Raw genomic sequence first — 144179 nt, forward strand, 5'->3', positions numbered from 1 at the left:
CTGCTCTTTAATTACTTGTCACTTGTATTTCTTATTCTTATCCATATTTTTTTAACTGCATTGTTGGTTAGGGGCTCGTAAGTAAGCATTTCACTGTAACCTGTTGTATTCGGCGCATGTGACAAATATAATTTGATGGTTAGACCTAGCTCGTGTGTTGTAATGTGTGAAGCCATACAGAGCTGTCTCCTGGTGATACAGCATGTGTGGCTTGGCAATGATGCGTACCTTTGTGTATACATACATATTGGTATGTTTGTATTAGTGTAGCACGGTGTTAGATGAGGCTTGGCTGAGTACAATGAAACTCCCATCGCCGCCTCGAAGGGTCTGTCCAATACTACCAATAGGAGCATACTGCCTTGAACCCATAATCAAAAGCAACGTCAGAAAATAGATGGACTTTATTGAACACCACGTAGGAAAAGCTTATGTTACACAATGCAACGCACTCAATGTGTAATTTGACTTTACAGATCCAAGTAAAACTGTTTTACACCTCATTTCAAAGTTTCTCATTATGATTGGATAATTGTCCTGGAATCTTCCCTAGCAACAGGGGTGCATTGACCGGTCAATAGAGTCTAGACAATGGATGTACAGTAAATGTGTCCGTTTAGAGTGAAGGCGAAGTTCCTAATCAGTGGAGGCTGTTTCAAACCTTTCACCTCAGATAACGTACCAGTACACTAGGAATCTATGGTAAGTGTTGTTTGCACATGAACCAGATACAGATTGTAAACTATGGAAATATATGTCACGTTAATTCGAACATGTATTATCCGAACACTGAAAGGAACGATACCTGCAGCGAGATCATAATTAAAATCACGGTAAATCTGCCTAGTGTGCCACCAGGAATTGTAGCTGACCTCAGAAGAGGGGTGAAAGTAAGACCGTGGCTGATGCTTTCCTCCACATGCTGAACCCAACAAATACATACAGTAGATGCTTTTGTACCTCTTTCCTCTTGCATCTTCACAAGGTCCTTTGCTGTTGTTCTGGGATTGATTTGCACTTTTCGCACCAAAGTATGTTCATCTCTAAGAGACAGAACGCGTCTCCTTCCTGAGCGGTATGACGGCTGCGTGGTCACATGGTGTTTATACTTGCGTATACTTGCATACTATTGTTTGTACAGATTCACGTGGTACCTTCAGGCGTTTGGAAATTGCTCCCAAGGATGAACCAGACTTGTGGAGGTCTACAATTTTTTTCTGAGTTCTTTTCATTTTCCCATGATGTCAAGCAATGAGGCACTGAGTTTGAAAGTAGGCCTAAAAATACGTCCACAGGTACACCTCCAATTGACTCAAATGATGTCAATTAGCCTATCAGAAGCTTCTAAAGCCATGACATCATTTTCTGGAAATTTCCAAGCTGTTTAAAGGCACAGTCAACTTAGTGTATATAAACTTTTGACCCACTGGAATTGTGATACAGTGAAATAATCTGTCTGTAAACAATTGTTGGAAAAATTACTTGTGTCATGCACAAAGTAGATGTCCTAACCGACTTGCCAAAACTGTAGTTTGTTAACAAGAAATGTGTGGAGTGGTTGAAAAATGAGTTTTAATGACTCCAACCTAAGTGTATGTAAACTTCCGACTTCAACTGTATTTCACTGATTTTACAAACACGCAGGGACATGCACCGGCTCCATCTTCCTGTCAAAACCTATAGTAGAGTTACTGTACTATACTCAACTCTACTGTACTGAGCTGTTACTGTACGTCATTAGCTGACTCACTGTTCCCCCAGAGTCTACAGCTCACTCTCTCGTTGTCCCTACCTCAGATTTCACTTACCTACATTGTAAATAATTCTACAACATCGTATTAATAGAAGACATCCATGATGTTGGTGATGATGATGAAGAGGAGGAGGGAGGGGGAGGTGGGGAAGAGGAGGAGGAGAAGAAGTCAAAGAAGGAGGATGTTAGGAGGAGAAGCAGGGGGAGAAGGAGGAAGAGGAGGAAGATGGGGGAACGTGTAAAGGAATGTGTATATTGACTACATTTTATTTGTGTTTGTGGCTCTTTGAGTAATATGTTTTCACTGTGATAAAATACATAACACGACAAGGATTGATTTGTAGCACTGGCCCATTTTCTACTGGCCCTTTCTTGTCTAGCAGCTAGTCAACATGATTTTGTTCAAGTGCCAAGCTTGAGTGTGATGTTAAACCAAGCCAGCGATCTACAAAATACTTTCCAGCCGAAGCCTTCAATATGCGACTGACTTAAACTCCCGGCACCGTCTGTGTGTAATAAAGTTGGCTCAGACAGTGGTAAAATATACATGCTTCTGGAACAATCGGTCTTGTTTACCAAAAGACCTTGAACCCGAAGGATCAGAAACATTCTGCGATGAATTCTGATGTTCTAAATACCAGTCCAATAAATTGCCTACATTTTTGTCAAACATCAAAACACCTCCTGTCGATGTGCCACTGGCTGTATTTTTTTTTTAAGTAAGTAAGAAAAAAGAGAAAGGGCCTGAGAAAGACATGGAGAGTTTAGTCTCTCTCGTCTATTTCTATGTCTCCTCCAATAATCTCTGTATGTACAGTACAGTGGCATGCGAAAGTACTCACCCCCTTGGCATTTTTCCTATTGTGTTGCCTTACAACATGGAATAAAAATAGATTTTTTGGGGGGGTTTGTATCATTTGATTTACACAACATGCCTACCACTTTCAAAATGCAAAATATTTTTTCTTGTGAAACAAACAAGAAATAAGACCAAAAGAAACTTGAGCGTGCATAACTATTCATCCCCCAAAGTCAAAACTTTGTAGAGACACCTTTTGCAGCAATTACAGCTGCAAGTCTCTTGGGGTATGTCTCTATAAGCTTGGCGCATCTAGCCACCAGGGATTTTTTCCCCATTCCTCAATGTAAAACTGCTCCAGCTCCTTCAAGTTGGACGTGTTCCGCTGGTGTACAGCAATCTTTAAGTCATACCACAGATTCTCATTTGGATTGAGTTCTGGGCTTTGACTAGACCGTTCCAAGATATTTAAATGTTACCTCTTAAACCACTTGAGTGTTGCTTTAGCAGTATGCTTAGGGCCAGTGTCCTGCTGGAAGGTGAACCTCCATGCCAGTCTCAAATCTCTGGAAGACTGAAGCAGGTTTCCCTCAAGAAGGTTTCCCTCAAGAATATCCCTGCATTTAGCGCCATCCATCATTCCTTCAATTCTGACCAGTTTCCCAGTCCCTGATGATGAAACACATCCCCACAGCATGATGCTGTCACCACCATGCTTCACTGTGGGGATGGTGTTCTCAGGGTGATAAGAGGTATTGGGTTTGCCATACTCTTTACATTTTTTAACAATGAATTTGATGGTGCGCCGTGGGATGTTCAAAGTTTCTGATATTTTTTATAACCCAACCCTGATCTGTACTTCCATACAACTTCCTCACTGACCTGTTTGGAGAGCTCCTTGGTCTTCATGGTGCCGCTTGCTTGGTGGTGCCCCTTGCTTAGTGGTGTTGCAGACTCTGGGGACTTTCAGATCTTTCGTGACGGCGCCGTCAGAGATGGTCGCCTCGCGTTCTTAGAAAACTATACAGTATTTTTGTTTTGTTATGTATTATTTCTTACACTGTTACCCCAGGAAATCTTAAGTCGTATTACATACAGCTGGGAGGAACTATTGGATATAAGAGCAACATTAATTTACCAACATTATAACCAGGAATATGACTTTCCCGAAGAGGATCCTCTGTTTGGACCACCACCCAAGACAATGGATCACATCCCATTAGGCGACCCAAAACAACGGCGCCGCAGAAGGAGCAGACGGAGCGGTCTTCTGGTCAGGCTCCGTAGACTGGCACATCGCTCACCGCTCCCGAGTATACTACTCGCCAATATCCAGTCTCTTGACAACAAGAGATGAAATTCGAGCAAGGGTTGCAATCCAGAGAGACAGAGATTGTTTCATTCTCTTTCACGGAAACATGGCTCACACGGGATACGTTGTCAGAGTCGGTACAGCCACCCGGTTTCTTCCTGCAATGCACCGACAGAAACATCTCTCTGGTAAGAAGGGTGGGAGTGAATGCCTCATGATTAACGAGTCGTGGTGTGATCATAATATACAGGAACTCAAGTCCTTTTGTTCATCTGACCTAGAATTCCTTACAATCAAATGCCGACTGCATTCTCTACCAAGAGAAATCTCTTTGATTATAATCACAGCGGAGTATATTGCATTGCTTTCAATCATGGCAAGGTGACCAGAAACATGACCGAATACAAACAGTGTAGCTATTCCCTCCGCAAGTCAATCAAACAAGCTAAGCGACAGTATAGTGACAAAGTAGAGTCTCAATTCAACGGCTCAGACACGAGACGTATGTGGCAGGTTCTACAGTCAATCACGGATTACAAAAAAAAAACAGCCCCATTGCAGACACCGATGTCTTACACACTAAACAACTTCTTTACTCGCTTTGAGAACAACACAGTGCCACTGACACTGCCCGCTACCAAAATCTGCAGGCTCTCCTTCACCGCAGTCAACGTGAGTAAAACATTTAAATGTGTTAACCCTCGCAAGGCTGCTGGACCAGACGGCATCCCTAGCAGCGTCCTCAGAGCATGCGCGGACCAGCTGGCTGGTGTGTTTATGGGCATATTCAATCAATTCCTAAACCAGTCTGCTGTTCCCACATGCTTCAAGAGGGCCACAATTGTTCCTGTTCCCATGAAAGCTAAGGTATCTGAGCTAAACAACTATCGCCCCGTAGCACTCACTTCCGTCATCATGAAGTGCTTTGAGAGACTAGTCCAGGATCATATCACCTCCACGCTACCCGACACCCTAGACCCACTCCAATTTGCTTAATACCCCAATAGTTCCACAGACGACGCATTGGCAATCACAATGCACACTGCCCTAACCCATCTGGACAAGAGGAATATCTATGTAAGAATGCTGTTCATTGATTAGAGCTCAGCATTTAACACCATAGTGCCCTCCAAACTCATCATTAAGCCCGAGACCCTGGGTCTCGACCCCACCCTGTGCAACTGGGTCCTGGATTTTCTGAAGGGCCGCCACCAGGTGGTGAGGGTAGGAAACAACATCTCCACCCTGCTGATCCTCAACAATGCGGCCCCTCAAGGGTGCGTTCTCAGCCCTCTCCTGTACTCCCTGTTCACCCATGACTGTGCACGCCTCCAACTCAATCATCAAGTTTGCAGACGGCACTACAGTGTTAGGCTTGATTACCAACAGCGGCGCGATGGCCTACAGGGGGGAGGTGAGGGCCCCCGGAGTGTGGTGTCAGGAAAATAACCTCACACTCAATGTCAACAAAACAAAGGAGATGATCGTGGACTTCAGGAAACAGCAGAGGGAGCACCCCCCTTTCCACATCGACGGGACAGTAGTGAAGAAGGTGGAAAGTTTTAAGTTCCTCGGCGTACACATCACGGACAAACTGAAATGGTCCACTCACACAGACAGCGTGGTGAAGAAGGCGCAACAGCGCCTCTTCAACCTCAGGAGGCTGGAGAAATTTGGCTTGTCACAAAAAACACTCAAACTTTTACGGATGCACAATCGAGAGCATCCTGTCGGGCTGTATCATCGCCTGCTACGGCAACTGCTCCGCCCGCAACTGTAAGGCTCTCCAGAGAGTAGTGAGGTCTGCACAATGCAAACTACCTGCCCTCCAGGACACCTATAGGCCAAAAAGATCTTCAAGGACAACAACCACCAGAGCCACTGCCTGTTCACCACACAATCATTCAGAAGGCAAGGTCTGTACAGGTGCATCAAAGCTGGGATCGAGAGACTGAAAAACAGCTTCTATCTCAAGGCCATCAGACTGTTAACAGCCATCACTAACATTGAGTGGCTGCTGCCAACATACTGACTCAAATCTCTAGCCACTTTAATAATTTAAAATTGGATGTAATAAATGTATCACTAGTCACTTCAAAACAATGACACTTTATATCATGTTTACATACACTACATTACTCATCTCATATGTATATACTGTTCTCTATACCATCTACTGCATCTTTCCTATGCCGTTTGGCCATCGCTCATCCATATATTTATATGTACATATTCTTATTCATTCCTTTACACTTGTGTGTATAAGGTAGTTGTTGTGAAATTGTTAGATTACTTGTTAGATATTACTGCACGGTCGGAACTAGAAGCACAAGCATTTCACTACACTAGCATTAACATCTGCTAACCATATGTATGTGACCAATAAAATTTGATTTGATTTGAACAGGTGTATATATACTGAGATCATGTGACAGATCATGTGGCACACAGGTGGACTTTATTTAACAAATTATATGACTTCTGAAGGTAATCGGTTGCACCAGATCTTATTTAGGGGCTTCATAGCAAAGGGGGTGAATACATATGCACACATTACTTTTCAGTTTTTTCACTTCACCAATTTGAACTACTTTGTTTATGTTCATTACATGAAATCCATATAAAAATCAATTTAAATTACAGGTTGTACTGCAACAAAATAGGAAAAACGTTAAGGGGGATGAATACTTTTGCAAGGCACTGTACAGTGCTGTGGTCACTCGCTGAGCATTGAACACTGAAATGCATTTTTTGATGTAGGGCCGGTGCACCACTTTCTTAATTCTCCAGCTGGTAGTTAAGAACGCATACAAAAATATCAACTTTCAAGCATTGTTTTCATCTTACTGAATTATTTCCACCAAAGTATCATTCGTGAAAGTAAGTTCTTTTGAGAGAAGTAGTTTAGTGTAACAGCCAGACTGCACACAATTCCATATCTGGAATGAATAGCAATGATGTGTTTGTTAGGCTCCATTTCTCGATTAAACCATTGTCGTGTGTGTGTGAAATCTCGATTTTACCGCTCCTCTGTCCTTTTGCCGGCTAATTAAGTCAGATAAAAGTGGGAAGTAAAAGTGTCAGATTGAGCTGTTAAAAAGTGATTAATAGCTCAAAGCTACAGTTACTGTTTGGGACATCTGCTTGCTTGTTATTGTCTCTAATTAAAATGATAAATAATTAGTCATGTAAATCCATCAGCATATCTTTGGATTTTTCCTGCTACAACACACGGTGTTGTTGGATTCAAACCACCCCTCTCATCTGCATATATTAGATACACTTGGAATGGAATGTGCCAATAGGATGTTTAGAGTAATAAGATGTTTCCACTGGCGAAGCTTTGGCTGCACAAACACCAGAGCCAGAGGTCCAGAGGAGGGTCATACAGCATGTGGGTGTTAGCATTGTAATACTAATGAGGTTCAAGTGGTTGGTCTAGTGCTTGTTATGATTTAGTTCAACATACTATTAGCTAACATCCAACATGAATTTCAATATTAACATACCGATCTCTCCTTTGTAATGTCTACACTTTAGTTGTTCTGCCCTCACAAGATGCTGACTTGTACTCAAAGACGGTCCTTCAACCTGGACTATGGACACCCAGACCCTCTGAGCAAAAGGCAGGATTTGACCCCCATTTTACCTCGTTACCGGTGAGATACATTTTGTCCTGATTAGCCAGTATTCTATAATATGTGTATAAGGTTTCAACTGAACAGATGGGTGCCTGTTACGAATACTCTTTGGCCCTGCAGTCTAGGGGGATGGCAACGAGACACGTAACATAAATTATGCAAATTATAACAGTGAAAAAGTAACAGTGAGAACAAATAAGCACAGACAATTACAATCTATCGTCAAACTCTAATGGTTTATTTATAAACACACGGTAATGGGGTGTGAGAAAAGGGGCTGAGCTGGACCCAAGCAAAGAAACAATAATCCAAAAACACCCCTAAACTAGACTAGCCTACTTCAGTACAGCTAACTATCCAAAAATACAGTGGGTGGTCCGCCCAGTTCTAACTAGTGTATTTAGACACTGTTTTCCTACGGGTAATGTAGACCCATGGGCGACTGGTCTTGTTACCCCCTTTTCCCACCAAACAAACAGTCAACCAACAAAACAACTCACAGGATAACCGGACAAATGTGACATGTAGGAGCAATAGAAAAGAGATCAATAATGAAAGAGAGAGCTGGGAACACACAGAGAGAGAGACTGAGAGAATGAGTTATAGAGAGAGACTGAACAAACAGATTGATCTCAGGAGAAAACAACTGACTGGGTTTTTAAACCAAGGGAAAGGGGATGTGATTGGTTGAGGGAAAAGGAGCAGGTGTCTTCTGTTTGTGGCTGATTGGTGACTAATTGGGGAGTGATGATTGTCACCTGTGAGGAGGAGAAGGAGCTAAAAGAAATACACATACAGGGTACACACTCAGGATACCTGTATCCGTAACAGTGCCAATTGCTCTGACAACAGCAAATAACTTTTTTTCCAATATCAGGGAACTGCTAATTAACTCAGCATCAGAGAACTGCTAACTATGACACCCAAACTTGGGCTTATCCAACAGTTCAGCTGTTTATAGCAGTAAAAAAAACTAGTTTAGATATGTAAAATATAGTTGCATTTCCTGTGTGCATATTTAACGATTGTACACTATATATTTGGTGCCCTGTATGTGTTAAATCTGCTCCTGCCACGCCCTCTACTGCTCGTCCTGTGTCTCCTTGACCTGCAGCCACTCCCATAGTGCTCTCTCCCACTCGCTCTCACCCTCTCTCTGTGTGTGTGATTGTGTGGGCAGAGACAAGTGTGCTGGAGTTAGAGCAGATCCACACCAGCTGCAACCTGTTCCCTAATCAAGACCTCTACAAATACTCAGTCCTGCCACTTCCACACTGCCAGATTGTAATCTTTGCTTAGTCAGTCTACGTTTCTAGCCGTTTGTTACTATTTAGATCATGTTATCCTGTTGTGCCTGTTTTCCTTGCCAGACACGGTTTTCCTCTCCGCTACAGTTCTGCCCGCTCTGACTCTGGTCCCTGTCTCCAGTCCCACGTCTCCTCATCCTGCTACTCTGCCCTGGATTCCCCACTCTACTGCTCCCTTGGATTCCCCTCCAGACCTGCTTACCCTGTCCCAACCCCTCTCACTTCAACCTCAGCCTCCGCACCTGGTTTCCTGCAACCCGCCCGAGTTTCCCCTGGCCTGCACTCCATCTTCCCCCTGTGTTTCAATAAATATCTTGGTTTCCTCATCCCAGTCTCCTCATCTGAGTCTACTCTTGAGTTTCCCTGTTCCACTCCGCGTAACAGTATGATACATACTATGTGACCGACGGGCTTGATTTGGTCTTATGTAGCAAAATTTGAAGTTAGGTTTTTTACATTGGATAAAAGTAGAGACTAAGAGCTAGACAATTCTATACACCACAGTTGAGGAAAAATGGGAAAGTAATTCTGTTTTGAAAGTTGATAAACTTCTAACCTACATATTTGAATGTTTTGGTACCTACTGGAGAGCTCTTCTTTGTCTACACTCATTCAGCATCATTCACTCCCTTTTAAGCTTTAGCCCCACCCATCTCTTTAACTTCTATGGGCTAGGTGGGACGCTGCGGGATACAACCAGTGAAATATCAGGGCGGCAAATTCAAAAACAACAATGTCATAATTCAACTTTCTCAAACATACGACTATTTTACACCATTTTAAAGATACACTTGTTGTTAATCTAACCATATTGTCTGATTTCAAAAAGGCTTTACAGCGAAAGCAAAACATTAGATTATGTTATGAGAGTACACAGACAAAAATAATCACACAGCCATTTTCCAAGCAAGGATATGTGTCAATAAAACCCAAAACACAGCTAAATGAAGCACTAACCTTTGACGATCTTCATCAGATGACACTCCTAGGACATTATGTTACACAATACATGTATGTTTTGTTCGATAAAGTTCATATTTATATCCAAAAACAGCATTTTACATTGGCGCGTGATATTCAGAAAATTTATTCCCACCAAAACGTCTGATCTTCATCAGAATGCACTCCCAGGACTGCTACTTTCATAAGAAATGTTGTTTTTGTTCCAAATAATCTATATTTATGTCCAAATACATCCGTTTTGTTCGTGCGTACAGATCACTTATCCAAAGGCATAACGTGCAAGCGGAACCAGAGACGAAAAGTCAAAATGTTCCATTACCGTACTTAGAAGCATGTCAAACGCTGTTTAAAATCAATCTTTATGGCATTTTTTACGTAAAATTGCGATAATATTCCAACCGGACAATAGCGTATTCATTCAAGGAGAAAAAGAAGGAACAGCGTACTCGCGCATATCCAATCCCTTTGTTGCCAGGCAGTCCACTCAGAAACTGAGCTCCTATTATCTGCCCAGTGACAGGAGAATGCTCAAACCACTTTCTGAAGGCTTTAGACAGCCAATGGAAGCCTTAGGAAGTGCAACATAACCCCACGGATACTGTAGTTTCGAAAGGGACTAGAAAGAAGAACTACAATTCTCTAATCCTCCACTTCCTGCTTGGACTTTTTCTCAGGTTTTTGCCTGCCATATGAGTTCTGTTATAATGACAGACACCATTCAAACAGTTTTAGAAACTTCATAGTGTTCTCTATGCAAATCTACTAATAATATGCATATTCTAGTTTCTGGGCCAGAGTAGTAAACTGTTTAATTTGGGTACGTTTTTCATCCGGCCGTGAAAATACTGCCCCCTAGCCCAGACAGGTTAAGGAGTCACATGAGGCTATGTACTAAACAATCAAAGATTTCTAGACTAAAGGCTGACTTATACTACAGGTGGATTCGTACATTTCATCTAGAGTGTCAGAGTGTGCTCTGGGCATTAGTAAACTCAGAGCGTTGTCAGATTGGCCATTTGTAAATTCAGAGTGTTTCGCTCTCGGAGCTTCAGAGTGCACACTGGAAGCTCTGGCTGAGAAGTAGGGTTGATCCAAGTGTTCTGACCTAACAACAGCAGTCAAGCACCCAAGCTAACATTGGCTAGCTACTTCCAGACACAAATGAGAGAACAGCTCACTCTGACCATTTTACTCGCACTAGCAGAGCTGGTTAGGGTGTTTTCACATTATCCAGAGTGTTGGTGACTGCAACTGTGCTGCTGGCAACAATTTAATTACACTTTTTTACTGACTTATTCAACAGGTGTTGAGCATTTGTAAATTCATCAGTTATTCTGCGCTCTGGCACACTCAGAAAGGAGTACTTTGAAATTGGAGTAGATAGCCAGAGCGAATTTACCAGCTACGCCTATCCACCGTTGTCTCAGTGACATCAATATTCTATTGAAATAGTTACTTGATTAGTGGAGTCTTTTGTTTAGACATGTAGCTAGCTAAACAATGAACCATAATCCCAAATCATAACGTTACTACCCTGCAAGAATCTGCAGGTAACTAACCAACCAGGTTCAATATTAGCTAGCTAACATTAGGCTATAACTAGCAAAGCAAATGTCACTGAGATACGAATAATATTACTACACAGATCATACACGTAATATTAGCTAGCTAGCTAGCCAGCCAGCTAACATTAGCTAGCTAACGTACACTTTAACTTGAAATGAAAACAACTTTCTGACCAAATTAGAAATGTGTAATATCTGAAAATGTAGTTAGCTAGACTCTCTGTTCCATATACATGGATGGACACTTCTCCCTCTCTGTCACGGATAGCATGGTTGCCCTTAGTTTGAAGATGTAATCCGGGGAGACAGGTGTTTTATACAACAGCCTTCTGTGTGTTCCCTTTTCAACTCCGTCTGCATATTTGCAATCAAACTACAGAATTTTCTTCATCTCCTTAGCTAGCATACTCTAATTCCACTAATTTTCAAAACTCGGCCCTCCAGAAAGTGGAGAGCAGCACTTATGCAGTTTTACTACGTGATATATATTAAAAAAACTGCATTAGAAAGGATTACCTGGACATACTGACCAGCTCACATTATAGACAGAAGCGTGCTTCATGGCAGACCAATCTGAACTCATCTCTCAGCATGTCCAGCCCACTCATTATCTTAGCCAATAATGGCTAGTGGGAAGGATGCTCACTTTTTCTGTGGCTAAACCAACTAGGCTCGTAATTTAACAATTGTATTTGTATTTACAGATGGCATACAAGTTTGTTATTAGGGCACATGAAAATTCACATGTTCCAGAAGGCATTTTGATAAAAATAAAATTACATTAAAATGTCTCTCCTGTGAAGTAGTGACACGCAAAACACGCTTAATTTCCGAAATGAGTCACATATTGTAGACTGACAAACTGTTGAACTGTTAGATTTCAGCTGGAATCAAAACAGTGTACATACTGTCCAAAATAACACTCTCAGATTACGCTTTTTAATCAGATATCCATGCGTTCCCACACAAGCATTAAATGATGGACCAGGATCTCATTGCATTGACTAAACATTACATTACAATTCCCAGTCCAAGTGGATGGATTGAATATTTCATTATTATTAATTTTCCTGTCTATCCAGAACATACTCTGCTGTTGACTGTCTCATAACAGAGAGGAGATGACTGGCCAGATGATGTTCATAAAATCAAAACAAATTTGATAGGTCACATACACGTGTTTAGCAGATGTTATTGCGAGTGTAGCAAAATGCTTGTCCTTCTAGTTCCGACAATGCAGCAATATCTAACAAGTAATATCTAACAATTTCACAACAAATACCTAATACACACAACCTCCATCAGTACAGTGTAACTGGTGGCTGTGCTGCCTTCAATCAGTATAGTATAGGAGAGGAGAGGTTTATAGATGCATGGTGAGGGTGTGGAAAAGGCTGGGACTGCCTCGCAAATGGCACCCTATTCACTATATAGCGTACAGAAAACATGCACCGGATAGGTGCTGTGAAATGTGTTGTCTTATAGGGTCAGGCATAGTAATATGGCGCCACTGGAGCGAATTACGGTTAAGTGGCTTGCTCAAAGGCACATCGGCAGATTGTTCACCTTGTCAGCTTGGGTATCAAATTAAATGTATTGGTAACATACACATATTTAGCAGATGTTATTGCGGGTGTAAGGAAATGCTTGTACCAAATGCTTGGGTATTCGAACCAGTGACCTTTCTGTTAATGGCCAAACATTCTAACCTCTAGACAACCTGCCACCATACTATTACTACAAGGCCTGCTACTTTTGATAAGGGCCCATAAGCCTCTGGTCAGAGGTAGTGTACTATATATGGAATAGGGTTCCATTTGGGAAGCATCATGGGTTTGCAAAGCACTTGTTGATGGATGATCAAACGGACTATTTCTCCGAGATCCGACTATGCACTTCCGTTGCTCCATCATGGCCTTAACTACTCACAGAACATGGATGCTTAAGTCAACCTAATATCATGCAGGATGCATGAGTCACTAGCTACAGTTGAAGTCGGAAGTTTATATACACCTTAGCCAAATACATTTAAACTCAGCTTTTCAAAATTCCTGACATTTAATCCTAGTAAAAATTCCCTGTCTTAGGTCAGTTAGGATCACCAGTTTATTTTAAGAATGTGAAATGTCAGAATAATAGTAGAGAGAATGATTTATTGCAGCTTTTATTTCTTTCATCACATTCCCAGTGGGTCAGAAGTTTACATACACTCAATTTGTATTTGGTAGCATTGCCTGTAAATTGTTTAACTTGGGTTAAAAGTTTCGGGTAGCCTTCCACAAGCTTCCCACAATATGTTGGGTGAATTTTGGCCCATTCCCCATTACAGAGCTGGTGTAACTGAGTCAGGTTTGTAGGCCTCCTTGCTCGCACACACTTTTTCAGTTCTGCCCACACATTTTCTATGGGATTGATGTCAGGGCATTGAGATGGCCACTCCAATACCTTGACTTTGTTGTCCTTAAGCCATTTTGCTACAACTTTGGAAGTATTCTTGGGGTCATTGTCCATTTAGAAGACCCATTTGCGACCAATCTTTAACTTCCTGACTGATATCTTGAGATGTTGCTTCAATATATCCACATAATTTTCCTACCTCATCATGCCATCTATTTTGTGAATTGCACCAGTCCCACTGGAATTGTGATACAGTCAATTATAAGTGAAATAATCTGTCTGTAAACAATTGTTGGAGAAATGACTTGGCATGCACAAAGTAGATGTCCTTACCGACTTGCCAAAACGTTAGTTTGTTAACCTGTTGGGGCTAGGGGGCAGTATTTTCACGGCCGGATAAAAAACGTACCCGATTTAAACTGGTTACTACTCTTGCCCAGAAACGAGAATATGCATATAATTCGTAGATTTGGATAGAAAACACTCTAACGTTTCTAAAACTGTTTGAATGGTGTCTGTGAGTATAACAGAACTCATATGGCAGGCCAAAACCTGAGAAGATTCCATGCAGGAAGTGCCCTGTCTGACAATGTGTTGTCCTTCTGTTGCATCTCTCTCGAAATTACAGCATCTGTGCTGTTACGTGACACTTTCTAAGGCTTCCATTGGCTCTCTAAAGCCGCCAGAAAGCGGAATGACGCATCTCCTGTCTCTGGGCAAAGTACAGCAGCAGAGTTTGTAAGTGGCCTGCCTGGGGACAGTGAGACTGAGATGCGCGTTCACAAGACTTCTCCATTTTTTTCTTTCAGTCTTTGAATGAATACAACGTTGTCCGGTTGGAATATTATCGCTATTTTATGAGCAAAATAGCATAAAAATTGATTTTAAACAGCGTTTGACATGCTTCTAAGTATGGTAATGGAATATTTTGAAATTTTGTCACGAAATGCGCTTGCGCGTTACGCTTCGGATAGTGACCTGAACGCACGAACAAAACGGCGGTATTTGGATATAACTATGGATTATTTGGAACCAAAACAACATTTGTTGTTGAAGTAGAAGTCCTGGGAGTGCATTCTGATGAAGAACAGCAAAGGTAATCCAATTTTTCTAATAGTAATTCTGAGTTTAGGTTGTCGCAAACTTGGTGGGTGTCAAATTAGCTAGCCTGTGATGGCCGAGCTATGTACTCAGAATATTGCAAAATGTGCTTTCGCCGAAAAGCTATTTTAAAATCGGACATAGCGATTGCATAAAGGAGTTCTGTATCTATAATTCTTTAAATAATTGTTATGTTTTTTGTGAACGTTTATTGTGAGTAATTTAGTAAATTCACCGGAAGTGTTCGGTGGGAATGCTAGTTCTGAACGTCACATGCTAAGGTAAAAAGCTGGTTTTTGATATAAATATGAACTTGATTGAACAAAACATGCATGTATTGTATAACATAATGTCCTAGGAGTGTCATCTGATGAAGATCATCAAAGGTTAGTGCTGCATTTAGCTGTGGTTTTGGTTTTTGTGACATAAGTGCTTGCTTTGAAAATGGCAGTGTGATTATTTTTGGCAGGGTACTCTCCTGACATAATCTAATGTTTTGCTTTTGCTGTAAAGCCTTTTTGAAATCGGACGACGTGGTTGGATTAACGAGAGTCTTATCTTTCAAATGGTGTAAAATAGTCATATTTTTGAGAAATTGAATTTATAGCATTTTTGAGGTATTTGTATTTCGCGCCACGCAATTCCACTGGCTGTTGACTAGGGTGGGACGTTCACATCCCACTGGCCCAGAGAGGTTAACAAGAAATTTGTGGAATGGTTGAAAAAAGAGTATTAATGACTCCAACCTAAGTGTACGTAAACTTCTGCCTTCAACTGTATATCTCCAAACACGCAATGTCAGGTTATCATACTGTGTGTAATCTAGCTGTAAACCATATAAGTGAATTTAAGGCCCAATGAATTACATTTTACTTAACAGAATTGTAAACCAAATTTTGATGTTGTGGTTATAAAAGCTGCAATGGTAATAAGTGTCTATTGGACGATAGTTCTAATCAAGAGAAAACTAATGAGAAAGACTGTTACAGTTATAATCATTAATCATGACACAGCCGATAAGGGAATCATTAACCGTTATCTTATTTTGTAATTTTTAGTGCTTGGATGAGAGTTTTGCCCTTCACCTCTCTTCTCTCCTTTCTTTCTAAATGCCTCTGTCTCTCTCTCTGTCTCTTTTCACTTTATCTGTCTGGCTACCCCCTCCGTCCTCACTCTCTAAACACCCAGCAGGGATGAGATTGGGGAACCTGAGCCAAGATTGTGCACACAATGGGGTGTGCGGATTGGGGAGAATCAGTCATAGTTACTGGATTGAACAGTGGGATGGATTGTCCCGTGCCCAGGCACCTGCAGGCCATTGGCACAGCAATGGTAGGCTTGGCACTGTATATTCCTCTGATAGAATAGAGAATAATAGCCTGTTGCTCTCTGATTGAAAGATGCTTTGTTATTGTGTTATTGTGAGTCAGAAGGTTCTATAAATACTTTATTTTGATGGGGTCTGTATTATTTTGTTTGTTTATACCACAGCATTGTTGAATCCTCGTTTCTGATTGGTTAGAATGGCATTCTAGACTGGACATTAAAACCAGATAACAGGACAGTTAGAAAAGATATCGGGACAGTTGGAAAAGAGGTCGTGAGTGATGAACATGAATTTCTCTGGTCCCTATTGCAGTCATACTGTCAAATACTCCCATGTTTCTAGTTTGACCAGCTGTTTTAGGCAACTGATATTGTTTTGTTCGCTTGTCATATTGGCAGTTTTGCTAGCAACAAACTAGTGTCCTGACGAAAAGGTAAACTTTTCAATCTACGCCAGGCAAAATCGGGCATTATCAGCTCATTGTTATGGATGTACTCAAATGACTGTCAGTAGAAAACAGCTACTTTGCTGTTATTCTGGCTGCAGAGGTCGTGACTGTGTTTAGCCCTAGCTATCTGGTTAGCTAGCAAGTAAGGGATAAGAATGTTGCCAGAGACCATGGAAACAGAGCATAAAGAACAAACGACTGGGTAGTGTCCATAAATATGATGAGAAAGTATGAATTCCTTTATATAAACAAAACTATCAGCAAAAAAATATTGTTTCTACTCGTGTGCTTATAGTATTGTTTTCTTGGGCAACTGTTGTATAAGCAGGATAAACAGCTTAAACAAACACAACTGAATACACTTTGCTGTTATTCTGGCTGCAGTGGCCATGACTGTGCAGCCATAGCTAGCTGGCTAGCTAGCAGCAAGCAAGGGATAAGAATGTTGCCACTGAGCATGGCAACGGAACATAAAGAACGACTGTGTTGTGACTAAAAATATTGAGCTAATCTAGTTGGCTAACTAGCAGCAAGCAAGGGATAAGAATGTTGCCACTGAGCATGGCAATGGAACATAAAGAACGAACAACTGTGTTGTGACCAAAAATATTGAACTAATCTCAAGAACGACTGTGTCGCATCTCTAGCAAACAGAAGATTAGATCGTTCTGTACATTACCTTGGAAAAATGAACTCCGCAAAAGGACTTGGCTCTCCCTCTTCCCGCTGCGTCATCCATTTTTTTGTTGTTGACATTTTACACATTGTAGTCATTTAGCAAGGTAATGAATTAAGGCGCTTATCCCTTAATTCATCTATACAACTATGGAACAAAGTTATCTGATAATGGATTTCCAATGCCTTTTTGTGATGCCATCTTGAGTGGTACTTAAAGGTGGCATAGTGCACATATAGTATTTCAATAGTAGAGAATTCTGTAAATCCCACGGTGTAGTAAAAATAAGTCTATTGACGCAACATGCGTCAATCTAAATAACATGATAAAAAAATCTCCAGCAAAATCTGTCAATTTAAGCTAGATATACAGTGTCTTCATAAAGTATTCAGACCCCTTGACTTTTTCCACATTTTGGAATCCACTCCTCAGTAAAAGGCACGTGACAGCCCACTTGTAGTTTGCTAAAAGGCACCTAAAGACTCTCAGACCATGACATACAAGATTCTCTGGTCTGATGAAACCAAGATGGAACTCTTGAATGCCAAGCGTCACGTCAGGAGGAAACCTGGAACCATCCCTGTGAAGCATGGTGGTGGCAGCATGATGCTGTGGGGATGTTTTTCAGTGGCAGGGACTGGGAGACTAGTCAGGATGGAGGCAAAGATGAACTGAGCAAAGTACAGGTAGATCCTTAACGAAAACCTGCTCCAGAACGCTCAGGATCTCAGACCCTAAGCACACGTTCAAGACAACGAAGGAGTTGCATCGGGACAAGTTTCTGAATGTCCTTGAGTGGCCCAGCCAGGCTGCAGACTTGAACCCGATCTAACATTTCTGGAGAGACCTGCAAATAGCTGTGCAGCAATGCTCCCCATCCAACCTAACAGAGCTTGAGAGGATCTGCAGGGAAGATTGGGATATTCCCCAAATACAGGTGTGCCAAGCTTGTAGCGTCATTCACAAGAAGACTTGATGCTGTAATCGCTGCCAAAGGTGCTTCAACAAAGTACTGAGTAAAGGGTCTGAATACCTACAGTATGTAAATATGATATTTCAGTTTTTTTTAGCAAAAATGTTTGTCATTGTGTGGTATTGTGTGTAGATCGATGAGGGAAAAACAATAAATCAATTTTAAAATAAGGCTGTAAAGTAACAAAATGTGGAAAAAGTCAAGGGGTCTAATACTTTCTGAAGGCACTGTATTTGTTTTTTTAGCATGGGCTGCTTCTCAATCCAACGCATTGGCCTAAGCCGGCCTTCAGCATCTGAGCCATCCGGAAAATTGGTCTTCTCACGAAATGGTTTTGCTCTATGACCCCCACAAGTGTCACGGGTATCGTCTGAAGGTAACTGCTACCGCAAAAAAAAAAATGAATGGAAGTACAGTGGCTTGCGAAAGTATTCACCTCCCATGGCATTTTTCCTATTTTGTTGCCTTACAACCCCCCCAAAAAATCATATTTTTTGTATCATTTGGTTTACACCAACATGCCTACCACTTTGAAGATGCAAAATATTTTTTCTTGTGAAACAAACAAGAAATGAGACAAAAAGACAGAACTTGAGCGTGCATTCACCCCCCAATGTCAATACTTTGTAGAGCCACCTTTTGCAGCAATTACAGCTGCAAGTCTCTTGGGGTATGTCTCTATAAGCTTGGCACATCTAGTCACTGGGATTTTTCCTCATTCCTCAAGGCAAAACTGGTCCAGCTCCTTCAAGTTGGATGTGTTCCGCTGGTGTACAGCAATCTTTAAGTCATACCACAGATTCTCAATTGGATTGAGGTCTGGGCTTTGACTAGGCCATTCAAAGAAATGTAAATGTTACCCCTTAAACCACTCAAGTGTTGCTTTAGCAGTATGCTTAGGGTCATTGTCCTGCTGGAAGGTGAACCTCCATCCCAGTCTCAAATCTCTGGAAGACTGAAACAGGTTTCCCTCAAGACTTTCCCTGTATTTAGCACCATCCATCATTCCTTCAATTCTGACCAGTTTACCAGTCCCTGCCAATGAAAAACATCCCCACAGCATGATGATGCCACCACCATGCTTCACTGTGGGGATGGTGTTGGGTTTGCACCAGACATAGCGTTTTCCTTGATGGCCAAAAAGTGAAATTTTAGTCTCATCTGACCAGAGTACCATCTTCCATATGTTTGGGGAATCTACAAATGCCTTTTGGCGAACATGAATTTTTTAATAACATCTTTTTTTTTTTACCCATCCCTGATCTGTACTTCTCCCTGACCTGAACTTTGTCCCTGATCTGTTTTGAGAGCATATTGATCTTAATGTGCCGCTTGCTTGGTGGTGCCCCTTGCTTAGTGGTGTTGCAGACTCTGGGGCCTTTCAGAACAGGTGTATATATACTGAGATCATGTGACAGATCATGTGACACTTAGATTGCACACAGGTGGACTTTATTTAACTAATTATGTGACTTCTGAAGGTAATTGGTTGCACCAGATCTTATTTATGTGCTTCATAGCAAAGGGGGTGAATGCATATGCATGCACCACTTTTCTGTTTAATAAATTTTTTTCACTTCACCAATTTGGACTATTTTGTGTATGTCCATTACATGAAATCCAAATAAAAATCCACTTAAATTACCGGTTGTACTGCAACAAAATAGGAAAAACGCCAAGGGGGATGAATACTTTTGCAAGGCACTGTATGGAGGTAGTTTTGTGTCAACAACAAAAAAAGGGTTAATTATGTGTGTCCCCCCCAAAGGCTTAGACTTTTAGAGACTAACCATAGAGATGTTATTAAATTACTAGAGGGGCTATGTCATAAACCATCAAAGTTCCATAATGGGACCGAAATGAAAGTCATCTTGGTCAGAGAGAAATCCAAAACCAGTGTAATTGGAATGAATTGAAGTAGAAGCATAGGTCATGCATTTCTTGCTGTTACGTATGCAGGGGAAAAAGTAAGGCATGTGATGTATCAGAAATTGTGTTCTGTAATTATAGTCAACCTAAAATATTGTCATATAATATAAATACAGTTGTTATGGGTTTTATACACATTTTGTGTATAAATAGCCTCCAAAATATATGTAAACAGACCATAAATGTTTGTTTACATATATCAACGCTATTATATGATACAATATCAGTACTTGTTGCATTTACAACTTGTCTAAGGCCTATCGTCAACTGATTTCAGCCAGTGTATTGACTGCATTGTTTGTATGGAATGTTGGCATATTGGCAGTGAATTATAACAATTAACACAGACATAGTGCAGATAAATTCTTCACATTCATTGTTTTACACAATATCTTATCACAGCACTGGCAAACCATAGTTGACCAACTCCCTGACCGACATGGCTGACCTTTGGACCATCATAAGAAGGTTCATGTCTGTTATAGTATTCTAATTTCTAATCCTATGGGTTTAACATTAGCATAGTAAGACCCTGGCTGTCAGGAAGAACTCTATTTTAGTACTCCTTAGCTCCGGAACATGCTCAGCTCCATTAGAGAGTGAAAATTGGAGGCAGGGACGTGTACAGAATTGCACATAACCCCTCTAGCGCCCCTCTAGCGCCCCAGAAGTACCTCAAGACCATAGGCCTGCCATCCCTCCTGGTTGGGGGTAGAGCATGCTATTCCCACGAAGATGCCTCCACAGTATAATACATTAATGTAACACATTACTGTGTTAGAGATGGATTTTCCCTCCATATCTCCTGGGCGCTGGGGGGCTAATTAAGAAGGATTGCGGGCTAATTGAGAAGGAGGAAAGGCAGACATTTTGAAACAGTTTTTCTCCTTTATGTTGGAAACAGTTCTGTTAGTTTGAATGTTAAACCACATTATTCATGGGTTACACGTTCCGTCACAATATTGTTTTGAAAGTTCATTTTAAGCCTGATGCCCAACTGAGCATTCTTCTCAATGTATTCTCAATGGGCACTGATTAAAATTCTGTCTAAAGTACATTACTGTGGCTTGGAAACAAAATTATATTTCAAAAGGAGGCAAATAATTAATTGGAGAACCTTTTGTCATCATTGTTAAGTCGCCAGATTGACTTTAGATATAGCATAACTTTAGCTATCTCGCTAAGACTGAAAGGACAGCACCGAAATTTAGCTAGCTAATGTTAGCATTGCTAGCTATTTTTGGTGAACTTTGCTGGCCAATGGTAACTATAGCCATCTCTCTGAAATAAATTTGACAACACCATCAGGATGGCAAGTTGTTACCTACTAATTAATTGCCTACTTTACCAATGTCATAATTTTCCAGGCCACTAGAGTATACTTTTGACTAAACAGTAATTAGCCCAAAGTGCAGAATGACTGGGCACCAGTCACTTTCATACCTGTAGGGCACTAATATGGCGGAGATGTTTTAAGAACGTTCATAACAATGGCATGTAGCAACCGAGTGATGGAGATGCAATACATGAATATGGTCCATGGTAAAAAATGATCTGTCGAGCCAAGTCTGTCATGGTTACATCTCATTATTTTCTGAAAAGTTAATTAGTGTGAATTCTCCCAGTCAAATAAAGTATATCAATACATAAGCACTTCTGTTGGTTAAAATGGTTTTTAAAACCATGGTGTTATGGTTTCAGTCCTGCCCTCAGATGTTCTCTCAGGCATCTGGTTCAGAACAGATTTGACATTACTGACTCTGTACTGCCTGCCTGATTACTGGCTATGTGCTGCCTGCCGGATTAATGACTGTGTGCTGCCTGCCTGATTACTGACTATGCGCTGCTGCCTGATTACTGACAGTGTGCTGCCTGCCTGATTACTGACAATGTGCTGCTGACTGTGTGCTGCCTGCCTGATTAATGACTGTGTGCTGCCTGATCACTGGCTATGTGCTTCCTGCCTGATTACAGACTGTGTGCTGCCTGCCTGATTACTGACTATGTGCTGCCTGTCTTATTACTGACTGTGTGCTGCCTGCCTCATCAGGATTTACAGTTGTGAGAATGGGAGCTGCCCAGCTGTACTGATCCCTCTGCCCTCTGGCAGGTACACAGTCATGGGAGAGTAGTGTGTGTGTGTGTGTGTGTGTGTGTGTGTGTGTGTGTGTGTGTGTGTGTGTGTGTGTGTGTGTGTGTGTGTGTGTGTGTGTGTGTGTGTGTGTGTGTGCACCTGTGTGTGTGTCCATCCATGTACACGCATGTGTGTATGATTTATTATTTTTAATAACGCTTAGATGGATCATTAGATGTACCAGTACTACTGTGGTCGTTTCATGAGGTGAAAACTGTCAAATCCTATTGGATATCAGCATAATCTACTGCAAAAGCTCTTCAGCCTCGTACTACAGCGTGTCAGTGGTACGCCGTGTCCCAAACTAGTAGGAATGGCTCTGAAATAGTCTATTAATCTAGGGAATTTAGCTAGAGAACAAATTGCCACTCTACATTCCAAAATCCTAACTGATTGAGAAAGGATGATCAGCTCAGGCCTTGATAAATGGATTATGGGATTACCCCTGTTGGATACTACACCTCCCCTCTGCAATGAGACGAAAATGTTTTAATTGTCATAATTTACTGTACATAGATATTGTACGCATGTAAAGGCTGTCATAACATGGCGACATAAAGACTGCTTTGAAAGATGTGTTGGACATTTGATCCTCTTCAAAGTTCCATTCAAGATTCCTCATAAAGGGCACCAATATACAGTGCCTTTGGAAAGTATTCAGACTACTTGACTTTTTCCACATTTTGTTACGTTACAGCCTTATTCTAAAATTGATTAAATTAAACAAGATCCTCATCAATCTACACACAATACCTCGTAATAACAAAGTGAAAACAGGTTTTTATAAATGCTAGCAAATCTTTTAAAATGTAAAAACAAAAATACCTTATTTACCTAAGTATTCAGACCCGTTGCTATGTGACTCGTAATTGAGCTCAGGTGCATCCTGTTTCCATTGATCATCCTTGAGATGTTTCTACAACTTCATTGGAGTCCACCTGTAGTAAATTCAATTGATATTATTTGGAAGGCACACACCTTTCTACATAAGGTCCCGCAGTTGATAGTGCATGTCAGAGCAAAAACCAAGCCATGAGGTTGAAGGAATTGTCCGTAGAGCTCTGAGATAGGATTATGTCGAGGCACAGATTGGAACCACTAAGACTCATCCTAGAGCTGGCCGCCCAGCCAAACTGAGCAGTCGTGGGAGAAGGGCCTTTGTAAGGGAAGTGACCAAGAACCCGATGATCACTCTGACTGAGCTCTAGAGTTCCTCTGTGGATATGGGAGAACCTTCCAGAAGGACAACCATCTCTGCAGCACTCCACCAATCAGGTCTTTATAGTAGAGTGCCAGACGGAAGCCACTCCTCAGTAAAAGGCACATGACAGCCGCATGGAGTTTGCCAAAAGGCACCTAAAGACTCTCAGAACATGAGATTGTCTGGTCTGATGAAAACAAGATTGAACTCTTTGGCCTGAATGCCAAGCTTCATATATGGAGGAAACCTTGCACCATTCATACGGTGAAGCATGGTGGTGGCAGCATCATGTTGCGGCAATGTTTTTCAGTGGCAGGGACTAGGAGACTAGTCAAGATAGATGGAAAGATGAATGGAGCAAAGTCCAGAGAAATCCTTGATGAAAACTTGCTCCAGAGCGCTCAGGACCTCAGAGTGGGGTGAAGGTTCACCTTCCAACAGGAAAGACAGCTTGGAAAGACAGTACCATGCAGTATCGAAGAGCCCTCACTGCTGCTCGATCATCCTATTTTTCCAACGTAATTGAGGAAAATAAGAACAATGTGAAATTTATTTTTGATACTGTCGCAAAGCTAACTAAAAAGCAGCATTCCCCGAGAGAGGATGGCTTTCACTTCAGCAGTAATAAATTAATGAACTTCTTTGAGGAAAAGATCATGATCATTAGAAAGCAAATTACGGACTCCTCTTTAAATCTGTGTATTCCTCCAAAGCTCCGTTGTCCTGAGTCTGCACAACTCTGCCAGGACCTAGGATCAAGGGAGACACTAAAGTGTTTTAGTACTATATCTCTTGACTATCAGCCTACATCGAATCTTCCATTCCTCTCAAAATCTTTTGAAAAAGCTGTTGCGCAGCAACTCACTGCCTTCCTAAAGACAAACAATGTATACGAAACGCTTCAGTCTGGTTTTAGACCCCATCATAGCACTGAGACTGCACTTGTGAAGGTGGTAAATGACCTTTTAATGGCATCAGACCGAGGCTCTGCATCAGTCCGCGTGCTCCAATTGGAAACCCAAATTGGTCTACACGGACAAGTTCTGGCCTGGTTTAGCTCTTATCTGTCGGAAAGATATCAGTTTGTCTCTGTGAATGGTTTGTCCTCTGACAAATCAACTGTAAATGTCGGTGTTCCTCAAGGTTCCGTTTTAAGACCGTTATTGTTTTCACTATATATTTTACCTCTTGGTGATGTCATTCGGAAACATAATGTTAAATTTCACTGCTATGCGGATGACACACAGCAGTTAATTTCAAAGAAACCTGGTGAAGCCCCAAAATTGTCCTCGCTAGAAGCCTGTGTTTCAGACATAAGGAAGTGGATGGCTGCAAACTTTCTACTTTTAAACTCGGACAAAACAGAGATGCTTGTTCTATGTCCCAAGAAACAAAGAGATCTTCTGTTGAATCTGACAATTCATCTTGATGGTTGTACAGTCGTCTCAAATAAAACTGTGAAGACCTCAGCGTTACTCTGGACCCTGAACTCTCTTTTGAAGAACATATCAAGACTGTTTCAAGGACAGCTTTTTTCCATCTACATAACATTGGACAAATTTGAAACTTTCTGTCCAAAAATGAGGCAGAAAAATTAATCCATGCTTTTGTTACGTCTAGGTTGGACTACTGCAATGCTCTACTTTCTGGCTACCCGGATAAAGCACTAAATAAACTTCAGTTAGTGCTAAATACGGCTGCTAGAATCCTGACTAGAACCAAAAATTTTGATCATATTACTCCAGTGCTAGCCTCCCTACACTGGCTTCCTGTTAAGGCAAGGGCTGATTTCAAGGTTTTACTGCTAACCTACAAAGCATTACATGGGCTTGCTCCTACCTATCTTTCCGATTTGGTCCTGCTGTACATACCTACACGTACGCTACGGTCACAAGACGCAGGCCTCCTAATTGTCCCTAGAATTTCTAAGCAAACAGCTGGAGGCAGGGCTTTCTCCAATAGAGCTCCATTTTTATGGAATGGTCTGCCTACCCATGTGAGAGACGCAGGCTCGGTCTCACCTTTAAGTCTTTACTGAAGACTCATCTCTTCAGTAGGTCCTATGATTGAGTGTAGTCTGGCCCAGGAGTGTGAAGGTGAACGGAAAGGATCTGGAGCAACGAACCGCCCTTGCTGTCTCTGCCTGGCCGGTTCCCCTCTCCCCACTGGGATTCTCTGCCTCTAACCCTATTACAAGGGCTGAGTAACTGGCTTCCTGGTGTTCTTCCATGCCGTCCCTAGGAGGGGTGCGTCACTTGAGTGGGTTGAGTCACTGACGTGGTCTTCCTGTCTGGGTTGCCCCCCCCCCCATGGGTTGTGCCGTGGCGGAGATCTTTGTGGGCTATACTCGGCCTTGTCTCAGGATGGTAAGTTGGTAGTTGAAGTAATCCCTCTAGTGGTGTGGGGGCTGTGCTTTGGCAAAGTGGGTGGGGTTATATCCTGCCTATTTGGCCCTGTCTGGGGGTATCATTGGATGGGGCCACAGTGTCTCCTGACCCCTCCTGTCTCAGCCTCCAGTATTTATGCAGCAGTAGTTTACGTGTCGGGGGGCTAGGGTCAGTCTGTTATATCTGGATTATTTCTCCTGTGTGAATTTAAGTATGCTCTCTCTAATTCTCTCTTTCTCTCTTTCTCTCTTTCTTTCTTTCTCTCTCGGAGGACTTGAGCCCTAGGACCATGCCTCAGGACTACCTGGCATGATGACTCCTTGCTGTCCCCAGTCCACCTGGCCGTGCTGCTGCTCCAGTTTCAACTGTTCTGCCTGCGGCTATAGAACCCTGACCTGTTCACCGGACGTGCTACCTGTCCCAGACCTGCTGTTTTCAACTCTCTAGAGACAGCAGGAGTGGTAGAGATTCTCTCAATGATTGGCTATGAAAAGCCAACTGACATTTACTCTTGAGGTACTGACTTGTTGCACCCTCGACAACTACTGTGATTATTATTATTTGACCATGCTGGTCATTTATGAACATTTGAACATCTTGGCCATGTTCTGTTATAATCTCCACCCGGCACAGCCAGAAGAGGACTGGCCACCCCTCATAGCCTGGTTCCTCTCTAGGTTTCTTCCTAGGTTTTGGCCTTTCTACGGAGTTTTTCCTAGCCACATGCTTCTACACCTGCATTACTTGCTGTTTGGGGTTTTAGGCTGGGTTTCTGTACAGCACTTTGAGATATCAGCTGATGTAAGATGGGCTATATAAATACATTTGATTTGATTTGACACCGACTCTAAGCACACAGCCAAGACAACGCAGGAGTGGCTTCGGAAAAAGTCCCTGAATGTCCTTGAGTGGCCCAGCGAGAGCCCGGACTTGAACCCAATTGAACATCTCTGGAGAGATCTGACAATAGCTGTGCAGCGACGCTCCACCTCCAACCTTACAGAGCTTGAGAGGATCTGAAGAGAAGGATGGGAGAAACTCTCCAAATACAGTTGTGCCAAGCTTGTAGCGTCATACCCAAAAAGACTCGAGGCTGTAATCGCCGCCAAAGGTACTCCAACAAAGTACTGCGTAAAGGGTCTGAATACTTGTACATGTATCACATGTAAATGTGATATTTCAGTTTTGAATTTTGTATAAATTAGCAAACGTTGCTAAAAACATTTTTTGGTTTTGTCATTATTGGGTATTGTGTGTAGATTGATGAGAGAAAAAAACGATTTAATCAATTTTAGAATGAGGCTGTAACGTAACAACATTTGGAAAAAGTCCAGGGGTCTGAATAATTTCCAAAGGTACTGTATGTAGGGTTAGATTAGAGCAGTGGTTTTCAAATCTCTCTTCTGAGACCCCCACAACATTTCACAATTTTGTTGTAGCCCTGAACTAGCTGATCTGATTCCCCAAATCATGGGCTTTATAATTAGTTGACAAGATGTATGAGTTGTTCTAGCTCTGGAGCAGTTCAAATACATGGAATGGCTGGGGGTCCCCGAGGAAAGGTTTGAAAACCACTGGTTTAGAGTGAGGACTAATGTGTCCACTGTACCTGGATGCCTCATGGACAATCCTACAGCAACAGAAGCCATGTTTATGGTGGTGGGGGTGTTGCTGTTATTGTTGGTATTGTTGTTGTTGGTGTTGTTGGTGTTGTTGGTGTTATTGGTGTTGTTGGCATTGTTGGTGTTGCTATTGTTGGGTTGTTGTTGGTGTTGTTGTTCTCGGTTTTGTTGTTATTGGTGGTGGTGCTGTTTTTATTGTTGTTGGTGTTGTTAGGTTTGCAGTTGTTGGTGGTGGTGCTGTTGTTGTTGGGTTTGCTGTTGTTGTTGGTGTTGTTTTTGAGCCACGTTGTTACCGTCTCACCTGTTAGCCACATTGTGAAGGAGACAAGGATGATAGTGGTCTCTGATGTCACAACGTCTAAAACATTCTGCTAGGAATTTACCCCATGATCCCATTCCTCACCCCATGCCCCTTTAACCCATTAATATCACCTTCCTGTCTTTCTCTCAGCAGTGTGAGAAGTGGTGAAGGTTAAAGTTACACACTGATCCCAGCAAATATTCACAAACGTGTCAAATGCTCACAAATTATTTAAATGAGGCTGCTTATTCCACTGTGCCGCGCCGTGCGGACATCAGAGAGGAGAAGGGTGACATTGATGAACCATCTGTTCACCGAGCATCACCCTAGGCAGCCATGCTGATGGACAGAGCCCTGGGCTTTCTGACTCTGGAAAATACCAGCTCAGCGACTTTGGTGTAATAATTATGTACCAACTGTGAAGCCATCGTGTACTGTGCCCCATCTCTTTGAATTACAGAAAGAAAAGTTGAAAGAATATTTTAGGAAGTTTGTGAGCAATTTTGTTTTTGTGGAGGCTGTCGTTTTCTTTGGGACTGCTTTATGCCACCACTGAACCTATCAGGGCCTTTCTTACAGGATGACTGTGTGTGTGTGTGTGTGTGTGCGTGTGCGTGTGCGTTTGCGTGTGTGTGTGCGTGTGTGTGTGCGTGTGTGGTGTGTGTGTGTGTGTGTGTGTGTGTGTGTGTGTGTCTGTGGTCCTTATATGTCTGAGGTCCTTTAGCGGTGAGCAGCATAAACTTTCTCATATAAGCCTACGCCCCGGGCCATGAACTCTAATATTTCAATCACATTCAGTGGAGCTTAGAAAAATGTCTTATTACTCATGATCAAAGGGGCGTTCTGTGAAGGACATGTGGAGAGTCAAAGAGAATATGCATGGAGAGTTGTAGGCAGATCACTTTTATTGAATATTGAAGAATTTTCTTTAAATGGTCTGGATTGCTGGACTGCTGATATTAACTGTTTGTTGTTGTAAAAGTCCTTGTTATTTTGTCTTTGAAGCAAGCTGAAATTAATTAAAATATGCTAAATATAAGCAAATTAGAAAACATAAACCACAAATAACTGCGAGCACTCCCCCCAAAAATTTGAATGGAAATGCAATGCCAAATGACATCGATCATGGCAGTTATTGCAATATTGAAAATGATCCGTGAAAACGTTTATTGCCCTTCCAGAAAATGAAACTTTAATGTAAATTAAAGTTAAATGATGGCTCTCCTCTCAAGTATGTTAGTGGAAGTTACAATAAATACAAATTTAAGTGGAAATTAAGATATTTCTTTGTGGTTTGTAGCGAACAAAAAAACGAATAAACATTGAACAATATTTTTTGCTCATCAAATTTAATTAAACTGTTTACATATGTCATCTGAACAAATCTAGAAGAGCTACTATGACTACCAAGCTATACCATAACTACCAAGAGCCATTACAGTATGACTGCACATCAGCTGCATGGTGGGGGCTGAAAACAAGTTAAATGCTACATTTAGCTATTTTCCTCCTTCTAACACCAGATATCATCCCTAGCCCTGAGTTATTTTTATTTTGTTTCCCAGCCAATATTCTAGTCAATGTTGCATCCGGACGACTCCTGCTGCAGGTGGGGTACTTATAATTTGTTTAATTTACTTTTCTCCTCACTGCGATAAGAGGATAAAACTGTTTCTTGGAAGGATAAAGGAATCCACTCCTAGTATATGTCTGAAATGGCACTCTATTCCCTATATAGGCCCCTATGAACCTTGTCAGAAGTAGTGCGCTGAATAGTGTGCCATTTCTGACACAGCCTTTGGCTTTGAGGTGAGAATTTCAGGCGCAGTGGGATGAGAAGGTGTCCAGTGCTCTGCTCTGCCATTTGGGACTGTGGTCTCAGCTCATCACGGCTCTGCTGGAAGACATTGCAGCCCCAGCAACTGTTTGAGGCCATGATCAGAAGCCAGATCAGATTTGGTCGCTTCAGCGGCCTGTCGGGAGTGGGAACGAGTTGTTGTGAGGGTTTTGTATGTGTGTCTATTTCAATGTGTGTACTGTATATGACAAAGGGAAAACAGCACAGTGTGTGTTTATACTGCAGAGGATTACCTATACTGTGTGTATGAAGTTGTGTATGTGTTTGGCTCCTAACATGTACATGATTGACATTTAGATGCCTTCTTTCAGGGAGGAGATGGACAGGGTGATGGGATCGAGTAGTTTAGCCTGCTTATCATCTTGATAAGATTGAACAGGAGAGGATGGACAATCACTAGGCCTTTCACCTCCACCAGCTACAGTGCCTCAAAAACTGGGTTCAAATACTATTTGAACTATTTAAAATAATGTGAGCATTTATTTAGCCTGCCTGGACTGCCAGATAGAAGGGATTTAAGTTTCCATGAATATCCAATCCATTCCTATTCCTATTGCGCCAGCCAAAGATGTCAGCTATTATTTTAACACAGGTTTGTTAATTTAACAATGAGTGGAAAAGCAAGTTAGTCTATTAGAGGGGAGGTAGAAGAAGAGCATGCCTACGTCTCCTGTTGATTCCCTCTCCAGATTGATATCTCCATGACTCCCTTGGGTCCTCTCCTCTTCCTCCCCTCTTACTCTCTTCTCCTCTTCCTCTCATGTTCCTATCCTCTTCCGCTCCTCCTACTCTCCTCTCCCTCTTCCTCTCCTCTTGCTCTCATCTTCCTTTCCTCTTCCTCTCCTCTTCCTCTTCCTCTCCTCTCCCTACTCTCCTCTTCCTCTCCTCTCTTCCTACTCTCCTCTTCCTCTCCCTCTCCTCTCCTCTCCCTCTTCCTCTCCTCTCTTCTTCCTCTCCTCTCCTTCAATGAAAATTGCCATGTGAGTATTTTTTCTTTGAATATACAGCCAGGTTGTCATATGTGTTGAATCATTTAGTGAAATCATGAGCAATATAGAGATCATGGATTGCAATATACATAAACCTTATTTTGTGTTCCTGTCATTTGCCCTGAGGCATCTTATGCAAGTGTCATACTGCGTTTGAAGTTACTGATAAAGCAAGATTTTGCCGCACGCAAAGCATATGAACAAAGAAACAGTGGTATGGCTATTCCAAATGGTATTTTATGACCTATTGGTCCGTATAGATCTTTTTCAAATAGCTTTCCGAGGTCATACTAAAATAATATATGGACAGGAGGTGTACGAATAAGTCTGTGTGAATCATTTCAAGTCACTTTTAGAGGTAACACCAAAAGCACATTGATGAAAGATGTGTAAGGGCAGGCTTTCTCTTTACAGACATATCAGCTTTGGTGACATTAGACCAGATCAACTCCCACCACAAAAGTAAAAAACAGAGAATATAAAAACCTTTTAGGGGTCATATCGAAAGCATTTAGGGCAATCCTGTTGACAAAAGGTATATGGGTACTCTTTTTAGTCATGTCAGCATTGGTGGCATAAGAGCTGGTGCCCTTAGACACCCCTACAAAGTACAGAAATGAAAAAGACAAAATATAGTGAAAGACAGATAGGACATGTGGTCTCCAGAAAGCTTGATGCAGTGCAGTCCTGCTTTAGTAGATTAATGAAATCTGTTTCATGACTGGGATATGGGGATACCTAGTCAATTGTACAACTGAATGCATTAAACTGAAATATGTCTTCGGCATTTAACCCTGAATTAGAGAGGAGCAAGGGGGGCTGCCACAATCGACATCCACTGTGATCGACATCCACGACATCCTTTTGGTTACTGGCCCAACGCGCTAACTACTAGGCTACCTGCCGCCAAGTGAGCTTATGCTGGTCACACACACACAGAAGAGCCAGCGCGTCACTCACCCAGGCAGCGGGTGCCAGTATCCCGTGGAGGACCGAGAGGAGAAAGAACTAAATGCAGAGTACTACCGGGGCTAAGATACCGAGATCAGGCCAGGGTTGACAAAGCACCACAAAATATGAGCCTGCCCTGCCGCTGTGGGCCAGGCCCAGATACGAACAGTCCACAGGGCAATTCAGGCAAGTGCCAGATGGGCTGGTCCATCTTTAGCCCAGTGGGCCTGTCAATATTGTTTATTGTAAAAAAAAAATACATATAGAATAATTTATTTGGCTAATAATTGGGGCCTCCAGGAAACAACTTAGCTGGAGTAAGAGCCTCAAAGGAAATAAATGGGCCAGTGTGTTAGAAATGGGCCGATTTGTCGTCCCAGTCCATCCCTGCTTGGCCTGCCATCTGTTTAGAAGGAACTGGGGGAGAGGTTAGGGTCTACTTACTGTACGCTTAAGTGATATGTTATGTGACACTAGCTGCTGTTCACTGTAGATCTCAGGGCCATTTTTTTTACAACATCTGAGGGATCTTTTTATAGTGTTATGGGGCATATATTTTTCACATACCTCATTAAAATAGCATAACAGAATGCTGTTGTACATTTTTATGAGTGTTGATGATGTAATCCCTGAGTTGGCAGTGCAAGAGGAAACCTGCCTCTGCTATTATTTATGTTATGCAATATGTCCTTGTGTCCTTTAGATTATAGATCATCAATGTACATTGTTTCATATTTCTATGTGCGAAGGAATTCAGACACTGCCAAAGGCCTCCTATACGTTTGGACATGTATTACATTACATTGTGTTCATGAACAATAGTCTGAAGAAGCAAAATACGATTGAGCAGTTATGAGTGATTCTGTTTGAGGCTGTTGAATTCTGTGTGATTGTGTTACTGGTTATACTGATGATATACTGAAGACTATACCTCTAATGCCTAAAAAGAACATCAATAACCAACCAGTTATATGAAAGGAGACCTTTTATTCATAATATATTCATACTTGTACACAAGTAAAATAAAATGCATATCTATGATTCCATTGCAATCTCTGTAAAACATTTAGCCAGCCTTCTATTAGCCAATGCTACCTGTATCCATACTGTGATGAAAACAGAACTCAAACTGGGGAACAATAAACATTTGCCTTTACTGAAATACGTATAAACATAAAAAACATAACAGTACCCAACAAATGCATCACTTTTTTTTATAAATAATGGGGGGAGGGGATGAAAATCAATTTTTTAATAAACGTTCTTTGTGTGCGTTCAGCCGGCCCTTGGAATTCATGTTTTTTCCTATTTTTTCAGTGGTCTGTCTCAGCAGTCACTGTTGTTGCAGTAAAAGCTTTTTGAGAGGGAAATAGGAATAAGGAGAGTCTCCAAAGTGGTGTAGCTTAGACACGGTACAGTAAAGTACATACAGAACAAACAATTTGGGCACCGATTTATTATATACATTAGATATGATGTGTTCTGTAAAGGCATCCATTTTGTTAAATTGTATTTTAACTTCTTTTGTAGTTTAACTTCAAGGACTTAGTCCTTGTTACCCTGGTAATGTGTCCAAACCTGACCTTCTGGTTATCAGTCTCTAGGCTATTATTGGAGGTCAGAGGTCACTGCAGAAAGATTCTGTATTATTGTCATGAGCATTAATAACAATCTGTGAGTCCCAGCAATGTATATTTAGCATGTGATTCCCAGCCAGCCCCTAAGGTCCTAAGACATGGCCAACGAGAACCAGATCCAGATTATGGACATGAAGAGGGAACTCGCCACCTGCATTGTAGATCCATGGCCTTTGAGACACTGGGCATCAGATTTTGGCTTTTTAGTGCACTTCTTTTTCTTCCTGGTTGGGGCTGTAGAACGTTCCAGGTCTTCAATTTGAACCAATGACTGGTCAAGGTTGTTGGACAGGGTCCCCAGAGGCCCGTCGTTGAGACTCTGCTTATTCCGGATGGTCTCGTTTTTCGTTCGCTCATGCTCTCTGAATTTGGTCTTGGATATGTTCTCCTTCTCCTTGAGGGGGTTATTGGTGATCTGACGGCTGTTGTAAGATGAGGGGTCAGCGATCGTTTTCCCGGAGATGATAGAGGACTTATCGTTGTCTGGAAGACAACATCTAGGAATTCCGTCTCCCAGAGGATTTTCAGTGGAGGGGAATTTTCCGGAACGCGGCTTGGAGCTGAAGAGCTGTGTCTGGATCTGGGGTGTCTCCACACACCCTTCCAGGTCGTTACTCTTCAGCCGTTTCAGGTCCTTCCCGAACAATTCCAGGGGGACGTTACATTCGAGCTCAGAGCTGGAGCCCTTGAAGCGTTTGAACCAGTCCCACAGGGTACTGGCCCGACAGTCACACACCCACTGGTTCCCATTGAGACGCAGGTACTGCAGGGACACCAGCGGGTCCATGGTCTCCCCGGTCAGCACGGTAAGGTTGTTGTAGAACAGGAACAGCGTGGTCAGCTTCCCCAGGTCGCTGAATGCCCTCGGCTGGACGTAGATGACCCGGTTCTGGTGCAGCAGCAGGCGGTCAAGGTTGATGAGGCCACGCAGCATGTGGTCCGACACGGTCTTGATCTTGTTGTTGTGCAGGAACAGATAGGTGAGGTTGGCCAGGTCCAGGAAGGTGTCGTCGTGCAGGGCCAGCAGGTTATTGTCCTGCAGGTAGAGGTACTGCAGGGAGAACAGTCCCTGGAACGCTCCGACAGGTAACTCCGACAGGCCACACCTGTGCAGGTGGAGGGTGTGAAGCTTGGACAGACCCCTGAAGGCTGTGGGGCTGATGATCCTCAGGTTACTGTTGTCCCCAATGTCCAGCTCCTCTAGCCGCTCCAGACCGTAGAAGGCCCCAGCCTCAATGTGGCTGATATTGTTGGAGTACATCCAGAGGACGGTAAGGTTGTGCACGGAGCTGAAGCTGGTGGAGCGGACCACAGTCAGCTTGTTGCTCTGGAGGAATATCCGCTGGCTCCGCACAGGGATCTCGGTAGGGATGGAGAACAGTCCCTGCTGCTGGCAGGCCACGGTGGGCCGTGGCTCGCTGTAACACACACATTTGGCCGGGCAGCCATCCACTCCTCGAGGCACCAGGTTTAACCATACAACCAGGAACAGGAGTCGCCCCCCTGGAGGGAGGGAGGGAGGGAGGGAGGGAGGGAAAGAGAGAGGGGGAAAGAGGGGGAGGTTGAGAAAGAGAGAAAGAGGGTCAGTTTTACAAACTACGTAAAAACTACTTCATGTTCATCTTTATTTCCATGTAAATGTTGCTCCTAGAAGGTTTCCAAATGTGATGTTTGTCATTTTAACACCTCTGCCTATCTCTTGATTGGTTTTTGATTGTTATTTCCTGTAAAGCAAATCAGCAATATTGCTCTCTGGTAGCAATGGTAATCTTCTGCAATCAGACAATGCCCTAAGATATTCACATCAGTACATATCCCTTCCCTCAAATCACCAATGCAGTGCTTTCCTTCACATTTACAAATGGCATATATACAGTTTAAGCAACATCCACATTCAAATCCAGTATAACAGTGCCCTCTGAAGGGAAATAGCTCTCCTCTTACTAGTGATGCAGTGTGTCTATAAAGAGAGAGCAGTCGGTGGTTATTTGGCCCTGGGGACCCATTTCCTCCCTGCTATCGACGCAAGCATGAAGCCCCGGGCAATCGAGGAGAGGGGTCCCGAGAAGCTGATTCATTAAATATGGGTGGGTCGATTTTATGCAGAATTAGCCAGCGCTAATAGGTTGGACATAACTAATGGCATCCTAGAGATTTCTGACCTTTTGACATTTATCGTGTCGCGTAAAGATACGTGTAGTGGGGATTGGTGCTGGTTGCCAGGGTGGAGAGCTGACCTAGGTTCAAATATTGGAGATCACTTAAATTATGTTATTTGTGTTTGACTGAGCTTGTCTGTTGAAATATACAGTGGCTTGTGAAAGTATTCACCCCCTTGGCATTTTTCCTATTTTGTTGCCCTACAACCTGGAATTAAAATAGATTTTGGGGGGGTTTGTATCTTTTGATTTACACAACATGCCTACCACGTTGAAGATGCAAAATATTTTTTAATGTGATACAAACAAGAAAAAATACAAAAACTGTCAATTTGAGCATGCATAACTATTCACCCCCCCTCCACCCAACGATATTCTAGTTCTAACCTAACAATAGCACAATGTTCTAGCTCTAACCTAACAATAGAACAATGTGCTAGCTCTAACCTAACAATAGAACCATGTTCTAGCTCTAACCTAACAATAGCACAATGTTCTAGCTCTAACCTAACAATAGCACAATGTGCTAGCTCTAACCTAACAATAGAACCATGTTCTAGCTCTAACCTAACAATAGAACCATGTTCTAGCTCTAACCTAACAATAGCACAATGTTCTAGCTCTAACCTAACAATAGCACAATGTTCTAGCTCTAACCTAACAATAGAACAATGTTCTAGCTCTAACCTAACAATAGAACCATGTTCTAGCTCTAACCTAACAATAGAACCATGTTCTAGCTCTAACCTAACAATAGAACAATGTTCTAGCTCTAACCTAACAATAGAACAATGTTCTAGCTCTAACCTAACAATAGAACAATGTTCTAGCTCTAACCTAACAATAGAAAAATGTTCTATCTCTAACCTAACAAAAGAACAATGTTCTATCTCTAACCTAACAATAGAACAATGTTCTAGCTCTAACCTAACAATGGAACAATGTTCTAGCTCTAACCTAACAATAGAACAATGTTTTAGCTCTAACCTAACAATAGAACAATGTTCTATATATAACCTACAATGGAACAATGTTCTAGCTCTAACCTAACAATAGAAAAATGTTCTAGCTCTAACCTAACAATAGAACAATGTTCTAGCTCTAACCTAACAATAGAACAATGTTCTAGCTCTAACCTAACAATAGAACAATGTTCTATCTCTAACCTAACAATGGAACAATGTTCTAGCTCTAACCTAACAATAGAACAATGTTCTAGCTCTAACCTAACAATAGAACAATGTTCTATATAGAACCTACAATAGAGCAATGTTCTAGCTCTAACCTAACAATAGAACAATGTGCTAGCTCTAACCTAACAATAGAACAATGTTCTAGCTCTAACCTAACAATAGAACCATGTTCTAGCTCTAACCTAACAATAGAACAATGTTCTAGCTCTAACCTAACAATAGAACAATGTTCTATCTCTAACCTAACAATAGAACAATGTTCTAGCTCTAACCTAACAATAGCACAATGTGCTAGCTCTAACCTAACAATAGAACCATGTTCTAGCTCTAACCTAACAATAGAACAATGTTCTAGCTCTAACCTAACAATAGCACAATGTTCTAGCTCTAACCTAACAATAGAACAATGTTCTAGCTCTAACCTAACAATAGAACAATGTTCTAGCTCTAACCTAACAATAGAACAATGTTCTAGCTCTAACCTAACAATAGAACAATGTTCTATCTCTAACCTAACAATAGCACAATGTTCTAGCTCTAACCTAACAATAGAACAATGTTCTAGCTCTAACCTAACAATAGAACAATGTGCTAGCTCTAACCTAACAATAGAACAATGTTCTAGCTCTAACCTAACAATAGAAAAACGTTCTATCTCTAACCTAACAATAGAACAATGTGCTAGCTCTAACCTAACAATAGAACCATGTTCTAGCTCTAACCTAACAATAGAACAATGTTCTAGCACTAACCTAACAATGGAACAATATTCTATCTCTAACCTAGCAATGTAACTTTAAGCATCAGCTGTCAGAGCAGCTCACAGATCACTGCACCTGTACATAACCCATCTGTAAATAGCCCATCCAACTACCTCATCCCCATATTGTTATTTAATATTATTTTTTCCTCCTTTGCACCCCAGTATCTCTACTTGCACATTCATCTTCTGCACATCTATCACGCCAGTGTTTAATTGCTAAATTGTAATTACTTTGCCACTACGGGCTGTTTATTGCCTTACCTCCCTAATCTTACCTCATTCGCACACACTGAATATAGATTTTTTTTTTCTATTGTTTTATTGACTGTACGTTTGTTTATGTGTAACTCCGTGTTGTTGTTTGTGTCGCACTGCTTTGCTTTATCTTGGCCAGGTCGCAGTTGTAAATGAGAACGTGTTCTCAACTGGCCTACCTGGTTAAATAAAGGTGAAATAAATAAAAAAAACATGCAGACACAGTACAGATACAAGTACAGAGATTTCACTAATTCATCAAAGGCAGATCAAGGTGTCAAAGTGTAACAGCAGGAGAGAATCCAATATGCCATGTCAGGTGGCAGTGCCAAATATTGCCCAAATCTCAGTGAATCCGACCCTAGCCCCTATCATAAGTGAGGATTTCCATTCCCAGCTGCCACACCCATCACTGGAATCCCAGGCTCTCTGCCGTGACAGGTAGTGAAGTACTGGAAAATGCATGAGCTTTACCCCTCCTGTCCTCTCCATCCCTCTCTTTCCTCCTCTTCTTCCTCCCCTGCCTCCCTCCATTTCCCGTCCCTCTCTCTGCCTCTCTCTCTCAACTCCTCGCTCCCTCTCACTTTTTCTACCACACCCTCCCTCTCCCTCTCACATCCCTCCATCCTGCCTTCCTGCTGTTCATGCAGCAGTAGCAGCTCATCCCTGGCCCTTGTTAAACGGAGGCTGTGGTGTGCCCTGACAGCAGCCCTCTGTTGCACTTTCCCTCCAACCTCCCTGCTCAACCTTCAGTCAGATATACTCTGCCACCGGAAAGCTGTCAAGAGTTTTCTTCCACTACTCTTTCGTTCTGCATCGCATCACTTTTTTTTCTCTTCCCTCCCAGCCACAGCTCCTACTTTCCTAACAATAGCAATTTATATATATATATATTTTTTACCGCTGCAGATAGAGCACGCTTCGTATCTCCTCACTGTATGTCCACTCACTGTCTTATTTTTTATGTTCATTAACAGGCTACATCCACCAATTCGCTTTATTTCGGATATCTGGTTTTCTGAGCTCCCCACGTAATTTTGTCTTCATTAGCATCTTCTGACACTAAGCAAATCAATGTCCTCAGGTTTTTCTTCGCCAATTGTTTTTGTATATATAGTACTATATCAATTGCCTCGCCATTAGTTCCTGTCAAAACAAATGAACAATCCAACGCCATTTTGCACTCATCACATTGACCTCTTTGGACTTTGTTTTTAATGTGCTTTTACTCTTCTGTGATTAAAGCGCTACTTTTCCCTCTGGTCTTTCAGAATGACCTCTGTGTGATTTGATAGTTCACAGAAGTTCTCTCACCTTCTTTTGGGAATTACACCATGTCTCAAAACATTATCATCGATGTAAAAGTTTGCACTCACACGCAGTATTGACCTGCTAAGTCTACTAAACTGTACGTCCTGACCTATCTACCGACCTCTGATTGCTCCCTCACCTTTTACCTTTGGGAGATTCTCTTATTTATCACAACATTGCTAATAGTTTGCCCTCACTATTGAGCTGTTGTGTATATCAAACTCGATCTTTCAACTGTTCTGCTCAATTCCAATCAACTTTACAGTGCTGATATACTAATGTAAAATATTTATGTGGCTAAACTGACATAATGAATGCATATACAGTACCAGTCAAAAGTTTGGACACACCCACTCATGCAAGGGTTTTTATTTATATTTTCTGTTTTCTACATGGTAGAATAATAGTGAAGACATCAAAACTATGAAATAACACACATGGAATCATGTAGTAACAAAAGACATAGTCGTGTATTTGTGAGACGCAGAGTAGGTGAACAGATGATCGCTGCATGTGTGGTTCCCACCGTGAAGCATGGAGGAGGAGGTGTGATGATGTGGGGGTGCTTTGCTGGTGACATTGTCTGTGATTTATTTCAAGGCACACTTAACCAGCACGGCTACCACAGCATTCTGCAGCAATACGCCATCCCATCTGTTTGCGCTTAGTGGGACTATCATTCGTTTTTCAACAGTACAATAACCCAAAACACACCTCCAGGCTGTGTAAGGGCTATGTGACCAAGAAGCAGAGTGATGGTGCTGCATCAGATGACTTGGCCTCCACAATCACCCAACCTCAACCCAAATTAAATGGTTTGGAATGAGTTGGACCACAGAGTGAAGGAAAAGCAGCCAACAAGTGCTTCTTCAAGACTGTCTGAAAAGCATTCCTCATGAAGCTGGTTGGGAGAATGCCAAGAGTGTGCAAAGCTGTCATCAAGGCAAATGATGGCTACTTTGAAGAATCTCAAATTCTGATTTCTTTAACACTTTTTTGGTTACTACATGATTCCATGTGTTATTTCATAGGTTTGATGTCATTGTAGAAAATAGTACAAATAAAGTAAACCCCTTGAATGAGTAGGTGTGTCCAAACTTTTGACTGGTACTGTATCCTGTTGGAGCTAGGGGGCAGTATTGAGAAATTTTGAAAAAAATATGTGCCCATTTTTAACTGCCTCCTACACCAACTCAGAAGCTAGGATATGCATATTATTAACACATTCGGATAGAAAACACTCTGAATTTTCTAAAACAGTTTGAATGGTGTCTGTAAGTATAACAAAACTCATATTGCAGGCAAAAACCTGTGAAAAATAGATTTTTAAAAAAATGAGAATTTTGTGACTGTACTATTTAGTGTCATAGTTTTATAGATACCATAGTGAGAAAGGATTCATTTCGCAACTCCTACGGCTTCCACTAGATGTCAACGATCTTTATAAAGTTGTTTGAAGCGTCTATGATAAACAGAGAGCAAATTAGAATGCAGGGAAGTTGACATGTCGTCACTTCATTTTTTTGTGCCTGCGCATAAATCTGAGAAGCGTGAGTTTGTCATAATTGTTTATCTAGACATAGGATAGGTTGTGTGAAAATATTACTGATGTTTAATGTTAAAAATGGACCAAAAGATTAATGCTAAACAACGTTTGACATGTTTGAACAAACGTAAATAGATTATTTACTATTTTTTTTTTAGCTTTTCGGCGTGATTTTACACCCCCCCCCCCCCACCACGTTTTGTGGGAGCATAATGAACGCTAACTACTTGGTGTTAGTTGGACATAAATTATGAACTTTGTCAAAAGAAACCACATTTGTTCTGGACCTGGGATTCCTGGCAGTGCCTTCTGATGGAGATAATCAAAGGTAAGGGGATATTTACAATGTTATTATCGATATTAGATGATGCTAACTGTATAGCATAGCTTATTGTTCTTAGCATAGCACCCCGTTTATTGCAAAATGTGATTTCCCAGTAAAGTTATTTTGAGATCTGGCCATTCGGTAGCAATTACGAGATGATAATATATTATTCTTTGAATGACAATATTATAATTTACCAATGTTTTCGAATAGTAATTTTGTTATGTTCACCGGAAGCATTTCAGAGAAGAAAAAAATCTGAATTTCACGCTACTGTAAAATGCTGTTTTTGGATATAAATATGAACTTGATGGAACAAAAAATGCATGTATTGTATAACATAATGTCCTAGGAGTGTCATCTGATGGAGATTGTCAAAGGTTGGTGCATAATTTTAGCTGGTTTCTGCTTTTGGTGACGCCTGACCTTGAATTGAAACTGGATGTTTGTACTTTTGTGGCTATGTACTGTCCTAACATAATCTAACTTTATGCTTTTGCCGTAAAGCCTCTTTGAAAATCGAACAATGTGGTTAGATTAAGGAGATGTTTATCTTTTAAATTGTGTAAAATAGTTGATTGTTTGAGAAATTGAAATTATTAGATTTTTGATGTTTTGAATTTCCAGCCTTGTTAGCAATCCCGTCTCGGGGTTCATTGCTAACCTGTAGCCCCAACAGGATAACATTGTACTGGTGCTAACCATGTCAAATAACAAAAAAAGCTATTTATCTTTATCTTATTTTGCCAACTTTGGTTTCAACATGTTATCTCCCCTATCTGTTGTGTCTAACTACAGTCCTGACACACCAACAGCCACAAATCCAAATCTCTGGTGTTCCAGTAAACTGGCACCTCTGTCCCTCTTGAAAAGTCCATTATGGTCTAACAACAATCTTAACTCTGTCTAAGATGAGACAAGAACCTCTTTGTCTTGCGGCGGCCAGACTTCCTTCCAAGCTCTTTATAAACTAACGCACATTGACTCAGGCTCTCCTGCATGTTTGAGAAGCACTTTTCCTCACAAAGGCTGAGTGCTAAATGGCAGCCTATTTCCTGTGTAGTGAATTACTTTTGACCAGAGCCATATGGATCCTGGTGAAAAACAGTGAACTATATATAGAACAGGGTGCCATTTGAGACAAAGACAGGCAGACAGACAGGGAGGCAGACAGGGTGGCAGACAGGGAGGCAGACAGGGAGTCAGAAAGGGAAACAGACAGAGAGACAGACAGAGAGGCAGACATACAGGGAGACAGACAGAGAGGCAGACAGGAAGACAGAAAGAGATGTAGACAGAGAGACAGACAGAGAGGTAGACAGAGAGACAGACAGACAGAGAGACAGACAGAGAGACAGACAGAGAGACAGACAGAGAGACAGACAGGGAGACAAACAGAGAGGCAGACAGAGAAACAGAGAGAGAGAGAGACAGGGAGACAGAAAGAGAGCCAGACAGAGAGGCAGACAGAGAGGTAGACAGAGAGACAGACAGAGAGACAGAGAGGCAGACAGAGAGACAGACAGGGAGACAGACAGAGAGGCAGACAGGAAGGTAGACAGAGAGGTAGACAGAGAGACAGACAGAGAGACAGACAGAGAGAGACAGACAGGGAGACAGACAGAGAGGCAGACAGAGAGTCAGACAGAACGGGAGACAGAACGGGAGACAGAAAGAGAGACAGAAAGAGAGACAGAAAGAGAGACAGAACGAGAGACAGACAGATAGACAGACAGACAGAGGCAGACAGGGGGGCAGATAGAGGGGAGGCAGACAGAGAGAGAGACAGACAGAGGGACTGAAAGAGACAGACAGAGAGACAGACAGAGAGGCAGACAAAGAGACATATAGGGAGGCAGACAGGTTGGCAGACAGAGGCAGACTGACAGAGAGACAGACAGAGAGAAAGACAGGTAGGCATACAGGGAGACAGACAGGTAGGCATACAGGGAGACAGACAGGTAGGCATACAGGGAGGCAGACAGAGACGCAGACAGGGAGGCAGACAGGGAGGCAGACAGGGAGGCAGACAGAGAGGCGGACAGAAAGAGACACAGACAGAGAGGCAGATAGAAAGGGATACAGAGAGGCAGACAGGGAGACAGAGGTGGAGATATGCCCAGACAGTTAACAACCTAGTGATGAATGGCAGACATCAAGGTTGTTCCTCACTCGTCTAATTGTGTTATTTGCCAAAACAAAAATAACAATGTGGGAGAACAGAAAACACTTGAGATAATAGCAAGGTGTGATGAGGGTCGAGGAGGACAGAAGTGGGAGCAGCCAGAGAGAGGTGTTTACTTAACGCAGCAGTGCATGACTAGCCTGACACCCTCCCGGCTCATTTGCATACGTCCCTGGCTCGTGTGTGTGTGTGTGTGTGTGTGTCGGGGGGGGGGGGGGGGGGGGGGGGGGTGTGTGTGTGTGTGTGTGTGTGTGTGTGTGTGTGTGTGTGTGTGTGTGTGTGTGTGTGTGTGTGTGTGTGTGTGTGTGTGCCACTTCACTACTCTAGGCCCATCCGGTGCTTTGTCTCAGCATGATGGAGGCATCCCACTCTGACCCAGCGACCCGGCCAAGTGCCCTGAGAGCACAAAAGGGCATGTAGGGACAGGGGATCCACAGGGTCTGCAATTCATCACGCAGGCTTTACTTTGAAGAGAAATAGATTGGGCCCGGATGGGTAACATGACAGTGTTATTTATCCCTTAGCTGAGAGGAGAAGGGAAGAGAAGTCTCTCTAGGAGATGTATCACACAATGCATCTCAGGGGATGCAATGGCCTCTTTCCACTCACACAGCGTTAGGGATTCTTGTTGCTGTGTGGAATTTAACATGTTCCAAATATAGTCGAGACCTGTGTACTTTAGGCTGTTTGATATTAGGCTGCATACAAATGCAGCCTAATATCATGTATAAATCAATAAGCTAAGGGCAATGTTCACAAAGTGGTTGTAAACCCAAGTGATTGTGTATGGTGATCAAGTGCATTAAAACCATTGCCGGCTGTCATACTAGGACCAACATCTTTGACTGGTGGCATTTACTCTTTATAGGGGAATTCACTCAGTATACGGCATAATGGGAAACCGGATTTGAAGAGTTGGTACCGCTCCTTAATGCTTCCCCCTTTAACACGGATGGAACTGTAGTTCCTAATGTCTTCCCCCATGAACATATGCAGCGACAGAACTACAGTTCCTAAATGTTTCCCTGGCATGAACATACACAGAGTTGGAACTACAGTTCCTAAATGTTTCCCTGGCATGAACATACACAGAGTTGGAACTACAGTTCCTAAATGTTTCCCTGGCATGAACATACACAGAGTTGGAACTACAGTTCCTAAATGTTTCCCTGGCATGAACATACACAGAGTTGGAACTACAGTTCCTAAATGTTTCCCTGCCATGAACATATGTGACTCATTTCAGGAAAATAGCCGCCACTCTTGCAGGATAGGCATTTGAATGTAAACTGGTATTTTTTTTATCAAAATCCATTTTCTGGCAGCAATGCATTCTGGAACATGTGAACTTTTACGTGCATTAATAACATACCTGTATGCCATCTGTAAATACAAATAAAATTATTCAATTACGAGCCTAGTTGGTTTAGCCACGGAAAAAGACGAGAACCTTCCCGCTAGCCATAATTGGCTGAGATATTGGATGGGCCGGACATGCCGAGAGATGAGTTGGGATTGGTCTGCCATGTAGCACGTTTCTGTCTATAACATGAGCTAGGGCTGGGGGATATGGCCAAAATCTCATATCCCTATATAGGTCATTTCATATCCCGATAACGATACATATCACAATATAGCACATTTTATGTAAATTCAATGAAAAAATAGTTTTTATAAAATGACCACATGTAAAGGCCTATTTCTTATTACATTTTGAATTATAGTCAACAAATAAAAGGTACTTACTCATATTTGATTATTTCTCCTTTCATTTGGAACCTTTGTGCAAATGTTCAATTAAGCATGTAGCAAAATATCAAATATTGATGTGTAAAATCTAAAAAGGTAAATAGAAAACAAAATAAATATAGGTCTAAAATATATAAAAATATATATATATATTTTGGGGGGGCTTGCCTGTCCTGCATGTTATTTTGGCATTAATACGTGTCACATATCAATTTGCATTTGGTACCTTGGTTCGAGTGTTAGCACCAACTCACGAAACCCCCGTTTCTCGACTGTGTAAATTGGGGCCATGTCTTTGCAGATGTAAGTTTAATGGCAGCTGTTATCTCCTTCCATCTTCATGATTCTTTGCCATATGGTGTGCCGCGGGCAAATGCCTCTTGCAACGTCTGAGTCGGGGGTTTGTTTTGAGTACTTGACTGTACTTATTGGGGTCTCAGCCATGGCCACTATCCGTACTGTTTCACATGATTCTTGTGTAGGTGGTAAAAGAGGTTAGTGGTTTTTGAGCCTGTTGGGACTGGCCTGCGGCATATTTTGCAGAGGACGATTTTCTGGTCCGTATCAGACTTTTCATACCCAAACCACGTCCATGCGACTGAAGAAGCCCGTCTTTTAGGTACGAGCTCCGTGTCTCCGTGCTTTGTGTCACGTTCACTCTCCCCCATGTTTGTTTGTGTTGCAAATTTCCTTCCACAAGAGCGCAAAGCGTCATCAAATTCATGAAAAATATTGCCGTAAAGAGTGTGAATTGTGACACAACGAAATACATTTTTCTATCGTCACACGATATATATCGTCACATCGCCCAGCCCTAACATGGGCTGCTCAGTATGTGTAGGTAATCCTTTCTAAAGCGGCTATTTTGAAAGATATCATGAAGAGCTGCGTTTTGACATCAGTGCAATGCCCGGTGGAAGCAGAGTATGATAGCTATGAAGATGGAGAAAATTCTGGCGTTTGATTGCAAATAATGCGGAGGGAGTCTAAAATAAAACACACAGAAGAAGTCTGTTGTATTAAACACCTGTCTCCAGAGGATATCTTCAAACTAAGGTCAACCATGGCATACATGAAAGAGAGGGAGAAGCATTCATCCATGTATACAGGTAAGAGAGTCTAGCTAGCTACATTTTCAGATATTATACATTTGTAATTTAGTCAAAGTATTTTCAATAGAAGATAAAGAGTATGTTAGCTAGCTAGCTACCGTTAGCTGGTTGGCTTGCTAGCTAACTTTAAGTATATGATCTGTTTTAGTAATATGAATCGTATCTCAGAGCCATTTGCATTGCTAGTTATAGCGTAATGTTAGCTAGCTAGCTAACATTGAACCTAGTTTGTTAGCTTTAGCTACCAGCAGATTCATGCAAAGTAGTAACCTTATGAGTTTGGATTATGGTTCATTGTTTAGCTAGCAAGCTACATGTCTAATTAAAAGACTCTACTATGCAAGTAACCACTTCACTTTACTGTTCACACCCTCTGTATCCTGCACATGTGACAAATAAACTTTTTTATTTTATATAATGTGTGTTTATCAGAGACGGTAATGTGAAGAACAAAATGACCTTCACCAAAGTCAAATTAGGATATAACGTTAGGTCAACGAGACAGTGTCCAAGTTCTAAAATTCTCCAGTAGAAGGCCCTGCTTTTATTTCATCGCACTCACAACTGTAAGCTATTTTCTGTAATTAGCTTGCCACGACCTGGTTTCAATTCCCCAATTACATGTTAATTATTTAACCTTCTGTTTTCCCCATGGTTTTTGTGCGTGATTGTTTTATGTATGTTTGGTCCATTATTGTGGGCTCGGTATTACGACATGTTATTGGAATATTTGAGTAAAGTTACTTGTGTTACTCATCTCTGCTGTCCTGCACCTGACTCCTCTGCACCAGCTACACCCAGATCACTACAGAATCACGCACCACAAAAATGGAGTCAGCAGGAGCAGACAACCCCCCTTTGGCGGTCGAGGAGCGCGTCCAGCAGCATGTGACCATGTTGCAACATCTTGGAACCGCCATGGATCGCGTGCTGCAGATGATGGACCAATGGGAGAGAGGAGGAGTTCTTCCAGCGCCTCCACCGGCACCACTACAACAGGCACCACTGTTCACCCCTCCGGGAGCTGTTGGCTGTTGTGAGGGCTCTGAAGAGGTGGAGACATTGGCTTGAGGGGGCTAAACACCCTTTTCTCATCTGGACTGACCACCGCAATCTGGAGTACATCCGGGCGGCGAGGAGACTGAACCCTCGCCAGGCAAGTTGGGCCATGTTCTTTACCCGTTCTGTTTTCACCCTGTACTACAGACCAGGTTCCCAGAATGCTAAGGCAGACACACTGTCCTGGATGTATGACACAGAGGAGTGGTCCATAGATCACACTCCTATACTTCCGGCCTCTTGCCTGGTGGCACCGGTGGTGTGGGAGCTGGACGCGGACATCGAGCGGGCGTTTCGTACAGAGCCCACTCCCCTCCAGTGTCCTGCTGGGCATCTGTACGTTCCGTCTGCTGTCCACGACCGTTTGATCTATTGGGCCCACACGTCACCCTCCTCTGGTCATCCTGGCATCGGTCAGACAGTGCGTTGTCTTAGTGGGAAGTACTGGTGGTCCACTTTGGCCAAGGATGTGAGGGTTTATGTTTCCTCCTGCTCAGTGTGTGCCCAGTGCAAGGCCCCTAGGCACCTGCCCAGAGAGAAGCTACAGCCCTTACCCGTTCCACAACGGCCGTGGGTGCACCTTACGGTGGACTTCCTCACGGATCTTCCTCCCTCACAGGGTATCACCACGATCCTGGTTGTTGTGGATTGGTTCTCTAAATCCTGCCGTCTCCTTCCTTTGCCCGGTCTCCCTACGGCCCTACAGACTGCGGAGGCCCTGTTTACACACGTCTTCCGGCACTACGGGGTGCATGAGGATATAGTGTCTGATCGAGGTCCCCAGTTCACATCAAGGGTCTGGAGGGCGTTCATGGAACGTCTGGGGGTCTCGGTCAGCCTTACCTCGGGTTTTCACCCCGAGAGTAATGGGCAGGTGGAGAGAGTAAACCAGGATGTGGGTAGGTTTCTGCGGTATTATTGCCAGGACCGGCCTGGGGAGTGGGCGGCGTTCATCCCCTGGGCAGAGATGGCCCAAAACTCGTTCTGCCACTCCTCCACTCCTCCACTAACCTCTCCCCCTTCCAGTGCATACTGGGGTATCAGCCGGTTCTGGCACCTTGGCATCAGAGCCAGATTGAGACTCCTGCGGTGGACGAATGGTTTAAGCGCTCGGAGGAGACCTGGGACGCCGCTCATGTGCACCTGCAACGGGCCGTGAGGCGTCAGAAGGCGAGCGTCGACCGCCACCGCAGTGAGGCCCCGGTGTTCTCACCGGGTGACCGGGTCTGGCTCTCGACCCGAAACCTGCCCCTTCGCCTGCCCTGCCGGAAGCTGGGCCCGCGGTTTGTGGGGCCATTCAAAGTCCTGAGGAGACTGAACGAGGTTTGCTACAGGTTACAGCTTCCCCCCGATTACCGTATTAACCCCTCGTTCCATATGTCTCTCCTCAGGCCGGAGGTGGCTGGTCCACTCCAGGAGTCTGAGGTGCGGGAGGTTCCTCCGCCCCCTCTGGACATCGAGGGGGCCCCGGCGTATGCTGTTCGAGCCATACTGGACTCGAGGCGTCGGGCGAGGGGCCTTCAGTACCTTGTGGAGTGGGAGGGGTACGGTCCAGAGGAGAGATGCTGGCTACTGGTGGAAGACATTTTGGACCCTTCGTTGCTGCGGGAGTTCCACCGTCTCCATCCGGATCGCCCTGCGCCTCGTCCTCCGGGTCATCCCCGAGGTCGGTGTCGACGCGCGGCTGGATACTGTCACGACTTCCACCGAAGTCGGTCCCTCTCCTTGTCCGGGCGGTGTTCGGCGGTCGACGTCACCGGCCTTCTAGCCATCGCCGATCCACTTTTCATTTTCCATTTGTTTTGTCTTTGTTTTACACACCTGGTTTCAATTCCCCAATTACATGTTCATTATTTAACCCTCTGTTTTCCCCATGGTTTTTGTGCGTGATTGTTTTATGTATGTTTGGTCCGTTATTGTTGGCTCGGTATTACGACATCTTATTGGAATATTTGAGTAAAGGTACTTGTGTTACTCATCTCTGCTGTCCTGCGCCTGACTCCTCTGCACCAGCTACACCCAGACCACTACAATAATGATCTTGTTGTGAGTTTATTTTCATGTAATAATGAATACAAATGAGCTCAAGTTAAGACCTTGTCAGCTATATGATATGGTATTTTTTAACGTTAGCTTGCTAGCTAACAAGCTAGAAAGGAACCAAAACATTGTTTAGAAAATTGCTTTTAGCTGCCTGGTTTGCTAGAATGACATATACTAAATACATTTTTAAACGGATGGGTTGATTGGTGTTAAATACACCAGTTGTACTATTTTGGACCACCAGGCTGCTGATGTCATGCAGCCTGTCATTTTTGTGTTTATACTTTTTCATAATGAAAACAACAAGTTTGATGTAGGACGACAATAGAATGTTCATGATGTCACTGCGACAACTGTCTACAGACATGTTGATAGACGTAGTATAAACCAGCCTTTAATCTTGGAATCTTCGGTCATTTAGTACACTACAGTACTCAAGCTCTGTTTAGCACATGGCCTCACATGTGAATCCTTAAAGAGATGGGTGGGACTAAGGCTTAAGAGGATGTGAACAATGCTGAATGGGTGTAGACAAAGAAGAGCTCTGCAGTAGGGGTACCAAAATATTCAAGGGCCATTTTCTCAAAAGTGGGGTTACAAGTTGATCAACTTTCAAAGCAGAATTACTTTCCCATTGTTCCTCAACTGTAGTGTATGATATACCATGTTCTAACTCAGAGTCAATTATTTTATCTAATATAAAAAACACAATTAAACATTTTGCTACGTAAGACCAAATCGAGTCGTTCACATACGCAGGGATAGAACTACAATTCCTAAATGTTTCCCTGACATGAATATATGCAGGGTGAGAACAGGTCATCTAACAGCACATAAAGCTATGTGTATCCTGATCAGGCTGTTAAGGGTAAGATCGTTTATAACTAGCTTTGGAGTGGGAGCACCTGTGGTGTGCGTATTTGTTGTGTGTGTGTGTGTGTGTGCTGTGTGTGTGTATGAGCGCGCCTGCATTTGCGTTTGTACGTGCATGTATGTGTTTGTGTTTGCACTCGTGTGTGTTTCTGGGAGAGCCCATGGTCTGGTATGCAGACAAGGACACAATTAGCGGAGCGGCAGAGGGACAGATCAGGTCCTGTCTGCCACACATCTGCCACAACACTCATCTCATCCAGACAGATGGCTCATGAATAACTGAGGAAACCGGAGGTCAGAGGGAGAGAGAGACAAAAGAGAGAAAGAAGGGAGAAACGGGGGGGTGTGTGTGTGTGTGTGTGTGTGTGTGTGTGTGTGTGTGTGTGTGTGTGTGTGTGTGTGTGTGTGTGTGTGTGTGTTTGGTTTTACTATCATTGTGGGGACCAGAAGTCCTCACAAGGATGTTAAAACAAGGGACATTTTATGTGAGAGGTGAGAAGAGAAAACATGAAATAAATGCAAAATTGTCAGTCGTAAAACAGGAAACATGACACAATTTAACTATCGAGGGACAAAATGTCTGGGCTGAAGTCGGAAAAACATGTAAGAACTAAAAACCTCTCACCATGTTGTAGACCTGGCATTACACCAACCCTCACTGCAAATTATGATCACTTCGACATGTGATTTGAAGTCTCTTCCATACAGTTCTCTCTCTGCCCCCTCAATCCCACCGGCATTGCCACTTCGCACATTACATTGTGTAGAATGTATCATGCAAGCAATGTGAGATGAAAGTAATGCAGGCCTCAGTCGAGTGCGTGTGTGTGGCCAGCACAAAGGAGCCAACATAGAAGAGTCGGCCTATATCATGTGGTTGGACCATGGAGTTCATAGCCCTTAGCACATCTCTCTACTTTAACAGCAAGCCTCATTCTGCATGGGCCTATTTCTTCAGTAAAAGTAATATGCCATGCAGAAGCATGTAAGTATTACCTAAATATTGTAAGAGTATTAAGTTGCACAAATCCTATTTAGTATAGTTGCCATCTTCCAGATGTGAGTTTTAGGGAGATACTAAGCATTGCTTTTCTTTCTCTGTATTAGCATAATTCTGGTATGAGCATAATAAATATTATTTTCTTCAGCATACAGTAACTTAAATATACCACGTAGCAGTACAGAAGATACTGTATTAAGTATTGTTGTCAAGTGTTTGAAATGTGTCACCAGGTAACTCTTTAGGAGGATACTGGGCAAAGGTGATGGTCCATCTCTGCTTTGTCCTGCCTGGTCTATATCACGCAGGCAGAAATACCGAAGCTACATATCGGCAACTGCCAAAATAATGGAAACACTTGAGAAAATAAAAGAATACAAAGTGCATTGAAAGCAGGTGCTTCCTGACAGGTGTGGTTCCTGAGTTAATTAAACAATTAACATCCCATTTGACGACAACATGACGTGGCCATCTCAGTGACCCGATCTCCTCCCGATTTAACACTTTTGGGAGATTCTGGAGCAGCATCTGAGACAGCGTTTTCCACCATCATCAACAAAACACCAAATTATGGAATGTCTCATGGAAGAATGGTGTCGCAGTTCCAGACACTTGTAGAATCTATGCCAAGTCGCATTGAAGCTGTTCTGGCTCCTGGTGGCCCAACGCCCTATTAAGACGCTTTAGGTTGGTGTTTCCTTTATTTTGGCAATTACATGTGCGATTATGACACATCAGCTAATGCATTTAGAGTGCTGGCCAGATGTGGAACGTGTCACCAGCAGCTCATAGGGGGCTACTAGCCACAGGTGTTAGTCCTCTTCTATCTGGGGACCATCGTAAATCATCATTTAGATGAAGCCATCACATCTTAACCCTTAAAAAAAACATGCCCCTCCTCCCCAGACAAAAACGAAATCACTGTCTCGCATTGCAGACTTTTATTAGCAATCAAGCATCAATTTGAAATCTGTGAGGCTGCCAGACCTGCAGGGTTGAGAGAATACATTACCCTGAAATAAACGAGAATGTGGACTAATGATTCACCGCTGTATTATCAGAGTGCCGTAACACCGGTGGTGTTCAATTAAGTCTGTGATAGGATAGCAATGCTAACACCTCTTGATTCAAAGTGTCTGGTGTGAGTGAGATCCATGCCAAGGTTCACTGATTCACTGACAATTGTCACACACGGTGCACACAGTTTGTGTGGATGACTTAGAATACTTGGAATATGGAATGTGTATGCTGCTGCTTTGTTGTCGGTCATAGTTATGCAGTGCAGCCAGCTAGATGCTATGTAGAAGTATTTTCTGCCCCCAGACTAGACAACCAAGCAGTCCCAATGAAAGTAGTTAATCAAGCTGATATGAATCACAGTGAGATCTCTAACATTATCTACTCTGTTCTATTCTGACAGGTACATTACGGTAAAATTCTAGTGTTCTAGTGTTTGGCACAGTTACGCACCCAGTCAGTTAGAGGTTATTTAGAAATATTTTGTGTCCCAGAACAAACCAACCCAACAGGTCAAATCAAGTTGTTTGTTATGCTGATAGCAAAGCTTACACCTCCTTGTGTGAAGTGTTTCATCAAGATAGAGAAATAATCATAGATAAACAACCTAGAAGCCCAATAAAGTGGCACTTCGTACTGAAAAGAACCACATTGAGACCTCTAATACTATCTACTCTGTCTGCAATCTCTGCATCTGTCTGAAAGGTTCATTACCGTACCATTCGACTGTTTTGACACCAAACTGTTTCAGACTGGTATTTGTTTTCTGCTTAACATTTAGACTGTTAACAAATGTTTTCTGCCCAGAATAAACAAGCCAGCAGCCCACATTATCTACTCTGTCTGCAATCTCTACATCGACATGACAGTTAATTATGTTTTTGGCACCATTTTAAACTGGCACTTGTTATTTTGTTCATTGTCTTGGGCATAGTTATGCAGTTAGTTAGCCTATTTAGAAACAGTTTAAGCCCCAGAAGCCCAATAAAACAGTTGTTCATGCTTAAAAAGGCATTACAGTCAGACCTTTAACATTATGTACTTCGTCCAGAACACTTTGATAGGATCATTACCACAAAATTCTAGGGTTTGGCATTTGGCACCTAGTCGTTTAAGAATGCCACTTCTTGTCTGCTCGTCAACAACAGAGAGGGAAGTTGAGATTAACTCTGTTTGCGGTCGAGTTACAAATTGGAGGACAATAAATCAAACAAGGCACTAACTCTCGACCTACACACTAAATCTCATCCACTTCTTAAGTGTTCAATTTACAGAGCATTGTGAGCGGCAGACGGTGGAAGAATTGCCTGGTTACAAGCTGCTTCAACTCTTTCTCTGAAGCTCAATGTGATCTTTCAACCCATTATTTTCTCTTACAGGATGGAAGCATTAAAAGTGTGCAGTACCAGCCATTTTAAAAGTTATAGTTGCACAAAGAGTTTCAGGCAATTACTGTTTTGTATCCTGGTTTTCAACGTGACAAGCTGAAATCTGAACTGTGAATGGTTTGAGAGACACACCACTATCGACGCCTCTCTTATCTATTTAATGTGTCATGTAACCGCTCGCTGTCTGCTCTGGTTCTGCCAGCTCTGCACTTTGGTGGAGGGCTGCATTACTTTAGCTGACTAAGCAGGGATGCGACAAACGTCTCATCCACAATCATCTCAGGCTTAGCCAGATTGAGACAGGCCCGAAAGGTACGATTCAACTGATGAACCCAGATGAAGTACGTCAGCAAAGCCTAACAAACGGCTAATCCTTCTGTGATGGCTATAGTGTCATACTGGGGTTCAACTTAGAAGCTACATGAATAACTGGAAAGCACAAATAAAGTGAACACACACACCGAGTTCCATATGGTTTAGAAACCTGCAGCTTCCACCAGCATCTGCCATTCCAACCTCCACATGCAAGGCAGAGAATGAATGACACAAACGTTTATTATATTGAAAGAGTTTTGCTATTCCCCAGCCAGTCAATGATAGATTCATTGGACTTAAAAGCCTGCAATGCTGTAAAAAAGACAAATGAACCTAGCTTTGATAGATCCAGCAATCTACATGGAGCTGATTGAAGCTTGATTGACATGAAATGTGTGCATGTCTGTGTGCGTGAGTGTGTATGTACATGTGTGATGTTTCACCCTCAAGGTAGCAGTAGCACTTGGTCTTGCATCGTACATACAGTAGAATAAAACACAATGCTACCATGCCGATCGGTAAGAGGCTTGCTTTACATACCACACAATGGCATGCAGTTGACAGATGGTCTGCTTTGTTTTTGAAAAAGGAACTGAACTGAAGTGACATCTTAGATTCCTTTGTCCTGTCTCTGTACGCTGCTATTTTATGGGTCAATTCAATTTCTTATCCAACACTGTATGTGCTACTCTGCTTTGTTAGGAGTGTAAAGGACAGGCACACAACTGGATGAATGGGACAATCGGATTGCATAGTGCAGGTGTAGGGATTGATTTACAAGGTTACAAGCTCTTGAGGTGTGTGTGTGTGTACCCGTGTTTACATATTTTTGTATGAGAATGTTGTTGTTGACATACCGACTCTGCAATAGTTATGGTACTTCAAGTACTGCTATAGCGATGGTATTACAAGTCACTATCCTGCCACCTTAGCCTACAGTAGAGATCCTCATCTCTTCTACTGCATTTGAACCAACAAGGCTCAACTCACATTTGTATTTACACTTTTTTGTTAACCGTTATTTAACTAGGCAAGTCAGTCAAGAACAAATTCTTATTTACAATGACGGCCTACCTCGGCCAAACCCTAACCCGGACGACGCTGGGCCAATTGTGCGCCGTCAATCACAGCCAGTTGTGACACAGCCTGGAATTGAACCAGGGTCTGTAGTGACACCCCTAGCACTGAGATACAGTGCCTTAGACCGCTGTGCCATTCGGGAGCACAAACATAACAAACGTGTTTACTCATGTGGCTGCTCAATTGACATCCTTTAGCTATCCATTGCCTAACACAATTGAAGTAATATGGTTGCACAGCACAACTGGAGTCCCATCATGTCTCATCACCAATGCGGATGGCTAACTATGCAGCTTTAAAGGCGCGAACTGTTACTTTCATATACATTTTTGGTATTTTAAATATACTCATTGATTCTTGAAGAATAACACCTATACAGTAAATTCTTTATGAGATGAGGTCAACATTAGTGGACAGCAAACATCCCTTAATAATCTTAGTATGGATATACAGTGCATTTGAGAAAGTATTCAGACCTTTTTACTTTTTCAACATTTTGCTACATTACAGCATTATTCTAAAATGGATTCAAATTCGTTTTTTTTCTCATCAATCTACACACAATAACCCATAATGACCAAGTAAAACAGGTTTGTAGAAATTAATGCAGGAGGAGTGATTCCCACAAGGCTTAGCCCCAGCGGATACAGTAAGCTCCCATCACAGATCTCTACTTATTCTGACCATCTATTTCCGATCCTCAGGCAGCACCCTTGAGGCACGTTGACCTGGAAAAGACAGACCCTCTCTCTACTTTCATCTCTGCAAGCTAACGCATTAGGACCAACAATAAAGTAGGCCTTAGTTCTGTTCTGTGATTCTGTCCAATAATATCAGAACTGTTCTCCTCTCTGCTGTACTGTGGTGTTTTCTGAAAGATATTTCCAAACTCAAAGATGTTTCCACCCAAGATGATTTGAGAAATTTAAACTTACATTTCTACTAATATAATGTCAGGCCATATACTGTATGCCCAGTAATAAGAGAACTGTTCTCTCCGTTACTGTGGTATTTCCAACGGTTTCTCTTTTCAAAATAGCAATGTCAAACAGATACATTTACTGCTTAGTGCCTGTAAATCCCATTTGCGTTTGCTCCATGCTGAACTGTGTGTGTGTGTGGGTGGAAAGCTGACATCACGGGGGCACACATTCTCATATCTACTCTTCTGCCTCCACATATCTCCACATATCTCCACATATCTCCACATATCGCCATTTACAATGCCCTTTGGAATAATTTGGTCAGGGAAGCATTTTCACTTCTTTAGCTCTAAACACCAACAGTTTGGATTTGAAATCAAGCAATGAGGTTAAAGTGCAAACTGTCAGCTTTAAATTGAGGGTATCAGGTGAACCGTTTAGAAATTACAGCACTTTTTGTACATAGTCTCCCATTTCAGGGGAGCAAAAGTATTGTACTACAAATTCACTTATCTGTATTAAAGTAGTAAAATATGAGTATTTGGTACAATGTTCATAGCACACAATGACTACATGAAGCTTGTGACGCCAAACTTGTTGGATGCATTTGCTGTTTGATTTGTTTGAGTTTCAGATTATTACTATAGAATGGAAATGAAAGTTAAATAATGAATTACTATAGAATAGAAATTAAAGGTAAATAATGAATTACTATAGAATAGAAATGAAAGGTAAATAATGTATTATTATAGAATAGAAATTAATGGTAAATAATATATTGTGTTTTTTTCGAGTCACGTTTATAGTAAATAAGAATAAAATATGTTTCTAAAGACTTCTACATTTGTTATGTTTCCTCCCGTTCTCCTGCTCCGGCGCTCGACGTCACCAGTCTACTAGCCACCGGTCCTGGCAACCCATCTTTACGCACACCTGGCAACCATCGTTACGCATTTATCTAGCACTCTGTTATATCAATCATCAGGTAGCATTGTTTGTGTTTCTAAGTCAACGCTTCTCCTGTTTTGTATTGTCTGTGTTCGTTATCATTAAACTCACTAATCGCACCTGCTTCCTGACTCACTGCGTCTACATTACAACATTAATGTGGATGCTGCCATGATTACGGATAATCCTGAATGAATTGTAAAAAGTGATTAGTGAGAAAGTTACAGATGCACAAATATCATACCCCCAAGACATGCTAACTTCTAACCATTACAGTATAACAGGGGAGGTTGTCATTTTTTGGGGAGTTGTGATATTTGTGCGTATTTATTCAGGATTATCTGTAATCATAGTAGTATCCACATTAATGTAGAAGTGTTTAGAAACATATTCTATTCTCATTTACAATAAAAGTGACTCCAAAATGACACAATACATTATTTACCATTCATTTCTATTGGGCACAAAATAATCTGAAACACATCCAAAACAAAAAGGAAATTGAGATTCTTTATCCTCAAATTCTGGGCTCATCTTTACTAGGCTAAAACTCTTTTCAGGAAGTGATGAAAAAGGGACCACCTAGGGATGTAGTGAGAAAATGAGAAGAAAAGAGGAGAAATCCCCCTCTTCGTGCTGAAATATGACAGTATCACAGACGGGAAGACAGAGGTTGTAAGTCCCAGACATGAATTCGATCAGTCCTGCTCTGTTCTGTTCTGAATTCCTTCCAGAGCAGGATGCCTTCATGTGGACGTACTGTACGTCACAGTCGCCATCTGCTCCTCTGTTTGATGTTTGCTGCTGTCGACACACTGCATAGCATCAAGCTGGCCTATCTGGCCTATCTGGCATAGCATCAAGTTGGCCTAGCTGGCAAACGGTGCTGGGAACAAGACCCCATTTGTACCGGGACTGGTGCTGGGGACTCTTCGGCGAATGATGCAGTCCTAACATCTCCTCGGTCCTTCACAGTAGGGACACAGGGGGGCACTTAGGAGGGAAGAGAGGGGCGGAATGGGCAGCAATCTGCACCACAGATTCTGATTCTCAATTTTTTTGTGAGGGTTGTAATAATGACCGCCTTTGGCCCCATGCAGCGTGCATTTTGAGCCAGGGATTTTTTGGGGAATGCTTCCCCCCAAAACACAGAGAGAGAGAGAGAGAGAGAGCTGGGCTGGTTTAATGAGCCCACTTCAGAGGTTCTGTTGTAGCGAACAGAGCTGAGCAGTTGGTCTCCTTTAGAAGGATGAAGAGAGAAAGACATGCATTATTTACCAGCTGTCTGTATTGCCACGCCCCGTGCAGACAAAGAGCCCTGCTGCAGGAAAATAGATTTTCTGCAGAGGAGACTGTATGATAAGGAGGGAGAGAGAGAAAGAGACCTGATCTGCTGTCTCCTCTGCCTCCTAATCTGCTGTCTCCTCTGTCTGCTGATCTGCTGTCTCCTCTGTCTCCTAATCTGCTGTCTCCTCTGTCTGCTGATCTGCTGTCTCCTCTGTCTCCTAATCTGCTGTCTCCTCTGTCTGCTGATCTGCTGTCTCCTCTGTCTCCTGATCTGCTGTCTCCTCTGTCTCCTAATCTGCTGTCTCCTGATAAGGCAGAAAAATGTGTTCTTTACATCTGAGCCCTCCATGGATCAGTCACCTTTTTCATTCCAAAGGTGGAGTCCTGTCCGTTCGCACATCGACGATGGGAAGTCATCATCCCTCCACCTCTCTTTATCGCCAGTGTGAAGGATGAGCCCAGACCCAGGGTGACGCCACATCGCCCCCCTCTATCCGCCCGTGCCCCCTGGGCTGCATTCAGCGAGATAGAGGAGGGAAGGAGGGAGGGAGAGAAGGGACAGTGAGGGGTGCGGAAAGGAAAGGCAGTTTGGAGAAGCTTGTCAAGGGGGGTGGCTATCTGATAAGGGCAGGATCCAATGGCAGCGAGAAGGAAAGGAGCGTCTGTGTCGCACCGTGGCGTCTCCAATCCGAGCGATGAGACCTCGGTTTCTAGCTAGCTATCTCCCCAAATCCGACACGACACACCTCGGCTTGTCGCAAGTGGAGTCTGAACAAGCCATGGCAAGATGAGCTGGGAGGATAAACATGTCAGCGACTCCGCTGGCATCCTTCTGAGACTTCTCCAAAGCTTTTCTTTTCTTTCACCATGGCCCCCCTCAGGTCTGATCTAGGATCAGGACCCCCTGTGCATACTATCTCATTAATTATTCAACTCCAACTATGAAATGCTTTCTGAATACTGGCCCAGGTGTTTGTCCCTGTTCCAAACAACCAGTATACAGTACTGTAACCATGTGCCAGGGTCTGTAACCATGTGCCAGGGTACTGTAGGACGCCCCAGATGATATACAGCACTTGCTGCTGCTATGGAGCCTGGGTAATGAGTCACTCTACCCCTGGAGAAAAACAATCGTGTATTTTTAAACTGCATCCTTCAGCTGTTCTTTACTCCCAGGAGCAGTGCCTAGCTGCCTGCCTGTTAGATCATGGTTGGCTGTGAAATTAATGCAATTTTCAGCAGTTGGCGCTAATGGGCAAACGTGGACCCACTCCTGGTCCAACCAATGGACCTGTTGGTGAGAACTCAACTCTCAACACATCACAATTGGCATGAGATTGCATGTATGAGTTCTAGAAGCGACACGTGTCGAAAGCACTGTACTGTAAGTGGTTAGGACAAAACGTCAGAGAATTTAGAGTGCTGATAATAGAGGTTCCCATATTAGTACAATAAACATGTATGTGAGCGAGTACTTTCCCTAAGCAATGGTTCAATGGGCAGGGAGGCATATGAATCCAATTCCAAAGTCATTACAACTGTCATCTGACTTCTGAATTCAATACTTTCAAGTTAATTGCACCCCACCCTGCTCTTTCTGGCAATCGTCAGCATTTGACATTGTTTGACTGAGTATCTGTGTACGCTCATGCTTGCGTGCCTGTGTACCTGTGTGCATGCATGAAATATTAAGTAGCAGCCAGCCAGCAGAGGCGAGAGACACACAGAGCAACAAAGCCCACTTGATCTCCCTTCATAAACAAAGCTGTGCTCTGCAGCTGAGGATTCTGCTTACAGAGGCTGTCTGCGTTCCCACCTCATCACTTGAGCAGACATCACCTGACAGCAGGGATTTCCATCATTCTGCTGAGCTTCAAACACAGCGGTTCCCACTGGGCAAAAACTGGTTGAATCAAAAAAAATTCTCCGTCATTTCAACCCCAAAAATCATTGTGATGATGTTGAATCAACGTGGAAAACTTGTGTAATCAACTTAATTAAGGGCATTTACTATTTTTTTCATCCTACTTTTATCTTAAGCATTTGACATTTGTTGTTGATTTCACATTGAATTCACGTTAATTGACTCTGCCAAATGTAAATCAAAATTAGACGTTGAACTGACGGCTGTGGGTTGCTACTTTACACATGAGCGTGCACGCACACATACACACAGACACCAGTGCCCACTGCCAGTGCTACAAGCCCCTGTCATGATGATGTGAACGCTCCAGTTTTAGAGTTTTCACAGGGTCCCTAATGCAAACAATACTTAATTGGGACTGGCTGAAATAGATAATGTGTACCCCCTCATCAAATCCTCATTAGCAAGCCTTTCTTAATGACCAATATGGGTATTCTTATTTATGCACAGTTTTCTTTGCAGGAAATGGCTTTTTAACAGAATCAGGGACAATAGCAGGGTGATATACAACAGTCACTTGATAAGTGTTAGAGAACAATCACAATGCCTTTCTACGTCTATGTATGAAAAAAATGACCTTGCTGTCACGCCCTGACCATAGAGAGCCTTTTATTCTCTATGTTGGTTAGGTCCGGGTGTGACTAGGGTGGGTAATCTAGGTTGTTTTATGTCTATGTTGGCATGGTATGGTTCCCAATCAGAGGCAGCTGTTTATCGTTGTCTCTGATTGGGGATCATATTTAGGCAGCCATTTCCCCACTGGTTTTTGTGGGATCTTATTTTGAGTTAGTGGAGGGAGTATGGAGGGAGTTGTTAGGGATATACGCTATTCAGCTGGATAGGATACAAATCCCTACAGTATCCCATTCAACTTTAGGACTGAAAAGAGCTCTGTACAGTATCTTTGGCTAACAATAGAACATAATGTTTCCCATCCTGTTAAGGCTTGGTAATTGTGGAGGAGGAATGAGGCGCAGGAAGCAGCGAACACAGGGTAGTGGTGTTTTTAATATACACTCACAAAAAACAAATGTTCCCACACACAGGGGAGAAAATACATGCGGCGTACAACAACGTCGACATGAACACAAGCCGTCACACAAGAAACAATCATTAATCCCGCACGAACAGGAGCGGGCCAGCTAAACTAAATAGCCCCTCTAATGGCTAATTGACCACAGGTGTCACAAAATAAAAAAAGGGAAAAGCAAAAGGGAATCGGTGGCAGCTAATAGGCCGGTGACGACGACCGCCGAGCGCCACCCGAGCAGGAGGGGGCGCCACCGTCGGTGGGAATCGTGACACATCCCCTTTCTACGTTCATAATCTTTAGTGGATGTTTCTCAATGCAAACTACCTGTTGTACGACAAAGAAGCAAAGATGGTATATCATCAATTACAGTGTATAAGTGTACAGCCAAATAACGAAAAACAAACACTTAAAATATGAAATTTTTTATAGGCACAAAATAGCTTCAAAACAGATAGCCAGCACTACAAACAACAGAAATGTTTAGATAATTTATACCTACTCATTCAACTTCTTTTATCTTATTAGCCTGCTGCTAGCATTAATATCTCACAGTTGCCAATGAAACCAATAACTGTTAAACACAATTTCATGCCAGCTAAATGTTTGGAGTTGATGTCTTCATCTATCAAAACTGAGCCGAAAATACGCTACAGTAGGTCTTTGTCACTTAACAAATGCCACAGTCTATACTTTAAAAATATGCTACTGCTTTGTCACTTCAGAAATGCCATAGCCTATACTTTTAATCAGTTTGAGGACCTGTGTAGCCTCGATACATAAAGGAGCTTGACAAGCACATTATGATTAATGATGCATTACCCTCTGGGTCTGAATAAGAGCTCAATTAGCCGCCATGGCTAGGAGGGCTAAAAGCTTGTCATTAGCTCCACAGGCTAATCCCATGTCTTTTGTTATACTTGGTAACCGCAGGGGGTTAGAAGGAAAACATGTCCAACATCTGAAAAATATATAGCCTGGTAACTGCTTTTATGAACAACTATTCAACAACATAACAACATACTGTTTGTAGCACAATCCTTGTAGTTGCCATTTATGTGATGGTGACTGTGACATGACTTACCCATATTCCCCATCTACCATGCTCTCCTCTCTTGCCCTTGGTGGCTGCCTGCCTGTGACAACAATCACTGAGAGAAATTAAATTAAACTATTTTAAGTTAAATTAGTTCCTCCATGATGTTAATATTTGATGGAGGCTGGGCCTTCCTGGCCTCCTGAGAGGAATCAGCTATGCTTAATCCACACTCCTTCTCCCTGGGGTCTTTCCGCACTGCTTTAAGTGATAGAAGACTTGTATCTTCTCCTCATCAGGCACAACAGGGAAAGGCCGGTGGCTGAATACTTATACTTCATATAGTGTCCCAAATCGCACCTTCTTGCCTTCATCATGCGCTCATTTTGATTAGTGCCCATAAGGAATAGGGTGCCATATGGGACACAACCATAGCTACAGTAGTCTGCACCAGTTATACAAGGACAGCTAGTACATCACATCACAGAACACCAACAATACAGAACAGTTGAGTACAGTTTGTGCTGTTCTCTCTAGTGAGGACCATGCCCTCATGGGAAAACATGGCTTGCCATCTGCTCTACCTGCCTCAGTGGAAACAACAGACAGAAAGAAAGACAGAAAGACCGAGAGAGAGGGAGAAGAGAGAGAGACAGACAAAGACTTAGACAGAGAGAGAGAGGAAGACAGATAGATGCAGAGAGAGGGAGCACCACTCCAGAACAGATTGCAGAGGCAGCGGCACAGGTACAAGGCAACTAGCTAAATGCAGGATGAAAAGAGCTGTCAGAGTGAGAGGATTTGATCAGGGGGGCTGGGCTGACACTGTAGACCCATGACTGATGCATATTGCGGCAGACACAGAAAATGAGCCACTGTGCAATGGGGGAGAGAGCAGAGGAATGAGCTTCGATAGAAAATGTAGCCGTGAGGAAAGACACCAGACTAATGTCCACACGACTCGCCTCAATCAGAATACTAAGTAGCCCGCTGATATTTTTAATAGATTAAGATTAATGTGGGCCAACTGACTCACACAGCCGCGCATGCATTCACGCACACACACATGCACGCATGTAAGCATACTCACACACCCCCTCACCCACCACCCCAAACACACACACACCCCCCCACCCTCACCCACTCACTACCCCAAACACACACACACACACCCCCTCCCTCACCCCCTCCCTCACCCACTCACCACGCCAAACACACACTACATTGATAGCAGGCAAGTATTAGGAGATGGTGGAAGGGATCCAAGCGTCTCATTATGTCATGTAGTAAAGTTGTGTGAGAAAAGCTCAAGCTTGCCCCCTAGTGGTCATCCCAGTCCCAACAGACCAACTCTGACATGGTCTCTGCTCCACAGGGACTTCTTACATGTCCTTCTTCTGATTGGGTGGGCTTGCTGTTACTACTTTATAATGAAATACCCTAAGCACATCTCTGATCAAAAGCCCTATTAAGCATTTTGTCTTGTACAGACCTAAATCCCCACTCTCCGAACTCCTATATCGGTTAACATTGATTACGATTTCATATGAGACTCCATTCCATGTTTGTAGTATAGTTAATAAGTCCTCCATGGTAGTAGTACAAGATGTCTGAGAGCCAATGTGACGATGTGATCACACTCTCTGTGCCTTGGTCTCTGTAGCTCGTCTTAAACATGCCTTTCTGTCAGAAGGAAGGAGTGCGTGCGTGCATGCATGCGTGCGTGTGTGTCTAAAGGAGGAGACCAGAGATGTCCAAAAGCTCATTATATGGTCTGCCATGAATCCATTAGAAATGGTATTCATTGAACTCATGATTTGATTCTGCTTGACATATCTCTACGAATATGTTTCTGCAGTAAATGGGGCAATCAACAGCACTAACACACACACACACACACACACACACACACACACACACACACACACACACACACACACACACACACACACACACACACACACACACACACACACACACACACACACACACACACACACACACACACACAGAGGCACATGTGCACACACACTCAAACACAAATGTTCCAGCATCACAAGGTATACTAGGAAGACAGAGGCAGCTAGGCTACTGTATTTAACAACAGTAGAAAGATACAACAACCTGTCAAGAGAGGTGTTGCTTATAAAAGTGTATGGTAATTTATTGTCCAGCAGCTTGCATTAAGTTAAGAGGTAGATGAATCCTATGACAAATACAATTAAAAGGCACATGATACAGTGCTTTATGTGTTGTGAACATATACAATAGCAACACAAGAGGCGGATGGCATTGACATTCATTCAAATATTCTGCAACCTTAATTTCCTTGCTCTGGCATCACCTGTCACTAATGTGTGATGTGGGAGTTTAGGGAATCTCATCCTCACGTCCCATCCCTCTATGGGGTATCTCTACCTCACATACTGTCCGTCTTTGGAATATAGGGGAACACGTCGCCCTCACGTCCCATCCATCTGTGGAATATAGGGGATTACCTTGCTCTCACGTCCCATCCATCTGTGGAATATAGGGGATTACCTCGCCATCACGTCCCATTCATCTGTGGAATATAGGGGACCACCTCACCATCACGTCCCATCCATCTGTGGAATACAGGGCACCACCTCGCCCTCCCGCCCCATCCATCTGTGGAATATAGGGGACCACCTCACACTCAGGTTCCATCCATCTCTGAAATATAGGGGACCACCTCACCCTCGCGTCCCATCCATATGTAGAATAAAAATAAGGAATTCTTGCTGACCCTCATGTCCTGGACGGTAATCCGAGGGGATAAGGTAAACATGGCTTGTCTCAACCATCAGCAGTACGTACGGTCATGGTCTCTTTGTTTAAGGATCCAGGCTAGCAGATAGCTGACAGCTCAAATCCCAGCAGTCAATGGACTGAATATAAAACAGCATCGAACCACATCGTCCGACCGTTAAATGTGGAAGGAATGTCTTCTCTGCTGCCAATGAATGTTTATGATTGTCAATAGAGGGTGTCATTAGATAGAATAAATCCATGAAATCTCCAGTTGAAGTCAGAAGTTTACATACACCTTAGCCAAAAACATTTAAACTCAGTTTTTCACAATTCCTGACATTTAATCAGAGTAAAAATTCCCTGTCTTAGGTCAGTTAGGATCACCACTTTATTTTAAGAATGTGAAATGTCAGAATAATAGTAGAGAGAATGATTTATTTCAGCTTTTATTTCTTTCATCACATTCCCAGTGGGTCAGACGTTTACATACACTCAATTTGTATTTGGGAGCATTGCCTTTAAATTGTTTAACTTGGGTCAAACACTTCGGGTAGCCTTCCATAAGCTTCCACAATAAATTGTGTGAATGTTGGCCCATTCCTCCTGACAGAGCTGGTGTAACTGAGTCAGGTTTGTAGGCCTCCTTGCTCGCACATTGTTTTTCAGATCTGCCCACAAATGTTCTATAGGATTGAGGTCAGGGCTTTGTGACGGCCACTCCAATAACTTGACTTTGTTGTCCTTAAGCCATTTTGCCACAACTTTGGAAGTATGCTTGGGGTCATTGTCCATTTGGAAGACCCATTTGCAACCAAGCTTTAACTTCCTAACTGATGTATTAAGATGTTGCTTCAATATATCCACACAATTTTCCTAACTCATGATGCCATCTATTTTGTGAAGTGCACCAGCCCCTCCTACAGCAAAGCACCCCCACAACATGATGCTGCCACCCCCATGCTTCACGGTTGGGATGGTGTTCTTCGGCATGCAAGCCTCCCCTTTTTTCCTCCCAACATAAATAACAATGGTCATTATGGCCAAACAGTTATATTTTTGTTTCATCAGACCAGAGGATATTTCTCCAAAAAGTACCATCTTTGTCCCCATGTGCAGCTGCAAAACGTCGTCTGGCTTTTTAATGGCGGTTTTGGAGCAGTGGATTCTTCCTTGCTGAGCGGCCATTCAGGTTATGCCGATATACAACTCGTTTTACTGTGGATATAGATACTTTTGTAGCTGTTTTCTCCAGCATCTTCACAAGGTCCTTTGCTGTCATTCTGGGATGGATTTGCACTTTTCGCACCAAAGTACGTTCATCTCTAGGAGACAGAACACGTCTCCTTCCTGATCGGTATGAAGGCTGCGTGGTCCCATGGTATTTATACTTGCGTACTATTGTTTGTACAGATGAATATGGTACATTCAGGCGTTTAGAAATTGCTCCCAAGGATGAACCAGACTCGTGGAGGTCTACAATTTTTATTCTGAGGTCTTAGATGATTTCCTTTGATTTTCCCATGATGTCAAGCAAGTTGAAGAATTTGAAGGTAGGCCTTGAAATACATCCAGAGATACACCTCCAATTGACTCAAATTATGTCAATTAGCCTATCAGAAGCTTCTAAAGCCATGACATCATTTCCTGGAATTTTCCAAGCTGTTTAAAGGCACAGTCAACTTAGTGTATGTAAACTTCTGACCCACTGGAATTGTGATACAGTGAATTATAAGTGAAATAATCTGTCTGTAAACAATTGTTGGAGAAATGACTTGTGTCATGCACAAAGTAGATGTCCTAACCAACTTGCCAAAACTATAGTTTGTTAACAAGACATTTGTGCAGTGGTTGAAAAACAAGTTTTAATGACTCCAACCTAAGTGTATGTAAACTTCCGACTTCAACTGTAGGTATTACAGACTCGGTCAGGGAGTGGTTGAAAATGTCAGTGAAGACTCTTGCCAGTTGGTCCGCGCATGCTCTGAGTACACTCCTGGTAATCCGTCTGGCCCAGCGGCCTTGTGAATGTTGACCTGTTTAAAGGTCTTGCTCACATCGGCTACAGAGAGCATGATCCCACAGTCGTCCGGAACAGCTGGTGCACTCATGCATGTTTCAGTGTTACTTGCCTCCAAGCATAAAAGGCATTTAGCTCGTCTGGTAGGCTCGTGTCATTGGGCAGCTTGCAGCTGGGTTTCCCTTTTTAGTCCATAATAGTTTACAAGCCCTGCCACATGTAGTGATTCATATGTTGATGACGTAAAGAATATTCGCTGGTCTGTGGTGTGTAATGAGGATTAACCAGACGCTGCACTTGACACATTTATGAAACTACTTATTCCAGTTACTAATAAGCATGCACCCGTTACGAAAATGACTGTAAAAAACGCATCAATCCAAGGGGATTTAACAGGAATTGAAAAATTGTATGGTTGAGAGGGATGAGGCAAAAGGTATGGCAGTTAAGTCTGGCAGCCCAACTGATTGGCAAATGTACTGCAAATTAAGAAATCATGTGACTAAACTAAATAAAAATAAACTACACTATCAAACAAAGATAAATTATATAAAGACTGATAGTAAAAAGCTTTGGGGCACCTTAAATTACATTTTGGGAAAAAGAGCCAACTCGGCTCCTTCATTCATTGAATCAGATGGCTCATTCATCATAAAGCCCACTGATATTGCAAACTACTTTAATGACTTTTTCATTGGTAATATAAGCAAACTTAGGGATGACATGCCAGCAAAAAAATGCTGACACTACACATCAAAATATATCGGACCAAATCATGAAGAAGTGTAGTTTTTAATTCCGTAAAGTCAGTGTGGAAGAGGTGAAAAAATGATTGTTGTCAATCAACAATGACAAGCCACCAGGGTCTGACAATCGGGATGGAAAATGACTGAGGATAATAGCAGACGATATTGCCACATCTTCAATTTAAGCCTACTAGAGAGTGTGTGCCTTCAGGCTTGGAGGGTAGCTAAAGTCATTCTGCTACCCAAGAAAAGTAAAGCCCCCTTTACTGGCTCAAATAGCCGACCAATCAGCTTGTTACCAACCCTTAGTAAACTTCTGGAAAAAATTGTGTTCGACCAGATACAATGCCATTTCACAGTAAACAAATTGACAACAGAATTTCAGCATGCTTATAGGGAATGACACTCAACAAGCACAGCACTTAAACAAATTACTGATGATTGGCTGAGAGAAATTGAGGATAAAATGATTGTGGGGGCTGTCTTGTTAGACCTCAGTGCAGCTTTTGACATTATCGACCATAGTCTGCTGCTGGAAAAACGTATGTGTTATGGCTTTACACCCCCTGCTATCATGTGCATGAAGAGTTACTTGTCTAACAGAACACAGAGAGTGTTTTTTAATGGAAGCCTCTCAAATATAATCCAGTTAGAATCAGGAATTCCCCAGGGTAGCTGTTTAGGCCCCTTTCTTTTTTCCATTTTTACTAACGACATGCCACTGACTTTCAGTAAAGCCAAAGTGTCTATGTATGCGGATGACTCAACACTACACACGTCAGCTACTACAGCGACTGAAATAACTGCAACACTCAACAAAGAGCTGCAGTTAGTTTCAGAGTGGGTGGCAAGGAATAAGTTATCCCTAAATATTTATAAAACTAAAAGCATTGTATTTGGAACAAAACACTAACTAAACCTCAACTAAATCGTGTAATAAATAATGTGGAAATTGAGCAAGTTGAGATGACTAAACTGCTTGGAGTAACACTAGATCGTAAACTGTCATGGTCAAAACATTTTGATGCAGTAGTAGCTAAGATGGGGAGAAGTATGTCTATAATAAAGTGATGCTCTGCCTTCTTAACAACACTATCAACAAGGCAGGTCCTACAGGCCCTAGTTTTGTCACACCTTCACTACTGTTCAGTCCTGTGGTCAGGTGCCACAAAAAAGGACTTAGGAAAATTGCAATTGGCTCAGAACAGGGCAGCACGGCTGGCCCTTGGATGTACATGGAGAGCTAATATTAATAATATGCATATCAATCTCTCCTGGCTGAAAGTGGAGGAGAGATTGACTTTATCACTACTTTTATTTATGAGAGGTGTTGACATGTTGAATGCACCGAGCTGTCTGTCTAAACTACTGGCACACAGCTCGGACACCCATGCATACCCCACAAGACATGCCACAAGAGGTATCATCACAGTCATAAGTCCAGAACAGACTATGGGAGGCACACAGTACTACATAGAGCCATGACTACATGGAACTCTATTCCACATCAAGTAACTGACACAAGCAGTAAAATTTCATTTACAAAATAGATAAAAACACCTTATGGAACAACGGGGTCTGTGAAGCAACACAAACATTGGCACACACACACACACACACACACACACACACACACACACACACACACACACACACACACACACACACACACACACATACGCACTATACCTACGCATGGATTTAGAACTGTAGATATGTGGTAGTGGTGGAATAGGGGCCTGAGGGCACACAGTGTGTTGTGAAATCTGTGAATGGATTGTAATGTTTTTAAAATGGCATAAACTGCCTTAATTTTGGCAGCAGCTAATGCGGATCCATAATAAATACAAATACAAATACATCCGACGAGCGTCAGAGCCGGTGTGGTAGAATTCAATCTTAGTCCTGTATTGACGCTTTGCATGTTTGATGGTTCGTCTAAGGGCACAACGGAATTTCTTATTACCGTCCGGATTAGTGTCCCGCTCCTTGAAAGAGGCAGTTCTAGCCTTTAGCTCGATGCAGATGTTGCCTGTAATTCATGGCTTCTGGTCAGGATATGTACACACAGTCACTGTGGGGATGACGTCCTCGATGCACTTATTGATAAAGCCGGTGACTGAGGTCGTATACTCCTTAATGCCATTGGATGAATCCTGGAACATATTCCAGTCTGTGCTAGCAAAACAGTCCTGTAGCGTAGCATCCACGTCATCTGACCAATCATCTGACCAATCATAGATACAAGAGGGAAAATAGAAAACATTCACTAAAATGGTGATATTTAGCAGAGTTGGGGACTTGACGAGTTGGGGACTATTTGGCATAATTGGAGACTTGAAGTTGGTACTCAGCCTACAGTGAATTAATGACAAGTCTGATATTTGGTATCTGAGCCTGAAGTTGGACTACTGTGCAAGTCTGCCATGTTCCACCGCAGTCCCCAAGCAGTGCAACGCACATGCCTTACAGCAGGAAATCACCACCACTTTGGAGACCTGGCTGTCAGACCTTGGCTCAAAGTCAAAGTTTATCTCTCAGAGGACAAGTCTTGGCAGGGGCTGAGAATAGCTACAGTTTTTGCAACAGGAGCCTTAGTTGTTTGTTGCTTCATTCAATTGATTGGATTTATGTGGTTTGACGAGAGGCTTACTTCCCTTCCTTGCCAAATACTTCCCTTGTTTCCGCAGGTCTAATGGGGTAGAACATGTTTCGGGACAGTATTTCTTATCAGAAACAACAAGGGCCCAGAATTCTTCCCCGGTCAGATCATGTAATCAGGAAAAAATGTAAATCTTTGCAAGAATCTTATTTCTGGTATAAGGAATTATTATCCTCTCATTCTAAATCACAAGAGTTTCTGGTCAGGAAAACCTGCTGGCGCTAAATCATTTTCCAGTTTTGAAAGTTTCTTAGTTGAGGTATAACAAATTGTCATCATTTAATTCTAAAGCATTGTTAGGTTCTAAACAAAGAGAGCCCTACCTTATCAGTGACTGAAACCAGACTGTTGCTCTTTGCCTCTCTCAATAGGATACATGAGATTTAACAATAGCATGTTCTGACAGAATGTTCTGTAAACTTTCTGCACTCCCTTTCTCACTCAGTAACTTTCCATACACCTAGTTCTCATCCACCTTCCATTGACACCAACATATACATTCATTATACATCAATAAATTCTAGTATGGAATCCAACAGTACAATGTGGAAAAAGAGTAGTGATTAATGGATATGAATCAGAACCCAGTGGTCTGATTGGCACCTAGCTCAGAGTCCCACACCTAAACTGTAAGACTTCTCCTAGCTAACTTTAAGACTTCTCCTATAGCTAACTTTATGACTTCTCCTAACTAACTTTACGACTTCTCCTAGCTAACTTTAAGACGTATTCTTACTAACTTTAAGACTTCTCCTAGCTAACTTTAAGACCTCGTAGATAACGTTAAGACCTCCTAGCTAATTTTAAGAGTTCTTCTAGCTAACTTTAAGACTTCTCCTATAGCTAACTTTATGACTTCTCCTAACTAACTTTACGACTTCTTCTAGCTAACTTTAAGACGTATTCTAGGTAACATTAGGACTTCTCCTAGCTAACTTTAAGACCTCCTAGATAACTTTAAGACTTATTCTAGATAACTTTAAGACTTCTCCTAGCTATCTCGCCTCCATCATGATTTAATAAGACATGGTAAACAACTCTGACTGACAATCCTGATACACCAACCCATTATCTTAACATTTCTGCTTCCCTTAGCGTAACAAATTGGTTGTCCTAATCACAACACCCCTACAGAATGTAGGATAAAAGAGGATAAAAAGAAGGAGGGGGTAAACATATATTTATGAAAAGAGAATCCATTTGACCTATTCGTTTTCTTGGATTTCATCCCCAGACATTAGACTACATCCATGTATCACAACAAGGGTTGTTTATTAGACAGGCTCACTCTAGAAGACCAATTTACATAGTAGCCTACCAGACTTTATGGTCATTAACATGTCTGCACGCAACACACAGACAAGCAGACAGAACGACCAAACAACAGAGAGAGACTGAACGACAGAGAGATTTTTTTATTTAACTAGGCAAGTGAGTTAAGAACAAATTCTTATTTTCAATAACAGCCTAGGAACAGTGGTTTAAGTGCCTTGTTCAGGGGCAGAACGACAGATTTTTACCTTGTCAGCTCGGGGATTCGATCTAGCAACCTTTCGGTTACTGGCCCAATTCTGTAACCACTACCTGCCGCCCCGATAGAGATAGACAGACAGCCAGGCAGACAGACAGAATGAACGACAGAGCACCAGACAGACAGACAGACAGACAGAACGACAGAACGACAGAGAGATAGACAAACAGACATAAACAAACAGACCGAACGACAGAGAGAGACAGACAGACAGGGATAAAATCATATGGAAACAAATAGGATGAGCAACTGCCCTTTACAGTTAAAGTGCCCCATTACACAAGGTTACTATCGACCTTATGCGGCAGGCTGATGCTGCTCTACCATTGAGCAAACAGGGCTTAGTGGAGGGAAAGCAAAGCTAGCTATCGCATTATTGGGAGGAAAAAAGAGACTTTAGGGATTAAAGTTTTTATTTTTTGAATTGAATATCAGAACGTGGGAACAGGCTGGGATAAATAAACAAAAGCAATGAAATCCTCTTGTCCCTTTTGAATATTTTATATCATCGTGTCTGATTCTGTTTAAAACAGATTTCTTTGTTTTGTTTGGTGGCTGTTGTGTGTATGTGAGTGTGCCTGACAAGGGATTTAGTCCTTTGAAGGCTTGTTTCCAATATAAGATGACCAGGTGGACCATATCGGGAGAGAAGGAGAAAGGGAACGGAAATAGAGAGAGAATGAAGAGAGAAAGAGAGAGAGAAGGGAGAGAGAGAGAAAAAAAAGGGAGAGTGAGATTGAAGGGAGAGAGAGAGAGAATGGAGAGCGAAGGAAGAGAGAGAGAAGGGAGAGAGAGACAGAGAGAAGGGGAGAGAGAGAGAGAGAGAGAGAGAAAGCAAGGTATTAAGCATGCACAGGGATACAGGGAGACTAGCAATAGAGTAATATAGAGAGAAACTGAATAGAAATAGGTACGCTTAAACACCCACCGCAGTCAAAAACATGTGTTTTATATATATTTCTACACTATGAGGTTGGAATAATACTGTGAAATTATGATAATGCCCTTTTAGTGTAAGAGCTGTTTGAAAAGGCTGCCTGAAATTTCAGCCTGTTTTGGTGGGATGGAGTTTTGGTCTGCCTGGTGACAGCACCAGGCAGTAAATGAGTTAATAGAACAACAAGAAAGAGAGTTCTAAACCTCTCTGCCAATAACAAGTAGTTTTTAATTTTTCCCTCCCCACTCAAACCACTCCCAGACAGTCCTACTGTAGCTAAATTCTTGCTTGAGAAAATGCCCTTTGCTAAGATGCTATTTTTGTTTCCATTAGACCATCTGAATTGAAAACAATCACATTAAGGTACTTAATTGTTACCCAGAAATTATTTGATATTGAAATCAAAACAGCTGCATTGGACCTTTAACAAAATGACCTTATTCACACTGGAGTATTTGCCTTTAAGCCTGTGTAAATGTCAGTTGGAATTGAACACCACCATGCAGAATGATGTGATGAATCTCAGACAGTCTCTCTCCTCTCTCTTTAAGACCCAGATCTTATCAGGAGGACAGAGGACTTAAAGTCAACTTATGCTTAAAGGTGTAACAAATCAACACTTTGAAGATGAAGGCGTGGGCTTCTTTTGTGTGTCAGTTCCACATTCCCAACAGGAGTCAGCCAGGCCTGCTACTTCAGTCCCGTAGAGGGCCCAGACCCCCAAACCTGAGAAGATAAGATATCTGCTTTTCTCTTCAGAAGAAAGGTATCTGAGCTGCTTGAAAAGATAAGGTGACATCACTCCGCCAGACCTCAACGGTCAGTCTGGTCAGCAGCTCAGATAACAACCTGGATGGAGCCGTGCCGCTGGAGTGGCGACTGGCAGCTCCTTGAGTAGGCAGCTAAGAAGGTAACTGGAGAAATTAGCTGTCGCTCATGTTTGGGGAGAGGTTGAAATGGTCCTCATATACACTGCAAGCACCTTGGCCATTCAATTCTTAAGCTGCCCGAAGAAAGATAGTGAGTGATAATACTATGGTAAAATGTGAAACTTATCTGTTTGTGTATTCTTCAGCATTTCCTTTGCAGCTATATTGATTTCTCAAGCAATAGACACAATATCCAAACATATTTTGAAACAATTAATCATTTTCTGTTGTGAGGTTCACTGAGAACCTAATGCTCCTTTCGCTGACTTCTAACTTTACTGCACCCTCTGTATTATCAGAAGCCATTACCATGGCAACATACATCTGAGGGATTACAAAATGGAGGGCACCAAAGTACAGCAGTAGGGATCCAAACCAACGGAAGCTCCAATGACTCTAGGGCAACATCAGAGAGGTAGTGAATCACGGCAGCAAGTGTTTTGTGATTCGGTAACCGTTGAACCCAACATGTCCGAGAGTTATTTCAGAACAGTGCGGTGCTCCTGAAAGTCTTATGTGAATTCGCTTCAGTATGTTTATTGGTGTTTGACTCACTTGACTCATTCCTTTTAGCTCCTAGTGGAGCAGAGGCCCAAATGCAGCTCAAGAATTTGAGTTTCACGTAGTCAAAACTTTAAAGCAGAACAACTAAGCAGGGCACTAACACGCTCCTTGGTGTCATCAGTTTTGTTTTGATTTCACCTCACAGTAGCGAAAGCCAATTTGACTGGCTACTTTTCATTCATCATGCCATTCTAATTACCCCGAAGTCAATTAGCCGAGCCAATAAATTGTGTTAGCTATCACTCTCAGTAAATCATAGGCTAATATCCTCATGGCATGCTGTAACGTCAATCAAGATGACAAGCAATGGCGGGCAGGTATATGACATGAATGAAGGGAACAGATTGGAGCAGAGCCACAGATATATGTAAAAATGTACTGTCCATATATAGCTCTGGATTGGAGGCTTCTTAAAAACTGAAAGAGTGTACCAAGGAGTATGTAGTGTATGTAAAAGGGCATGTAGGAGGTATAGATCTGTTGAAATAGAACTTCTTTGGTTGAAGACGTGAAGACTGGGTTTGAAGAGGAGAGATGAAAGCAGGTGGAGAATTCTGTGGGGTGTATCAGTATTCACACACTCCTCCACCCCCCCCCCCCTCTCTCTCTCTCTCTCTCTCTCTCTTTCTCTCATCCCCCATTCCTTTTCAGAAGCGTATCTATCTTCTCTCTGTCTTCAATCTCTCTCTCTCTCTCTACCTCCACCTCTCTCTCTCTATCTCTCTTTCCCTTTCTTTTCTATCGCATAGTACATAGGACCACTTCACATCATAATGCTCCTCCAGGATTATTTTTTGTTGTTGTTGACTTCACTGTTTGGTGCATCTTAAACATGGAATATGAGGTGACAGAAAAGTTTGGTGGGAAAGAGAGGGAGGCAGGGAGGGTTGAATGGTTGAAGTTCACTTTGAAAACCTGGAAAACTTACTCTGACTGACTGTGTGCGGCTGAGTCCCATATGGGAGTATTGTGCCTCGCCTATTGTAACTAGGGACATGGTTGAAATGTACCCAACTTTGAAAGAAAGAAAACAAAAACAGTTGGCTGGAAAACTTTCAAAGAACGGCTACAGTGATGAAGTATACATGGGGTTCTGCAACTGGGCAGGGAATGAGAGAGAGAGAGAGGCGTTTGTCTGTTAGGTGAAGAGGATGAGATGTGTGTTGCTGTGTAAGGGGCGGAAGTTGGATCCACCAAAATAGATGATATTCCCATCTCCCTGATGCTGTGGGAGGGAGGCACGAAAACAACGTACCGCTGTTTGTGTTACACACATTTAGAGTTTTGCTTTTCACGCTCCTCCCCTCTTAGATTCATGCCACTTTGAGTTCCTACCCTAACAGCCCTCCCATGGCAGCTCAACCCACTGAACTGAGGCAGACAGACAGGCCACCTTTCTCAGCCTGACTGTTGCTGCTTCCAGTGAATATGTGTGTTATTATCACGATAGTGGTTCAATGACGTACTAACAGGCCCACCTGGGAATTACATTCAAATCACAAACCATGCTGCCTATATTCATGTTCTTTTCCTATAGTTACACCTGTGTTTTACACCTGTATCACAAACTGTATACTACAACTATGACAACATAGTCACACAGCTACTGCTCACACATAGTGACAGTTGGTTGTGAGAGCGTCTGTCTGTCTCCCTCTGTATGTCTGAAATAGAGGATACAGTTCATTTTCATTTACATTTTAACTTTTTTCCCCTCCCTTTCATTTTTCATTCTTTATGTGTCTGATATTTTTAAGCCGTTTTATTCTCAGAATTTTTATTTGGGCTGGCATTATTGAAATTAACAGAAGATAAAAGGGATCCGGCGCTATGTTAATATCTCTTTGAAGATGCAGTCAAATTGGCAGTAGAATCCCTGGCCCTTTAGCTCTCCTCCTGTATTCAATACGTTGAGTAGAGAGGAGGAAAGATACTGCAGACTCAGCGAGGCAGCACAGCTTCCCATGGCTCTCTCGCTCTCGCTCTCGCTCTCTCTGTCTCTGTCTCTCTCTCTCGCTCTCTCTCTCTCTCTCTCAATTACATTTCAATTTCAATTTAAGGGCTTTATTGGCATGGGGAACCTATGTTTACATTGCCAAAGCAAGTGAAATAGAAATTAACAATAAAAATGTACAGTAAACATTACACTTACAAAACGTCCAAAAGAATAAAGAAGTTTCCAACGTCATATGTATATATACAGTGTTTTAATGTGCAAATAGTTAAAGTACAAAAGGGAAAATAAATAAACATAAAAATAGGTTGCATTTACAATGGTGTATGTTTTTCACCGGTTGCCCTTTTCTTGTGGCAACACGTCACAAATCTTGCTGCTGTGATTGCACACTGTGGTATTTCACCTGATAGATATGGGAGTTTATCCAAATTTTATTTGTTTTGGAATTCTTTTTGGGTTTGTATAATCTGAGGGGAATATGTGACTCACCACCTGGATTTGATGTAGCAAAATTTGAAGTGGTGTTTTATACATTGGATAAAAGTAGAGCTTTAAACTGGTATATCATACACTGCATTTCTGAGGAACAATGGGAAAGTAATTCTGCTCTGAAAGTTGATAAACTTGTAAACTCACTTTTGAGAAAATGGCCTTTGACTGTTTTGGTATCTAGTGAAGAGCTCTGCTTTGTCTACACCCATTCAGCATCGTTCACACCCTCTTAAGCTTTAGCCCCACCCATCTCGATTTGCTCTCGGAGCGTTCAGAGCGCACACTTGACTCTCTGGCCGATGATTTATTTATCTATAACATGAAAACAGCTATGCTGGCAACAATTTCATTACTCTTTTTTGTCGAAGTTTACTGATATTCAACGGGTGATGTATACATTAGCTTAAGACATGTAGCTAGCTAGCTAGGTAAACAATAAACCTAGCTAGGTAAACAACGTGTAAGATCACACACGTCACGTAACGTTAGCTAACGAGCCAGCCAGCTAACATTTGCTAGTTAAACAACAATGAACATAGTTCCAAATCATGTCGTTAGTACCCTGCATGAATCTGCAGGGAGCTAACCAACCAAGTTCAATGTTAGCTAGCTAAAATGAGGCTCTAACTAGCAAAGCAAACAGCTCTGAATAGGAATAATAATGCTCATAAACGTAATGTTAGTTAGGGAGCAAGCCAGCTAACAGTAAACTTTAGCTTAATAGATGTAGCTAGCTAGCTAGGTAAACAATTGTTATTATTATTTATTTTTATTATTTTTATTTAACCTTTATTTAACTAGGCAAGTCAGTTAAGAACAAATTCTTATTTACAATGATGGCCTACCAAAAGGCAAAAGACAAAAGGCCTTCTAGGGGGATAGGGGCTGGGATTAAAACATATTTTCTTAATATTTTTTTTTATTTCACCTTTATTTAACCAGGTAGGCCAGTGGAGAACAAGTTCTAATTTACAACTGCGACCTGGCCAAGATACAATAAAGCAGTGTGACAAAAACAACAACATAGAGTTACACATAAACAAACGTACAGTCAATAACACAAAAGAAGAGAAAAATAGAAAATCTATGTACAAATGTAGAAGAGTAGGGAGGTAGGCAATAAATAGGCCATAGAGGCGAAAATAATTACAATTTAGCATTAATACTGGAGTGATATATGTGCAGATGATGATGTGCAAGTAGAGATACTGGGGTGCAAAAGAGCAAGAGGGTAAGTTATAATATGGGGATGAGGTAGTTGGGTGTGCTATTTACAGATTGGCTGTGTACAGGTACAGTGATCGGTAAGCTACTATGACAGCTGATGCTTAAAGGAACAGGTTTCTGGGCGCGGAAGAATAGATTTAAGGCATAATGTAAAGACAAGGGTATGGTTGGATGTGAGTACAGTGGAGGTAAGCCAAGTCATTGAGTGATGATGAGAGAGGTTTTGTCTCTTAGAGGTACCATTTAAGCCAGGTGCGGTCTCCGCATGTGTGGGGGTGGAACAAAAAGGCTAGCTAAGGCATATTGAGCAGGACAACACAAAACTACATGAAGAGAGACCGAAGACAACAACATAGCATGGTAGCAACACAACATGACAACAACATGGTAGCAACACAACATGGCAGCAGCCCAACATGGTAGCAGCTCAAAACAGGGTACACACATTGTTGGGCACAGACAACAGCGCAAAGGGCAAGAAGGTAGAGACAACAATACATCACGCAAAGCAGCCACAGCTGTCAGGTTAACACAACTGTCAGTGTAAGATCACACTCGTCACATAACGTTAGCTAACGAGCCAGCCAGTAAACGTTAGCTAGGTAAACAAAATGAACATAGTGTCACGTCCTGACCAGTAGAGGGTGTAGTTGGGTCAGGACGTGGCAGAAGGGAGTGTGTGTTTTTTATTGTTTCATTGATTTTGGCCGTGTGACTTCCAATCAAGCACAGCTGTAGAGGGTTGTGGTTGATTGGGAGTCACACATAAGTTGCCTACGTTTCCTTTGTGTTTCGTGGGTAATTGTGCTTGTCAATGTGGTTGCACCTGACAGGACTGTGTTGGCTGTCAGTTTTTGTTGTTTTTGTAAATGCATAGTGTTCGTGACATTAAATATGACGAACCCTAACTCCGCCGCATTTTGGTCCATTCCTGAAGACAGCCCTTACAGAATTACCCACCAAACCCGGACCAAGCGGCAGAAGAGGAAGGAGCAGCAGGAGTACAGAGTTATGGACGAATGGACTTGGGAACAGATCCTGGACGGAGAGGGACCATGGACTCAGGCTGGGGAATATCGCCTCCCGCAGTGGGAGATTGAAGCGGCGAGAGCAGAGAGGCGCTATTATGAGGAGAGAGAGCGCAACGAGCGCGAGAGGCAGCCCCAATATTTTTTTGGGGGGGGGGCACACGGGACAGTCGGTGGAGCTGAGGTCGGAACCAGAGCCAGTCGGGATGACATTGGAGGTGAGCGAGGGATATGAGACAGAGACTGTGACGGGATTAATGGGGAAAATAGGAGAGAGAGAGATGAGAGAGCTGCTAGTAAGGTGCATAAAATACGGCATTCGCCCTAATGAGCGTGTCGTGGGAATGATGTCACCTGAGGCAGCTCTCCATACTCGTCCTGAGGTGCGTGCTGGTTGTCTGGAAAAGACTGTGCCTGCGCCCAGAAACAGGCCTCCTGTATGTCTTCCCAGCCCTGCACGTCCTGTGCCTACGCCCAGAACCAAGCCTCCTGCATGTCTTCCTATCCTGGTCAAGCCCGTGCCTCCTCCACGGACCAGTACTCCAATGGGTCTCCCTATCCTGGTCAAGCCCGTGTCTCCTCCACAGACCAGTCCTCCAGTGGGTCTCCCTATCCTGGTCAAGCCCGTGCCTCCTCCACGGACCAGTACTCCAATGGGTCTCCCTATCCTGGTCAAGCCCGTGTCTCCTCCACAGACCAGTCCTCCAGTGGGTCTCTCCACCCTGGTCTCTCCTGTGCCACCTCCTCAAACCAGGCCTCCAGCGGGTCTTCCCAGACTGGTGAGTCCAGGGCCTGCGCCCAGAGCCAGGTCTCCGTTATGTCTCCCCAGCCTGGTGAATCCTGACCCGGAACTGCCACAGTCACCAGAGCTGCCCGCCAGTCAACTGTCACCAGAGCTGCCCGCCAGTCAACAGTCACCAGAGCTGCCCGCCAGTCAACAGTCGTCAGAGCTGCCCGCCAGTCAACAGTCACCAGAGCTGCCCGCCAGTCAACAGTCGTCAGAGCTGCCCGCCAGTCAACAGTCGTCAGAGCTGCCCGCCAGTCAACAGTCGTCAGAGCTGCCCGCCAGTCAACAGTCGTCAGACTGCCCTGAACTGCCGGAGTGGCCAGACTGCCCTGAACTGCCGGAGTGGCCAGACTGCCCTGAACTGCCGGAGTGGCCAGACTGCCCTGAACTGCCGGAGTGGCCAGACTGCCCTGAACTGCCCGAGTGGCCAGACTGCCCTGAACTGCCGGAGTGGCCAGACTGCCCTGAACTGCCCGAGTGGCCAGACTGCCCTGAACTGCCGGAGTGGCCAGACTGCCCTGAACTGCCGGAGTGGCCAGACTGCCCGGAGCTGCCGGAGTGGCCAGACTGCCCGGAGCTGCCGGAGTGGCCAGACTGCCCGGAGCTGCCGGAGTGGCCAGACTGCCCGGAGCTGCCGGAGTGGCCAGACTGCCCGGAGCTGCAAGAGGTGCCCGCCTGCCAGGATCTGCCAGGGTGCCCTGCCTGTCCTCCGGCCCAGCCCGAGTGGCCCTCCTGTCCTCCGGCCCAGCCCGAGTGGCCCTCCTGCCCTCCGGCCCAGCCCGAGGGGCCCTCCTGCTCTCCGGCCCAGCCCGAGGGGCCCTCCTGCCCTCCGGCCCAGCCCGAGGGGCCCTCCTGCTCTCCGGCCCAGCCCGAGGGGCCCTCCTGCTCTCCGGTCAAGCCCGAGGGGCCCTCCTGCCCTCCGGCCCAGCCCGAGGGGCCCTCCTGCCCTCCGGCCCAGCCCGAGGGGCCCTCCTGCCCTCCGGCCCAGCCCGAGGGGCTCTCCTGCCCTCCGGCCCAGCCCGAGGGGCCCTCCTGTCCTCCGGCCCAGCCCGAGTGGCCCTCCAGTCCTCCGGCCCAGCCCGAGTGGTCTGTCTGCCAGGGTCGGCCCGAGTGGCCCGTCTGCCCGGCACAGCTATCGGCGCCACCAAAGTGGGCGACGCCGAAGGTGGAGCGAGGTCCACGTCCTGCACCTGAGCCACCTCCAGGATAGGTGGGTTGGGGAGGGAGGGTGTAGCACAGTGCCGTCGGTGACGGCAGCCACCCTCCCTTCCCTCCCTTATTGTTTAGGTGTTCCTTTTTGTTGGGGATTTTCTTGTGTGTTCTTTTTTAGGTGCATCCCGGGGTCTGCACCTTGAGGGGGGGGTACTGTCACGTCCTGACCAGTAGAGGGTGTAGTTGGGTCAGGACGTGGCAGAAGGGAGTGTGTGTTTTTTATTGTTTCATTGATTTTGGCCGTGTGACTTCCAATCAAGCACAGCTGTAGAGGGTTGTGGTTGATTGGGAGTCACACATAAGTTGCCTACGTTTCCTTTGTGTTTCGTGGGTAATTGTGCTTGTCAATGTGGTTACACCTGACAGGACTGTGTTGGCTGTCAGTTTTTGTTGTTTTTGTAAATGCATAGTGTTCGTGACATTAAATATGACGAACCCTAACTCCGCCGCATTTTGGTCCATTCCTGAAGACAGCCCTTACACATAGTGCCAAATCATGTCATTACTACCCTGCATGAATCTGCTTGGAACTAACCAACACGGTTCAATGTTAGCTAACTAACATTAGGCTCTAACTAGCAAAGCAAACAGTTCTGGGAAATGAATAATAACATCATACAAGTAACATTAGCAAGGGAGCCAGCCAACTAACGTTAGCTAGCTAGCTAACAGTACACTTTAGCTTGAAATTAAACCACTTTCTGTCAAAAGTAGAAATGTGTAACGTCTGAAAATGTAGCTAGCTAGAGTATCTAACCCACATACACCATCATGCATCATCATGCATTACAGACACAAGCAATTTTTCCAACAATTGTTTACTGACAGATTATTTCACTTATAATGCACTGTATCACAATTCCAGTGGGTCACAAGTTTACATACACTAAGTTGACTGTGCATTTAAACAGCTTGGAAAATTCCAGAAAATTATCTCATGGTTTAGAAGCTTCTGATAGGCTAATTGACATAATGTAAGTCAATTGGAGGTGTACCTGTGAATGTATTTCAAGGCCTACCTTCAAAACTCAGTGCCTCTTTGCTTGACATCATGGGAAAATCAAAAGAAAGCAGCCAAGACCTCAGAAAAGAATTGTAGACCTCCCCAAGTCTGGTTCATCCTTAGGAGCCGTTTCCAAATGCCTGAAGGTACCACGTTCATCTGTACAAACAATAGTACGCAAGTATAAACACCATGGGACCACACAGCCATCATACCGCTCAGGAAGGAGATGCGTTCTGTCTCCTAGAGATGAACCCTCAAAGAGGGTGTGCAGGGTGAATACGTGGTCTGTCGTACGGTAATTTGTTAAAAAGCCAATTTGACATTTGCTCAGGACATTGTTTTCACTTAGGAAATGTACATGTCTGCTCTCTCTCTTCCACATGTTGTATTTATTCTTCAGAATGTTGTTTAGTCTTGTCACCTTATTTTTCTTTCTGTCTTAATCTCTAAAACCCAGATAAGAAGTCTCAGAACACAATCAGACATCAGGAGTTCATGGATGGTTCAACAGATGTTCTAAATACACATCCTCCCATGTGGTGTGACGTTCCGCTACCAGTTTAAAGTGAACAAATTGAAAACGGCCAAATCTCTGCTTCGTGTGAACCATGTTCCTCGAATAAGTTCTCTCTATCTCTCTCTTAGTCATTAGCTAAATGCTTTACGAACGCCTCAACTTTGTGTCATTACAGAGTTGGGCAACAGAGAGACAGAGAGAGAGAGAGAGAGAGAGAGAGAGAGAGAGACATGCAGTGCCTGATTTTTCAAGAATCCTCAAGTAGAGCTTAAAATTAAAGTGTGGGAACCACTCCAGAAGCTTTCTCCTCCTCTACTCGGTTTTGCCGCAAATGGTACCCTATTCCCTACAGTGTCTACTACTTTTGACCAGAGCCCTATCTTTATAGGGAATAGGGTGCCATTTGGTACGCATCCTGTTTCTCTATCAGCGCTCAGAAGCCCAGCCCGTCATCCATCTCCTCCACTCTGAGAGAGAGCTGTTGAACCAACCAACGTGGCATCGCATCTCGCTGAGACTTTAATACTCAGTTAATTACTCTCATCTTGACCTGGGACTAAAAGGAGACACTGTGTTTCCATGATCTAGCGTAGAAAACGCATTAGCTCACGCTCTCTTTAATAGCTTTAATTAGCCGTTAACGGCAGCCCGTTTGCCGCTAAGTGACCGATGAGTCAATATGGTAACATGTTTCTAATATGTATAGCTATGGCCCTCGATGTTTGTCTAAAGAGAGGCATTGGGATTGTGTTTTGTATGGAGATGGCGGTGATAATATGCCAGATGAATCTATCCAATTTTAGAAAATTAATATCCTATCCTGTAACAGGCAGCAAGGCAGCAACTCAGATAGGCCACGTCAAATGATTACGCTGACCTAGTATCAGTTTTCCTTTTCAGATCATAATGAATAAAACAGCAGGGACCTGATCCTAGATCAGCACTCTTACGCTGAGACACTTTGTGAATAAGTGCCCAGATCTTTTTGCTCTTGCTTCAGCAATAAACTATTTCAGAGCATGATGGTGTTGATAGCAGAACCTTCACTGCTCTAGCCATCATAAGTAATGTAGTTTATAGTCTATAATTTATCCATTTGCTGGATGATGGCCGGCCCAGTCAGTGGTGAACTCTATTCACACTGGATGATGGAGCTAATGGGTACTGATGGTTTTTAATGTAGAGTGATATTCCACTCAATACAGGCCAGCACCACTGATATTATAACTGGGTTGGGCCTCTGAAACTGTTTCAGGGAAAAGCAACAAGCGTTGACTTATGGGAAATTAAAGCAGCACTTCTCAATCTCTGCTTCCGCCCTTCCGCCTGTTCGAATCCCTAAGCTAGGCGAAACATCTGTCGATGTGCCCTTGAGCAAGGCACATAGCCCTAATTGCTCCTGCAAGTCGCTCTGGATAAGACCATCTGCTAAATTACTATAAGTGTAAAAGTCTAAACCTAATAATAAACCGAACAGTGAGTCATAGCACCTTTATCACACAGAGGAGGTTGTCACTTTCATTGTGTTTCTCCTGAGGAGTCAACACATGAAAACACCTCTTTCTATCATGGTGTTTTTCCTGACACACAGGAGCAGTGGGAGATGCCAACATGATGCCTATGGTATTTACTGTGCATCTCCTTCTGACAATATGCTCTCTCTACTCTACCGCCTAACCCATGTGTGAGTCAGTGTGCAGGCGTACATGCATGCCTGTGGGAGTAAACGAAGGGAGAAAAACACTGTGAGAGGGAGGGACAAGAGGAGGTACATGCATGCTGTCTATCCTGGCTCACATTGCTCTGTGTTGTAGAACGGTGTGCCGCATGGTGGGAATCGCTTCACAGTCAGGCACGGAACTCAATATGGAGAGAGAGAAAACATAACCTGTCAATTACCTACGGCACAACCGCTGAAAGATTCATTGGAAATCACCGGAATGTTCCACAAGACCAAGCATCTCTCAGAACAGAGAAGAAAGATCAGCAGTAGTGTAAGGCTAGCTGAAAAATTACCATGTTAAGTCAACAGCATTAACATCGGATCTCTCGTAATAATAGTCTGGGTGAATTATACACTGCTCAAAAAAATAAAGGGAACACTAAAATAACACATCCTAGATCTGAATGAATGAAATAATCTTATTAAATACTTTTTTCTTTACATAGTTGAATGTGCTGACAACAAAATCACACAAAAATAATCAATGGAAATCCAATTTATCAACCCATGGAGGTCTGGATTTGGAGTCACACTCAAAATTAAAGTGGAAAACCACACTTCAGGCTGATCCAACTTTGATGTAATGTCCTTAAAACAAGTCAAACTGAGGCTCAGTAGTGTGTGTGGCCTCCACGTGCCTGTATGACCTCCCTACAACGCCTGGGCATGCTCCTGATGAGGTGGCGGATGGTCTCCTGAGGGATCTCCTCCCAGACCTGGACTAAAGCATCCGCCAACTCCTGGATAGTCTGTGGTGCAACGTGGCGTTGGTGGATGGAGCGAGACATGATGTCCCAGATGTGCTCAATTGGATTCAGGTCTGGGGAACAGACGGGCCAGTCCATAGCATCAATGCCTTCCTCTTGCAGGAACTGCTGACACACTCTAGCCACATGAGGTCTAGCATTGTCTTGCATTAGGAGGAACCCAGGGCCAACCGCACCAGCATATGGTCTCACAAGGGATCTGAGGATCTCATCTCGGTACCTAATGGCAGTCAGGCTACCTCTGGCGAGCACATGGAGGGCTGTGCGGCCCCCCAAAGAAATGCCACCCCACACCATGTGCCAAACCGGTCATGCTGGAGGATGTTGCAGGCAGCAGAACGTTCTCCACAGCGTCTCCAGACTCTGTCACGTCTGTCACGTGGTCAGTGTGAACCTGCTTTCATCTGTGAAGAGCACAGGGCGCCAGTGGCGAATTTGCCAATCTTGGTGTTCTCTGGCAAATGCCAAACGTCCTGCACGGTGTTGGGCTGTAAGCACAACCCCCACCTGTGGACGTCGGGCCCTCATACCACCCTCATGGAGTCTGTTTCTGACCGTTTGAGCAGACACATGCACATTTGTGGCCTGCTGGAGGTCATTTTGCAGGGCTCTGGCAGTGCTCCTCCTGCTCCTCCTTGCACAAAGGCGGAGGTAGCGGTCCTGCTGCTGGGTTGTTGCCCTCCTACGGCCTCCTCCACGTCTCCTGATGTACTGGCCTGTCTCCTGGTAGCGCCTCCATGCTCTGGACACTACGCTGACAGACACAGCAAACCTTCTTGCCACAGCTCACATTGATGTGCCATCCTGGATGAGCTGCACTACCTGAGCCACTTGTGTGGGTTGTAGACGCCGTCTCATGCTACCACTAGAGTGAAAGCACTGCCAGCATTCAAAAGTGACCAAAACATCAGCCAGGAAGCATAGGAACTGAGAAGTGGTCTGTGGTCACCACCTGCAGAACCACTCCTTTATTGGGGGTGTCTTGCTAATTGCCTATAATTTCCACCTGTTGTCTTTTCCATTTGCACAACAGCATGTGAAATTTATTGTCAATCAGTGTTGCTTCCTAAATGGACGGTTTGATTTCACAGAAGTGTGATTGACTTGGAGTTACATTGTGTTGTTTAAGTATTCCTTTATTTTTTTGAGCAGTGTATATAGTAGAATTAAGTTGATTACTTGAATTATGAAAAAAGGTAGTCAGATGTTAAAGCACTGGTCATTTTCTTTGAATAAGCCAAATCTGAAGTCATATCTGCAATGATTTCATTGGTTTCCGGGAATCCAGAATGTTTAGGGGATTTTATTATCCAATAGCATGCATGATGTATCATAAGAATTCATTTCCAACTATTTATTTTTTTCCTGACATTTGGAGCATTGTTTACTGGGAGCGCTTGTCTTTCTCAGTCAAGTTAATTGCTGCGATGATTGGATTAACTCGAAACATGAACAGACAAGTGAACAGGCAAAAACAAGTTCCGATTTTGATTAGCAATATGAATAACTGAGCCACCCAGACATCTCCTCTGAATCTCTGATCGATTCTTTCATCGTCATCATCACACACAGACCGCAAAATGAAGAATAAACTAAATAATCCCACACAGCATGTCATGAAGCCCACACACACACACACACACACACACACACACACACACACACACACACACACACACACACACACACACACACACACACACACACACACACACACACACACACACACACACACACACACACACACACACACACACACACACACACTCACATGCAGGTACACACGAACACACACACATGGAAATGGCTTAAAATGGACACACAAGATGATGTTCATAATCGTGTTCCGACAAAGCTGTTGAACTGGACCAGGGTTCATCATGACCCAGGCTTCGGGTCAGGAAGTCCTGGCCATTGGTTCCCATGCAGAGGGCAAAGCTGAAATGATGTTAATACAACCAGCTGCTTTGCCCTGCCCTGTTGGAAGTGATGTTGGATGTGATCTGACTCTGGCCAGGCCATGGATGGGATCCATGGGTGAGGTTAGGTCAATGTGAAAACAGCACACACACACACACAGACACACACACACGCACACACACACACACACACACACACCATCTTATCTGATAAGGGAAAAGCCATAGCTCTGGTTGCATGCTCTCCTGCCAGCCAAGCCAGGCCATCAAGGCAGGCCTCCTACTGAAAAGGATCCATGTTCACTCCTCTATGATCCCCCCCTAGTCCCCGCCCCTCCCCCTGAGCACACCAGATTACTGATATCATTATAATGGACGGTCTGGCAGAGTGGCTGCGGTCACATTTAATTTGGCATGTCCTGATATCTACACTAGATAATCAGCCTTTACACCTGAGGGAGGGAGGGAGGGAGGGAGAGGGAGAGAGAGAGAGTGTATCCAAAAGACCTAGAGAGGTAGAGAGACAGAGAAGGATGGAGAGAGCGCGTTGAGTGAGAGAGACAGTGAAGGAGAGAAAGAGAGAAAGGTAGCATGAGGGAGAGAGAGAAGAGAGAGAGTGTTATTCAGCATACACACCGAAGGGGCAAAGGGAGTCTGGCTGCACTTGTCAGATTTACATTCTAATGAGAGTAACCTACTTTAGGCTTCTCAGAAGACGCACAGTAGAAACTGATTCACTTGGACATCTCTCAACACTGATGAAACATTTAAAAGGTCCAGTCTGCAAAATGTTCACCTCTTCAATGGTCAATTCGATTAACAATACCTATTATATTCTTGAGGAAAATAATATGTGCCTCTCGAGCTTAGTACAACTGCCTTATAACAATAATGGTTAAAACAATGTTGTTCTCATGGACTGATCTCATTCATGTAGCTTTATAATACACCAAGTGGAAGGGCTGCTGTTTGGCTGAAAAACTAGTTGTGGATTGTTCCTTTAAAGGGGGGCTGGTGTTTGCTTCCTTATATAATGCATATTTTTCGTATATCCAACACCGAGATCCTATAAATATGTAACTCTATGGGTATCAATATTACCCAAACATATGATTTCCTATGTGATGACTGGGCTGAATGTACTGTATTACTGATGACATAATCTGACTTCATTCATTATACTTCAATACTATGATTTGATCAATACACAATCAGTACTGAGTCATCCCTACTGAGGTTAGTAGAATTGAAATTATCTTGTTTGTCCATGTGAGGGAAAAGTTCCTATCAACTGCACCAAGATTCCTTCTCTTGCTGGCTGCTCTCTTGCAAAAACGTATTGGATATATAGGCTATTTTAACTATACAAGGTGCATTTCATTTACCACTTTATCCGTAGTGGCATTGTTGAGAAGAAGTGTCACAGAACTTCTCGCATTACATTTAGTTTGTGCATTTAGTAAACTCCATCTTCACCATTCTCCATCTAAACTATTCCTCGATTCCCTTGGAAAGGGTTTTATTGAAGACATTCAGCCCAGATAAAGAAAGTTATTTATCAGTTGGTGGAAATGTGAATTCTTGTTTGAAAGATACTGGCATCTATGTTTTGCTGTTGCTCCCTCCCGCAGAATGGGCTTTCAGTCCTACAACAGATACATTTCCCCAGAGCAGCAGAGTGACGGCCTGAAATGCTATTTCCTTTGAAGGGCTTACCATACATATTTCAACTGTGCACTACCAACAACGCTCAGGGAGCAGAAAACACATCGCCAATCTCCTCCACTGCACTGCAATGTGATTCTATTCATCCAAGCTGAGCATCTATCCATTGTTCTATCAATCTATTTACAGTGTCTCTCTGTATCTCTCTTTCCACTCATCTGTCAGAGTTTAGGTCTAGAGACTTGAAAGCTACCTTTTTGAAAGCGGGACAGAAGAAATCAGCATACAGAAATGTATTTGTTCTTCACAAGAAAAAAAAATATACTATATATGCAGTGATACATGCAAGTCAAGAAGCCCCTTTAAAGTGATCTTTTGAACTTAATTTTGAATGAAGATGAATAGAATGCAGAACAGGAAGGTTCTAAGAATGAATAGAATAGAACCACTACAAAAGTGCAGAGTTCTTCAAACTAAGATCACAGGATTGTAAAAGAAAAGATTCACCATCGGTCTCTTTATTTTCCAGTAGCAACTCATGCAAAATAGAGGAGGTAGATCAGAGGAATTCAGAGAGAGACCAACGTTTTCGCTCAATACTAATGAGATGAACACTGCCAGAAATATATCTATGAATATCTATCTTACTTGAGAGAAAAAAAAACTGTTTGAGTTATTTCCCTTAATCCATTCCCTATCAGATCTAGGCTAATCATCACTTCACAGCCTTCTTGTTGCTGGAAACATCTCAGCTAATAAAACACATCCAGCATCCAAAGACTCAGAGCTGCCTGAGCTGCAAAGCCTGTCGAAGCAGGTCAACTCTGATATTAGAAATGGACATTCTTTCCAGCTGACCACTAATACTCAGTCATTAACAAATTATTCCATCATAACAAACTGAGATTGACACATATAAACCATGATCGGAATCGGGAACATATCTCAGTTATGACTGATCAATAAACATGATTGATCAGATATGAAGGGCACCATATACTATATCTGGGGGCTCTGTCTGGATCAAACATCGCTGTGGAACAGGGGTGTTCAAACCCAGGCGTTTAGGTCTACAGTACTGCTGCTTTTATTGTAATTATATTTATTGAACTAGAGTTCACTCACTAGGACGTACACCAGTAGCAAAGATTAAACCTAGCAGTGTTACAGACCCCAAGGCCTGGATTTCAGTACTCTGCTGTAGTTTGTGTGGTCTGATTACACCGTAGTTACGTTCTCCTCTTTACAAATAATCTAGGACCGGTTCTACCTAACCTCTGTCGTAACCTCCACCGTTGTGATCTAAAGAACCAGGCCAGTATGGCTACAGTAAAGGCAGGAGAGTATACACAGACTGACTAGAGAAGGATCAGAGCTAGGCTACGTGCTGACTGAGTTATCAGCCTGACAAAGGCTCTGTTCAACCGTCTAATTTAAGAACGGCTTCTTCTCTGCCTAATTAACAATTTACTAGGCCATCAGTCAGCCCCTCCATTGTGGCATAATCAGCGTCACAAACCGAACCAATCGCACCGGCGCTCTGAAATGCACCCTTTCATGAGAAGTACATACACCAGGACATGCAGCATTCAGTCACCATAAGGTTGACTTGTCATTGTGTTGGATGTGCTCATGCCATAACATTAACCCTCTGTGTCAGATAAACTGGTCACAATAGGCCTGGTTAACTAACTGACATGCTACTACCGTACTACACTTGCCAATATAGAGCACCGAGGACAAAGCATTAACCCTCTGTGTCAGATAGGGTTAACTTCATAGACATGGTATGGTACTACACAGCATTAACTAGCTGTGTCAGATAGGGTTAACTTCATAGACATGGTATGGTACTACACAGCATTAACTAGCTGTGTCAGATAGGGTTATCTTCATAGACATGGTACAGTACTACACAGCATTAACCCTCGGTGTCAGATAGGGTTAACTTCATAGACATGGTACAGTAATACACAGCATTAACTAGCTGTGTCAGATAGGGTTAACTTCATAGACATGGTGCAGTACTACACAGCATTAACTAGCTGTGTCAGATAGGGTTAACTTCATAGACATGGTGCAGTACTACACAGCATTAACTAGCTGTGTCAGATAGGGTTAACTTCATAGACATGGTACAGTACTACACAGCATTAACTCGCTGTGTCAGATAGGGTTAACTTCATAGACATGGTACAGTACTACACAGCATTAACTAGCTGTGTCAGATAGGGTTAACTTCATAGACATGGTATGGTACTACACAGCATTAACTAGCTGTGTCAGATAGGGTTAACTTCATAGACATGGTACAGTACTACACAGCATTAACTAGCTGTGTCAGATAGGGTTAACTTCATAGACATGGTGCAGTACTACACAGCATGAACTAGCTGTGTCAGATAGGGTTAACTTCATAGACATGGTACAGTACTACACAGCATTAACCCTCTGTGTCAGATAGGGTTAACTTCATAGACATGGTACAGTACTACACAGCATTAACTAGCTGTGTCAGATAGGGTTAACTTCATAGACATGGTACAGTACTACACAGCATTAACTAGCTGTGTCAGATAGGGTTAACTTCATAGACATGGTACAGTACTACACAGCATTAACTAGCTGTGTCAGATAGGGTTAACTTCATAGACATGGTACAGTACTACATAGCATTAACTAGCTGTGTTAGGTTGGACCCAGATAGATTAAACCACGCAAGTTACATGGTATACACCGGGACATGGAGCGGTCATTCCATATGGGCCTGTTTGACTTCAAGTTTAAAGTTTCAACGCTTATTTGTCACATACACAGGATACAGCAGGTGTAGAACAGTACAGTATTTACAGGGTGAATTGACTTGACATGGAACCTGTCAGATAAGGTTGACATGGTACTATACCGTGTGTGCCTTGTGCCAGTACACATGACTCAGCATTACCTCTCTGTGTCAGATAGACATGCACTGGTCGGTCCTGATAGGGCTGGTTATCCTTGACTTTACATTGTGCGTGCCTCATGCCAGTAGAGAACACACTATTAACCCAATGTGGCAGATATCGTTGATTTAGTTGACATGGTACTCCACTGTAACTAGCTCATGCCAGTACCGATAACATCGTATTAACTATGTGTGTCAGATATCAGATAGGCCTGTGCTCTGCTGAAGCCCCTGAGAGTGGCTGTGCGTGTGGGGAAAACGAGATGGTCAGGCCCATCAATTAGCTAGCTCACAGAGCCATCCACCTATGTATAAACGCATGCTAAAGAGTTAAATGGTTATATCTGATAGAACAATACAGTGAGAGGAGCATCAGATTCAAAAGATGTGATGGCTACTGGAGATCAGGAGCGCAACTTTCACTGGGGACAGGGGGACATGCCACATTCTGAAATTGCATTTTCTTCCCCCCCAGTGTTATCATTGGAATGTGATACAAAATGAGGCAAAGGGTGTGCTTTAGGACCATAGCTCCTAGCAGTCGGGTAGGCTGTGTTTATCCGACTGGATTAAATAGAAAAATAAAATAAAAAGATGCCCTCTCCCACTTGTAAAACCAAAGTTGCACCCCTGCTGGAGATAGTGACATAGTGGATTGCCCCAGGGGCGTTCGTGTGGTTAGTCTGTTTGTTGGCTGTATGGTGTATCATATCTAAACTGAGCATCTGTTCTGCATACGACTCCACATACAGTACGTCCCTTGCATGTGATGTGAGTCCTAATATTGCACAATGTTACTGTTGGTGAGGTTTTGATCTTGGATGCCATGCGTAGGCTTCTTTAAACGATTACGTTACCGCTTCTGTCAGAGTGGAGTTTTTAAGCACACTAATAAATGTGTCACCAGTCTTGCGTAACTGAATTTTCAGCCCGGTGATTGGACAGGATACTGGCCCTACCCAGAAGAAACAGCCAAGGCTCATATTGTATGACCTACCGGTCGGTCAGTCGAAGGAGGCACATCATTTCTCATAGGCTGTAGCATCCTGGAAATTCTAATTCTAGTTGTCCCTTACAAATTCTAAATTCCAACAGTCAGGCGATAACCCAGAGAGGGGATTAGAACCCTATAACCCAGAGACGGGATTAGAACCCTAAAACCCAAAAAGGGGATTAGAACCCTATAACCCAGATAGGGGATTAGAACCATATAACCCAGAGAGGGGATTAGAACCCTATAACCCAGAGAGGGGATTAGAACCCTATAACCCAGAGAGGGGATTAGAACCCTATAACCTAGAGAGGGAATTAGAACCCGACAACCCAGAGAGGGGATTAGAACCCTATAACCCAGAGAGGGGATTAGAACCCTATAACCCAGAGAGGGGATTAGAACCCTATAACCTAGAGAGGGAATTAGAACCCGACAACCCAGAGAGGGGATTAGAACCCTATAACCTAGAGAGGGAATTAGAACCTGACAACCCAGAGAGGGGATTAGGACCCTATAACCCAGAGAGGGGATTAAAACCTGATAACCCAGAGAGGGGATTAGAACCCTATAACCCAAAGAGGGGATTAGAACCCTATAACCCAAAGAGGAGATTAGAACCCTATAACCCAAAGAGGGGATTAGAACCCTATAACCCAATAGAGGGGATTAGAACCATATAACCCAAAGAGGGGATTAGAACCCTATAACCCAAAGAGGGGATTAGAACCCTATAACCCAAAAGAGGGGATTAGAACCCTATAACCCAAAGAGGAGATTAGAACCCTATAACCCAAAGAGGGGATTAGAACCCTATAACCCAGAGAGGGGATTAGAACCATATAACCCAAAGAGGGGATTAGAACCCTATAACCCAGAGAGGGGATTAGAACCCTATAACCCAAAGAGGGGATTAGAACGCTATAACCCAGAGAGGGGATTATAACCCTATAACCCAAAGAGGGGATTAGAACCCTATAACCCAAAGAGGGGATTAGAACCCTATAATCTGAATGAGTTTCAGATTCTATTTACTCAGTTCAACCTTTGGTTTTTCTTCCACATAAACAAATATAATTTTCTTTGTTTATCCTCTTAGTCTCTGTCTACTGATTAGTAATGACGGGTTTGGAAGACATGGGCTAACCTACAGGATGGTTCTGGGGCCTCTCTCTCTCTCTCTCTCTCTCTCTCTCTCTCTCTCTCTCTCTCTCTCTGTGTGTGTAAACAACACTGCGATTCATGAGGGCTAGCCTGCTGAGCCAATTAAAAGGGTTCACCTGAAGAACTGGGGCTCATTAGGATTCACTGAACATTGACTGTGTTGCAAATGGAACCCTATTCCCTATATAGTGCACTACTTTTGACCAGGACCTATAGTGCAGTATATAGGGAATAGAGTACCATTTGGGATGCAACCCGTACCCTTCAGATTACCAATCTATGGAGACTTTCTGCCAATGCAATCGAAAACTAGACACTAACTACGACCCCCTGCACACGTCTAGGATCAAGGGTATTCCCTATGAGAGGGTATCATCTTGCTGGCCATTTAGGCACATGGGAAGAAGGAGGTCTCTGGTGTCGAATGTGATTCTGTTACTCAAGATTTAGGTCACGTTTAAAGACACTTGACTTTAAGACACACCCCAATGAAGAACGAGCTACATCAATGTACAATCGTTGGGAAATTGCCACCCACTGCCTTTAAGCATTCGTTGTTACTGTGTGATTTGTCTATTAAAGCACAGGAGATTGGTGGCACCTGCATTGGGGAGGATGTGCTAGTGGTAATGGCTGGAGCGGATTCAGTGGAATGTTATCAAATACATCAAACACATGGTTTCCATGGTTTCCATGTGTTTGACGGCATTCCATTGGCTCCGTTACAGACATTATTATGAGCCTTCCTCCCCTCAGCAGCCTCCACTGTATTATAGCCATCAGAGACTTTGGAGAAGGATTCACTCTGATGGTATCAATTTAAGAGCTATAAAACCTGTTGAATACTGTACTTGAAAAAATAATAGTTGAATACATGTTGTTACCTTGCTTTACAGCCAAGGTGTAGAAACACAAGGGCAACTTGAAGAGAGGATAATACTTGTAGTGTATTCAAGGTTTCAAAAGGCTTCTAAAGTTTGTAATTTCCACGTTAAAATGATAGACTTGATTTGCCCTAATGACAAATGCAGCAACCCCTACAAAAAATCTATTCATTATAATCCACATAATAATTCGCATTACCCGTTGCTGCAGGATTATTTTCCTGCTGTAGCAAACCGGCTCAAATTAAGATCCTACATCTGTATATTTCTATAGCTATTGTAGAAGACTCACTTCCCACTGGGAAAAGACATCACCAGATCAACCTTCAATTCATTCAAACATTAATTAAATTTGAAATCAACCAAATCTTGAAACCTGGTTTAAATTTAGACACGCTATGAGCGTTGATAACATCTAGCAAATTACATTTAAAAAACGTATTTTGATGCAACGTGATAGAATGTGATTACGTTTAAAAATACTTTGGTGAAATAGCGTGGGAAGTAACTCAACCAATCTTTTCCAGCTGCATCCAGTCTGGTATTTTTTATATAGCATACAGTCACTTTTCCGGGCTAAAGTGTTGTGTTTCCTTCCTCCAACTGTAATTGGGTCTCGGGTTGCGTATCAGCTTAATGCCAAAACATATGTTGTGTTGAAGACAATCCTGTTGACTGCAATTGACCCCTGGGAGGTTTATCTCAAACCTCACGGGAAGAGTTCTGCCTCTGTTTCATTGGCCGTATGCCAGTCACGGCCAATCCAGTTTAGCCTTGCTGCCTTATCTGAAGAACCTCAATTAGAGCATCCTGGGTAGGAGCACACGCATGCAACACCTTTTCTCAGCACTATATTGATCCACATGGGACTGCATTGCATGGTGGAGAAATGGTGGAGGCAACTTGTTTGTTCTCTCTCTCGCTCTCTCTCTCTGTCTCTCTCGATCTCTCGCTCTCTTGTTCTCTCTCTCTCTCTTTCTCTGTCTATCTCTGTCTCTCTCTCTTGCTCTCTCTCTCTCTCTCTTGCGCTCTCTCTCTTGTTCTCTCTCTCTCGTTCTCTCTCTCTCTTGTTCTCTCTCTCTCTCATTCTCTCTCTTTCTTTCTCTCTCCCTCTCGCTCTCTCTCTCTCTCTGTCTTTCGCTCTCTGTCTCTGTCTCTCTTGTTCTCTCTCTGTTTCTCTGTCTCTCTGTCTCTCAACCACATTGTTCATAATATGCACCCTCCAAAGCTTTAAGATGCTTGACTAATACATTGGCAGAATGTGTCTTCTAATAGGAAAACATTGAGGAGAATTCACTCACATAGAATTTGAGCTAGGTAATAATAATCTCTCTCATGCTCTCATACACACCTCTCATACACACCTCTCTCACACACACCTCTCATACACACCTCTCTCACAGCTTCCCTTGTCTCTCCTTCTTTCCGTCCAGGCTCTCTATCGCTGTAACCTCTCTCTCTCTTTCTCTCTGACTCTCAAACACAAACCGACATTTATTTTAAAATCCCTTTTAGAGTACAGCAGCTGCCATGTCTCATTGTGAATGTATGTATGTATGTATGTATGTATGTATGTATGTATGTATGTATGTATGTATGTATGTATGTATGTATGTATGTATGTATGTATGTATGTATGTATGTATGTATGTATGTATGTATGTGATGTTTGATCATACCTAATGCAGCTTATATGCTAATCAAACTTTGTTATTCATGTTTCTGTGCAATCTTTTTTTCAGCTCTAATATTCCAAACAATTAATCCTGCTTCCTCATAACTGGTCACTTCAAGCAGCCTATTTACAAAGATAGTGCAAAAAGTCAGCAAAACGTATCTTTTCCTTGCACAGTGTTGCCAAAACACAGTGTTGCCAAAAAAATAACTAATTGAAAAAAGCCCTCATTGTTTGGTTTCAAAGCTCATGAAACGAAAGCATTCAGCTCCATATAATGGTTTTATCCATTTGTTTGTCTTCTATTGGCTTTGCTTGATAGGAATTAAAGAAAGAAGCCCCAGAGCAACAGCTCAAATCAATTCAAATCAATGTTTCTTAGTCTCCTACACAGATTTTCAAGTGTTATCAAAGGTGCAGTGAAATTCTTTTTTTTTTTTTTTATCTCCAACATTGCAATAATACCTCGAAAAAATGACAAAAAAGAATACACAGATAATCCAGAAAAAGTACAAAATGAAGAAAATGAAGAGAAATCAGAAAGAGCAATGTCAGAGATCAGAATGTAAATGTACTGTATATACACATACTGGTGTTATTCCAGGAGAGGTGGCTGAAATTTGATCATATTCTGTCTGAATGAGAAACCGCACACATTAAACCTGCTTTAGCTGTGACAGTTCAATAAACACACGACATGACGGCCTTATTTATGAATCTATTAAAAGTAGGCCTAATGGCCTTTGAGGTATACAAATTACAACAGCACAACCCCACTGAAATATCAGCAGACATTGTCTGGCGTTTCTTTAAACTTACTACTAGATCACAACAGAAAGTGAATGATGAACCTTAGCTCATAGAACACTGGGGAGCATTCCAAGTGCCATGCCAATGAAATGGGATGGGATACAAATGAATTAGCATTAGCTGTGTGTATTTCAAACGGAATAAACAAATACATGCCTGTTTGAGTTGTAGTTGTGGAATAAAAACACACTGTAGTCGTCTACTGTAATCTGCTGCTTTTCTCCTATAATCCTCTGTTTTTAGTCATGAACAACATGAGGCTATAGGAGTGTACACGACATATTGCGTAGGCAGAGTGGGCTTGAATGTCTGTCTGTGTGTGTGTGTGTGTGTGTGTGTGTGTGTGTGTGTGTGTGTGTGTGTGTGTGTGTGTGCGTGTGCGCGTGTGCGTGCGTGTGAAGTTATGATATGCCCCCCTCCCTCGACACACACACCAGCCAGTCATTACATGATTTATTTTACTGCTACATGATCACCAACACAAATCTGGATCTCTCCCGACCCACATTCATTAAAATCACCTTCCCTGTATACCCCAGTGCCCTCTGTTGTCACACTGGTTCCAGACATAGCCCAGGCCACCACTAAACCATTCATTATGGGCAAAGCAGTTGGAAAAGAGCGATATAATCTGACCGGCATGAGCATTAAAGCAGACCATCTGCAGACTTCATCAAACAGCAGCTCCTAATGGCCATGGCACAAACCGCCAAAATAGAAGATACGGGCGAGGCGCGAGGTTGATCCGCTCGGGCATATTGTTATTCCAAACTGTGTGTAAATATACTGAAGCAACTGTCTCTTGGCCAGATAGTCTAGTGGTAGAATGTCATATCTATATAATCATTATTGATAACATCATAGTCAATCATGGTGTGAGGTTGTGTTTTACGGCAATCAATAAATGATGAATAGCCAACATGAGATATAGACCTACTAATTACCCCCCCTCAATGTTCATATTCAACGTTATTGATCCAATACTGTCAGAGCTAGGTTAACATATATTATTCTACTTTATAAATATATTGTTTTATGAAGGTACGAGTAGCGCTAATAGAATGATAACTTTTCTTTCACAAAGCACTTAGTCAAATTGCATTATGTTCACCAAATCGAAATCCATTGAGAAATGTTTTCTCTTAGTCCAAATCATCCAAACAACCTTCCGTTGATTTCTAGGGGTTCCGCGCGCTCTCCTCCAAGTTACCTTCTCTAGGTAGTAGCATGCAGAGGGCAATGACGTTGCTCGATTTCGATTTTATTGGTGTGTCCTAATTTACAATCACGTACCTGTATCATTCTAGTCAATGCAACCTATAATCAACTTTATGGGATGTTGCCTGTGTACTTACCCTCAACAAGACTGGTCTTCATGATTTTAGAATAAATCCAGTAGTTGAATAAATCCAACAGATGCAGCCTGTTTGCGGAGACTGTATATCCGCTCTTTAGTTGCAATCGATAGATAATTGCAAATCCAGGGCAAGGTGTTGTCACGGACCTCCCAGTCACCGTTACATTCAAACTTTAGCCGGAGGTTTTCCTGCTGAAGCCGACTGGAGAACAACGTCTCCGGCTGGAACGGCGCACAGTCATTTGGGCCAGTGGGCGCGAGACAAGAAGTGTATAGTATCCAAACTCAACCAACACACAACGTAGGCTACTGGAGCGCAGAGCCTAGAACACCCCAATAGGACGCACAAACAATCAACAAAAAAACACACAAAGAGCACTAAGTTCCAAAATTGGGAAAGTCTAAAAGAGACAGAAAAAATCAGAAAGGAATCCATGGACAGGCTACCGATGTACACATCCTGTCTGATTTCAAACTGGCTGTATTCGGAAGTACATCTATATGTGTTTGGATATTGGCCGCACTGCCCTGCGTTGTACAACATGGGTTTGCATGGGGGTCGCATAAAAAGAGAGGGCGGGGCGGTGAGCGAGAGAGAGAGAGGGGGAGAGAGAGAGAATTCAAAGATTAATGTTTTATGGGTCTGGATCAGGGACTGCGCGCTAATGAATGTTTTAGAAGATACGGGTGGTTTGGCGTGCGGGGAATCTATTTTGGATCAAACATGCTCAAGCACGCACATGAATACGAAAATACACAACAAAATACACTGTGCAGGTGAACGGCTAGCCTACTTATGGGACAAGGCATAATGGTAGGGAAGGGGCAACGCAGTTCTGACCGACAAGCAGTATAAGCGGAAAAGGGATATTTGAGAAGCAGCATTTGCCTGAACATGATTTTAATTTCCTTCCTTTAAATATACAAGCTTTTGTTATTACATTAAAATGTAGTACACAATTCTAGTCTGATAGAAATCTCCCAAATCTTCATCACCGTTTAGCATTCGTCAAATTAACCATCAAGGTAAAATGGAGACCGTAGCCTATTGTCTTATCAATTTGCGCACCGTCATTGGGTTACAATTACACGACGGTAGTAGGGTACACAGGAGTGCACAAAAAGCTTGAGGGGATCATGCGAAACGTTTGAGTGGATGCGCCCATTACACCTATTTGATGTAATAAAGACTGCAGTTAAAAAGTGATTGAATATTAAGCTCCATTGATGCATGCATGCTGCGGAGACTGATTGGACCAAGAGAGAACAAATTCCCTTCGCTGTGCACTCTGTAGGCTAGATGTACTGAAACCCAAGGGAATTAGATCAGTACCGCCCGCGCCGTTATTTCTAAGTACCATGCGCCTCCTAGCGGTAGGTCAATGTGTAGTTGCAACATGGTAAAGATGTCCTTTCAGCCCATGCACAGCACCAGCGCAGCTTCAGTGGTGAAAATGCTCTCACCATGTTGCAGCCTTAGCTACTCTTGGGGCAACAAAGTGGATCCAGTGCAATTGAAGCTTCAGATGTCATAGTAACATACATGCCGTTTTTTAGTACCCTTTCTGCTATCCATTTGTTAATGGAGACCAAATGCAGTAGAGGATACAAAGGACATGATGAAATATGAATGCAATTGAGCAATCATCTCCTGAAGCCTGTGGGCTAGCACTCTGCAAACAGTGATTTTAGTTTACTCTTCTGACATAGTAATTAACTTACAGTTCCCTCCGCAATTATTGGGACAGTGAAGCATTTTTTTTTTTTTTTGGCTCTATACTCCAAAAGTTTGGAGTTAAAGACTGTCAGCTTTAAATTGAGGGTATTTTCATTCATATCTGGTGAACCTTTTAGAAATTACAGCAGTTTTTGTACATGGTCCCCTATTTTAGGGGAGCAAAAGTATTGGGACAAATTCACTTATACTTTATGTGTATTAAGGTAGTACAAAGTTCAGAATTTGGTCCCATAGTCCTAGCATGTTATGACCACAGCAAGCTTGTGACTCTACACATTTGTTGGATGCATTTGTTGTTTGTTTGGTTGTGTTTCAGATCATTTTGTGACCAACAGAAATGAATGGTAAATAATGTATTGTGCCATTTTGGAGTCACTTTTATTGTATATAAGAATATAATATGTTTCTAAACACTTCTACATGAATGGGAATACTACCATGATTACAGATAATCATGAATGAATCATGAATATTGATGAGTGAAAAAAGTTAGATGCACAAATATCATACCGCCCCAAAAAATGCTCACCCCCCCTGTTATTGTAATGGTGAGAAGTTAGCATGTCTTGGTGGTGTGATATAAAATGCTAACCTCCCCTGTTATTGAAATAGTGAGAAGTTAGCATGTCTTAGTGGTGTGATATAAAATGCTAACCCCCCCTGTTATTGAAATGGTGAGAAGTTAGCATGTCTTAGGGGTATGATATAAAATGCTAACCTCCCCTGTTATTGTAATGGTGAGAAGTTAGCATGTCTTGGTGGTGTGATATAAAATGCTAACCTCCCCTGTTATTGAAATAGTGAGAAGTTAGCATGTCTTGGTGGTGTGATATAAAATGCTAACCTCCCCTGTTATTGTAATAGTGAGAAGTTAGCATGTCTTGGTGGTGTGTTATAAAATGCTCCACTCCCCTGTTATTGAAATGGTGAGAAGTTAGCATGTCTTGGTGGTGTGATATAAAATGCTCACCTCCCCTGTTATTGTAATGGTGAGAAGTTAGCATGTCTTGGTGGTGTGATATAAAATGCTCACCTCCCCTGTTATTGTAATGGTGAGAAGTTAGCATGTCTTGGTGGTGTGATATAAAATGCTCACCTCCCCTGTTATTGTAATGGTGAGAAGTTAGCATGTCTTGGTGGTGTGATATAAAATGCTCACCTCCCCTGTTATTGTAATGGTGAGAAGTTAGCATGTCTTGGTGGTGTGATATAAAATGCTAACCTCCCTTGTTATTGTAATGGTGAGAAGTTAGCATGTCTTAGGGGTATGATATTTGTGCATCTGTAATGTTCTCACTAATCACTATTCACAATTCATTCAGGATTATCCGTAATCATGGTAGCATCCACATTAATGTAGAAGTGTTAAGAAACATATTATATTCTTATTTACATTTACATTTACATTTAAGTCATTTAGCAGACGCACAAAATGGTGCATTCACCTTATGATATCCAGTGGAACAACCACTTTACAATAGTGCATCTAAATATTTTAAGGGGGGGGGGGGGTTAGAAGGATTACTTTATCCTATCCTAGGTATTCCTTAAAGAGCTGGGGTTTCAGGTGTCTCCGGAAGGTGGTGATTGACTCCGCTGTCCTGGCGTCGTGAGGGAGCTTGTTCCACCATTGGGGTGCCAGAGCAGCGAACAGTTTTGACTGGATTTACTATAATAGTGACTCCAAAATGACACAATGCAATATATTTAGCATTAATTTCTATTGGGGACAAAATAATCTGAGACACAACCAAGACAAACAGCAAATGCATCCAACAAATATGTAGAGTCACAAGCTTGATGTAAGCACTTTTTACAACTTTAATACACATAACTGAATTTGTCCCAATACTGTTGCTCCCCCAAAATGAAGGGACTTTGTGCAAACAGTGGTGTAATTTCTAAGGGGTTCACCATATATGGATAAAAAATACCCTCAAATTAAAGATGACAGTCTCCATTTTATCCTCAGCCTTAACCTTAATCCGTATATCTGAAGTATAGAGAGCCCTGTATCACTTAGTAACATTTCACAGGTGAAACAGCACTCCACAATACAATTCATGGTGTATTTTAAGCAACAGACACTAAAACCAACTGAAGCAATTCAGGAATACTATATCAGCCAGATCATACAATTATGGATTGATTGTTGAATCAAATTGAATTGGGTAGATTGGGTTTAACCCTGGTTTACAGTCCCCTTTGCTATTGAATGACACTAATTGAATTCCCTGCTGAGCCTTCGCTGAATCTCTTTTCAGTAGAGGCCGGATGGGTCAGCAGTTGACATTGTAACATACATGACCTTCGTAACCAGGAATGTCAAAGGTCATATGTTGTACAAAAGCAAGGAGAGACTTCAACCTCTGTTTCAACTTACACCTGGCTCTCAATTCAATATAACATGCATTGTTTGTTTTACAATAGCTGTTTTTCCCATCGTAAATTAAAATCCCTGACTGGTTCTGGGTAGCTACTATGAAAACCTTCTTATAACCTACAGGGCAGACTCCCTTCACATGTAGATCATTTCCATTTTCGGAATAATTAGTGTTTATATGTGCAGTAGTTTGTAAATAAATACACTGCGTAAACATGCCTGTAGCCTAGGTTACTCTTTCCTATTATGTCAATACGTCTGTGTGTGGGTGGGGATATACTATTACTGATCACACTACTTCCACTCACCTTATTATCAAATCTAATCAAATTGGATTTGTCACATGCTTCGTAAACAACAGGTGTGGACTAACAGTGAAATGTTTACTTATGGGCCCTTCCCAACGATGCAGAGAGATAGAAAATAAAGGAATAATAGAAAAGAAATAAGACGTAATAATACATGTAATAATGAATACACAAGTAACGATAACTTGGCTATATACAAAGGGTACCAGAACTGAGTCGATGGGCAGGGGTATAAGGTAATTGAGGTAGATACGTACATATTTATTTAAAAAATGTTACCCCTTTTTCTCCTCAGTTTCGTGGTATCCAATTGGTAGTTAAAGTCTTTGATTGTTGAATCAAATTGAATTGGGTAGATTGGGTTTAACCCTGGTTTAAATGTTAAATGTTGTGGATCTTAATGTTTTTCCTCATAATCCTGGACTATCGGACCACCATTTTATTACGTTTGCAATCGCAACAAATAATCTGCTCAGACCCCAACCAAGGAGCATTAAAAGTCGTGCTATAAATTCTCAGACAACCCAAAGATTCCTTGATGCCCTTCCAGACTGCCTCTGCCTACCCAAGGACGTCAGAGGACAAAAATCAGTTAACCTCTTATGGCTAGGGGGCAGTATTTTCACGGCTGGATAAAAAACGTACCCGATTTAATCTGGTTACTAATCCTACCCAGTAACTAGAATATGCATATACTTATTATATATGGATAGAAAACACCCTAAAGTTTCTAAAACTGTTTGAATGGTGTCTGTGAGTATAACAGAACTCAAATGGCAGGTCAAAACCTGAGAGATTCCTTTACAGGAAGTGGCCTGTCGGACCATTTCTGGAACTTCTTTGCCATCTCTATCTTTTACTAAGGATCTCTGCTCTAATGTGACACTTCCTACGTCGTCCATAGGCGCTCAGAGCCCGGGAAAAACCTGAATGTCGTCATCCCAGCCCCAGGCTGAAACACATTATCGCCTTTCTCAAGTGGCCGATCAAGGTACTCTGGGCTTAGGCGCGTGACCTGACCGCCCCCGTCTTTGTGATTTTTTCCTCTGTTTGCCGAAAAGGAGATTCCCGGTCGGAATATTATCGCTTTTCTACGAGAAAAATGGCATAAAAATTTATTTTAAACAGCGGTTGACATGCTTCGAAGTACGGTAATGGAATATTTAGAATTTTTTTGTCACGAATTGCGCCATGCTCGCGACCCTTCTTTACCATTTCGGATAGTGTCTGGAACGCACGAACAAAACGCCGCTATTCGGATATAACGATGGATTATTTTGGACCAAACCAACATTTGTTATTGAAGTAGCAGTCCTGGGAGTGCATTCTGATGAAGACAACAAAGGTAATGAAACTTTTGTAATAGTAAATCGGAGTTTGATCAGGGCTAAACTTGGTCGGTGTCTAAATGGCTAGCCGTGATGGCTGGGCTATCTACTGAGAATATTGCAAAATGTGCTTTCACCGAAAAGCTATTTTAAAATCGGACATATCGAGTGCATAGAGGAGTTCTGTATCTATAATTCTTAAAATAATTGTTATGTTTTTTGTGAACGTTTATCGTGAGTAATTTAGTAAATTCACCGGATGTTTGCGGGGGGTATGCTAGTTCTGAACGTCACATGCTAATGTAAAAAGCTGGTTTTTGATTTAAATATGAACTTGATTGAACAAAACATGCATGCATTGTATAACATAATGTCCTAGGGTTGTCATCTGATGAAGATCATCAAAGGTTAGTGCTGCATTTAGCTGTGGTTTTGTTTTTTGTGACATTATATGCTAGCTTGAAAAATGTGTGTCTGATTATTTCTGGCTTGGTACTCTGCTGACATAATCTAATGTTTTGCTTTCGCTGTAAAGCCTTTTTGAAATCGGACAGTGTGGTTAGATAAAGGAGAGTCTTGTCTTTAAAATGCTGTGAAATAGTCATATGTTTGAAAAATTTAAGTTTTTGTATTTTTGAGAAATTTGTAATTCGCGCCACGCCTATCATTGGATATTGGAGCAGGTGTTCCGCTAGCGGAACGTCTAGATGTAAGAGGTTAACCACCTAACTGAGGAACTCAATTTAACCTTGCGCAATACCCTAGATGCAGTTGCACCCCTAAAAACTAAAAACATCTGTCATAAGAATCTAGCTCCCTGGTATACAGAAAATACACGAGCTCTGAAGCAAGCTTCCAGAAAATTGGAACGGAAATGGCGCCACACCAAACTGGAAGTCTTCCGACTAGCTTGGAAAGACAGTACCGTGCAGTATCGAAGAGCCCTCACTGCTGCTCGATCATCCTATTTTTCCAATTTAATTGAGGAAAATAGGAACAATCCGAAATTTCTTTTTGATACTGTCGCAAAGCTAACTAAAAAGCAGCCTTCGCAAATGGAGGATGGCTTTCACTTCAGCAGTAATACATTTATGAACTTCTTTGAGGAAAAGATCATGATCATTAGAAAGCAAATTACAGACTCCTCTTTAAATCTGGGTATTCCTCCAAAGCTCCATTGTCCTGAGTCTACACAACTCTGCCAGGACCTAGGATCAAGGTAGATACTAAAGTGTTTTAGTACTATATCTCTTGACACAATGATGAAAATAATCATGGCCTCCAAACCCTCAAGCTGCATACTGGACCCTATTCCAACTAAACTACTGAAAGAGCTGCTTCCTGTGCTTGGCCCTCCTATGTTGAACATAATAAACGGCTCTCTATCCACCGGATGTGTACCAAGCTCACTAAAAGTGGCAGTAATAAAGCCTCTCTTGAAAAAGCCGAATCTTGATCCAGAAATTATAAAAAACTATCGGCCTATATCGAATCTTCCATTCCTCTCAAAAATTTTAGAAAAAGCTGTTGCACAGCAACTCACTGCCTTCCTGAAGACAAACAATGTATACGAAACGCTTCAGTCTGGTTTTAGACCCCATCATAGCACTGAGACTGCACTTGTGAAGGTGGTAAATGACCTTTTAATGACGTCAGACCGAGGCTCTGCATCTGTCCTCGTGCTCCTAGATCTTAGTGCCGCTTTTGATACCATCGATCACCACATTCTTTTGGAGAGATTGGAAACCCAAATTGGTCTACATGGACAAGTTCTGGCCTGGTTTAGATCTTATCTGTCGGAAAGATATCAGTTTGTCTCTGTGAATGGTTTGTCCTCTGACAAATCAATTGTAAATTTCGGTGTTCCTCAAGGTTTCGTTTTAGGACCACTATTGTTTTCACTATATATTTTACCTCTTGGGGATGTCATTCGAAAACATAATGTTAAATTTCACTGCTATGCGGACGACACACAGCTGTACATTTCAATGAAACATGGTGAAGCCCCAAAATTGCCCTCGCAAGAAGCCTGTGTTTCAGACATAAAGAAGTGGATGGCTGCAAACTTTCTACTTTTAAACTCGGACAAAACAGAGATGCTTGTTCTAGGTCCCAAGAAACAAAGAGATCTTCTGTTGAATCTGACAATTAATCTGGATGGTTGTACAGTCGTCTCAAATAAAACTGTGAAGGACCTCGGCGTTACTCTGGACCCTGATCTCTCTTTTGAAGGACATATCAAGACTGTTTCAAGGACAGCTTTTTTCCATCTACGTAACATTGCAAAAATCAGAAACTTTCTGTCCAAAAATGATGCAGAAAAATTAATCCATGCTTTTGTTACTTCTAGGCTGGACTACTGCAATGCTCTACTTTCCGGCTACCCGGATAAAGCACTAAACAAACTTCAGTTAGTGCTAAATACGGCTGCTAGAATCCTGACCAGAACCAAAAAATTTGATCACATTACTCCAGTGCTAGCCTCCCTACACTGGCTTCCTGTTAAGGCAAGGGCTGATTTCAAGGTTTTACTGCTAACCTACAAAGCATAACATGGGCTTGCTCCTACCTATCTCCTACCGCCCTTGCTGTCTCTGCCTTGCCGGTTCCCCTCTTTCCACTGGGATTCTCTGCCTCTAACCCTTTTACAGGGGCTGAGTCACAGGCTTACTGGTGTTCTTACATGCCGTCCATGGGAGGGGTGCGTCACTTGAGTGGGTTGAGTCACTGACGTGGTCTTCCTGTCTGGGTTGGCGCCCCCCCTTGGGTTGTGCCATGGCGGAGATCGTTGTGGGCTATACTCGGCCTTGTTGGTGGTTGGAGACATCCCTCTAGTGGTGTGGGGGCTGTGCTTTGGCAAAGTGGGTGGGGTTATATCCTGCCTGTTTGGCCCTGTCCGGGGGTGTCATCGGATGGGGCCACAGTGTCTTCTGATCCCTCCTGTCTCAGCCTCCAGTATTTATGCTGCAGTAGTTTATGTGTCGGGGGGCTAGGGTCAGTCTGTTACATCTGGAGTATTTCTCTTGTCTTATCCGGTGTCCTGTGTGAATTTAAATATGCTCTCTCTAATTCTCTCTTTCTCTCTTTCTGTCTTTCTCTCGGAGGACCTGAGCCCTAGGACCATGCCTCAGGACTACCTGGTATGATGACTCCTTGCTGTCCCCAGTCCACCTGGCCGTGCTGCTGCTCCAGTTTCAACTGTTCTGCCTGCGGCTATGGAACCCTGACCTGTTCACCGGACGTGCTTGTTGCACCCTCGACAACTACTATGATTATTATTATTTGACCATGCTGGTCATTTATGAACATTTTAACATCTTGACCATGTTCTGTTATAATATCCACCCTGCACAGCCAGAAGAGGACTGGCCACCCCTCATATCCTGGTTCCTCTCTAGGTTTCTTCCTAGGTTTTTGGCCTTTCTAGGGAGTTTTTCCTAGGGAGTTTTTCCTAGCCACCGTGCTTCTTTCACATGCTTTGCTTGCTGTTTGGGGTTTTAGGCTGGGTTTCTGTACAGCACTTTGAGATATCAGCTGATGTACGAAGGGCTATATAAATAAAATAAAAATATATATATAAATAAATAAAATTTGATTTGATTTGTCTCATATGGACTATGGAGAAGCGAAGGTCGAGAGCCGTGCGTCCTCCGAAACACAACCCAACCAAGCTGCACTGCTTCTTGACACAATGCCCACTTAACCCGGAAGCCAGCTGCACCAATGTGTCAGAGGAAACACCGTACACCTGGCAATCGTGTCAGCGTGCACTGTGCCTGGCCCACTACAGGAGTCACTAGTGCGCGATGTGACAAAGACATCCCTGCTGGCCAAACACTCCCCTAACCCGGACGACGCTGGGCCAATTGATACACTGCCCCATGGGACTCCCGGTCGTGGCCGGCAGCGTCAGATGCGAATCAGTTGCCAAACCAAGTGGTGATGCATTAGGTAAGATGCTCTCAATGGTGCAGCTATAGAACTTCTTGAGGATCTGAGGGCTCATGCCAAGTCTGTTCAGCTTCCTGAGGGGGAAGAGGTGTTGTCGTGCCCTCTTCACGACTGTGTTGGTGTGTGTGGACCGTGATAGATCCTTAGTGATGTGGACACAGAGGAACTTGAAGCTCTAGACCCGCTTCACTACAGCCCCACTGATGTGGATGGGAGTGTGCTTGGCTCCTTTGTCTTGATCACGTTGAGGAAGAGGTTGTTGTCCTGGCACCCCATTGCCAGGTCTCTGATCTCCTCCCTATAGGCTGTTTCATCATCGTCGGTGCTCAGGCTACCACCGTAGTGTCGTCAGCAAACTTAATAATGGTGTTGGAGTCGTGCGTGGCCACACAGTTGTAGGTGAACAGGAGGGGAGTGCAGGAGGGGACTTAGCACACACCCCGGAGGTGCCCCCGTTTTGAGGGTCAGTGGGGCTGATGTGTTGTTGCCTACAGTCTCTACTCTCCAAGATACCCACATTACCACTGTAGTGGATTTTTCATAAATATCCATTCCAAATTGCACCCTATTTCCTATATAGTTCCCTACTTTTGACCAGGGCCCGTAGTGTGCCATTTGAGACTCAAACAATGATACTGCAGGACTGAGAGGGACACAGGTATATTGTGGGAGAGGTTGGAGTCTATAGACTCCTCCGTAGAATAAGAGACTGTACATGACTGCAGGTGAGCATCATCACCATATGAATGAACGTTAGGGACAGAATCTCAAAATATTTAATTCATGAACGTAATGGAATGAGTGGAGTCAAGCTGTTGGAGTTTCAAAGCAGATAGCTCTGGTTCTATACTATGCTTTCATCAGCAACCAGAAGGATCAAGCATAAGAGCTGGATCAGATAAAATACTTCCTTTGGTAGGAGAGAAAGTTTGAGGGTATTGCCACTGGAGGCATATGATTAAGTAAATGACATGAGCAGTACTAGCCTTATTTCTGTCCAAATTGTAATAATTAGTGTCCTGTGCAGTGGTACTAGCTAGTATGCAGTGGAGATTAGTTGTATTTGGATAGTGTTGTTCCCCACCTCCATCAAAATCACTGGAGTCATCTTAAATTAATTATGGCTGTTCATTCAGTTGATATCAATCTTTTACAAGGTACCCTGAATTGATTACATACCAGGCTCCATAATGTAACACTCTACATTGCTTTGAAGCCATGCAAACCAATCAAGATGTCCTCCTTCCAATCCTTCTCTCAACAGCAGCTGTTATTATTAGGATCACAATATCAATGTGAGACATCAAATCTTTTCTGTTAATTTAAAAAAAACTTGTAGGTCACTCACCCTGCCGTTGTGTCTTCAATAAGATGAGACTATTTGCATCACAAATGGCGCCCTATTCCCTATGTAGCGCGCTACATTGTACCAGACCCCGGGTCAAAAGTACATACATTCGGGATGCACAGCTCGTCATATATCACCAGTGACCCAGCAGACGAACCCCTGTTGTCATTAAGATCCTCCTGACAGCTCATTTTCCCTCGCTGGTCTGTAGAAGACAAAAGCAGTGATGGAATTGTTTTTACACTCTGTCCAGAACCTCATTAACTCATTGGAATAAAGGCAACGTGGACTTATTCACATTAAGCTGTACGTATTCTGACCCCCCCCCCCCCCTTTCCATTTGCTGTTTTAATTAGATTGCCTCGTCTAAAACATGGCGACAGTCTGGATTGGATTGACATTTCGGACTCATACATTAAGATGCAGTCGTCCGCTGTATGTACTTGAGTGCGGCTGGCGACCGGCAGGAAAAGGGCCTGAGTCTCAAATGGCACCCTTTTCCAATGCAGTACACTACTTTTGATCAGGGGCCCATAGCGGTCTGGTCAAAGGTAGTGCACTAGGTAGGGAATAGGGTGCAATTTGGGAGGTAGACAAGAAATTAGATGACGCCTGACGGCCACAACTTTTTGAAGGAGGGGATATGCAAACATGTCATGTCATCCTCACCGGTGGTGAAGTCATACGTTATCGGCCCACAAGGCTACATTCCTTGAGACTGTCACTTGGTTTTAAAGGACAAGAATATTTATTTTCTCTCTCTCTCTCTCTCGCTCTCTCACTCTCTCTCTCTCTTTCTCTCTCTCTCTCTCTCCTCTCTTGCTCTCTCTCTGTCCTCTATCTATCTGTCTTCTCTCTCTCTCTCTCTGTCTCTCTCTCACTCTATCTGTCTCTCTCTGTCTTCTATCTATCTCTATATCTCTATCTCTATCTCACTCTCACTCTCTTTATCTGTCTCTCTGTGCATCTTAGTGCGCTCTGTCTATCTGTTGACCCTGGGTTTCCTAGACAGTAGAGGATTCTTGGGCAAGCAGCATGGTTTGAGGTTTGATGCTGTCTTCTGGGTGAAGCAGGGACGCAATGACAGACATCAATGGGTGTATTTTTCCCACGAGCAAAATCAGTTGCACTTTTCGTCAGCTGTCTGTAAGTTGGTACATATGGATATATGGTCCACTGTATAGGCCTAATGTGTGTCGGTGTATGGACTTATGGTCCCCTGTATAGGCCTACTGTGTGTGTGTGTGTATGGACTTATGGTCCACTGTATAGGCCTACTGTGTGTGTGTGTGTGTGTGTGTGTGTGTGTGTGTGTGTGTGTGTGTGTGTGTGTGTGTGTGTGTGTGTGTGTGTGTGTGTGTGTGTGTGTGTGTGTGTGTGTGTGTGTGTGGACTTATGGTCCACTGTATAGGCCTACTGTGTGTGTGTGTGTATGAAGTTGTAAACAATCAACATTTATTGGGTATAAGCATGAATTGTTTCTATAAATTGTTTATTAAGACTATTTGTGACCCTGGGTGAGATGGAATACGGAATATAAAACCTATTTGATCTTAGTGTCAGTGTAGCAGATTGAGCACAACCAGAGTCAACAAGATTACATTGGACAATCAACTCCACTACAGTACAGAACAGTATAAGAACCTTATATAACAAAGCCTACAGTACACCACTTTTTCTCTAACTTTAGGTCAAAGTAGGACAGGAGAAGGAGAAAGTGAAGGTACAACGAGAATCAGTCATACATCTTTATCTCTCTCTCTCTCGAACATATGGAGTTCAATTTGTACTTTCTCTCTGAAAATAATTCTCTACTGGCACTCTCTCTCTCACTTACTGTACTGTACTATAGCTAGCATCATGTTTGTTAAAGACAATCAGACCTGGGTTCAAATAGTATTTTACATATTTCAAATACTTTAGACTTTTGATTTAGCCTACCTGAAGTGACAGATGGGCAGGGTTTGCAGTTGTGTGATTTGTATTATTTCTGTTGCGCCAGGCAAGCTCAATCAAGCCCCGATAACATATTTTAAATGATTTCAAATAGTATTTGAAACCAGGTCTGTTAGATGTGCCAAAATTAAGAACGGTCCAGTCTACCACCTTAATAACAACCCCAAACCCAGTCTTTATTATTTTATAATCCTAATAGCATCTTGTTATTGGCCTGCATCATCTGTTTGTCACAACAAAAATATTATATCTCTCGCTCTCTCTCTCTCTCTCTCTCTTTCTCTCTCTCTCTCTCTCGCTCTCTCGCTCTCATTCTTGATTGTTTGGAGTCTAATACCGCCTCCTCGGTAGATGAAGACAAATAAATGTCGTCTCCAAATGGAATGAGGTAATTTGCTTCACTTCATTCACTGTTATCTCTTCAATCCTCCCCTCAGTCTCCATGGCACTAGCAAACGTAATGTTTCCCCTCACCATTAGCTCTCACAAATGGTTTAAAACAAGTTATGATTGTAATTATTTTATGATATATAGGTATTTCTTACAGAAGACACGAGTTGTTAATTATTACTATTACTACTGTGAATTAGTGTTCACAGTACTGGAGCACGTCTATTGGCAGATAGATGTTTACGTTTCACAACATAACCTTTAGTAGTGTGTTTGGTAACCCGGCTTTATTCAAATAGTATTTTCAATGGCATATATAATCATTCAAAACGGAAGGTAAAAAGCAACAATACATCATGTAAAATCCTTAAATGATGGGGACAGAAGGAAAAGAAATAGAGTGAGTTTCTGGAAGTCCACAGTGCTCACTAATCCAAGATAACGTGTGTACGCCGGTGTTAATCTCATCATAGTTTACATTTAAGTAGGATTATCAGATTATTCCTTTTTATCGTTTTCTATCTGGATGTTTCTGTCACATTGTCCTGTCTCTAGACATAATTATACAAGATCAAAGGTATTACGACTCCTAGTCCCTACAGATGCTGAATAAAGGCACAATGCTCTAATGTTAATGCAATGTGTCTTACCTCTGAAGTATTGTCACACTATCCCAAGCAGTTAGGTTTCAGTTCATCGAGTAGACAAGTTTTTTGTTTGTCCAAAGTTAATTTGAGCCCTGTAGACCACACAGCGATTGCAAAACAACTTTATTTATTGATATCCTTTCAAATTCTCACAGGCAAATGTTGAAAGTAATATATCCCACAAAAGGGATTACAATAAATGTTAAAATGTTAATGAGATATGTATTTGTCGTTGAATTGCAACATCAATACAAGTACCACACACGCATGTATCGTATACTGTGGTGAGGACTAGAGATTTACAGCAGAGATATACAGCAGAGAAATACAGCAGAGAATACAGCAGAGAAATACAGCAGAGAAATACAGTAGAGAAATACAGCAGAGATATATAGCAGAGATATACAGCGGAGATATACAGCAGAGATATACAACAGAGATATACAGCAGAGATATACAACAGAGATATACAACAGAGATATACAACAGAGATATACAACAGAGATATACAGCAGAGATATACAACAGAGATATACAACATAGATGAGTACTAAAGATCTAATCTCTTATATTTACTTGCATAACTATTCCCTTTCTGAAGACTCTATCTACCTTGCAGTGAATAGAGCCAAAAGCCTCTTAGCTGCAGTGGGCGATCCCAATGAATATGATACATCTTCCAGAGTTCCTAAGATGTTTTAGGTCCCTGTTCAGAAACACTAGACTCCTGCCCACTAAACACTTGCAGAGTGTCTGAGAGGATTGGACAGGTGAACACAATAGGCAATAGGCAATGTGCAGCATTTGACACACTGCTTAAATCTATCAAATCCTCTCAGATCCTTTCAAGTCCAGAGAGCTAAGGGCCGTTTCAGGACAGGACCAGGATCTCTGTCATTTATTTTCTCTCCTCTCCTCTCCTCTCCTCTCCTCTCCTCTCCTCTCCTCTCCTCTCCTCTCCTCTCCTCTCCTCTCCTCTCCTCTCCTCTCCTCTCTTCTCCTCTCCTTCTCTCTCCTGTCCTTTCCTCTCATTCTCTCTCTTCTCTTCTCTTTCTCTCTTTTCTCCTCTCCTTCTTTCTCCTCTCCTCTCTCCTCTCCTTCTCTCCTCTCCTTCTCTCTCAACTCCTGTCCTTCTCTCTCCTCCTCTCTTCTTTCCTCTCCTTCTCTCACCTCTCCTTTTCTCTCCTCCCCTCTACGTCCCACTCCTTCTCTCTTCTTCTCTCTCCGATTTCTTCAGTCTCCTTCCCTCTCCTCCCCCTCCCTCTCATTCTTCTCCTCTCCTTCCCTCTTATTCCCTCTCCGTCTTCTCTCCTCACCTCAGGCTGATGAGGCAATCTCCCCTTCGATTCCAGGAACATGCCTATGTCAACGAGCCCTGGTCAGGCAGCTCTTACATGTCAATGAGCAGGCAGCAAATCTATGCTGGATATGAAAGAGAAGCAAGAGAAGCAGGGCCAGGGATCAGTCAAGGACCTCATCTGCTCTCTTAATAAGTCTCTCTCTCTCTCTCTATTCGCTTCACCAGCTTTGCATAAGAAGTTGATGTGAGGTCAGAAGAGAATAGAGGAACTGGGGAAGCCTGAGGACTTGAGCTTTTTAGACATCTGAGACAAGGACCCAGGGAATTGGGGATCTTGACACTAACTACAATTCAGTACATTCTGCAGCAATGCATTATTGTTATGAGATGTATTATATATATTATAATATTATTGTGTTGAGACATTTTTGTATCTACAAATTACTTTAATGAGACAGCGATTTTGTCCTTTAATCAGTAAATAATATATTATCATTGCAATTTCATCATCCCCCACCCCCAGATTCCTAAATATACCGCTCTTACATGTAACTCCATGCAACAGCACATGGTATTACATCATACGAACATGAACTTTGGAACTGAAGCTTATGAGCGTAGCACTTAACAGGAATTAGTAAACAATATGTGACACAGACATAGATTCAATTACTTGAGTCATTAGGGAAGTGCAAATAATGGTATGATTGTTTTTCATTGAGTTGTGCAGTATGTTATTGTATGTTTAATGGTTAATGATTTTCATATAAAAAATAAAATGTTTGTAATCAAAAATTAATATCGATTGAATTGACATGGGAGGAAAGGATCTAGCTAAAGAGTCTAATATCAGGGGAGGGAGGGAGAGATGGATGGACAGAGGGAGGGATGGGTGGACGAGATGGACGGACAGAGGGAGGAAGGGATGGGTGGACAGATGGAGGGAGGGAGGTGGAGATGGAGATGGGTGGACAGAAAGAGGGAGGGATGGGTGGAGAGAGGGAGGGATGGAGAGATGGAGAGATGAGTGGACAGAGGGAGGGAGGGAGGGAGGGAGGGAGGGAGGGAGGGAGGGAGGGAGGGAGGGAGGGAGGGAGGGAGGGAGGGAGGGAGGGAGGGAGGAGGAGTGAGAGAGAAAGAGAGAGAGAAGGAGAGATCTTGGACAGAAGGAGGGAAGGATGGGGAGGGATGGGTGGACAGAGGGAGGGAGGGATTGGAGGGAGGGAGGGATGGACGGATAGAGGGACGAGGGAGGGAGGGAGGGAGGGAGGGAGGAGGGAGGGATGGGTGGGTGGGTGGACAGTGGGAGGGAGGAAAGGAGGGGTGAGAGAAGGTGAGGGAGGGGTGGGAGGGAGAGTTAGAGGGAGAGAAAGATGGGTGGACAGAGGGATGGATGGAGGAGAGGAGGGGTGAGGAGGGAGGGAGGGAGGGTTATGGGTTATGTATATGTTGTGTGCAGCACTATAGCTTGTTGCTACATTAGGCCTACTACTGGTGAAGTCCCTGAACCCGTGCCGACTCAAGTTTCCCAGTTCAAATCAAATCAAAGTTTATTTGTCACGTGCGCCAAATACAACAGGTATACACAAGGAAGTGAAATGCTTACTTACAGGCTCTAACCAATAGTGCAAGAAAGGTGTTAGGTAAACAATAGATCTACTGGGAGGGAGGGAGGGAGGGAGGGAGGGAGGTGGAAGGAAGGAGGGAAGGAAGGAAGGAAGGAAGGAAGGAAGGAAGGAAGGAAGGAAGGAAGGAAGGAAGGAAGGAAGGAAGGAAGGAAGGAAGGAAGGAAGGAAGGAAGGAAGGAAGGAAGGAAGGAAGGAAGGAAGGAAGGAAGGAAGGAAGGAAGGAGGGAAGGAATGGTGGAGAAAAGGAGCAGCAGATCAATGAAAGTGTGAGGTTTAATTACTGTGGACATGGTAGGCCATATTTGCAGGATAAATCCCTGGCTTTGGATCGTATGGAAAAAATAGGCCTAGATGCTGATGATACCACTCTGTTTCTAACACGTTTCACTACCAGCAGTGATCCAACTGGTTTAACAGCTTTTTAGATCAGGGAAAGCAATTTTACAGGTATAATCTGGGATCTGGGAGTCTGTTCTATGGTCATTTTATTCTCAATATTTACCAAGTTTCTTGAAGACTGTAGCTTTAAGTCAACTTGGATCACATGGTTTGTTTGCAATGTATAATTGAGAAAAATGTTGACGAAATTGCTGTAATTGCCAATGACTGATTTGGTTCTGCAAACACTTTCTCATGCAGGGGAGATTTAATTCTGTAAATGTCTAAAAGCCACAAGGTCTGACGTCAGCTCTATAATCTGTCAACAAACCAACTTGTAATGATACATACTTAGCTAAATTCACATTTAGTTAAAACAACAGTGTAAGCCCTCCACAACTAATTTCTAGTGTTGATTAGCTACACATTAGTGGATTGTCTAATATGCTTTGATTGCTTCAAGATATCTTAACCCATAACCGTCTGAGCCCTGTCTAAGCTAGGGATGGGGGAATTCTACTAAGCTATATGGAATTGTTTTAAGAAGGTCGTACCAAGGATCATTTAGCTACACTACATGACTAAAAGAATGTGGACAACTGCTCATCGAACATCTCATTCCAAAATCATTGGCATTAATATGGAGTTGGTCCCCCCTTTGTTGCTATAACAGCCTCCATTTCTACTAGATGTTGGAACATTTCTACGGGGACTTCCATTCAGCCACAATAGCATTAGGCATGTAAATTCATTCCAAAGGTGTTTGATGGGGTTGAGGTCAGGGCTCTGTGCAGGCAAGTCAATTTCTTCCACACCATTGGAAGCACAGAATCGTCTAGAATGTCACTGTATGTTGTAGCGTTAAGATTTCCCTTTACTGGAACTAAGGGGCCTAGCCCGAAACCATGAAAAACAGCCCGAAACCATTATTCCTCCTCCACCAAACTTTACAGTTGGTACTATGCATTGGGGCAGGTAGCATTTTTCTGTCATCCCCCAAACACAATTTCGTCTGTTGAACTGCCAGATGGTGAAGTGTGATTCATCACTCCAGAGAATGCGTTTCCACTGCTCCAGTCCCAACAAACAGTTCTTGTGCTGACGTTGCTTCCAGAGGAAGTTTGGAACTCAGGTTGGTAGTGAGTGTTGCAAACGAGGACATATGTTTTTTACGCGTTACGCGGTACGCGTTGCTCCTAGATGTTTCCACATCAAATCAAATCAAATGTTATTTTTCACATGAGCTGAATACAACAGGTGTAGACCTTACCATGAAATGCTTACTTACAAGTCATTTAACAAACAACGCAGTTCAAGAAATAGATAAAAAAATATATTTACTAAATAAACGATAGTAAAAAAAATGAAATAAAATCAAAAAGTAACACAAGAAAATTACATAACAATACCGAGGCTATATACAAGGGGGTCCGGTACCAAGTCAATGTGTGGGGGTACAGGTTAGTCAAGGTAATTTGTAAAGTGACTATGCATAGAAGGACAGTTGGTTAGGAGCTCGTAAAAGGCTAGCCATCCCCTCTGGTGCCATTATTCACAATAACAGCACTTTAAGTTGACCGGGGCAGCTCTAGCAGGGCAGAAATTTGACAAACTGACTTGTTGGAAAGGTGGCATCTGATGACGGTGACACATTTAAAGTCACTGAGCTCTTCAGTAAAGCCATTCTACTGCCAATGTTTGTGCATGGAGAGTGCATGGCTGTGTGCTCGATTTCATACAGCTGTCAGCAATGGGTGCGGCTGAAATAGCCGTATCCACTAATTTGAAAGGGAGTCCACATACTTTTGTACATACAGTATAGTGTATTTGATTTAGAATTTGAAGACCTCTTGAAGTATAAAAAAGCTGAAGGAAGCTGAAGGAAGTTTGTTCTGTCCTATATCTGAGAGATATAAGAAAGATCATGTATTTAACATCTTATTTTTGGCACTAAACAGTTTCCATATAGGGTGTCCTAGAGAAAACAACTGACATGTACACTATGTGTACATGAGTGTCTCACCTTTCCACAGAGTGGTGTGTAGCCCAAACTGTTCGGACGCTATAGACAGAAGATGGCAGATCGACTGTAACAAATTCAGACGACTCCCAAGACATTTGTGGACAAACCGTTCGGAATCTACAGACGATTTTGAGAAGACCGATTTTCGGTTGGCCGGTAGTCATTTTAATTGTACCTCATGGTCTGACAAAAATCGCTCTTGCTCTGTCACCTTTCAACGCAGATGCGGAAGTGCGACATCAGCGTATGTGGTCGACTGAGACAGATATCTCTAGCTTACACTGACTGCTTTTTATGGGGATTTCTTTATTATTTCAATTAGATTTCCTACGGGGCAAGGAAATCGACTCTAGGGGTTTTTAATGTGATGTTCTGTAGAAAGTAATAGAAACTTAATTTCCTTCAACAATGGAAGAACACAACACGCCAGGATGTTTTTGCCTGCAATAAGAGCAGGCCTTGTGTTAATGACACTGAATCTATTTCAAGCATGATTTGGAGCATTAAATGTGCCTTATTTTATGACAGTGCACTATGCACTCATGATGTTTTGGTAATTTCTATGAATAATGGAAAAACGACACACATCAGGCTGTTGTTGCCTGAAATTAGATTTCAACTCAGATTTACACCAACACATTTACTACAAGTTGACACTTAATGACAGCTCACTCTGTGGTCGTGATGTTTCTTCCCTGTAATCTGATATTGGTTACTGGCCGTATAGCCTCCCATAGTTGCATGTAAACAGCTTTTCTCTGGGATATATGCTACAGTAAATCCCTTCTGTTCAAGATAAAGTGTGGATAAGGTGTGGTAGACATCAATCATTTTACCGTGATTCTCATAATTATACAATTCATCATGTATGGAAGATGACTTGTATATTCATACATGGCTGGCCAGTAGTCATTTTAATTTGACCTTTTAGTGTAGCCCTGTGTGAATGCGAGAGCCCGTCGTGGCTCTGGGAATCAGGTCAGGTGAAAACTACATGTCTTTACTACTATACACTTGGCCAATGTGAGGACTGGTCTGGTCAGGTGAACACTACATATCTTTACTACTAATCACTAAGCCAATGTGAGGACAGGACAGGTCAGGTGAAAACGACATGTCTTTACTACTATACACTAGGCCAATGTGAGGACAGATCAGGTTAAGACTACATCGTTTTACTACAAATCACTAGGCCAATGCGAGGACAGGACAGAACAGGTGAAAACTACATGTCTTTACTACTATACAATAGGCCAATGCGAGGACAGGACAGATCAGGTGAAAACTACATGTCTTTACTACTATACAATAGGCCAATGAGAGGACAGGACAGATCAGGTGAAAACTACATGTCTTTACTACTATACAATAGGCCAATGAGAGGACAGGACAGGTCAGGAGATCTACTGGTAGTTCTTAGGAGAGGGAGGAGGGCTGTTATCTGTTATCTCATGAGCTCCACCCAGCTGAGGATCACGCTAACATGAAAGCGCGCCTCACCCATGACTCCGGGGCTGAAACATGGATCTGAGAGGGAGGAGAGGAGTGGAGGAGGGGAAGGAGGAGAGGAGGCTCTGCCTGGGTACCAAATGCCAACCTATTCTCTACATAGTGCACTATATTTGACCAGAACCCTATAGGCCCTGGTCAAAAGTAATGCACTATGAAAGGGAATAGGGTGCCATTTGGGACACACCTCTGCCTTTGACCGCTCGTCCTGCTAGGCGCATCGACCATAGATGTGAGGGAGAGGAGCGCTCAATACGCCCACACCCAATTAAAGCCTTCTCCAGCGGCATGGTCAATGGTTGCAATTGCAGTACCTTTCAGGAGTTATTTGATACAGTTAACCTAACATAAGTGTATAGCAGTGGGTGCACGGCATAGCTCTGTTCACTTTACCTGGTATAGCATGCCAGGCCAAGCAGAGAGGATACACACGGTTAACCTAACACACGTGTATAGCAGTTACCGGGCGCTGATCGGTTACAAACGACACAAACATCGAAAAACTAAATGGCCCATTATTTAGAAAGTATTTTTTCTTCTCTGTGATTTTACATACAAACCAGTGTATCTGCTTTGCTTCAACCTTGGTTTATAAAGACTCATTTATTAGACATTTGGGAGAGCACACAGCTGACATGTTGGTTACAAACGACACAAACTATAGCTTGGTCTCTGTCCAATCTAGATGGCATTGCATGCCACGGCAGGACAGGCCAAACAAGGCAGGGGGATATACTGTATGTCAGGATATGAGATTAAACCATGACTGTTCTCTTCTTAGATCTAGGGGGCAGTATACTGCATTTCTGCCTGACTGACATGCCCAAAGTAAACTGCCTGTTACTCAGGCCCAGAAGCTAGGATATGCATATAATTGGTAAATTAGATAGAAAACACCTTGAAGTTTCTAAAACTGTTAAAATAATGTCTGTGAGTATAACAGAACTGATATGGCAGGTCACAGGCCTTTCCAATGGAAGTCTATGGGTCTATATATAAAAATAGCTCCCAGATTGCAGTTCCTATGGCTTCCACCAGATGTCAACAGTCTTTATACAGGGTTTCAGGCTTGTTTCTTGAAAAACAAACAAGTAGTTGTTGTTTATCCAAGGTGTTCTCATCAAGAAAGGTAGGCTTTTGGCGTGCGTGAATGAGGGTGCGCTCTTCGTTATTTTCCTTTCCTATTGAACACCGTTCTTTCCGTCTGAAATATTATCATTTATTTACATATTAGGGTACCTGAGGATTGAGTAGATACATTGTTTCACTTGTTTGGACAAAGTTTACCGGTAGCTTTTTGGATTCCTTTGTCTGCATGTTGAAGGAAAGGATTACTGAAATCAATGGCGCCAACTAAACTGGCTTTTTGGATATAAAGAAGGAAATTATCGAACAAAACAAGCATTCATTGTGTAGCTGAGACCCTTGGGATTGCAAACAGAGGACCATCTTCAAAGGTAAGTGATTTACTTTATCGCTATTTGTGATTTTTGTGAAGCCGGTGCTGGTTGAAAAAGTATTTTGATGTGGGGCACTGTCCTCCGATAATATCATGGTATGCTTTTGCCGTGAAGCCTTTTTGAAATCTGACAATGCAGTTGGATTAACAAGAAGTTAAGCTTTTAAATGATGTAACACACTTGTATGTTCATGAATGTTTAATATCACGATTTTGTAATTTGAATTTGGCGCTCTCCAATTTCACCGGATGTTGTCGGAATTATCCCGCTAGCGGGACACCAAGCACAGAGAGTTAATAGGACAGTAATCTGCCCAGTAAGTGAAGATAGTGGTTAAATTTCATGTCTAACGTAGGTCAGCATGATTTAATGATATCTGAGTTTACACAGAAGCGGGCGATTATGTCCAACCATTTCCTCCATTTCCTCTTGTGAAATGTATACTAGTCATTCTGGAGATTCCATTTCCTTACCCCATATTAAGATATTTCACACACCTCTAAAATTGGGTAGCCGTTCGGTCCTTCAACTAACCCTGATTAGTCACCACTGGGTGAAAGTGATGGGTCAATGGGAACATGCTCAGTAGCCATGCCCTTCTGAAAGGATGTTTCAGGACATGGCCAATCTTTCTATTAGTTATCTCTTTCTCATGTCTTCTGTTCTAAGAGGAGGTAAGAGGGTTTCCTGGTGTGACAATGACATGCCTCAGATCCATTAATTATGTCTCTCCTGTTTGTATGCGGAGGGATTTTTTTTTTCTCTCTCTCTCTCTCTCTCTCTCCCCCTCACTCTCTCTATCTCCTTCCTTCCTCTCTCTACTTCCCTTCTCCCCCTCCTATGTTCTATCTCTCCCACCCCCACCCTCTCCCTCTTTCCCTCTGTCTCCCCTGCCTCTCTATTCTAATGTCTCATTTGTTTGGTACCATTCGTCTCTGCTCTCTCTAAGCCAGGAAAAGGTCATCCCAGTCCTCAAAGCATGGTGCGGAGCAGGCCTACTCCAGAGAAATTAATGACTTGAGCCTTCACTTGCTACCTCTCTGTTGCTTAGTCAATTTTATTGAGTTAAAAGGACACCTTGATGGGGTGGATATTGGGAAATATGCATCTGGCAACAGATTGACACTCATGTTGATTTATGTGAAATATTGAGATTTGTTTTGTTTTTAGTTACTTTTGTTCTTCTGACACATGACCAATGGAAGGCAATCCTGGATGGACCATTACCGGCACTACTGGTATTTACCGGCCGCTGCTGCGCTGTGTCTTCTGGGTGCAATGTGCGGGCCAGTTTCCAGAGGTGATTTCTCTGTGGCCCACATGGAGGTGGATGAAGCTCAGAGAGTTGTCTGTAAGTGGCAGTAGTCAACCTAACAGGCCTCTCTCTTTCGGTCTCTATCCCAATTGGCACCCTAATCCATATAAAGTGCACTAGTATTCCCTATAAAGTGCATGAGTATACCCTATAAAGTGCAAAAGTAGTGCACTATATAGTGAATAGGGTGCCAATTGGTGTGTAGCCTTGGTGTTATTGATGATGCCCTCAGATTGCTAGACGTTCACCGGGGACACAGTGGGGAGACATTATAAATATATCCTCATTTTCCTGTCAGACTGCTTTATGGGCAGTTGATGCTCAAATGCTGCACTACTCACAGAATGAATGATCAAAACAGTCCCTCTCAAGATTGGGGCGTTTTTGATGAGGGTAATATCACCTTCAGAAAAGCACGGATTTGCCCCATTATGGAAATTTGTGCATTTAAATTGGAACGGGAAATGCTTAGTTGACAGTTGATTTATATATTACGAGAAAACAACTTCTGCTGCATAATATCAAATTATTATCTGAAATGAGGAAGAAAAAACATAAGTCCACCATTGTGAAAGACACAGACAGTACCTACTTACATGTACCGTGACATGTTACAATGATACGCTTTTCCATTGTATGTCCTTTACAAAGTCAAAAGTATGCCTGCTCTCCTCTCTGCTCTTGCATTTGAATATCTTCGTTCCAGCAGATTCCCGTCATCCAGACCCCTGTCTCCCTCTTTCTCTCTCTTTTACTCATTCTTCTTTCTTCCCTTCCCCCTCTTTTTCCCTCTCTCCCACTCCCTCTTTCCCTCTCTCCCCCTCTCTCTCCCTCCCTCTCTTCCCCTCTCTCTCCCCCTTTCTTTCTCTCCACTCTCTCTCCCGCCCCCTCTCTCTCTCTCCCCCTCCCCCTCCCTCTCTCCCCCCTCCATCCTTCATAGTGTTGTAGTGATTGATTACCGGGAGGCTAAATACGGCCTTGACTGTCCAGTTTTTACATAAGACCTCAGCAGCAGGCTTACTGGCCTCTATAAATCAACCGGGTACTGCTAATGAAGGTTTTACACCATTTATAATTCCTCCTTAGCTGCTGCATAGTGGGATAGAGGATAGAAAGATGTTGTCTGGCTAGTCGGATGAGCAAAGACACGTTTTTAAACCCCAAAAATTGACATTCAAAGTGCTCAATTAGGCATCGCTCTGGGGGTGTTGGGTTACGGCAGATATAAAGTTACAAAGAGTAATTCTATGGCATCAAATGGGCTCCCGAGTGGTGCAGCGGTCTAAGGCACTGCATCTCAGTGCTAGAGGCGTCACTACAGAAACTGGTTTGATTCCAGGCTGTATCACAACCGGCCGTGATTGGGAGTCCCATAGGGCAGCGCACAATTGGCCCAGCGTTGTCCGTGTTTGGCTGGTGTAGGCCGTCATTGTAAAATAAGAATTTGTTCTTAACTGACTTACCTAGTTAAATACAGGTTAAATACAAATAAAATAATTGAGCAGTGAAAAAGCACTGAAGGGGCAATGGCATTGTTAGTAGTACTTACAAGACAATAGAAACATGGGTTATGTATATGTTGTGTGCAGCACTATAGCTTGTTGCTACATTAGGCCTACTACTGGTGAAAATCCCTGAACCCGTCGCGACCCAAGTTTCCCAGTTCAAATCAAATCAAAGTTTATTTGTCACGTGCGCCAAATACAACAGGTATACACAAGTAAGTGAAATGCTTACTTACAGGCTCTGACCAATAGTGCAAGAAAGGTGTTAGGTAAACAATAGGTAAGTAAAGAAATGAAACAAAAGTAAAAAGACAGGCTATATACAGTAGCGAGGCTATAAAAGTAGCGAGGCTACCTACAGACACCGGTTAGTCAGGCTGATTGAGGTAGTATGTACATGTAGATATGGTTAAAGTGACTATGCATATGATGAACAGAGAGTAGCAGTAGCATAAAAGAGGGGTTGGTGGGTGGTGGGTGGCGGGACACAATGCAGATAGCCCGGTTAGCCAATGTGCGGGAGCACTGGTTGGTCGGCCCAATTGAGATAGTATGTACATGAATGTATAGTTAAAGTGACTATGCATATATGATAAACAGAGAGTAGCAGCTGCGTAAAAAGAGGGTTTGGGAGGGTTGGGGGGGGGGCACATAATGCAAATAGTCCGGGTAGCCATCTGTTCAGGAGTCTTATGGCTTGGGGGTAAAAACTGTTGAGAAGCCTTTTTGTCCTAGACTTGGCACTCCGGTACCGCTTGCCATGAGGTAGTAGAGAGAACAGTCTATGACTGGGGTGGCTGGGATCTTAGACAATTTTTAGGGCCTTCCTCTGACACCGCCTGGTGTAGAGGTCCTGGATGGCAGGCAGCTTAGCCCCAGTGATGTACTGGGCCGTACCCACTACCCTCTGTAGTGCCTTGCGGTCAGAGGCCGAGCAATTGCCGTACCAGGCAGTGATGCAACCAGTCAGGATGCTCTCGATGTTGCAGCTGTAGAACCTTTTGAGGATCTCAGGACCCATGCCAAATATTTTTTGTTTCCTGAGGGGGAATAGTCTTTATCATTCCCTCTTCACGACTGTCTTGGTGTGTTTGGACCATTCTAGATTGTTGTTGATGTGGACACTGAGGAACTTGAAGCTCTCAACCTGCTCCACTGCAGCCCCGTCGATGAGAATGGGGCGTGCTCGGCCCTCCTTTTACTGTAGTCCACAATCATCTCCTTAGTCTTGGCTACGTTGAGGGATAGGTTGTTATTCTGGCACCACACGGCCAGGTCTCTGACCTCCTCCCTATAGGCTGTCTCATTGTTGTCTGTGATCAGGCCTACGACTGTTGTGTCGTCTGCAAACTTAATGATGGTGTTGGAGTCGTGCCTGGCCATGCAGTCGTGGGTGAAGAGGGAGTACAGGAGGGGACTGAGCACGCACCCCTGTGGAGCTCCAGTGTTGAGGATCAGCGTAGCAGATGTTTTGCTACCTACCCTCACCACCTGGGGGCGGCCCGTCAGGAAGTCCAGGATTCAGCTGAAGAGGGAGGTGTTTAGTCCCAGGATCCTTAGCTTGGTGATGAGCTTTGAGGGTACTATGGTGTTGAACGCTGAGCTGTAGTCAATGAATAGCATTCTCACATAAGTGTTCCTTTTGTCCAGGTGGGAAAGGGCAGTGTGGAGTGCAATAGAGATTGCATCATCTGTGGATCTGTTTGGGCGGTATGCAAATTGGAGTGAGTCTAGGTTTTCTGGGAAAATGGTGTTGATGTGAGCCATTACCAACCTTTCAAAGCACTTCATGGCTATGGACGTGAGTGCTACGGGTCTGTAGTCATTTAGGCGGGTTGCCTTTGTGTTCTTGGGCACAGGGACTATGGTGGTCTGCTTAAACATGTTGGTATTACAGACTCAATCAGGGACATGTTGAAAATGTCAGTGAAGACACCTGCCAGTTGGTCAGCACATGCCCGGAGCACACGTCCTCGTAATCCGTCTGGCCCCACAGCCTTGTTTATGTTGACCTGTTTAAAGGTCTTACTCACGTCGGCTACGGAGAGCGTGATCACACAGTCGTCCGGAACAGCTGATGCTCTCATGCATGCCTCAGTGTTGCTTGCCTCGAAGCGAGCATAGAAGTGATTTAGCTCGTCTGGTAGGCTCGTGTCACTGGGCAGCTCGCAGCTGTGCTTCCCTTTGTAGTCTGTAATAGTTTGCAAGCCCTGCCACATAAGACGAGCGTCGGAGCTGTCTTTGTATGATTCAATCTTAGCCCTGTATTGACGCTTTGCCTGTTTGATGGTTCGTCGCCTGTTTCATGTTTCAGCATTGCCTGTTACAGCATTTTGTTATGGGTAAACCACAATGCTTTGATGTGATGTCACAATTCTCACAGTGAAATTTGATGGAACCGCAATCGGAGAGGGACCCAGCTGACTGACTGTTGATAGGATCAGTACATCCGGAGTGAAACTAACATTACATTTGTGTACTGTCGTGTCTTTGGCATCATTAAAACTGAAGACATATTTATCAAATAACTCTGTAATTATTATTACGCGATTAAACTGATTAATCGTGGAAGAAATTCCTTTGTCTCTCTATGAAAACACTCTCTCTCTATACTGTGGCCATGAGGAGAGGATCTCCTCATAGGAATTTATGACCTCTTCTGACCACAGCAGCCTGGTTGTAGGAGACAGAGGGGGATGGTGCAGAGGTAGGGGGATGGTGCTCGCAGTGTCCAAAGAGGGCAACGTCATGCCAGTACCAAATGGCACCCTGTTTCCTTTATAGTGCACTACTTTTGAGCAGAGCCCTATGGCCATCTGGGACATAGACATTGTGTTGGATGGGTTGACTTGTGGGTTATGACTGCAGGCTAGAGGCTGATAGATGAGAAGCCAAACCAAAGGCCTTTATTGAGGGCCTGGGGCAGCTTGGGGTCAAATGCTCTATCATTCGCCATCATTCACCACTGTAGCAACAACACTGAATGAATAAAAGGCTGCACTTTTAGTGTAGAGGATTGTGGAGTTCTGGGGCGGTGGAGGGTATGTACAGTATGTGGGTTAGGGGTGAGGGGGTCATAAAGCTTTTGTGTGTGTGTGTGTGTGTGTGTGTGTGTGTGTGTGTGTGTGTGTGTGTGTGTGTGTGTGTGTGTGTGTGTGTGTGTGTGTGTGTGTGTGTGTGTGTGTGTTAATGCACCAGTTAATTAAACAGTTAATCATCAATTAACACACCAGTTAACACCCCAGTTAACGCACCAGTTGACACACCAGTTGACACAACAGTTGACACATCAGTTGACTCACCAGTTAAGTGAACAGTTAATAGACCAGTTAATAGACCAGTTAATGCACCAGTTAATGCACCAGTTAATGCACCAGATAATGCATTAGTTAACACACCAGTTAATGTACCAGTTAATACAGGCTTTAATGCACCAGTTAATGCACCAGTTAATTCACCAGTTAATACAGTCTTTAATGCACCAGTTAAATCACCAGTTAATGCACCAGTTAATCCACCAGTTAATGCACCAGTTAATGTACCAGTTAATACAGGCTTTAATGCACCAGTTAATTCACCAGTTAATAGAGTCTTTAATACACCAGTTAATACACCATTTAATACAGTCTTTAATACACCAGTTAACACACCAGTTAATACAGTCTTTAATACACCAGTTAATTCACCAGTTAATACAGTCTTTAATACACCAATTAATACACCAGTTAAGTACTCCAGTTAATACACCAGTTAATTGTCACATCCTGACCAGTATAGAGGATTATTTGTATTACTTGGTCAGGGTGTGGCAGAGTTTTTTTTTGTGTATAGCTTAGAGGGGTGTGTTATTTATGTGTTCCGGGGTTTTGATGGTGTATGTTTTAGTATGAGTAGGTTCTAGATTAAGTTTTCTATGTGCAGGTTTGGTTGCTGGACTCAATTGGAGGCAGGTGTTTCTAGTTGCCTCTGATTGGGAGTCCTATAAGTAGGTGTGTGTTTTGTTTGTGCGTAGTTGTATGTTAGCACTGCTTTTGTTTAGCCTGCTACACTGTTCCTGTCGTGAGTTTTGCTTATAGTTTTTTCCTCGTGGACACATTTAAATAAATGATGATGAGCACGCAATCCGCTGCATATTGGTCCACTTTGTCCGACAGCGATTTCAACATATCTTCTGACGAAGAGGTTTGTGACATTAATACAGTCTTTAATACCCCAGTTAATACACTAGTTAATACACCAGTTAATACAGTCTTTAATACTGTCTTTAATACACCAGTTAATACACCAGCTAATGCACCAGTTAATACATCAGTTAATACACTCTTTAATGCACCAGTTAATGCACCAGTTAATGCACCAGTTAATCCACCAGTTAATGTACCAGTTAATACAGGCTTTAATGCACCAGTTAAATCACCAGTTAATCCACCAGTTAATGCACCAGTTAATACAGGCTTTAATGCACCAGTTAATTCACCAGTTAATACAGGCTTTAATGCACCAGTTAATTCACCAGTTAATAGAGTCTTTAATACACCAGTTAATACACCAGTTAATACAGTCTTTAATACACCAGCTAACGCACCAGTTAATACATCAGTTAATACACTCTTTAATGCACCAGTTAATACACCAGTTAAAACACGCTTTAAAGCACCCGTTCAGTGTCATGAACTGGTAGGTTATATAGGCATTAAGCCTTTGTCGAACCATTATGTTTTACCAGTGGTGCAAAGTAACTTAGTGAAATACTTTGAAGTACTAATGAAGTAATTTTTGGCTGGTATCTGTGCTTTACAATTTATATTTTTGACAACTTCTACCCACTACATTCCTAAAGAAAATATACAGTATACTTTTTACTTCCACACATTTTCCCTGACACGCAGAAGCGCTCATTACCTTTCAAATGCTTAGCAGGACAGGAACATTTTCCAATTCACACACTTATCAAGAGAACATCCCTGGTCATCCCTACTGCCTCTGATCTGACAGACTCACTAAACACAATAGTTTGTTCGTAAATTATGTCTGAGTGTTCTAGTGTGCCCATGGCTATCTGGTTAGCTTAATATAAGGAATTTAAAATGATTAATAGCATTTACTCTTACTTTTGATACTTAAGTATATTCAAAACCAAACACGTTTAGAACTTTTACTCAAGAAGTATTTTACAGGGTGGCTTTCACTTTTACTTGAGTCATTGATATCTTTACTTTTTCTTCAAGTATTACAATGTTTTCAACCACTGTGTTTTACACATTCACTCTAATTAATCTGTCAGTAATGGGTACCTAGTGTTCTACTGTCCTTATAGCAGGGCTACTGCATCCGTATTATAATCAGTGAAACTGATATTCATTTAATCCTCCCTCCCTTCCTCCTTCTCCAACTGAAGTTGCTGAGAGATGGGTTAATGCTACGGTCATTGTCAGCTTTTATGGGATTGTGCTTCATTCCCCCCAGTGCCATTTTCCCTCCCTCCCTCCCCAATGTAATCTGTATTGTGAAGTAATGTGTATCGTGGATAGGTATCATTATCTCTAATCTGATCGTATAAATATTATTGCTTCTTACATTCTTCCCACTGACTTCACCCACTAACAGATTTCTGTTTTAGTCATGATATACTTGTTCGATACCTTGCCCTGCTACTGTATATACCTCGTACATGTACTGCTTTAATTAATCAATCAATCAATCAAATGTATTTATAAAGCCCTTCTTACATCAGCTGATGTCACAAAGTGCTGTACAGAAACCCAGCCTAAAACCCCAAACAGCACGCAATGCAGGTGTAGAAGCACAGTGGCTAGGAAAATCTCCTTAGAAAGGCCAGAACCTAGGAAGAAACCTAGAGAGGAACCAGGCTATGAGGGGTGGCCAGTCCTCTTCTGGCTGTGCCAGGTAGAGATTGTATCAGAACATGGCCAAAATGTTCAAATGTTCATAGACGACCAGCAGGGTCAAATAATAGTAATCACAGTGATTGTTGAGGGTGCAGCAGGGTTGCACCTCAGGAGTAAATGTCAGTTGGCTTTTCGTAGCCGATCATTCAGACTACCTCTACCGCTCCCGCTGTCTCTAGAGAGTTGGACCAAATCGGAAAGATAGGTAGGAGCAAGCCCATGTAATGCCTTGTAGGTTAGCAGTAAAACCTTGAAATCAGCCCTTGCCTTAACAGGAAGCCAGTGTAGCGCTGGAGTACTATGATACATTTTTTGGGGTTCTAGTCAAGATTCTAGCAGCCGTGTTTAGCACTAACTGAAGTTTATTTAGTGCTTTATCCGGCTAGCAAGAAATTAACAGTTACCTAAAGCAGTAATTCATTGTGCTGACTTCATTATGTGGTGACTAAATAGTGTAGCAGTACAGTACGTAAGGGAGGCCAAAATACCATATATACAGGTACACTCGGTGGCCAGTTTATTAGGTACACCCATCTAGTACCAGGTCAGACCCACCTTTGCCTCCAGAACAGCCTGAATTCTTTGGAGCATTGCAATGTTGCTCAGTTGGTATCAAGGAACCTAACGTGTTCCCCAGACCATAACACCACCGCCACCAGCCTGTACCGTTGACATCAGGCAGGATGGGGCCATGGACTCAAGCTACTTATGCCAAATCCTGATTCTGCCATCAGCATGATGTAACAGGAACCGGGATTCATCAGACCAGGCAAGATTTTTCCACTCCTCAGTTGTCCAGTGTTGGTGATTGTGTGCCCACTGGAGCTGCTTCTTCTTCTTTTTAGCTGATGTCGTGTCTTTGGCTATGCCGGATTAAGTGATTTGACATGCTATTCTATAAAATCCTTTCTCTGTAATTTATATCACCTGATTGAGCTAATCATGTAAATGTAATTAACTAGAAAGTCGGGGCACCACGGAAGAACATTTATAGAGCTGTTATCTTCCGAATAAACTCTTAAAGACCTAGTAATCTTTTACATCAATAGCAGTCCACATTAATCGTCACCTTATTTTCATATGAAAGTTGTAAATTATTGGTTATCTTCACGAACCCTGGCTAACAAGTTGAATCAGCAATACAACATTGGGTTTAATTATTTATTTACCAAATACCTAAACTAATCAGACAGAATTACATATACACAGAATATAAATTATGTCATACAGAAAACGTCCCTGGTGGACGGAACCTGTATGAGGCTTGTTACTGTTACGTTCCCCAGTTTCTGTGTTATGGTTTGTGTATTATCATGTACAGTATGTATTTCAGGAAATGGATTCCTGAAATTCTCTACAAGCAGCTGATTGGTCAATCAACATTGATTGGAGAGCTGACCCCGCCCCCTCGTCAGGACGCAGCTGTCTCCAATTACTAACTTCTTCTGAAGCTATATAAGCCCCAGTTCTGTTGCTCAGAATGAAGACCCAGAGATAATGGTTGAGAGTTATAGCATGTTGGTGGTTGCTAAGACATTTGGTATGTACTGTGTAGTTGTTGCTGTGAGAGCTGATTGTAATGTTCTGTGTTAGTTTGTTGCTCAGAGAGAGCTTCTTTAATGTCCTGAGTTAATTGTTTTTCTCAGTTTGTTGTGAAGTCATTTGGAATATTCTTTCATTTGTTCCCAGGGGGGAAGGGGAAGGCACCTAGGGAGTGCTTAGGCAAGAGGCCCGCGGGCATACATAACCGTAGTAATTTATTGTCTATGCACACTAGGAAAGACCTGGGCGGACCATCCCCTGTATTTTGGTTAGTGCACCAGGTGGTGCTAGTTGGGTAAGTAGTAGGTAAGGTAGGAGAGGGGGCTTTGATATTTAGTTTCTTTGCTTTGGTTCCGTCCAGCCCCTTTTCCCCAAACATACCGTGTGAAGGAATAAATTCCCTGTTAACGGTATTCTCTGCCTATTTGTCATCCTTACTCACACCTGCAGTCCATATCTTTCACACCACGGAGAGTTGAGTTGTAGCAGGGTGTTGCGTTCTCTCTTGAGAGGCGTGCGTAACAGTTACACAAAGCGAGGGGGTTGGGCTTGAATGAAAGAGCAGGAAGACTGAGGAACAAAGGGAGAAGCTGTGCTATCGTAAATACAGAATCTTATGCATTCTAAATTACCGCCCATTTGAAAAAGGAAAATGCAATAAATATCTACTCTGAGCTGCGCTTCGGTAGGTTGGTTGTAGATGCTGGCCGGGTTGGCCAACAGATCTTCCTGTCCTCGGAAGAATGTCTCTGTCAGGAATCCCGCTTCCTGAGTCTGTTTTCTGCCTGAGCTGACTTTTTGTTTGTTCCCTGCCGGATCGTTAGCAACGAACAGTATGTTGTGTCAGCGTATTAGCCTCATGTTTCCAGAGTTAGTTTTGTTGTTCTGTACTTTTTGCCGGTTACTCACCCCCATTTACTCTGTCTACAGTCATCCTCCCGGAACATTCAACTCCCTTGCCTGGCCGTCGGTGGATTCAGTGACATCATTGGATCTGCCTATTCACTCTCATCAACTCACCTCCGCTGCCGCTCCGTCTCCTGGATTATTCTATTTTCACATCAAGACTGTAAATAAATACTCACCTTCATTTTACTCACCTTGTCCTGGTCTGCTTCTGGGTTCAGCTTTAACGAGAGTCTTGTCTTTAAAATGGTGTAAAATAGTCATATGTTTGAAAAAATGAAGTTTTTGCATTTTTGAGGAATTTGAATAACGCGCCACGGGATTACACTGGCTGTTGAGTAGGTGGGATGCAAGCGTCCCACCTAGCCCATAGAGGTTATGAAAACCCAATTCTCTCATTTGGAAGCTAAAATTATATTTAATCTTCTAACAAACAGTTTCAATATCAAACATTTAAATTGCACAATTCCATGTGAATCTGATAACTAGAATGTGTAGACTTTCCCAGGTACAGTTTGGCGTACTGTCATAAGTCATAATGTCTCAGATGACAACCGAACTGACATCCATACTCCATTAACCTCTTGGGGCTAGGTGGGACGCTAGCGTGCCACCTGTGGTGCACTCCATCAACAGCAGGTGCATTTCAAGAGCGGCAAATTTGAATCCAAATAAATGTCAAAATTCAAATTTTTCAAAAATACAACTATGTTACACCATTTGAAAGATAAACATCTCCTTAATCTAACCACGTTTTACGATTTCAAAAAGGTTTTACGGCGAAAGCATAAATTTAGAGTATGTTAGGACAGTACATTTACAAGAGTTGTGTGTAATGTTTTGTCAAGTCAAAGACAGGGTCACCAAAACCATAAAACCAGCTAAAATGATACACTAACCTTTTACAATCTCCATCAGATGACACTCCTAGGACATTATGTTAGACAATGCATGCATTTTTAGTTCTATCAAGTTCATATTTATATACAAAAACAGCGTTTTACTATGGCATTGATGTTGAGGAAATCGTTTCCCTCCAATAACCGGCAGTCAAGTCAGCGTCACAAATTAAATAATTAAAATTAGAAAACATTGGTAAAATATTATATTGTCATTTAAAGAATTATAGATTTACATCTTTTGAACGCAATCAACTTGCCAGATTTAAAAATAACCTTACTGGGAAATCACACTTTGCAATAATCTGAGCACTGTGCCCAGAAAAATACGCGTTGCGATACAGACTAGACGTCATGTTGGGGAGATCTAAAATCGAAAATACTATGTAAATAATCCATTACCTTTGATTCTCTTCATCAGATGTCACTTCCAGGTATCACAGGTCCATAACGAATGTAGTTTTGTTCAAAAAAGCTCATCATTTATGTCCAAAAATCTCCGTCTCGTTAGCACATGATGTAAGCCAGCCGGACTTCTCGTCATGAACGAGGGGAAAAAATATATTTCCGTTCGTTCAAACATGTCAAACGTTGTATAGCATAAATCATTAGGGCCTTTTTTAACCAGAACATGAATAATATTCAAGGTGGACGAATGCATAGCCTTTTATAACGTATTGGAACGAGGGTACCCAACATGAAGTAGCGCGCCAGGTGTCTAATGGGACATCACCGTTCCATGGCTCTTGTTCGGTCAGATCTCCCTCCAGAAGACTCAAAACACTTTGTAAAGGCTGGTGACATCTAGTGGAAGCAATAGGAAGTGCCAAAATATTCCTAAACCCCTGTGTTTTTCAATGGGATAGGTTTAAAATCAATACAACACATCAGGTATCCACTTCCTGTCAGAAAATGTCTCAGGGTTTTGCCTGCCAAATGAGTTCTGTTATACTCACAGACACCATTCAAACAGTTTTGGAAACTTTAGAGTGTTTTCTATCCATATATAATAAGTATATGCATATTCTAGTTACTGGGTAGGATTAGTAACCAGATTAAATCGGGTACATTTTTTTTATCCAGACGTGCAAATGCTGCCCCCTAGACCCAACAGGTTAAGTTCCAACGCATATTTCCAACTGGTTTTATTACCGAAATATGGTTCCTTTCCCCCACTTGTTTGATGTTCCCAGACTCTATGTTTAACAAAGCTATTCGAGAGTCCTTCAGTAGGGTCAGAGGGAGGGGAAGGGAGAGAAGTATTTATGGGGGGTCATAAACCTTACCCACAGGCCAACGTCATCACACTGATAAGAGTAAAACCTGGTGTGATCGTCCGCTGCAATAGCCCATCCGTGACAAAAACCAAACCAAGTTGTGCGTTCCGAGATGACGTTCTGCACACAACTACTGTACAGTGCCGTTTGTGGCTTGCCTGTTGGCTTGCATGATTTTTGCCATTCTCCTTCGACCTTACATCAACGAGCTGTTTTCACCCACAGGACTGCCACTGATTGGACGTTTTTTGTTTGTCGTACCATTCTCAGTAAACCCTAGACATTGCCGTGGGTGAAAAAACTAGGAGGCTGACCGTTTCTGAGATACCGGAATCGGCGCGCCTGACACCGACAATCATACCACGCTCAAAGTTGCTTAGGTCACTCATTTTGCCAATTCTTACATTCAATCAAACAGTAAATTAATACCTTGATACCTGCTTTATATAGCAATCCACGGCTACCTGACTGTTTGTAGGAGTGAACCATTTTTGTAACCGGGTTGTTGTACCTAATAAACTGGCCCCTCTTATCCAGAATGACTTACAGTAGAGTGGATACATTTTCATTATTTTTTTTTTCATAGTGGTCCCTCATGGGAATTGAACCTATAACCCTGGCGTTTCAAACGCCATGCTCTACCAACTGAACTATGCTGTATGTTGAGTTATTGTTCCGTGGTCACTGAGCATAATCTATACCAATAAAGTCTGAAGAGCTGTGTGGCTTCTCTCTTTGTTACTGACTGTGTAACGCAAGTGCAATCCAGCCTAACATTACTAAAAGTACTCATCTGATCTTTACACCGTAGGAGGTATGCAAGCCTACTGCAGTTGTTGAAATGGTGCACTGTGTTTGAAATAGGAGTATCCTCCTCTCAAGTGATTACTGACTACCCCAGCCTTCATTACTCTTCCTCACAGAGTGAGAGTGAACGATAGGAGTGCAGAAGCAATGGAGATGAATGATGTGTTAATAGGGGAACACGATTGGAACTTGGGCTGCCATTTTTAATTGTTTCTCTCCGTATTCTTCAGGCTTTTTAAGGGCCTGCGTGGTGTGGTGCAGAGACAGTAATTTGTCTTGGGGTGAAATCTCTCCACCATCCATCACACACTGACCTGCTATTGATCCCCACTGCACCCATTCTCTTTTCAACAAAATTATATTACCAAAAAAGAATAACAAATGTCTGCTCACACGGACCGCAGAGTTGTCCTTTTATATTGTATCAAAAAAGGAAGAAAACAATAGATGAACATGTTTGTAAAAGGTACTTGACTTCTGTTGTCAGGTGAACTTGATACAGTGGGTTATGGTTGTCAGGTGAACTTGATGCAGTGGGTTATGGTTGTCAGGTGAACTTGATACAGTGGGTTATGGTTGTCAGGTGAACTTGATGCAGTGGGTTATGGTTGTCAGGTGAACTTGATGCAGTGGGTTATGGTTGTCAGGTGAACTTGATGCAGTGGGTTATGGTTGTCAGGTGAACTTGATGCAGTGGGTTATGGTTGTCAGGTGAACTTGATGCAGTGGGTTATGGTTGTCAGGTGAACTTGATGCAGTGGGTTATGGTTGTCAGGTGAACTTGATACAGTGGGTTGTGGTTGTCAAATGGACTTGATACAGTAGGTTGTGGTTGTCAGTTGAACTTTATGCAGTGGGTTATGGTTGTCAGGTGAACTTGATGCAGTGGGTTATGGTTGTCAGGTGAACTTGATGCAGTGGGTTATGGTTGTCAGGTTAACTTGATACAGTGGGTTATGGTTGTCAGGTTAACTTGATACAGTGGGTTGTGGTTGTCAAATGGACTTGATACAGTAGGTTATGGTTGTCAGGTGAACATGATACAGTGGTTTGTGGTTGTCCGGTGAACTTGATACAGTGGTTTGTGGTTGTCCGGTGAACTTGATGCAGTGGGTTGTGGTTGTCAGGTGAACTTGATGCAGTGGGTTATGGTTGTCAGGTGAACTTGATGCAGTGGGTTATGGTTGTCAGGTGAACTTGATGCAGTGGGTTATGGTTGTCAGGTGAACTTGATGCAGTGGGTTGTGGTTGTCAGGTTAACTTGATACAGTGGGTTATGGTTGTCAGGTTAACTTGATACAGTGGGTTATGGTTGTCAGGATAACTTGATACAGTGGGTTATGGTTGTCAGGATAACTTGATGCAGTGGGTTATGGTTGTCAGATGAACTTGATGCAGTGGGTTATGGTTGTCAGGTTAACTTGATGCAGTGGGTTATGGTTGTCAGGTGAACTTGATACAGTGGGCAGTGCTTCATTTGTAAATCGGGAGGTGCCGGAAGAAAAAGGTAATGGAATGGATGAGCATTGCATGCATATAATCACATTTGCATTGTGGCATATAGCGGTAGAGTGGAAGCACTTACAGAAGTTGCTCACATGGGGAAAATTTTTCATGAAGTATGGTCTGGGAAAAATGTGGCCTTTTTATGAACTCATTTCATGCAATTCTACCTCATTTTACGTGACTGGAGACATTGGCAGAATCTTTTTCAATGCCGCACAAATGATCTAAATGGCAGGCTACTTTGACACTGACAAACTGAGAATCTGAGATCAATAAACACTACCTTGTCTTGAATCCATCAGTAGCCTAGGCCTAGGTGTGTGGAGACACATATTGTTAGCTACAATATGAGGAGGAAATTACAGTACAGTCCTAAAAATGCTTTCCAGTTTCACTGTCTCACCCAGTGATGCACAGCTCACTCGCTTGTGATGGCTGATGCGCTCGTGCCAAAAGCCTATCTATCTTGTTTTACTTTGTAAAATAATATTTGGAAGTTGATCAAATATTTTGGTAGCCTACAGCAGACATATTAGTCTTCTCTTTTCATCAGCAGCCATTTGCTTTCAAACCTATGTTTTCCTTTGATTGTATTTGAAATATTGTAAAAGGCCTGTGTTGTCGGCATGCTGTTTTTTCACTGACAAATTTGCCACGCGTTCTTGACTGTAGGCTATTCCTTGTTATTGGGCTACAATCCACAGCTAGGCTATTTAAAAAATAATCTATTGATACTCTGTGGCTAAATTATAGGCCTTCTGATGGTGTAGTAGGGTATTCTGAAAGATTTAATTCATTTCTGAACAGACAGCAGTAATTCTATGACTTTGTTAGATTTCTTTCAATTTATCAGGGGTGCTGCAGTTCCTTCAGAACTCTTTGTGCGGCTATGATTCTATAAGAAAATAAATGAAGTGCAATGCTGGAGAGATGACAGTGCAGGCTCATGTCTATCAGAGCAGAGAGGGAGAGAAATCATAGAAACTTCTTCCATTTAAGAATTATGTGTTCTTGGGGACCTTCAATTTTGCAGACATTTTTTGGTACCCTTCCCCAGATCTGTGCCTCGACACAATCCTGTCTCGGAGCACTACGGACAATTCCTTCAACCTCATGACTTGTTTTTTTCTCTGACATGCACTGTCAACTGTGGCACTTTATATAGACAGGTGTGTGCATTTACGAATCATGTCCAATCAATTAAATTTACCACAGGTGGACTCCATTCAAGTTGTAGAAACATCTCAAGGATGATCAATGGAAACAGGATGCACCTATGTTCAATTATCGAGTCTCATAGCAAGGGTCTGAATACTTATTTAAATAAGGTGTTTCTGTTTTTTTATGTGCAAAAATGTCTATAAACCTATTTTCGCTTTGTCATTATGAGGTATTGTGTGGTGTTTGCTGAGGATTTTTTAAAATGTAATCCATTTTAGAATAAGGCAAAATGTGGAAAAAGTCAAGGGGTCTGAATACTTTCCGAAGGGTGTGGGCCGGGAAGGTCAGAGTGAGAACATGGGATGTGTCCAGTTTTCTGAACCGCTGGATGCTCAGATGAACTCATTAGAAGCGAATTAATCACAGTTATCGATCAGTTGTCACTTTCCTCTGAACAGGGCTATGCAGGGTTCACTGGGTTCCAGGGGCTCAGGTTCTGCTTAGACAAGGCTAAGTGCTAATGAAGACCCCCATCTCCCTGTCATGGCCACAGTATCAGCCTGAGACCCATCCATATGTTAGAGTTACAGACCTTTCTGTCCATTAACGTACACACAGGATATGGAATAACACAGAGAGCTGAAGGTCTGTATGGATACGAAGATTGCAAAAATGGCAACTTGTCCAGTCACCCGATCTTGTGTAAATCTTTATCACCAATTTAATAGATTCTGGACTGGCTTTCGTTCAGCTTTGTTTCGTAATATCTTGTTATTGATGGTAATTCTGCATTAAACTACTGTTAAGGTGATCATATATTCCAAGTGCAAAATGCCATACAATGTATGTCCCGATACAATTGGAAAGTGATCTGAGACTGAGTGAAAAGGGCTATATAAATCCACACCCTTATAACCCACAGTTCTATTGTGTTCTATGGATTTCCGGTGTTGCAATTTAAAGGTTTTCCATGAACAGAATGTGTACTCCAGAGACTTGTCATCTCTGCTCAGACTGCAAATACTGTAGTCTGGGGTTTAGGTTAAACCATTATTGTAGAGAACTCAATGAGGCCCGTCTTAGACAAATACCAGTACTGAGCGATTAACCGAAATGTCAACTAATTGACCAATGATGGTTCAATTATTTGTATTCTATTTCGTTCTGTTTTTTTCTGTGAGCTCAATGCACATTTCAAATGTCGACAAAACCAACTAGAAAAGGTGACATTTTTTGTGTCTGTAAAACTAATTACTTGAAAAATGATGGTGGAATCGCTTTCATGTGCAAATATTGATATAATAACCATTACATTTACATTACATTTAAGTCATTTAGCAGACTTACAAAATGGTGCATTCACCTTATGATATCCAGTGGAACAACCACTTTACAATAGTGCATCTAAATATTTTAAGGGGGGGGGGGGGGGGGGTTAGAAGGATTACTTTATCCTATCCTAGGTATTCCTTAAAGAGGTGGGGTTTCAGGTGTCTCCGGAAGGTGGTGATTGACTCCGCTGTCCTGGCGTCGTGAGGGAGCTTGTTCCACCATTGGGGTGCCAGAGCAGCGAACAGTTTTGACTGGGCTGAGCGGGAACTGTGCTTCCTCAGAGGTAGGGGGGCCAGCAGGCCAGTGGTGGATGAACGCAGTGCCCTTGTTTGGGTGTAGGGCCTGATCAGAGCCTGAAGGTATGGAGGTGCCGTTCCCTTCACAGCTCCGTAGGCACCATCATATCGAAGTAAAATTGGAGTCACGCGATGACATGCGTGATTCTCCCACTACGACTTTGGAAAGCATGCAGTTTATTAGGCTACAGATGAAATGGTGGTGAAAGTGCACAGTGATGAGCTTGATGCTCCTTTCCAATAAATATTGAGGGTCTTATTCTGGTGACATGACAATCGATGCTTGGCTGCCGTTTGAAAAATATAAATAATCTCTTTTGTCCATAATAATCTCATCAGGTAGGCTATAGATGTACCCGCACTGTAAGCTATCTACTGTGAGCTGTAAAACAGGAGACAAAGAGCTGTGAGACATAGGTTTGACTCTGGACACATGAAAGGTGGGATGTATACGAAAGGTACGGGGCAACAGAAGATAAACAGCAGAGGGGCTAATAATCTTGGAGATGGGAAATGGGTCGATAAACCAGGGAGAGAGTTTGCGGGATTCCACCCACAGGGGCAGATCCCAGGTGGATAGCCATACCTTCTGCCCAAGACTATTCAGGGGAGCTGGGGTCCGATGGCGATTCGCTTGTCATCGATACCTGGAGGTGGTCTTGAGGAGGGCCGACTGGGCTCTCCTCCAGGTATGACGACAGCGTCGGACGAACATCTGGGCAGGTACGCTGACCACTTCCTCCGCTCGGGGAAGAGCGGGGGCTAATGCCCCAGGAAACACTCAAACTGCCCATGGCAGAGCAGGGAAGGATGTTGTGGGTGTACTCATGACGAAATACAGGGATATGTGGGACCAGAGACGGTGAGGGACAGGCAGTGGTTGCAAAAGCTTGCTGAGGAGTCTTATTCTGAGCACAGACCGTGCAGGCGGAGACAAATGCGGTGACATCCGGAACCATCATAGGCCACCATAAGTGTTGTCGCACGAAGTCCAGGGTCCGACGGGAGCCCGGGTGGCAGGCAAGCCTGGAAGAATGGGCCAACTCCAGGACCACAGAGCGGACAGCATCAGGCACAAACATCCTATTATCTGGGCCCCCTCCCCAGGGTTCGGCTGGGACCAATGCGCCTCCCTGACCTGTTTCCCTATACCCCAGTTGAGTGCCGTCACCAGGCACAAGGTGAGAAGGATGGTCTCATGCTCTGGGGTGGTACCCGTGGGGCTATAGCGACGGGACACTGCACCCGGCTTGACATTCTTGGATCCCGGCCAGTACGAGAGGAAGAAGTTGAACCGTGTGAACAGCAGGGCCCGTCTGGTTACCTGGAGTTGAGGCGCTTGGCGGTGTGGAGATATTCCAGGTTCCTGTGGTTGGTCCACACGATGAATGGGTGTTCTGCCCCCTCCAGCCAGTGCCTCCATTCCTCCAACGCCATCTTCACCGTGAGAAGCTCATGATTCCCCACATCGTAGTTATTTTCTGTGGCATTGAGGTGGTGGGAAAATGTGGCACAGGGATGTAGCTTGAGGTCCAGGGCAGAATGCATCAGAAGCATCGGCCTCCACCATGAACTGGCGGGAACCAAGATGGGAGCTGTGGTGAAGCGATGTTTGAGGTCCTGGATTGCCCGGTCAGCAGCTGGAGACCACGTGAACAGAAACTTGGGCGAGGTGAGTGTGGACAGGGGAGAAGCCAGAGTGCTGTAACCCCGGATAAAGTGACAATAGAAGTTGATGAACTCCAGGAAGCGTTGGAGCTGCACCCTGGAAGTAGGCTGGGGACACTCCACCACCGCTCTCACCTTCCTGGGATCCGTTTGCACACTCCCTGCAGCGATGATGAAACCCAGAAAAAGGATGGTGGAACGATGGAACTCACACTTCTCTGCTTTTACAAACAGCTGGTTCTCCAGGAGGCATTGGAGAACATGCGCACCAGGCGGTAGACGTTCCGTAGATTCAGCTTGGAAAACACGGTGGCCCCCTGGAGCATCTCGTAGGCCAAGGAGATGAGTTGTAGCGGGTAGTGGTTCTTCACCATTATATAATTGAAATCCCGGTAGTTGATGCACGGGCGTAGGGTCTTGTCTTTCTTCTCCACAATGAAGAAAGATGGATGAATCCTGCAGCATGAGGGTCCCGAATGTAGGTCTCCATCGCCTTGGTCTCTTGTCCCGACAGAGAGCACAGTCGTCCCTGTGGCGGAGTCGTGCTAAGGAGAAGGTCAATCCGGCAGTCATAAGGTCGGTGCGGGGGCAGCGAAGTGGCCCGGGCATTGCTGAACACCTGCAGGAGGTCTTGCTACTCCGCGGGAATGGTGGAGAGGTCCGGGGCACCTTCCAAGCCCCCAGGAAGACGTCCTGGGGCAGTTTGTGCTGACTTCAGGCAACGGGCGTGGCAGAACTGACTTCAGCCCATGATGGCACCAGTAGAACAGTTAAGGAGGGGATTGTGACGCTGGAGTCAGGAGAATACCAATACCGCGGGAATCAGAGGGGACTTGATGAGCAGGAACTGGATAGCCTCACTGTGGTTCCCTGACACACGTAGGTTGATAGGAGTGGTGTTGTGGGTGACTCAACCTATAGAGTGCCCATCCAGCGCTCTAATGTCCATGGGAATGGGGCTGAGTGGGGATGTTCAGCTCGGATGCCAGGGTAGCGTCCAAAAGGCTTTTGTCAGCCCCAGAGTCAATGAGAACCCGGAGAGATTTGGACTGGACTCCCCACAGCAGAATGTCATGAAAAAGGGTGAGAGCAAGGGAAGCAGGAATGTTCTCCATATGGCCCACCAGAGTACTCGCTCCAACCGGTGAGCCTGGCTTTTTTAATGGACAAGAGGACACGAAATGACCAAGAGTACAGACAACTCTTCGTGTCGATCCTGTATTGCCATTCCACTGGCGACAGCCCAGCTCTGCCTAGTGGCATAGGCTCAGGAAGTGGTGACTCGGCTGTCTTCGGCAGCCCTCGGGGCAGGTCGGGAAGCCTTGGGTTCTCTCGGTAACGAGACCATCGGGAGCTTCCGGGATGACTCGGAGGTAAGGTGGGATCCCTGGGCGTGCGAGCAAAATCCAATTTCCTCTGCCTCCGTCATTCCAGTGATGAGGGAATCGAACTCCGTAGGTAACTCCCGGGCTGCAAGCTCGTCCTTGACCTCCTCCAAGACTCCGTGCAGGAACATATCGAACAGTGCCTCTTGATTCCAAGCACTCTCCACTGCCAACGTGTGGAAATTCACTGCATAATCAGCTACACTGCGGGAGTCCTGCTGTAGCTGGATTAGCTTCTGGGCAGCCTGTCGCCCAGAGATCGGGGCATCAACAACCTTCCTCAGTTCTCCCACGAACCCCTCCAGACTAGCGCGTATGGCCGGCTATTGTTCTCACACGGCAGTAGCCCAGGTGAGAGCCCTCCCTTACATGAACGTGATGAGGTAGGCTATCTTGGAGCGATCCGAGGGGAAGGAGGAGGGCTGAAGCTCGAAGACAGGGGCACACTGAGCTAGGAACACCTGACATGTGCTTGGCTCTCCATTGAAGCGTTCTGGAGGAGGTAAGCGGGGCTCCCGAGAAAGTGGAGTGAGCAATGAAATGGCGCTGCTAGCAGCTGAGTCGCTGAGGAGCTGTAAGGTTACCACCGTGGTAGGCGGCCTCCCAGACAACCCGTGGAATTGCTCCAGGCAAACTGTCCATCGCCCGGTCATGGCATTCAGCCAAAGTTTGGACCCCCTCCACAAGTCCATGAAGCAATTCCTTGTGCCTACCGATGGTGGCTCCCTGGGTAGAGATGGAATTTTCGCAGCTGGCCCAGGTCTGCTGGGTCAGTCATGGCCAGTTTGTATAAATACACAGGGGATAATGGGGAAGATGGGCAACACCTGGAGGGAGGTGGAGACAATCACAAGGACATGTGAAACAGATTATGGTGTAAGACTATGTCATGGAGCACAGCCTTTTATCTGCAACAAGTCAATCTAATGGAAACACATCTCTGGTGGGAAATGCATATAATTGTCTCCAATTGGATGGAAACCTAGCTAATGACCATAATCCATTGTGTGCATACTTGTCCAGTCTGTTTTTGCACAATCCAGAGGAGAGCAGTTGTTTCGCGAGGTATCTCTACCTGAAAATTCATGCTCTAAGTGATTGATAGTTGTTATTCATAAATGTATGCCTTATTTACTTTGAAGAACTACAAAATAGTGATTTTTGTCTGAGAGTTATAGGCAGCAGCTCTATAGAGATGATATGACTTGGAATTAAATAGTAAAGTAATCAAATAAAACAAATATTATAATATTCACAACAACTGAAATATTTTATTAAAGTACTATGAATTAATGATGGTTAATAAGTCATAAGCGTAATGGGCAGTCACTACCATCATGGGACTTGTATTAATTGTTATATTGTTTTGTTACAGCATTCAACCCACATAATGCATAGTGCATTTAATGTTTTTTTTAAATTATTGAAGCCAAAATCGAAAACCGTGATAATATTTTAATAATCGAAACAAAACCGAACCAATCTCAAAAAGCACTAATAACAAATACGCGTGCGCCAACATACACAAATATAAGAGCACAAACACACATCCACACACAAACACACACACAAACGCATGCACGCACACACAAGCTTACACACACACACACTTCCCGGAGCATGAAGTTATTTAACAGTCAGATTAAAGGGGATGTGCAATCTGTCATCTAGGGAGACCTGGTGAAGGTAAGGGTCATCATTCACTCTGTAGATAAATAATTATAACACTTCATAACAACCATTTTACAAGGTTCATTAGGTGTTGTATCCTTTTGAAGTCACAATCTCCTTTCTCCTGACTGCCGGGTCTGTCCAGGCCGGGTTGGTGGGCTGGATGTCTGGCCGAGAACTGTGCTTCTTAATCCAGAGAATGGGAGGAAAAAGCTGGGCAGAGAACTGTCTGTGTAGCATCCTAAGTACAGCAGTTCCATATTGCTGATTGTTGTTAACACATACTGTATAAACAGAGAAAATCATTTGTGGCAAATAATATGATTTAAATGCAGCTAAAACCCATTAGGCCAAAGGGCAATTGGCGTTTGGTTAATGATTCAATGATATTTTCTCGAATGTAATTTACCCGTACGTTATTTGACCTTACGTTGGATTGTTTACCCATAGCTATATGATTTATTTTCCTCCTTCCAATCAAGACTAGAGGGCCGTCTCAACATGACCTACTTAGACCTCTGTAAGACACACTAACACTTTACCCACCATTACATTTCACCTGGAACACTGGGCTTGAC

General features: G+C 43.0%; 1 protein-coding gene across 1 annotated transcript; it reads right to left on the reverse strand.

Moving 5' to 3' along the window:
* Positions 1 to 32601: 32601 nt before the first annotated feature.
* On the reverse strand, positions 32602 to 98598 carry LOC106579809 (reticulon-4 receptor). Its single transcript, XM_014160004.3, has 2 exons — positions 98074 to 98598; positions 32602 to 34774 (listed from the first exon to the last, which is right to left on the reverse strand). Exons 1-2 carry the CDS (start codon positions 98093 to 98095, stop codon positions 33363 to 33365), a joined length of 1434 nt encoding a protein of 477 aa, XP_014015479.1. The 5' UTR covers positions 98096 to 98598; the 3' UTR covers positions 32602 to 33362.
* Positions 98599 to 144179: the final 45581 nt, after the last annotated feature.

Source organism: Salmo salar, chromosome 20 (genome assembly GCF_965601325.2).
Source record: "Salmo salar chromosome 20, fSalSal1, whole genome shotgun sequence".
Lineage (NCBI taxonomy): Eukaryota > Metazoa > Chordata > Actinopteri > Salmoniformes > Salmonidae > Salmo > Salmo salar.

Coding starts and splice junctions, on each gene's coding strand:
- LOC106579809 (XM_014160004.3), bottom strand. CDS start 98,095: ATGAAGACCAGTCTTGTTGAGG. Junction 34,775..98,073: donor GAAGACCAGTCTTGTTGAGG/GTAAGTACACAG, acceptor CCCTCCCTCCAG/GGGGGCGACTCCTGTTCCTG.